This window comes from Artemia franciscana, chromosome 14 (genome assembly GCF_032884065.1).
Source record: "Artemia franciscana chromosome 14, ASM3288406v1, whole genome shotgun sequence".
In the NCBI taxonomy this organism is placed as follows: domain Eukaryota; kingdom Metazoa; phylum Arthropoda; class Branchiopoda; order Anostraca; family Artemiidae; genus Artemia; species Artemia franciscana.
The window spans coordinates 31,593,975-31,722,301 of NC_088876.1; the positions used below are offsets into that span (position 1 = coordinate 31,593,975).

Consider the following 128,327-nt stretch of genomic DNA (forward strand, 5'->3'; position numbering starts at 1 on the left):
GTTCCTAGATGAGCTATAAACGTATCTAAATCGAAACTAAGAGGAACTACATTAACCGGGTTCACCCCTACGCTAAAACCTCCCTCACACTCTCTACTGTGGGGTTTGCTTCAATTCCATTAGTGATTCAGTGTCCTTAAAGAGGTTTTAGTCCCCCTGAGATGTTGTATGTGAACCTAAAGAAAATAATAAGAGCTTACTAGCCCATTGAATCACTTTTGATTTCATCCTGAGAAAGAATATATATATTTGGGTGAAAGAGGATACAATATTTGTCTGACATTTTTTTGAAAGGGCAGTGTGACCCTTCGGCTATGTTGGGAGCACACTAGCACCTAAAGGTGAAATTGCCAGAAATTATTCCATAGATGGATCCAAAGTGACCCCTCGGATATGTTAAAAAACAATACTACCTAAAGGTCTAATAAACAGAAAATATATCATATATGGACCCACAAAGTGACCCTTTACAGTCATAGACCCCTCAGTACGAGCTAAGAATATAATAGCTCCATATACGTTTATAGCTATATAAAAGCTAGAAATTACCATATAAATGTGAGTAAGCTGCAACCCTTTACGTTTCAGGCATTATAAGGTACTAAACAATCCTGATACAAACAGAGGAGGAAGTTGTGTCAATTGATCCTTCTTTTTTTACCGAGGAAATAAGTCATCAAATCATCCATCTGCGCAGGCATTTCTAGTTCAGCCTGAAAAAAGAACAAATATTGTTATTCCTTGAAGCATTTATGATTTTAAGCTGTAAAAAGAGTATGTTATTATGCTGAAAAGTAACATTATTCTAAAGGCTTGCATGTACAAAACTGTGTCCATTGGATTTCTTCTTCCACGTATAGGTAATTATCGTTAATAATAAGTGGTGGCAGCTTGTGAGGATTCATCTTGGCTTGCAAAGTCAGGATCTCATTTTCTACAATAAAACGCAACTTTCCTTTTATTATATCTCTTTATAAAGTCAATATTAGTTTTGTGATTCATATTATAAATTCACGTGTTTCAGTTTGCTTGTTTGAATCGGTGCCACGCACAAAGTTCTTATATTAAGAATAATTTTCTGTAACAGCCGAATAAAAACCAGCAGGTTCGATAGTAGCCAGTATCTTCACAGCGATATCGTAAAAACCAGACTTTCTTATTATTCCAGCAATTGAAGCGTACAACAGGTTATTCCTCCAGAAAAGATTTAAAACTATTATGACACCAATTTCTTAGAAATAAACTGAAATTACGTTTGGGTTTTTTGCAATCATACCAGGGTAAGTATTTTCCCATTGATCACGATCGTCATAGTGACAGTTCGAACATAGAAAACCTCTAGTTTTAGAGTCACAAATCTCTTCGAGAAAGGAATTACTGTCTTTAATTTGCACTGCGTATCCTCTACGCAATTTACATGGATTGCAGAATCACCAATTTTCATTATAATCATCAACAATAATACAATTCTCACAGGATGACCAGCTACGCAATGTATACAAACATAATGGACACGTGTAAAACATTTTTTCAATGTTGACTGTCTCACTGCTCAAAAGAAACTGACTCATGATCAATAAAAAGAACGTTCTTTACTATTACTAGTCGCTTATGCTGATCACTTATTGGATCACTAGAGAAATGGGAGGAATAACTGAAATTCTGGGTAATCTTCAACAGATTAGAGAAAATCAACCCCATGGAAAATTGACTTAGAAAATCCCTCTGGAAAAAAAAATTTTTGTGAAAAAATGCCCCAAGAAAATTTCCTCCCATGAAATTTCATCACCCCCGCATTAATGAGCAGCCACGTCGAAAACTTATTTATTTTTGTAGTTTTATTTTATTTTAGCTCTTTTTCATGTTTCTTGGGGTTGGGGTTGTCGTAGCAGGGTAAAATAAAGGTTAGTATTGTGCTGTAGGGTTGATATCAACGGCAAAAACAAACTTATTAGACATTTCAAAGTTCTTGAAAAGAACAATGTATCAAAACTTAGATTGAAGCCATATTTTCTTATTTTTCTACTGCATTGGGGTCCCCTTAGCCGAGTGTTTCATATAAGTTTAAGGTCAATCCTAAAAATTAAGCCCCTTTAGAGCCCTCTTTGCAGAGGAGGAGCCCGTTTCAAAGGCACCAATACTTTGGTTTCTACACCCCCCCCTCCACTTCCCTAAAACTCAGTCTATATCTATCTAAAGCCTAAATGAAAGTTAGGAATCTTGGCATTAAAATGCACTGTTTAAGGCATATACCCTCCTTCCTCCCTCTGACACGATGATCCACCGCCTATTCCTTATAATAGCTGATACGGGCTTAAAAATCATTGCCCATAATTTTATGAAGTATGAAACAAATTCGCTTACTTAATTTAAGCTTTAAAACGAATGTCAGAAACATTTTCCAGTAATGAAAGTGAGATATCATCTCGCAGTATCCATTTTCAGGCTTACTCTAATGAATGGAGATGAAAGGTTAATTCTTACACACACACACACCCCCACCCCCTCATACCCCGTTTCTTGTTTATCTAACGGCTTATGGAGATTTATACAACTTTTGTATTGAAATGCGCTCTTTTAGCCATAAGATATTCCCCCATTCAGTCAATAACCTAGTGTCCATCCTTAATAAAAGTCTTATTTTCCTTTTACTGTTCAGTCTTACGTTTGGAGATAATTTTCTGCGGGGGAATTTTCTGTGGGATATCTTTTTGTGGGGGGATACTTTGGACCCCCTAAATATTATTCCTTCAAAGATTTACTTCTTATTTTGGCGGTCAATACTACATCATACATGAAGAACGTGTGTGTTTTTTACATGGTTGTTGGTGTTCGCTCTCATTTCAGCTATATGTTTATGCAATGACGAGCATCAATGATTGACTAAGCTATTCCAGATTAAAACCAGACCAAACCAGACCAAAAATGAGGCTGCAAGGTGAACGACCACAAGGGTAAAGAGTTCTTCTATGTTAAATGAAGATTAATTAGACACAAACATCCTAAATTTAAGTTACGGAGTTAAGTTTCTTTTATATTTCCGCTGGAAGGAATTTTAATGGACATTTTCCCGTTTCTAAATTTAGATTTCCCTAACTGTTTTCTGAGGATGTGATTTTAGAAAAGATCTTTATGGTTGCACCCCCCCCCTAATTGTTAACCGAATATGCGAATAATTTGCGAATATGCTGTGGAAGTGGGGTTTAATGGATAAAAATTTATTTGTACATGCCCAGCTTTGTGTTTGCACCCCACCAGCATACTCCAAGGACTGTTTCAGTGAATAATATTTAAAAAAAAGAATGATCTAGTTTAGTCTATACCATGGGTGCCCGCAGAAAATTTATAGGTGGGCCAGACAACGGAATAGCAGTGTTGGAAGGGGACAAGGGAAAATATTTTAGGATATATTTCACTAGGGAAATGTTTTTTTTAATACATTTACAAAAAATTCAAACAAATAAATAGCTAGTTTATTAAAAAAAAGAAGTGAAACACGGTAAAAATTTAAACGGTGAGGATTCACTGAGAAGGGACTGATGGATTTAATGTTTTATATACTTAATTATTATGTCTTATCGTTTATTTATTATCGATTGTGTCCAAAACCTACGTAAAAGAGTAAAAGAAAATTAACTAAGCACAAAAGCCTTAGAATAGGTTACAGAAGGATTAGATATAGGAACTTAAAAACAAATTCCCAGGGTATATTTAAAGCACTGGTTTCATTCCCAGAAGTTTCAGTTGCCCGCCTTAGAATCAACAGTTTTACAAAATCTCAAAACCCCTAAAGTGGAGTTTCGCCAAGATCTTTACATTTTTAAGAGCCTGGAATCAAAAACCATTCTCCCTGCATAGATACCATGTTTTGTTTTTAAAACAACAGGCTAATCCCCCCTTGAAATGATTAATATATTCATTCTTCAGACAAAAAAATAAATAAATAAAAAATACAGGATAGCTAAAGAACAACTCAATTTAACTTTGCAATCCAGTGGTCAAATTAACCATCTTTCATTCAATGCTCAAATTCAATTAAACAAAATGAACAGGCTCAAATAAATGGTCAAAAAAATTTTATCCAACACTTCGCGGTAACAAACTGCTGATAAGGAGCGACTCGGGCCAACATTAACCAAATCTCTAAAAATTGAATTTTGATGAAAATTGACACGTCAAAAGAATTGAATTTTTGTGTTGATTCCAAATATATAAAATTTCATTTTGTTTATTGTTGCCCACAAAAAGCTATGAGCCTGTGAAAATTTGTCTGAAGTGGGAAAAAGGGGAAAGAGCAAGCGATCCTGATCAAAACCGTATTATTAGATTCGTCATATTATAGAACCCTACCGTAGAGGTTTTAAAATTTTATCAACAAAAATCTAGAATTTTGCTTTTTTTTGCTGCAAAAGAAAGGATGTGGATACATGTTTATGTTGTTTATTTTTTTTATTCCCCAGGGATGATCGTATTCAATTGAAGGTCCTAGAAGACTGTGAAAGAGCTCATTTGAATGTAGATTAAAATTTTAGGGTCATTTCAAAGTGACCTTACAAATTGTGCCAGGGAAAGAGCCTGTTTCTGCCATTTTTTGGCACCAAACTACGTTTTTACCCGAAAGAAGACCAAGTGGCTATCGATTGAAAATTGTGAGATTGCCAATTGATTTAGAAGCATTGAAACTAGGCCTAATATATTAATATATTAATAAATTAATAATAATAATTAATAATATTAATAATAATAATTAATAATAATATATTAATGATAATAAATTAATAATATTAATATATTAATAATGATAATATATTAATATATATATTTTATGCTTCCCCTTGCAGAGAAAGTAACGCCGCATGGTGGCGGTATTACTTTCATGAAAAGTTACATGGTGGATATAAGAGAGATTACTAATTCAATTTAATTTATTTATAGCCTGTCTAAAAAGTTTACATATTATAAAGAATTAACTCAATTTATAACTTGTCAAGAAAGGGTGCAGATTCCCTTAATGACAAAGCACAAAAAAGAGCAGAATGAAGAGAGAAAACAAACAGGCACATACACAAAGAATTACACAATGGACACAAGATAAGTAATTTTTATAAAATAAGCAATTCACAGGGAAGACCAATCGTGATTAGATTTAGCGGCAGAAGATTTGAAATGTTCCAGTATTTTGTCAATAATTATAGCTGGAAGAATTGGTTTGAGTTTTTGCGACAAGAAAGAGTTACTGGTCCAAGACGGCGTATTCAGAAGGCATTTAGCGAACTTAGAACAATTTCGATGAACAAGTTTTTTTTAATGTTTATCTGAATGTTCGATTTAACCATTCATTATTCTTCATTAATTCAGACTAAACCTGAAAAATTATGCTGTGGCTGATATTTCGCTTCTTAATGCAGATTAAATAAAAAAAAAAGTTTTTTCAACTGCAAGTAAGGAGCGACATTAAAACTTAAAACAAACAGAAATTATTCCGTATATGAAGGGGGTTATCCCCGCCTTAACCCCTTACTCTTTGCGCTAAAGTTTTTTAATTGTTTTAAAAAGTAGAGTTGTGACAAAGAGTCAAACTTTAGCGTAAAGAGCGGGGCATTGAAGAAGGGACAACCCCTTTCATATACAAAATAACTTTTGTTCATTTTAAGTTTTAATGTCGCTCCTTACTTGCAGTTATAAAAACATTTTTTATTTAATTTCTGAACGTTTTTGAATTAATGCATGTTTTGGTCTTGGCTCACCACACATAAATAATTAAAACGAAATTTGCATATTATTGTTTTTTTGCTAAATGGCTTTCTCATAGTTTTGATCGGACGATTTTGATAAAAAAAAAAGGGTGGGAGAGGAGGCCTAGTTGCCCTCCAATTTTTGGTTACTTAAAAATACAACTAGATTTGTTTTATTTTTTTACGAACGTTTTTGTTAGTAATAAACATACGTACCTTACGAATTAACTTACATGACGAACTTCTATACTTGTGTATTTTTATTACGTATATAAGGGGGCTCACCCCCTCGTCAATACCTCGCTCTTTACAGCAAAGCTTGAATTTTATCCCAAATCTTTAAGAATTACCCCTGAATCACAAAGGCCGTAGAATAAATAGTTGAAATTACTAAAAATACTTTAGCGTAAAGAGCAAGGTATTGTGGAGGAGACGAATCCTCTTTTATACGTAATATTTTATGTTCGTTTTGACTTTTAATGTTTCTCATTGCTTAAAGTTACTTTAATAATGCTAGAAAATCCTGCACCCCCTTCACGGAAATTCTCTTTCCTCGTGATAAATTCCTCCATGGAAAGAACCTCCCACTTCGATACGGTCACCCCTCGAAAAAAAAAAACAACAAAAAAACGAACAAATAAACACGCATCCGTGATCTGTCTTCTGGCAAAAAATACAAATTTCCACATTTTGTTAGGTAGGAGCTTGAAACTTCTACAGTAGAGTTCTCTGATACGCTGAATTTGACTTTTAAGGGGCGTTTCTTCCTGTTTTCTAAAATAAGCCAATTTTTCTCAGGCTCGTGCTTTTGACGGGCAAGATTAAACTTAATGAAACTTAGATATTTAAAATCAGCATTAAAATTCGATTCTTTTGATGTAACTATTGGTATGAAAATTCGTTACCACGAACTGTTTGAAAAATGTCTGTCATTTGTTTTAAAGGTTTGTTTTAAGCAAACTAATTTCCTTTCCGTTAAAGGAAATATATATATATATATATATATATATATATATATATATATATATATATATATATATATATATATATATATATATATATATATATCTATATATAAATTACTTTTAAGACATGACGATTAAAGGAATTGCTGGGGAAATTACCATTCAGTTATGTAAATGGTAAGGCACTCTCAGTGGACTTTTTTTCTCCCTCTGCACTGACAAAGGTAGGCAGCTTGGGTGGTACTCGAACTTTCAGCTTTCGCCAATAAGACTTCACTGTGTTTGGGCCTTACTAATAGCATAACTGTTTCAGCTTTGTATTCGTGAACAATGAAGTCATGAATTCATAGTATTTTCTTCAATCTTTGCCCCTCCCCCGACTATTTTGCTCTATTTAAAAATTTCAACTTAATTTTGAGGAGCGTTGGATAAATTTGAGAAGTTAGAGAGGTTTTAAAAAAAAATAGAAAGGTAGGACGATTAATCCAAGGTAGATACGACGATTAATCAAATTATAATGGAATTACATCAGCCATAGGTACATGGTAAGTTTGTCTCAGATAAGTTAAAATAAATTATATCTATGACTCCGTGAAAGTGTCTGATAGCCCCTCCCATTTAGAAAAATAAAGTAAAATTCGAAAGCTGCCAAAAAGACATGCGAAAAATGAAATATAAATTACCATATTTTGGATTCATATTTTCCTATGTTTTTAACTTGTTTACATCAATCCACCGACTTGTTTGTATTTACGTACTTTTGTCACCTTAGTTTATTAAATTTTGAGCGACCACTCCCAAATACTTAATTACTTCCAAATTTTATCTATATATGTACTTTCGATGACAATATAATAATATAGTGTCAAAATTACCCCCTCTTGTATACTCCCCTTTGCATAAATAAGACAGCATAAGCGGGTGATTGGGTGCAACAAAAAGGATAAAACAAACATTATTATACAAAAATTTATTTACAACGCAGTGGTAAGGACATTTGCCTATAAACGCGGTAACTTTGATTCAAATCTTGGATAAGACAATATTTTTTAAGAAGACGAGCTGGCTGGAAAGATACCTTGCAACAAAGATGTAATAGAGAAAAGGGAGAGAGCGTGGAATTACCATCCTTAAGAAATTATCAGCGATTTTTTCGGTTTAGTTCTCTCTCATTTCAGGATTTATTTTACTTTATTCGTTTGTGTGCGTTTGCGTTTGTTTACATGTTTGTGTTTGTCTGTGTTGGACCTGTGTCCCACTTCCACACTGGTCAGACCTAGAATTGAAAATGGAATTTGAAATATAACTGGTTCCAATTGGAAACCGAGAAGGAATACTTGTTTTAATATGAACCGCATAAATTTTACATAAGAATAAACACAGTTTCCTGATAATGAAAATAAAAGACTAAAAAGTTGAACTTGATAGATATATAAAAAAGACTCGTTTCTAAACTGAACAAAATTTAAAAGAACATTTTTTTTCTCTCGAGAATCATTGAGTATACGCAGAAACGAGGGGGGGAGGAGCAGATTGGGCTTTAAATAACCTGCTTTTTTTAGTTCGCTTTTTTCGAATCACTGACTTTATAAATAAAAATATTTATAACTTACATCAATTTAATATACATGTTACATAAAGTTCTATCTATTTTAATGCAAAAAAAATGAAATCGGGTATCGACAAAAAAAATATATTCAAATAAAAAAAAACATAAAATATAATGAAATGTTTGGTCAGCGAGGCACAGGAAGAATGGTCAACGTGGGTACAGCCTTAGAACAAAAACAAGATTACTATATCTCCATCCTCAGGTTCCATCATCACAGGTCAAAAAACAATCTTTAATATTTTCTTCCCTAACTTCCACTGAGATTGTCGAGATAACTCAATTGGTTATTCTATCATTTAATTATTAGTAATTGGTATCAAAGTGAAAAACTAGACCTTCTAAAACTAAAAGAAGGAATGAGATAAGTTCTAGAACGCCTAAGATTCGAAGGAGGTTGCAATACCACCAAAGATTTTTTGTAACAATTACTACCAAAGATTGTACTTAAAATACTAAATCAAAATTTGAACTACTATTATATGTTTCAAATCTAACCGAGTCAAGAAAAAAAATGCTTTAGTTTCTGATGCATTTTCAATTTTTAGCAGGTCAATTCAATTTTTAGCAGGTCTTATTTTGAGTTACTGTGACGATTTTACGTGTATCCAAAAGGTATTGAGATAAATAATTGAACAATAATTCAAGTAAGAAGCAATTAAACCGTCCATTCACTAATTTTATTGTAATTGACTACTACGATTTTTGGCATTTAATAGGTAATTGCAATTATTGTAGTGCGTTCAACAGCACTTATTGAAACCTTAATACCTAATTATTTCTCTATAGCAAAACAGAGATAAATAATCTGCAAATTCTTCTTTTCTAGATTCAAAAGTCTAGGTATAAGAATCTATCAGGATTAATTAACAATCTTCTCTGTTAAAGTCTTCCTAAAAAGATGCGATGGGACAGCAAGATTTTATTTCCAATAGTTTAGAAATCAAAAATAGATTTTATTCCAATAGTTCAACTATAGACTCATTTTTGGCAAATTAGTAACCCCATTGAGATATAGAGAGGGACAGATAGGACGCTAGATTTGGTTGTTTCTTCCAATTTCCAAAATAAAACAAATAAAAAAAAATGTATGCTGACGAATGGTCTGCGTCACGCAAATAGCGATCTCCTGATTCACTGCCTTTGGCCGGGTGTGTAATGCGTGTCCGACGCTGGTCGGGTATATCGCGTCGGACAATATCCCGTTGGTCGGGATATTGTCCGACGCTGCCCGAGTTTTTCCCGTAGATTTCTCCAGGCATCAAACAGTTCGTGGGAACGAACTGTAGGTAGGGAGCAAAGCCGCTCAATACTGACAGAAACTCTAAAAACCTGAATTTTGATAATGGATGTACGAAGAAAAATAAAGAAGAAAAAAGATAGAATAAATAAAATAAAAGACTAAAAAACAAGAGTTTCCTCAGCCAGTGGAATAATATGAATTGAAAATAAGCAAATATTTTTACAAGGGCCTCCGCCAAGTCGTTTTCAGTGCTCCGAAAAAAATAAAAAGAATAACAAATATAATCTTTTGAAGTACACTTCTCGAGAAGAGAAAAGATAAATGGACAACCCAATGGCTCCCAATTGCAAAGCAGCTGGCAGTAGACGGCACTACATGATCCAAACATGTCTCGAAGATCCTCGATGCCGGACAAGGTGGAAACGCCTGATTCCTGTCACAATTACAAGTAAGTAAGTGAATTTACCCTTTGTTTACGTGCAGTATTTATTATTGAGTACTCAAGAAATTGTCCTGGGGGATTGCCAGTGATGATAAAATTGGTCAGGAGGAATTTACCGGGGGAGGGGGGTACTTTACGTGGAATAGAATTTACTTTGAAGAATTTATGCGAAGGGAGAAAATTTTCCACGGAATGAAACTCGCCTTCTTGGCGTTGTTTGAAAAACAATTAGAAATTATATGTATATAAAAAAAAGTTTTTTCAAATGAAGGTAAGGAGCAATATTAAAATGAACAGAAATTTTTCCGTCTATGAGGGGTTTCGCCCTTTTATCAGATCTTCGCTCTTTACGCTAAAGTTTGTCTTTTCGTCCTAATTCCTTATGGAGTAAATCCTGAAACACAATAGCGGTTTAATTAGGATAAGAAGTTTTTCAAGCTATAAAACACTTTAGCATGAAAAGAGAGGTGTTGAGGAGGGAAACCCTACTTTTCTAAGCTTTAATTTTGTTTCTGACTTTATGTTGAAAAAATTTGTTTTGTTTCTTTTATTTAGAGCTCAATTGACTCTGACTGAGCTAACAGAGTCACACCATTGACCCCAGTCCCGAACAAATACTCAGCGAAACCAGGACTTGAAACCCTCTTCTCAAGATTTCAAGTCTAGAGCGCTTAACATTCAGCAATTCCCAAGTTAATAACATAAAATCAATTTTGCAGTGCAAGTGCCTTTCCATAGAACATAATAATTGTGCCTGTTGAATAATTAATTGCAATAAAATATATTATAATTAATTCTGTAATGGAATATATTAAATATTATATTATAATGGAATATATTAATAATTAATTACAATTAATTATAATAATTAATAAAATATAATTAATTATAATTATAATCTATTATAATTAATTTCAGTGGAATACAATAAGCTCAATTGGATGTGGGGAAGGAATGGTAAATTATTTTCAAAATTGAAAATAGAAAAATACTTTTCGAAAGATGAGTGGAGCCAGTATTCTATGAATTTCATCTATAGGTGATCAATATTGTTTCAAAATAACAAAAGAGAATAAATCCTTTAATTAAAAATTAAAAAATTAATTAAACATTTAATTTTAATTAAAGTTAAATTAGACATAATTAAATTAAAACTTAATCCTATGCTCACCTTTAATTGAAAATTAATCCTATGCTCACCATTTCGCGAATCTTGACAAGACAATTTCAAATCTTTTTTACATTTTAAACCCCAAAAAGACCATGGATTTAATTTTTTCTAAAAATTATACTAATTTATCCGACACAAACCAACGACTAACTAGAACTAACACTTCTCATCAAATTTTGAATCAATGCAGATAAATACCCTTTAATACATCTGCATCTGCATTATCTGCATTATGTGCAGAAAAAATTGCAAGACCATTATTCCTGCTAACGTCAATTATAGCAAGCTTTGTTCAAAGCGGTGAAAAAACAGCAAATTATTATAAAAATTTAAAATGAAAAATTTTCATATGATATATGGAGTCAATATTTTGTGAGTCTTATACTGAAGTGATTCATATGGTTTTGAAGTGATAAAAGGGGATTAAGAAAAACATCTAAATAACTATATTATTCGACTCTTGTAATTTTATGCTCAGCAACTTGCAGATCTTGACAAGAAAAAGCACAAAATCGCAAAGAAAAGAAGAACGAGGACAATAAACAGCCAGTGAAAAAATTGAAAATCATGCAAATATTTCTGTCAAGACCTCTGCTTGACCGTCTTCAATTCAAAATAAACTGATAAAAATGAAAGGTAAATATAATCTAATATACATTCTGTAATAATATATATCTATATATAATATAGAATATGATAAGAATAATATAATATACTAGCTGTTGGGGTGGCGCTTCGCGCCACCCCAACACCTAGTTGGTGGGGGCGCTTCGCGCCCCCCCCCAAGCCCCCCCGCGCGCGTAAGTCGTTACGCGCCATAATAGTTACGCGCCATTGTAGTTGTGTCCCTATGTCCCACCTGTGAATATAGATAGATATATATATATATATATATATATATATATATATATATATATATATATATATATATATATATATATATATATATATATATGGTTTATCTACGTAAAACTTGCGAATATACAACATTCTTTGCTGTCCCATTGTCTTTGCATTTAAATAGATTGTCAGGTTTACCGACTCTTGAACATGCAACATATAATGGTCCATGGGAAAACAATCTGTATTCAGATCTATACCTCATGATTCTAATGATTGCCCTTGAGCTTTGTTGATGGTGATTGCTAATCGACCATTCCCTGTCCCGGTGTCCCGGTCGTCATTTATATCCCCCTGTTTCCCCTGGTGTCCCCGTTGTAGTTGTGTCCCTGTGTCCCGGTCGTCATTTATATTCCCTGTGTCCCGGTCGTCATTTGTATCCCGGTGTCCCGGTCTGTATATACATTCGTTTTTTAGTTTTGTTTTTCTCCTTTATTTTTTTCCTTTTTTTTTCTTTTTTAGTTTATTTAGATTTTTAGATTTTTTAGTTTTTTTATTAGTTTTTAGTTTTTTTTCTTTTTAGTTTTTTTGTAGTTTTTACCTTCTTTTTAGTTTTGTTAGTTTTTTTTTTACTTATGTCCTGGTCGTCATTTATACTCCCTGTGTCCCGGTGCTTTGTTGATTGCTAATCGAACATTCCTTTTGTCCTGGTCGCTTTCTCTTTGAGTGTCGTCATTTATTTTTTTCTTTTTTAGTTCTTTTAGTTTTTACCTTTTTTAGTTTTTTTTAGTTTTTTAGATGAAATTTTTTTTTAGTTTTTTCCTTTTTTTCTTTTTAGTTTTTTATTGGTTTTTACCTTTATTTTAGCTTATTTTTCAGTTTTTTCCTTTTTTTTAGTTTTTTTTTTTTTTTTTTAGTTTTTTACCTTTTTTTAGTTTTTTTAGTTTTTTTTAGTTTTTTAGCTTTTTTACTTTTTTTTATTAGTTTTTAGTTTTTTTTGTAGTTTTTGCCTTTTTTTAGTTTTTTCAGTTTTTTTTTTAGTTTTTTATTGGTTTTTACCTTTATTTTCGCTTATTTTTCAGTTTTTTCCTTTTTTTATTTTTTTTTAGTTTTTAGTTTTTTTTACCTTTTTTTAGTTTTTTTAGTTTTTTAGTTTTTTTATTTTTTTTATTAGTTTTTAGTTTTTTTTGTAGTTTTTGCCTTTTTTTAGTTTTTTTAGTTTTTTAGCTTTTTTATTAGTTTTTAGTTTTTTTGTAGTTTTTGCCTTTTTTTAGTTTTTTTAGTTTTTTAGCTTTTTTATTTTTTTTTATTAGTTTTTAGTTTTTTTTGTAGTTTTTGCCTTTTTTTAGTTTTTTCAGTTTTGACGTCACCTGATCCAGTTTTTTCAGGTGACGTCACCTGATCCATCCACATATCCACACACAGACAACTTATTTTTATATATATAGATAATACGTATCTAAGTCACAAACTTTGTATTTACCAGAATGCCTCATTTCAAAGTATATTTTCAAATTTTTTATTAAATACAGTTGAAATAAATAATTAAATAAATAAATAAATATAACGGTTTTCTCCATGGGAGAAATATGAATTTGCTAAACTTTCTTTAATCTTAAGAAAATACTTCAACCCCGGCGTTTAGACTTCTTCTTATGAGTCTTGGGAGTCGTTGCCATTGTATCTTGTATCCACTTCCTGTACCTCGTTACTCGGGTATATGCACCGGGTTGGTTAGGAGCTGCACAATCAATTCCCCAAGATACAATTCCTATGAGGACACTTCGATCTCCTTCTTCTATAACCATTGGTCCTCCTGAATCACCCTAAAAAATTGAAATATTGGTTTATAAGCCAGAAAATGCTGTTTTTTTATGTAAAAAAAAACTACAGTTTTATCCAACCATTAAATAGCGCTTTTTTTCAAAAAATAGTGCATGTATAACAGCCTGCTACGGAAGAGATAAGTAGAATAAACCCATATATTGCCATGTTCTATTTTTAACCTTCTTTTAATTAGCAATTAATTAAAAAAAAATTATCTCCCCTTTTTATGTTATTGGATTATGACAATTGCCTTTTAACGTACAATTTCTATTATGTAAAACAAGAATGACTCTAATAGGCTGATGTATTTGATTTTGCACCATTTTTTCACAATATCCACCTCAGATTTATGAGGATCAAACTCAAAAAGCCGTGAAAGCCAATCTTTGCAGAAATCAAGCACATATGTGAAAATCAGTAAACATGCAGAGCATACAGAACTTCTTGAGAGAGAAGGAAAAAGTCACAATTCATATACCTGTAGCCAATGGTGTTAAATCTTTCAAATTTAACTTTTTCCCCATTTTGACGAAAGTGCTGAGCCATTTCACCGGCAATTAGGCTTTTGAAGGGAACAGGGGGAAAACTCCCCTGCTCCTGTAACCCTGATAAGATTTTAGTATGCATCTAAGTTTTTTAGAATGCAATCGCAAATGCATGTTCTGTCTTCTGCTTTTTTTGTATTAATCCTTGTCGTTAGGAAATATCCTACGGAAATATATAAACCCAAGTCAATCTACTATCTCATGACTAGTATCACTAGTGTCAGGCAAGTACTGCTCAAAAGAACCATCTTCCAGCCGGTTTCAACTGCAAATTTAACTCTTTTCTCCATTTTGAAAAAAGTGCTGAGTCATTTTACCAGTAATTTGACTAGCAATTTCACTTATATTGAAATTTCACTTATGTTGAAATTTCATTTATTATCGAATATTTACTGAACAATAAAAAATACATAATGAAAAACAGTGTATATCCCGAGCAAGGTTTACCAAAAAAAAAAAATCACTAATCAAGTTTCCAGGAAATAGCTAACAATTTCTTAGAATATATACATTTGTGACAATTGATTTAAGCTTGTTATTTCAAAAGAAATACTACTTTTTAACCCCTTAAACCCCTGATAATTTGAATTCATTTAAGAATAGAAAATTGACAGCTACATAAAACGTTTTAAACGACATTTGGCAATTTATAAATAATGAATAAATAATGAATAAATTTAATAACTAATGATGAATTTATCAACTTTGGTGTAAATCAAACACCATTCGTACAACAAATACTTAATATGCTGGGATTCCACACTTCTAGATTGTTACATTGATCTCAGAGTGCAGTCCACAAGCCCTTGATACCAATTTGAACAAAACGTTCACAAAATGAACAAAAAGAGTCAAAAGAGAAAGAGTCAAACTTTAGCGTAAAGAGCGAGGCGTTGAGGAGGGGACAACCCTTTTCATATACAGAATAATTTCTGTTCGTTTTAAGTTTTAATGTCGCTCATTACTTCCAGTTAAAAAAACTTATTTTTTTGCTAAGAATCGAACGCAAACTATGAAATACTTGATTTGCTTTGATTTAAGACAGTCTTAATACGCCAATGTTGATTTTAAAGCTTAATATTTGTTAATTTGGGGGTCATGTATTAAGCCCCCCTTGAATTCTGACGAGTTAGACGTGGTGCTGAGGTCTATATTTTCAATGTTATATCGGAGAGGGGTGGCTGGTTAAGCGGTACTTTTGTATGATTTTAGAGACAATTTTTTTGTATTTACATCCTTCGGAACACAAAACACGGAAATACCCGGTTAATATAATTTGATTACCTCTAAGAAACAGACCGATGGCAAACACCAGAAAGTGTTCATTTTTCATCAACCTCAAGACTTATTTTGGCAGGTGCTTTTCAAAAATTAGGCAAGTGTTTGAATTCAAGTTCAACTTTAATACAACATTTCGGGAGTGCCAATACACAAAAAATTAGGAGGGCAAGGTAGAAGAGTTGAACGGGGTGGGGGTATTTGCCTCGACCCCTTTTGAGTTTTTTGTCTCTGTCCACTAGATCTTGAAAACACCTTTTTGGGGTAAATTTCATTGAAAAGTACTCTTATGGGTATTTTCGTTGTAGAATTGAAAAATTTTAAAATTAACCCTCTACCCGACCCCTGTATTTTTAAAAATATATCCCCCTTCCTCTAAGAATTGACGTCACTTGGGCAAGGACGTTTTTCATTAAAAAAAATGGAAGATACAAAACAGAATTTTTTTTTTTAATTTAAGGGAGGGTTTTTTTGTTTTTTTTTTAAATGACAAAAGGTGTACTTTTAAAATCTAATAACGGGGAAGGGACATTTTTTTTTTCGGTTTTTCCAACTAAAATATTAAAAAGGGTAGTTTTTAAAACATTTGGAGAGGAGGGGTAACAAATATAGGAGGGAATTTACCCCCCCCCCCCTAATTGGAACCCTTTTGCACAAACAAACCTTTTGAGTAATACTTGAAATTCTTTGGAATACCTTCATAGATTCCAGCCTAGGCTAAAAACTTTTAAACGAGGACAGCTGCGCCCAATCAAATTTTAGCAAATTTTTTCAAAACAAAACGGGCTTTCAAAGTAAAGAAATATATTAAGCCGCGTTTAAGCATTTGAAATGAAACTGTAATATCAGATTTTTCCACAATTCAGCATTTCATTTTCGTCGAATCTCACTCTAAAATTGTTAAAATCTTTGTAAGAAACCCCTGAGTAAAAATTAATCAGTAAAAGATTCCTTAGCATAAATATAGTCTATAATGCGTCCGTATTGCTCAAATGCGCCAATACATCTGTACAGCTTTTTCTAATTTCCTTAAAAATATGTAAGATGGACAGCTTCATTTAAATTCAGTTACGAAATTTGTCCATAATGGATTAGCGAATCATGATTTGGAAATGATACAAAAAGTAAAAAATTGGAATAAATTTTAAGTTCGCATGGTACCGTAGCTGAATTCTTCAAACAGTAACTATATTGATTCCACGTTTTTTCAAATATGAGACACGTACCGTCATGTGACAAGAGTAAGCAGATCTAGATGGCGTTTAGCACCCGTATATTGAGCATAAGGGGAATACATAATGATATCACCAATCTAAGAATGAGAATATTATGTTGACTATATATTCAAATATATTTATTGAGTAAGGTAGAATCCCACCTTACCTTAGATTTTAGTTCTTCCAGTGCCTAAGAAGGGACACAGGATACACAGGGCGTGGGTGAGTAACCTCCAATCTTCCCTTATGTGAGCCGCTGCCTAAAGGCCTTCCCACTTCGGAATGAGGCTCTTCTGTCGCTTTCATACGTCCTACGTGGCGTGTTCTTTGGTCTTCCTTGGAGACGGGTGCCTTCCGATTGCCAGTGGAGGAGCATCTTTGGAAGTCTGTGATCTGGTATGCGGAGGGTGTGTCCAAGGTATCGCCATCTATGTTGTTGTATACCGATTGCGGTATCTAGTTGGCCAGTGTGGGTACGGATCTCGTTGTTGCTGACACGGTCGCTCCAACTGATTCTAATGACTCGGTGAAGACAGTTATTCTCGAAAGCGGTAAGGCGTTTCTCTTATTCCGCAGTTAGCTTAAGGCATTCCATAGCGTAACTCAGGACAGACAATACATTGCTCAGAAACAGCCTGAGTTTAAACTTCAGCGAGTATACAATGGATTTCCAGACTGGTAGAAGTCTCTGAAATGTTGCGTTGGCCTGGGCTATCCTGGTGCGCAATTCTTTTTCAGAGTTGCCACTTGAAGTGACTGTAATCCCTGAGTCTTTGAAGTCTGTCACCTGTTCAATGTCCTCTCCTCCTAGATTCCCATTGGTGAACATGGAATTCCACTGTCATCTAAATTATATTTATTCAATATACTACTTAAATTGCGTCCCCTTACACAGTATTCAAAATATATTCTCCTTTGAAATATCGCCCAAGGATCAAGCATAGTTAGTGCCTAAGTTTATACCAAATTACGAACAGCAAGAATATAGGTAGCACAAGTTTTAGATCAGCCTTCATAATCAATGCAAGGAATACTTAATATCTGTATCCCCTCTCCTCTTTTGATACCGTGGTACCGATATCCTTTGGTACCGTGGCTCAAGTTCCTTTTTAGTAAAATATATCCTTCCGCTGTAATTTTTTCTATATTTTTAACATATTGTAGGCTTAAACTCGTTTTCAGTTGTATAGCACATTCTAATTATCGCGTGTTCTGTTTAACGCGCTTTTTATTTACTCAAGGGACAAAAGTTAGCCCATCCCCCTTTTCGTCAGGAATGTATTTTATAGCGAGTATTTTTACAATATATTGCTACATAGAAGCGTATTCAACTTACCTCACAGGCATCAAGTTTTCCGTCTCGGAAGCCAGCACACATGAAGTTACTTTCAGGAATATCTTGGGGTGAGCCTGCTCTTTCATACATCTGCTCGCACTCTTTGTTGGATAAAATTGGTAAGTTAACTTTTTGGAGGATGTTTGGCAAGGGACCTAGAGAAAATATAACAGTAAAGCGTCTTATAATATATAACGATCGACCATGATAATTCAAAAGGTCTCAAGTTACAAATCAGAGTTTTACTGACTAGCAAGAAAAACGAAAATTAATTTATTTTAATTTTCAACGGCGTCTTGGGATCTTTGGAAATTGGGATCTTGGGATCTTTAGGACTGTGGATCTTTGGAAAGGCTTAGTTTCAGCCGTAAAACGACAGAAAAAAACGTTTTTGCAAGCGATGAGAAATTTTTGCAAAATTCTTGAGAAATTTTTGCAATCAATGAAGTAAGCCTTTGGAGAAAGCCAGTAGATTATCAACATCATGGGAGCCGAGTACAATGCTGGTCTTAACCTACGGTCTTAAGCTAGGTCGGAGTGAGTTTTAGTTTGAAAAAGCCTCATAACATCTTTAACTAATACGGCCTTTATTTGATTACAAAAAGACAAATTGTATCTAGCATAAATTAGGTACTTCAAAAAAAAAAATACAATGGAAAATATAACTTGTGGTCAAAAACTTTTTGATAAGAAAAACAACCCATAAACCAAAGATTAAAAATTATTTTATTGTGAAATTTTCCATCATTATTAAAAATTTTTAGTGGCTTTCTTTACTCGTTATTCTATTCCGCTGAGGAGGTTTAAGCTCATATTGAAAAATATTTGCTTGTTTTACACCGATCATTGTCCCCAAAAAGGCCCCCGTCCTACATAACTTCCCATATTAGGTCACATGCAAGCATTAAAAATCTATTCCATTCTAAATCACCTTCAGCTAGATGAAAAGGCAAATTTTTGGAAATCAGTCAAAGAACACTAAAAATCGTCCTTAATTGACTGACGACACAGTTCAAAATAAAGCCAAACGGCCTAAACTAAAGCCAAAGCACTCTAAAAAGAACTTTGACCGAAACCAGGCCAAAACGATTTAGCTAAAGCCAAATATTTGTGCCAATAGTGGTCAGCTTTTGTAGTGTGTCTGAAAGATTGACGCTTTGAACTCTGTAAATGTATTACGGCTCAATAGTAACCGAAACACTAAAAAATGCAATTTTGATACCAATAATTACATCGAAAGAATCGCATTTTAATGCTGATTTTAAATATATAAGTTTCATCAAGATCAGTTATACCCATCAAAAGTTACGAGCCTGAGAAAATGTGCTTCATTTTAGATTTAGGGGGAAACACACCCTAAAAGTCAAACAATCTTAACGAAAATCCCACATCAGATTCAGCGTATCAGAGAACCTTTTGTAGTGGCAATTTTTTTGGAAATTAGTTAAAAGAACATTAAAAATCTCCTTAATTGATGACACAGTTCAAAATAGAGCCAAACAAATAATGCCAAACGGCCTAAACTAAAGCCAAAACGCTCTAAGTAAAGAACGTTGACCGAAATCAGGCCAAAACGATTTGGCTAAAGTCAAATATTTGCGCCAATAGCGGTTAGATTTTGCAGTTTGTCTGAAAGATTGACGCTTTAAACTCTTTAATTGTCAGTAAAATATTCAAAATATCAATATATTCTATTCAATATCATCAATATCAATATCATCAATATCAATATCATATCATCAATATCAATATCATCAATATCAATATCATCAATATTCATCAATATCAATATTCAAAATAAAATGTCAGTAAAAGACTGGCAATTTAAAGGTGGTTTTTAAGGGGGTTTGACAGTGATTCAGTTAGTCTGTAGGCCTGATAAGGTTTAAACCAACCCTTTTGATCTCTTATTCATATTCACCCATTGACTGAGATTGAATTAAAAAGCGATTGTCAAACTTGGAAAGAATAAAAACTATATTGTTTGTAAGGGGGTTCACCCCTCCTCAAACCCTGATTCTTTACATAAAAATTTTATAGTGATTCAAAAATATTCCTTATTTTCATTCAACATTCCTTGTGTTTGAGTAGTCGCTCATGAGGAACTGAGACAAAACGTACAAATATAGCGTGAAGAGTGGAGGATCGAAGAGGGGAAGCCTCCCACACATGCACAGTTTTCGAGGCAAGTTCCTCAAGCAGAACTTTTGTATAGGGATGTTTCCCATGGACGCCAACAGGGAGCCGGAGAGGGGAGGGATGACCATGGGAAACGAGGAAACCTTGAACAATGTATATAAATAGGCACATAAAAATACTCCTATTTGAATCTTGGGTATAAAAAAATTTCTGGTGAGACATGCCTCTCCCCCTTAATTGGAAATTTAGTGAAGGCACCCAGGAATCCACGGGGTTTAGAGATTAATTTATAAGAAGTTAATTCTTTTTATGTATATTTTGTTATTAAACCTTTTTTTTTGAGTTTCAACTACTATTAGCAATAGTCTAATAGGAGGTGACTATAATAGTCACTCCATACTTACAGTCCGTTACTTTGAACAAATTTATTATCTTACGTTGATAAGCAGACACGTGAATAATGATTAAAAAGAATATAACTAATTTCAAGCGTAGACAATTATGTGTGTCAATATAGCTTTTACGAGCGTATCAGCTTACCTCCTTCAGAAAGCCTTCCCCAGCCGGTCACAACTCCAGATTTTCCAATATAGTTGTCATCAATTGTTGGCAGACAAATAGGAATTATATTCGGCTGATAAATCACTGGATGCTTGAGTCGTAGTAACGCTATATCATTTTCAAAAGTGGCCACTTTGAACTTGGGGTGAACAACAATTTCCGAGACCTGTCGATCTTCATGAGAAAATTCTTCAGTGTCAGATTCAAGGTCATATTCACCTAATCGCAAGAAAATGTCCTGCTTCCTTACTCTGAAAAGAAAGTAACTTCACATTAAAACATTTTAAAGAGGTTAAGCATCTGACTTATATTCTACTTAGGCTTCTTTGCGTAGTATAAAAAACTGAAAAGCTGTTTTTCCCGGGGGATATTTAATTTGACATTTGGGGCCGAATTTTTCTTTTCGTGACTGAGAATTGCAGAAAGAGAAGTTCAGAAGGGAATGAGATGAAGTATTTTGGAGGGGATAGGAGTATTTGATGGTAGAGTGACATTGACATCGGTTGGATTGCTAGTAATTGTGGGTGACGGACAGCAACGAGGATTAAAGGAGCAAGGCGTTTCTGACCAACATTTTAAATAACAGTAGTTTAAAGAATGGAGTTGTTACTGTGAATGTCCGATATTGATGAATGTCGACACTCACTGGTGGATAGTGGTATTTGACGGTAGAATAATATTGACATCGGTGAAATAGCTAGTAATTGGGGGTGACGGACTGCAACGAGGATTAAAGTGGACCTTGATACGAGTCGTTTCTAATTAACATTTTAAATAACAGTAGTTTAAAGAATGGAGTTGTTACTGTGAATGTCCGATATTGATGAATGTCGACATTCACGGATGGATGGTGATATTTGATGGTGGAATAATATCGACATCGGTCGGATTGTTAATAATTTGGTGGTGATGGACAGCAACGAGGATTAAAGGGAACCATGATGCGAAGCATTTCTAACCAATATTTTTAACAACAGAAGTCTAACGAATGGAGTTGTCACTGTGAATATCCGATATTGATGAATTTCGACATTCACCAGTGGATAGTGATGTTTGAGGGTAGAATAATATTGACTTCCGTCGGACTGCAAGTAATTGGGTGGTTATGGACAGCAACGAGGATTAAAGTGGACCATGATATGAGTCATTTCTAATCAACATTTTAAACAACAGTAGTTTATGGAGTTCTTACAGTGAATGTATGCTATTGATGATATTGATGTCGACATTCACCGGTGAATGTCCGAAATACCTTTTTTTTCTCCTTGGAATTAGTTAGCGTTGCCAGTCAACTTTTTCAGTTTTATGCCACGTTTGATTGTGACAGGCTAGGTTAGGTTGGGTTTGGTTAGGTAAGGTTTTTAACCCATTTCTGAGATTAATAACTTGACTTAACCTAGCTTTAACTTTTACCATCAAAGCTTGCATAGGATTGGAAAAGCTGATTCGGAAAGCTAATGAAATTCAAACAGAAAAAAAGAATTTCGGACATTCACCGGCGAATGTCGACATTAACCCCGATATCGGATATTCAAAGTAGCAGAGCCACAATGCCATGTTTTAATTAAAAATATGTGTAATACCAAAGTGAAAAAGAAGACACGTGGTACGATTCTTTAATTCTTAGTTTTTTCGTTTTTTGGGAGGGAATTCGCTTTTTTAGAGAATGGAACATGTTGATTATCCCACATACTAGATATCTATGATCTAGAGAAATGAAGCACTGAATTGTTAATTCATTTGGTATATTTTATAATATTTCCTTGAAGAATATACAGTTCAGTTTGCATTTGAAAAGGAATTTTTTTTTGCACTTGGATTAGAAAATTTTATTGTATTTTGATTGCGAAAAAAATTGCTTCAAGTCATACCAAACGTTGGAGTTTACAAAGAATACAGTGTAACTAAATTGGAGCAGTACCAAAAGCATTAAAGCCATTATAAAGATCCAAAAAGCCATTCTAAAGATCCCATTATAAAGATCCAAAGAGCCATTATAAAGATCTCGTTATAAAGATCCAAGGAGTCATAATAAAGATCGTTTAAACACTTTTTAATCGTCATAATACCACCTTTAGGCAGACTTCAATGGACTTGCAATGCATAAGGGCGTAAACATTATTTGCAAATCGCAATAAATAACTTCATGGGGTGATCCAGAGCTGCAACGACAAGGTAATCCTTGCTATTCATCACAACAAAAAAATTAGAAGTTACCTTTCTGTCTATTAATACAACATTTTTATTTGTTATATAAAGTGCTTATTGAGGCACAATCGTCCTGGAATCTCAATGGATAAAAAGTAACCAAAAGTCCCGAAAAGGCCTTATTAGTGGCCGGCCTATCCGAGTGGATTGGTGTGAGGGATTTAGGATCCTTCATCCAAGAGGGCGAAGGTTCGAAACCTAGTGTACCCAATTATTTGATTTGGGACGGGGTCAGCAGCGTGACTCTGTAAGCTCGGCCAGTGTTGACCCAGCTTTAAAAACGGGTATCTGGAGAAATCTGGGGAAGATAAACAGGGAGGGTGTGCTAAAGCACAGGAGGGTTGCCCCCCCATTGCACTTCCTGGCTGAAGGTCCAAGAAATGGAAATCAGCACCAGCGGTAGAGACTGTAATTTCCAACGCCGTATTCTTTCTTTTTATTAGTGGCATGGTCTTACTGCAATGTTTGACGCGTTCATAAGCTAAAAGCTGAGGGCAATGTAATGCCCTCAAAAAATAAGAGCAAATGCAAGTTTTATGCTGGATCACTTCAGTGTGAACCAGTATTAAGAAATATCAAATTATTTACCTTTCCAAACAGTGGGCGGCTGTGATAACCCAGCTATGATCGAGTAGGACAGCCCCACATTTCAGTTTGGGATCACCGCCGACCAAGGGCCTTCTTGCATAAACCTTTTGATAAAAGAAAAAAAGTTAGAAAGGCATAAAGTAACGCTAAAATATCAGCTCTGAGTATATATATACTATATGAAAAAGAAAGCTCTTATCATACTAAAACTTTTTTGGAAAATATTTTTGTAATCCACTAATAGTGGTACGCAATGTGTTCTGGAAATTTGGAACATAACGATATTCTAGCATGTTTCAAAATAATTTCTAAATGCAGCAATAAGATAATACGAGAATATTTTGAATTCCTCTTTCGTGGGGCGGTTTAGCTAAAGTTTAGCTAATAAAATAAAGTTTTTACTATAAAATAAAATAATAAAGTTTTTAGTATAAAATAAAATAATAAAGTTTTCAGTATAAAATGAAGCTTCAAAAGCTCATCTAAAAATCATAAAATAACACTTTCATAAACTTTAGAGTTAAATCTCAACGAAATTCGTTTTTGTTTTGGATGAAAAAATTCTGTAAAATAACATCTTACCTAATTTTTCCCTAGTTTTAAATTATGGAATCTAAGTTTTTCTTTTATCAAACTGTGAAAAAAATTTTTTTTCATTGAACATGTTCTTTATTTCTTTTATCTTCTTTTTATAGAAAGTCAATGCTTTAATGAAGTTTAAATTCAGGAAAAAGAGTACGAGTAACCGGGACTAGTAACTGGGAGTGAGAAATGGGACTAGTGTCGACAACAAAACTAGTAACGCTATCAAGTCTTTGACAGCACCTGACATTTTTCTTAGTTTAATAATAAAATCAATAAATTTAATCAGTTTAATTGGGGTTGTTATAAGTTTCTGATCTCAGTTCTGGGGAAAAAATTGTTACAGATCAGTTGATGTCCCCTAGTTAAAGCACTATTTTTAGCTTCAACCAAAAAGTAGCTTGACAGCTACTTTGGAAATCTTCCTAATGATGAACAGATGATCATTATCAGATTTTCAGGCTGATCATAAATCTGACCTCGAAATGTTTTCATTATTATAATTTTTTGCATAGAAACATTTTTTAGTGTCTACGAGGTTTGAGAGTTCTAAACTATAAATAATGGTCGATATTGTATATTAACAGTGATATTAACTCCCAAACATAATTCAATTGTTTGGGCAACCGTATTTATTACGCAAAATATTTCGAAGTTATCCTTGCCAAATAATCAAATAAGCTGAATGAACAAAGCTTATAAACCAAAAAATGCCAAAAATGTAGCTGCTAGAAATTCGGCTTTCAAATGTTTAGGCACCTGAATTAATTGAGTATCATGTTTCAAAATTATCCCCGGCAGATAATCTGGTGTTTTTGGCAAATAAAAGACTTTAATAACAAAAAATATTAAAACTGTAGGTACAACATGTGAAAACTGGCTTTAATTTTAGCTCTCTATAACAACAGGATAGGACTAAAGTTCTACATAACTTCTAAATCCTCCCCGGAATTATTTGGGAGGGGGTAAGTGAGCACTATCTTCGAGCTTCGATACGGGCCAAGCTATTGTTAGCCAAACGAGAAACGTTTTTTTTTATATATTTCTTGGAAAGTAATTCACTTTAAGAATCAAATCTTTATATTAAAGATTATGTAAATATTAATCGAATATTAAGTAAATATTAAGGGTGAAGCATTGGAAAATGCTTCGCAGAAATTCCATTTCATAGAAACGTATTTGACTTTTTTTATGGCTAATTGCGAGATGTAAGCTATTTAACAAATAACAAAGCTTATTTGTAAAATATAGTTTTCATTAAATATAGTTTAAATATAGTTATCAAATGTTGGTTTCAAAATATATTTTTCTTATTCATAATTTTTGTTGTGAAATCCAAATATTTTGTTTAAAACATGCATACTCAATGGAAAACATCCAAAACCTATCACAGACACGAGAAGAAAATTGTGTTTCTCGGGAGTACAATTTGTGGCAGTCCAAGTAACATAGGCATCACCAGATAACTTAAGTCTTGACGACAAAAAATGGATCGAATAGGACAATAAATATTACTAAATATTCAATAAAAAGTGTAAATTTCCATAATTGATTAATTAAAACTTGACCAAGGATAATGACTTACAGCTATCTGCCAAGGGAACTGACCAAATAGTGCTTTCTTTCCATTGACAATTCGAGCTTGAGTCATGGTTGGCCGGCCACAAACTGAAAAAAAAAACATGAAATTAGTGGTAACATTCACTTGCAATGTGTGTTTGGATCCTGTCGATTTTACATTCGTAATGCAAGAAAAGATAGACAAGGAAATAAAGTAACCAATCAATTTACTCTCTTTTCAATTCCTCTAGACTTAAGATATTTAAGAAATTCCTTTCCTCAAAAAATTCAATAGCGGCCCTTTTACCCTTAACGGGATTGTGTTGATCATTTGGCTTTCATATTAATTGATCAACGCTTTTACCTTTTTCAACTGGAAGAAAAATGGCCTAATAAACGTGGGATTATCTAAATTGGAATGTTTGCTAAGGTGTATGCATGATGGGTTCTATAACACTCCAACTTTCATTAAAACCATGACCATCATCTCTTAAAACTCCACTTATTGCGCCCTGCCCAGAAATACCACCCTCGTTCCTGGTCTTTGGATTGGCTAAAAGTTTTCTAGTTTCCATCAAAAATCTTATGAAATCATTAGGCTCATAATTTTCAATTTTGGAATCAAAATTTTGTGGGCGCTAATACCTTTACTTTCAGTCTCTCTCAAAATGAGAGAGTGATTTTTTGATTATATCCATAATTAGAAGGGTCAAGAATGTTCAAAATGTGTTTATGACTAGAAATTGGTACACCATTACGGTATATCTTCAAGGAATAATGATAATGAGAAAACAGACAGGATAACGAGGGAAGATTTTTATTGGCATATTTAAGTGAATAGATCTCTCTCCTCCCTCCCCCCATTGTCTAACAACTTCAAACCCAAATAAAATACTGTTTTTTTTTTTTTTTTATATCTGTTGGACGGGACTACAATTATCGTATTTTTGTTTAACTTTACTGAAAACTAACTAAAATCAACTTTCATCCTTCTTAAAATTACGTTTTGTACCATGATGTCTCTCAGTTTTGAGACAATTTAGACAATTGAGTGTAAACTTGTCTGCTACCACAATGAATTATGAAAAACTTCTACTTTTAATTACCTTTTCTCAAAATTAATTTTCTATTGGAATAAAATTTTCGTCTAAATGAAAGCATTGTGTTGCGAGAGCAACACTTTGGTTTTGTCGTGTTTTTTTTTTTTTTTTTTTTTTTGTTCCTAGCACCCCCGATTTCAGCTTATTCCTAAAAAGTGGTAAGGGTCAAACCTCTGCGGTTTTTACGGGAAGTGTGGACCTTAGGCCGGATTGATGAATATGACTTTACATTTTGGAAAGCTTCGTAGAACTCTTGCCTGGGGCCAAAAAGGATGGTTTTTGCTTGTCCTTGAGCCAGAGCCTATAGTGTGTGAAGTGAAGAGGAGTTGTATAGCCTATGTCAGAGAGGACTATCTGAAGTTATGCAGCCAAGCTTTCGTTGCATCAAACCATGTTTCTGCTTTCGATTGGAAAGCTCCGTTCTAGCAGGCAAGCAGGCAGGCAACAGTTTCAAATTGAAGATGGACTAAAATCTATAAGTGTTAAATATATGCGACAGTTACCCTGCCCCACAGCCAATATATCTTCTTTGAGTGATAAATAGAAAAATTTAGAGAAGCAAAAAAGCGGCATTTTCCCACGGGTCCGAAAGTGCTGCCATCTATTGTTTCTACCCATTTCTGTTCGTGATTTCAGCTGAGTTTATCATTCGGTTTTTCGCACTTGGGATTTCGGTAGGGAAATGGTATCAGATGAACCTCTTAAAATTTAAAAGTTCTCTCATTGCTAAAGAAATTAGAGTTTATCCTTTGCTCCTTTCTAAGTGATGACGTTAGAAAGTTGGCCTACGGCAAAAAAGTCAACTTTTGAACTAAGACAGATAGATTTTTTTTTTTCGACGGCAGTCGATAGCTTTTGATGAGCTGATCAAAGTATATGTCATCCATTTTTTTGTACAAAAATTTCTTCATGAGATATACCAGTTTGAAAGTTTGAAGGGGTTGACAACTTCAGTAGTAAGGTACACACTGAAACCAAAAATAGGCCGATACCAATTGTGAGACATATAGGGGAGTTGTAAGCAACTGTCGGCTGTTAGCTCATAATCATCCTCGGCAATGAGGGGTTCGCAACTCTTACTAGTTGGTGTACCTATTTTTTGTTTCTGTTGTATTTGATGGTAAGACCAATTTGGTTCCAGTGGTAAGACATGTAGGGGACTTGTAAGTAATAATCGGCTGTAAGGCTACAATCATCTTTAGCAATGAGGAGTTTGCAACTTTTGCGAGTTGGTGTACCTAGTACGTATTTTAGCATCCTTACAGATTAACAACTTCAGCGTTTAGTCGCAGTGAGGAAACAAAACCAAAGTGTTGCTCTCACAACACTTTACTCGGCGAAGCCGAGCAAAGGTTGCCGCAACACCTCACGTTGCCCATGCAACGTAGATCTAGTTTTCTTTCAAATTGTCTTTTTTCCTACTCTCTTTTTTCTATTCTCGTTTTTTATTGTTTTAAAAATATAGTTGCGAGAAAGAGTCAAACTTTAGCGTAAAGAGCGGGACATAGAGGAGGGGACAGCGCTTTTCATACACGGAATACTTTCTGTACGTTTTAAGTTTTAATGCCGCTCTTTACTTTCAGTTGAAAAAACTTTTTTTTGAAAAAACTTTTGTATTTTTTTTTTATTAATTTTCTGAATGTTTTTGAATTAATGCAGATTTCGATTTTGGCTCGCCGTACATGAATAATTAAACTTCACAATCTATACTATACCACTATACTTCACAATCCCCCTAGTGCTAAAAAGCATAGCCCCAATTTTATACTTACCCTGTATTGGAAGATTTTAGAAAAAAGTGGCAGGGAGGGGGCCTAGTTGCCCTCTATTTTTTTGGTTACTTAAAAAAGGCCACTAGAACTTTAATTTTATTTACGAACGTTTTTATTAATAATAGACATACGTAACTTACAAATTAACTTACGTAGCGAAATTCTATATTCGAATATTTCTATTACGTATATGAGGGGATTCGCCCCCTTGTCAATACCTCGCTCTTTACACTAAAATTCAAATTTTGTTCCAATTCTTGATTAATGACCTCTAAATCAGAAAGGCCCTTTAATTAGAATAAATAACTCTTTTGAAATTACTAAAAATACTTTACAGTAAAGGCAAGATATCGAGAGGGGATGAACCCCCTCATATAAGTAATAATTTCTGTTCGTTTTAAGTTTTAATGTTGCTCCCTACTTTCAGTTGAAAAAACTTGTTTTTTATTTAATTTCTCATTGTTTTTTCAAATAATACTGGAAAAGCCAGTGCCCCCTTCATGGAAATTCTCTTCCCCCGTGATAAATTTCTCCATGTAAAGATTTTCTCACGCGACCACCTCAATCCCCCACCACCACAAGAAAAAAAATCCCCCATGAAAACGTCAGAATGCTTCCCAATAACCAATACAATATGTAAACAATGGGCAGAGTTTATAACTTGTAGCCCTTCTCCCGGGGAGTGTGGGGGATTAAGGCATCCTCAAAGATATAGTTATTAGATTTTTTGACTATGCTGTACAAAATGGCTATCTCAAAATTTTCATCCAGTGACTTTGGGGAAAATACGAGCGTGGTAGGGGGCTAAGTTGCCCTCCAGTTTTTTGGTCACTTAAAAAGGGTATTAGAACTTTTAATTTCCGTTAGAATGTGCCTTCTCGCGACATTCTAGGACTACTGGGTCGATACGATCACCTCTAGAAAAAAAAAATGAATAAACACGCATCCGTGATCTTTCTTCTGGCAAACTTTCCACATTTTTGCGGATAGGAGCTTGAAACCTCTGGAGTAGGGTTCTCTGATACGCTGAATCTGATCGGGTTATTTTCATTAATATTTTATTACTTTTTGGGGGTGTTCCTTCCTTTTTCGAAAATAAGACAAGTTATCTCAAGCTCGTAACTTTTGATGGTTAAGACTAAACTTGATGAAACTTACATATATAATATCAGCATAAAAATCCGATTCTTTTGATGTATGCACTGGTATCAAAATTCCTTCTTTTAGAGTTTCGGTTACTACTGAGCCGGGTCGCTCCTTACTACAGTTCGTTGCCACGAAGTGTATGAAAGAAAAATATAAAAAAAACTACTGTATTCTCTTTTTTTCATGTTCATCGTGATGATTGCTCTTTGATCATCGTTTTTCCACAAAAAAACTTACCGTCTTCTCTTTTCTTCATGTTCAGCATAAGGATTACTCTTTGATCATCTTTGGAAAGAATGGGCTTTTCCTTTGGCTTTTCAGTTGATAGCTTCAGAGTGGGTATAGGGTAAGTGGAACGCGTCACTTCAGGTTGGTAGGTGACTTCTTCAGAATCAAGAAAATCAATTGTCCCATTACTTGAGGTCTCTGTAATTTTAAATAAATCAGACCAAATTAGAGAAGCAACAATTACTGACAACTAATAAAAATATAATACGAACAAGCAGCACCATTGAAATCAAGAGGTCATTTTACGTTGACAATAAGCAAAAAACATGAAAACATCATCCGACCGAACGAAACATAACAACCTTCCAAAAGTAACTTTTCTTATTCTATTTTTTATTTTATTATTTGTATTAACATTAAGATCTACTTCTTCAAACAACTATTAAAATAAAATATTTGAAATAGATTAATTTGCTCATTGATGCCATCTATCAAGATAGGCATCTTTCTTTTGCGTCATTTTTTGGTCATGTATTTATTCTATGGTAGGGAAGATTCAATATCCGAAGAAGTTTGTTACCCTGCTTGAGAAAAATAATATTTTAAGTAGCGTCAAGTGATGACATTGAAGAAAAAATAAAGTAAAATTTTTCGGTAAAAAGTAAAAAATACAAAAAAAAATATTTCAATATTGAAATTCCATACTTTTTAACAAACTATTAATAGTTCGTATTATAGGGAAGTACTTCTAGCATACATTACACAGGATTGCCACCCGGTGAAAATCACTGGACTTTAGTGATTTGTTGGTTGATTCGGTGATTTTCTTCAATAATCGAGTGATCTATGTCTGATTTATTGATTTGTTTTTTTTAGGCTATATAAAGATTACTATAAATAGTGATAAATCACTACGGATGGCAACCCTGACGTTACATCTAAAACCTCTTAGCATACGTTAGTGGATGTCAGAGCCATTATTACGCATGCCTTGAATTGGATATCAAAACAAGACCAGATTCAATTTTCTTTATTAATAAAAATAGAAATATATAAATTATAGTTCTCTTTGCAAGTATAGTTCTCTTTCAACATCTAATAAATTACCCCCTTTCAACTCCGAAAGCACAACCATTTTAACCTTACAAAATAAAAATGATAACAGCAGAGATAATAATGAAAATAAACAAATATTACTTATTAATCAACTATATATATGGAAATTCAATCGGATACAAGTAGGGAAGCAGGTAGATTGTCCAGTTCTCTTTTTTCAGGAGATGCTCTGATACCCTGAAACCCATTTCTGACTTTGCAAGAGGAGCCATACAACCCCTCTAGTATCTGTTACTCGTCAATATTAGTTGTATATTTTGGATTCTTTTATTTGATCCAGGTTTTAAATTTTTCTCTTATTTGATGGCTGTCTTGTCACATTTTAATTGTGAAGTTTTCTCAAAATTATAGGTGTGCAAATTCGATTCAAATGAATACTGTATTTAGGTTAGCAAATACTTTAAGAATATATTATAAAAAAAGGAAATTTTCATGGTTTAAGAGCTTCCTAAACGGGCTTGGATAGCCTTTCAATGAACGCAAAAAAAACAAGATTTGCGAACACGCAAACATTCGTTATACACTTATTTTTAAAATTTAAATATTTCTAAATATAGGGATATTCTGTCAACTTCTTAAAATATCCACCATCTAATGCGGTGGGTTATTTTGTTTCTTAAAAAGGAATAAAAATATGAATGTCCAGTTTCGTCTAGGAATTAAAATGGCTAACTTCAACAAGCTTTGGGCATTTGCTGAATACCCAATGCGGAAAATCCTCTTGAAAAGTAAAATAGAAAACCCCAAGGAAGTACAGAATGACATGACAAAGCACTTTATATCCATCTCTTCTTTTTAATGGTCATAAAAATTATCTTTAATGCCATGTATTCCCGCAAATTGGACAATACTGCGAACTTGTAGCATGCTTAACTGACCAAATATTCACAATGTTGATAGTTGAAACTTATCTTCTCTCATAGTTTTTGTGGTTTTAGTCAAAGATATGGCTAACTTGCAAGATTGGGAACTGGTGCTAGTGTCGCCAAAACCATCAACGTCATCTAGTGTTTGGCGACGCTTTGCATTTTTTTCAGAATAATAATAAAAATACCTAATCTAAATTATGTAGTTAGTAAAATTAGTGTGGTAATAAGTGTTTGATTTCAGTAATGACAATAAAACGATTTCAAATCTTAAAAAAATGTCAAGTGTCATCAAACACAAGATAGTGGTGATGTTTTTCTTCCGAAACTAGTGCCAGTTTCCGCTGTTAAAGCTGCCCATATTCTTTTGCTTTAGTGTTGTAGGTTATCTTCTAAGGTTTTTTTATCTCATTTTCAGAGCTTATTTAACAGGCGAAAAAGAAAGGATTTTACAGTGGGTTTTTCTGATGATGAAGTTAAGAGTAGCAGTTAAGAAAGACAGTGATGCTACGATTAGTGTTCAGTTCGTCAGAGGCCTAAAAAGTTCTGGGTTATCTTCAGATATAAACTGATATATATTGGCTAGCCATGGTAACGCAACAATAAAGAGGTTTTAGAGATGTAACGTATGTTTGAAGTAGACGCTAATATGTGAACTTAAGATAGTGTGATTTTTTGTGAGGTGCAAGGCCGATCATCTTAGGTGCAATGCCGTAACCAGGGGGAGGGTAGGATTCATCCCCCAGATTTCTGCATTTCCGAATCCCAGGACTTTCCGGTGTCCTCATTTCTTTTTTTTTCTGTTTTTCACTTTTTTTTAATGAATTTGACAATTTGGTTAATAACTATTAATCAACTTATTGGCACCTAATATTTTGTATATATTGTTATAATAAAAGAACCTTGAACCTTGAACCAGTCACCTTAGTTGTGAACCTCGCTTATCATATGCACAAGCAACGCCTATTGTACGCCAAAATATTTGCTTGTTCAGTTGCAATACATCTATTCTATAATTCAATATAAATTTTTTTTTTCTCTTGAAAGACTTATTTGACCTTTGTAGAACTGCACCGCCTGTTGGGAGTTAAACTCCCTCCCATCAAACCGGTGTAAATTTCAAAGCTCCAAAACTATACTTCTGAAGCACGAATAATTTATAATTAATAATTTTCTATAATCTATAAGTTAAATTTCAAATTATGATAGTAAATTATGCAATCGTAAATTTAAATTAATTCTTTTCCTTATGTGCAGCTTATAGGCTTGAACGCAAGACTCTCAATCGTGACACATCCTTCCCTTGGTTGTTTTAAGATCTCTTCCCCATTTTTATCTCATTTTATTCGCTAATATACGGTGACAACAATTACCAGCTAAAACCGTATCATCGCTCCCATTAATCTATCACAAATTTATTTTTCTCTTAAGGGTCTATTCTTACAAAATCCCTCCCATTATACGAAAAAAAAATATATCACACAGGTAATTGGGCTGACAGATGACTCTGGTGAATAGGTATACCCACTGACACACTTTCTGAGCCTGCTGCATACCTTATACCCCATAATGGTTAAAATCAAGCAGGTTTAACCATGTATGGTCTACAATTCTTAATGATATCATTGGAATGGAGAAAACCCAAAGAAAATATTTTCGCAAGGCAAATAAAAACCTGATCTACAAACAGGATTTAAGGTAGTATAGAACATTTTCGTAAGAAGATTACGAGATAATTAATGATTTCGAAAAACATGAAAAAAAGATTCCAGCATGTGGAAACAATAATAAAACCAGCTTTTTAGTGTTGTGAAAAAATCGATAGGACTGCAAAATAAAATAAACAAATGGGAAATGGAAATGTTAGAGATACACTTATAGCACATTCGGAAGACGGCAAAAACTCGATGCCTGTAAATTATTCTGATCATCCCTGATCACCCCTTTTTGTGTCAAGTGAAAGTGCTTACATCTATCATGCAATAAAAGGAAGTCAAATAATTTTTTCTAACAATTTCTGAGATGTTCGTAGAAAATGAAAACAAAACAGAGAATTTACTATCGTTTTAGGCTATTTGATTTTTGAAATTATTAACAAAGGGCTCTATGCATGGCTGTATCCAGTGGGAGGGAGTTTATAGAGTTCGATCGAACAAACCCCCTATCAACCCCCAAAAAGTTTATCCGTCGCGTAAAAAGTGACAAAAATATATAAATGATATTTTGCTGCGTTTTACAAGGTTTTTTGCGACCCACCCCAGATAAAAACTACCCCCCCCCCCCGAAAAAGCAAACCCCAAATAAAAACCCTGGATACACCCTTGGCTGTATACTAAAAATATGCTGTTCCACTGAATCACATCTTTGTAAATTTTTCGGGATTAAAATACCCTGAAGTAAAATTCTTGGGTAAAAAATGTCATATTTGCCGAAGAAAAATAAATATGGTTATTTAGGCCTTTCTCGTTGGCGTAAATTCGTAGCCGTGGAATTTAATATTCATTTAAACAGAAACATTGCAGTTGTGGCAATTCAATATATTTTCTAAAAAGATACTAAGCTCACGATCGTTTAAATATACTAGAAGATAGTTTAACAGAGGTTTCACTCCAATCAATGAATGAAACAGTAATTCTAGAGTTGACCTAGTAAAATTTTTATGGTAAATAAGAAAAATCCAAGATTGAAAATAGTTTCAAATGGGATAATGTTAATAATAGTAAAAGAGAATTGTATCGAGGTAACGAATAGGGAAAAACTTGTAGCAATAATATTTTCCTGAAGAAAAGTTAAGGTAAAAAACAGCAAACTAAAAAACTAATACTAAATACGAAAAAAAAGAAACAAAAGCTAAGACAAAATACATAAAAAAAAACCTTTACTAATCAATTTTTAATAATTATTTAATTAATTTCTATTAATTAATTAACTAATTAATTTGTTGGGGATTGAGGCTAGATTAACGCTCCAGTCAATCAATGCTGGATTGAGGCTCCAATCCGCTCCAATCAATGAATGAAACAGTAATTCTAGAGTTTACCTAGTAAAACTTTTATGGCTAATAAGAAAAATCCAAGATTCAAAATATTTTCAAATGGGATAATGTCTATAATAGAGGTCCTGTGGTGGCGCAGTGGATTTGACCTTAGCTTAGTAATACGGGACTCAGAGATCGAATCACGCTGCAGGAATGCACTGCAGGGCCGACGCAGGGACCTTAGTAGTCAAGAAGCGTCGTTAATTCTTAAATAATAAAAAAGTCTATAATAGTAAAAGAGAATTATACCGAGGTAAATAATAGGGAAAAATTCGTAGAAACAATATTTTCCTGAAGAGAAATTCAGGTAAAAATCCCAGCAAACTAAAAAACTAACACTAAATACGAAAAAAAAAAGAGACAAAAGCTAAGATGAATACATGAATAAACCTTTACTAGTCAGTTTGTATTAATTAGTTTCTATTAATCAATTTGACGGAGTGAACCCAACTGGATCGAGGCTAAGGCCTTTAAGGTACACTGCCTCCACGCCCCAGATGGCTAAGCTTGCAGAGTCACGCCACTAACCCCTACATCAAGCCAAGACTGGGAAATCTTTAGCAGCATCAGGATTTGAACCTGCATTCCGAGGAACATAGTGTCGTGTGCCATCCACACGGCACAGGGTGGTTCACTTTTATTATTAAGGCCTTTTAATAATGAGTATCCACATTATTCAAGGGAAACAGGAAGAAATTCGATCCAATCAATCAAAATCATTAAAGATTACAATGCCGTGTTTAAATTATAAGGACATCAGCCTCTCTAATTAATCTAATCATATTTATTGTGTTTTCTGTCGTTTTCTTCTTTTTCCTATGTGTTTTTGGCACTGAGGGCACATTGTCAACTTCGGGTCGATTTATCTATTTTTTTTTTACCATCATTGGCCTAATCCAACTTTTTGTGATTAAAATAATAAAAAAAAATTAAGTTCCTTATGATTAACCAGTTCAGCCTTAAACTTTTTCTTCGCTTATACATCTTAGCTGTTTAAATATATAACACTTGGGAAAAAACAGACCCTGGATTTTGACAGCATGAATCTATACAGGAAAAAAGAGTTTCTAACTCAGATAAGTAGAAAAAATAATACTTACTGTTTAACAACGCTTGCTCCCAAATACACACTGGATCCTTGTCACAGTCGAATGGTTTACTTGAAGCAGAGACAACAGGTTTCAAGGTCAGGAGTACGTCGGGAGTTTCCACCAAGCCCGGCACATCACCAACACTTAACGTGCCAATTTCCGATATGCCTACATAAGTGTTTGACTCAGTATGACTTTCAGTGTTATTGGATTGATCATGATTTTCAGCTCCCTGGTCGTTATATAATTTAGCTGGATCATGGGGTATAATAGTGGTACTGTCAAGCATTTCATCTGTAGATAGGTTTGCTTCATCAGAGAAGGGTGCAAAATCCTTACTGATTGCTATTTCAGCATTGTCCAAAATAGAGATTTCATCACTTAGCAGGGAATCATCAATGAAATTCTGAATTTTTTCCGGAATTGCTGCAACATTTTCAAGCGCTGGGAAGAAACTGCTGGTGCCATCAGACCTTTTTTCTTCAATTAAAATAGTAGGCAAATTTTCCTTAGAAACCGTGATATGCTCTTCTGTACTAAAAACTGTTGTGGCTTCCATATTAATTGTGGTTTCTGATTCTATTAAATTAGTGCCATCATTTTCCACCAAAGAGTCACTCTCAATCTCATCTAAGTCTTCTTGAATGTCGTTCAGAGTCGAACCATTAGTATTATTGTCATTCGATTTTAAATCTTCAAAAGAAGAAACCATACCTTGTTTTGGCACTCCTTCAAAATCTGAGTCTATTACCGTAATTATTCCATTATTAATGCCTTGTTGTAAATTACTACTTTTAGTTTTGTCGTTAGCTGGAATCGAGGATGTTGTTTCTAGCTTAGCCACAGGAATATTTTCAATATCTACAAGTGATCCGTCAACATAATTAATCTGGGTATTTTCTTTTACTTCTGAATCAGACTCTGTTGGTTCAAAAGTGTTCTCTTCCTTGTTAACTAGAGTCGAGGATTCTACATTAACAGTAGTTTTGAAGTCTAGTGTATCAAGGTCATTATTTGTTACAAAGAGCTCATCGACAGAATCACTCAAGATATCTTCATTTCCATCCTCATTGGAGCCAACTGGTGAAATAATCTCAGTATCACTGCCTGCTTTTAAATCGTTACTCTCAACTTTGTCGTTAGCTAGAGTTGTTGACTCTATATTTATGGTAGTTTCTAAACCAAATACATCAAAGTTTTTATTAGGTATGAGTAACTCATCAATCGAATTGCTCAGTGATTCTTCATTTGTTCCTTTATCAGTATCTACTGCTGAATCAATCGCAGTATCACTGCCTTCCATTTCATCGGTGCTCTTAACTATGCTGTTAGCTAGAGATGTGGACTCTATACTGATAGTAGTTTCTAAGCCAAATGGATTTGTGTCTTTATTAATTACAAGAAAATCATCATTAGAATCACTCTGGATAACTTTATTAGTTCCCTCGTCAGAAATTATGGCAGAAATAATGGCAGAATTACTACCATCCAATAAATCACTGATCTTAGCTTCGTCATTAGCTAGAGATACAGATTCCACATTGACAGTAGTTTCTGAACCAAGTCCATCAATATAGTTATCACTTACAAGAAGATCATTAGAAGAATCACTCTGGACATCTTCATTAGTTTCTTCACCAGAGTCTAAAGCTGTAATGTTCGTAGCATCACTACCTTCCTTTAAATCACTACTCTTAACTTCGTCATTAGCAATTGTTGTCGATTCGACATCAGCGGTAATTACTGAATCAAGTGCAAAAATGGGTTTATTAATTACAAAGAACTCATTAGCAGAATCACTCTGGGTATCTTCATTAGTTTCATCACCAGAAACTATTGCTGAAATATTCGTTGCATCACTGCCTTCCTTTAAATCGCTGCTCTTGATTTTGTCATTAGCCATAGTTGCTGAATCTATATTAGTGATAGCTTCTGAATCCAATGCATAAATGTGTGTATTACTTACAAGGAACTCATCAGCAGAATCACTCTGGATATCTTCATTAGTTTCCTTGCCGAAGTTTACTGCTGAAACCATCATTGTATCACTTCCTTCTTTTAATTCTCCACTCTTTACTTTGTCATCAGCAAGAGTTGTGGACTCAAAATTGTTGGTAGTGTCAAAACTAAATACACCAATATTATTATTAGTCAAAAGCAAATTATCAACAAAATTACTCTGGATATCTTCATTTCTTTCAACAACAAAGCCTGCTGTTGTAATAATTGTGTTAACACCGTCTTCCTGTAGATCGCTGCTGTTATTTTTCTCATTAGCCAGAGTTGTGGAATCCATATTGATTAAATTAAGCGCAGTAGGGCTACCATGTGTGGTAGATAACTCCTCAGTGAAATCAATCATATCCTTCTGAGTATTTTCATAAGTTTCTGTAGCTTTATTTAAAGTAAAATCATCTTCAATCACAGCTTCTGGTATTGTCTCGATATTTGGCGGTGAAATAATAATACTAGTTTTGTCGTTTTTGGTAATTGCTTGTATACCTAGATTCTCTGCAGCAAGAGTCACATCATTTGTACCTTTATGTAAAATGCTTGTGGAGGTATCACTGTTGCCAATGGTTGATGAGTCTATTGTCACGGTTTCTAACACAGTTGCACCATGATTGTCATCATTCGCGAAAAAATTATCGGTTGAGATGTTTTGAGCGTCATCAGATATTCCTTGGATATCATACACTGTCGAAATTATCTGACTCACATCTTGTGACATTTGGTGTTTCCCTGAAAGAGCAGCATTAGCCATTTCATCCTCAAAACTTGTATTATGAATTGGCATTATATGCATAACAGAATCCATCGGTTTAAACGGCATGACAAGCGAAATTTTTTGCGAGTTATCCAGTGAACTATTAGCAAGGGTTAGAGAGTCCAAACCAATTATAGCATCTATATTGTCCGTCACGATTTTCTCATTACTCAAGCTAGACTGATGGATAGTGTTATTCGCCGTATTACCTGGCATTTGTATACTATCATTTAAAGTAGACGTTGTGTCACTTTCTGTGCCAGGCGTCAATTGTACATTTAATGGGGAAACATCTGTGATTTGTTCGTCAGTATCTATGATTGAGGTCTCAATAGCAGGATTTATTACATCACTAAATGCACTACTAGAGACTATCGAATCTGCGCTACTTATTTCATTCAAATTAAGATCACCATGAGTCTCAATGATTTTAACAATATTTTGTTCAGTAGTGACAGAAATAGAGCTGGTGGTAGGATTGATCGTAGTGCTAGCTGCAGTTATCACTTCCTTGGAAACTTCTGTTGCAGCTGCTGGTGTTTCACTGTTTGCACTATCAGAAGATATGGGATTTATGCTACTATATTTACCATTGTTCTTAATGAAAGTAATCACACTTGGCTCTGTCGTCGTAGCAGAAGTACCGGTGACGGTACTATCAGGAGTTGTAACAACAGCTAAAATCGTCGTTTCCTGAGAAAGTTCTGTTGCAGCTGCTGGTATTTCATTATATGCGCTATTAGAAGATATAGGATCTGCATTGTTATCTTCGTTTAAAACGAGGCTGCCACTGTTTTTAATTAAGCTATTCACGGAAGGTTCTGTAGCAATAGCAGTAGTGGTAGTAGTTTCTCTAGTGGTGCTACTAATAGTATTCGTCGTGGCTAGAGTAGTTGTTTCTTCACTAGCATCTGTTAAGCTGGTTGATGTTTCTGTGACTTCATAATTTTTCTGACGACAGCAAGAGCCAATCAGGAATCTATCTCGACAAAGACCTAGATGAGTGCCTCCCGAGCGCCAACAACTCCAAACATATACACATTCTCCAACGCCACCTCTCGCAGTACATGAATTGCCACGTAGTTGAGGTCTTAGCACTAAAAGAGAACTTCAGTTGTAAATATGTTACTGTGAATGTTTGAAATTAGGTTAATGTCGACATTCACCGGTGAATACCCAAAATTCCTTTTTCTCTGCTTGGATTCAATTGACTTCGTGAATCAGCTTTTTCAATCTTATGCAAGTTATGATGGTAAAAGCTAAAGTTAGGTTAGGTTATTTATGTTTATCAGGATTACAAGTCTCAGAAATGGGTTAGAAACCTAATCTAACCCAACCTAACCTTTCACCATCAAAACTTGCATAAAGTTAAAAAAGTTGACTTGCAACGCTGACAAAATCCAATGAGAAAAACATGTATTCCAGATATTTACCGGTGAATGCACTAAAAGAGAACTTCAGTTTTAAATATGTTACTGTGAATGTTTGAAATTAGGTTAATGCCGACATTCACCGGTGAATACCCAAAATCCCCTTTTCTCTGGTTGGATTCAATTAACTTCGCGAATCAGCTTTTTCCATCTTATGCAAGATAAGATGGTACAAGCTAAAGTTAGGTTAGGTTAATTATGTTTAGCAGGGTTACAAGTCTCAGAAATGGGTTAGAAACCTAAACTAAACCAAGCTAATCTTTCAACATCAAAACTTGCATAAAGTTAAAAAAGTTGACTGGCAACGCTGACAAAATCCAATGAAAAAAAAATGTATTCCAGACATTCACCGATGAATGTCGACATTCACCGATTTTGGACATTCACGGTAACATATATTTTAAAATTCGACAAGTAAGCCTAATGACTGTGACAAAGCTTGGGGTACTACCAGCACAAAGTTTGCAAGTTCGTTTTTTGGGATGAAAAACAACCCAATTGATGGTGAACAGGGGACAAACTATTAGGTGATCTATATGTAGCAACAACATAATGAAACAACGTTTTAACATAAATTTTAGTCTTCTGGTAGGGACCTGGAGCCCCCTCTCCTTCCACTACCCTAACTTATGCTACAATGTAGATCCTTTTACATTAAAAAAAAAAAAATCAATTTTATTTATGCTAGTGTGGTTATGTAGGAGCATTCATATGTGCGTGATAGAAAACCGGGCCTTTTCAAATAAATTGTCACGAATACTGGTGAATCTAAAGATATATTTACTTCTATGTTTTCAACGCTGTTGTGAATTTGAAAATGCTCTAGTTTCATTATTAATTGAGTACATGTGAAATTGTTTATCAAAGAGTGGAATGACATCTTTAATTTGGAAAGGTGCGACCCAAACTTTACAAATCCAAAACAGAAGTGACATAATCAAAACTAGAATCTAGAAACGTTTATTCTAGAAACGATTATTCCTAGAAAGCTAGAAACGTTTATTCCAGAAACTAGGGCGGAATACAAAATTTACAGAAACTCGATCCTGGTCTGTTAGAAAGTGAGTAAAAATGACAGTCGATAAAAAAAACAGTCAGTACATTCCAGGGCCCCTCCCCCAAGACATTTCGGACAGTGCCACATCGGAACAGACAGGCCTCTTTTGGTAAATATCAAGACCGTCATCATTTCTCATTTTTAGCAACTGTTTTTCGAGAACATAGGAAGTAATTTTACGAAAAAGGCTTAAATTTCTTGAGAGACAACATATATAGTTTCTTATTTAAGAATTTTATTTGCAATGAGTCAGATTGCAAATAAAAGAGTAAAAAAAAGCAAATAAAAATAACGAGTATTATAGTTCAAACCCTAAAACTCCTCCGCTTCCATCCATTCTTGCCTGATACTTAATTCACTGATATAATTGTGTTGCTTTTTCTGCTAACACTATTTTTTTGTTTTTTTTTTGTCTTTTTTGTTTTTTTAATCGTGATCAGTTGTCTGTAGGTCAATAACAGTACCAGAAAGCTTTATTTCTCTATCATTGGTACCCTGATACAGAAAATACGAGTTGGGTAATTAAATTACCCCCACCCTCACCCCAAGGCCACCATAAGAAAACAGGAAAACCGCTTATTTTTCATTTCGAATAGTATATTGATAGGAAGTTTATCAATTATATTTTGTCCCTGTGATAGTAGCAAGTCTATTTTGCCCCTTGGCCCAACATGAGGGTGGTGAATGTGGTCCACCCGTCTCGCGGTCATTTCAAAAAAGTAATCACCAAACTTCGCCATTTTTGACCATATAGCCAAGATTTTAAAAACTTTATCAAACGTCCTAACATTCGAACCAACTGTTCCATGAAGTTTTATTTTTTTGGGTGTATAAACATACTTTTTTTTGCTTTAAGCTCTTCAGTTTTAAATAAACCTCAGGACTTGGATAGAATGAAAGCTTGGCTTTTCATAGAAATACTAATTTTGACTAGAATTTTAAAAAATACCAGAAACCAGGGCGAATGAAATTGCTCCCACAACAAACACATCCATAAAAACATTTTACGTTTAACCGTCGCTGGTCGTGTGGTAAAATGCTCGTCTGCCATGCAGGCGGCTGGTGTTTGATCTCCACTCGGTACATTTAATAGTATACTAACACATACCGTACCGGTACAAAACCCATACCATATTTTCTTCTAACATTAATAGTATACTAGTATGCAGTCCGAGCGAACAGGTATCCCATAATTCCGAGCGCACATATATCCCAATGTGCTATTGGAATTGCTAGTCTCTCCTATAGGTCAATTGGATACAACAAATGCCCTATCTCAATCTGCTATTGGAGACATTTGGTCTATCGAGCATCTGGTATTACGTAATCATTTTCGGTTGATAAGGAAATTTCTGGAAAAATTATTATCTGAGTTTCATTTTCCAAGCATGTTATTAAATAATTGGAGTGAGTTTGAAGTGGCATGACGTCTAAATAAACGAAGTTCTGATGTGAATTCTGATATATAATTGGCGGAGAACATAGTACATAATTGGCGGAGAACAAAGCAAGTACTGATGTTAAGAATACAATTCTTACTTCATAATATTCAGAATCATCATAGTTAATACATTTTTCAAGCAGCCTCGCTATAGCTTACCCCCCTCCTAATGTGCAAATATATAGTCCAAATTATATATTTTTAATGCATTGTAGCTTGTTTTTATAGTTTCTGCTGCCCCACAGTTGATTCAATTTACAGGTACACAGGTTGAACTTGAAACAACTGAGATGCATTAGATGAAAATGTGTGTAATTACGGTTATAAAACCGAATGACACATTCTATGTGACAAGCTTAAATAGTTCGAAAAGGGATTTTTATATATTAATCAATATCCCCCTACCTTAAAGGGACCCATGCCCATGATATTGCTCTGTGTACATCCCAGTTAGGACAGAGTAATGGATATTAATTGTCTGCTGAATGGGAAGCGTATAGTCCACCACAGCCCCGTACATCTCTTCAAGACATATCTTAGTTTAGAAGAAATTGTTTCAATCGAAACGAATCTAGTTTGAGAAGTCTAAGAGCAAAGAGACAAGTTAACGCTTTTTATGCTTAGGAATGAGCAAATATTTAAACTTGAACTTAATTGAAAAAGGAATTTTCATAATCTAAAAAGAATTTTTAATTTAAATAACTTTTTATTAAAGAGCTACTTCACCAAATATAGTTATGTTTGTGTTTGTTGATTGTAATCTCTCTTATCGTTAATTGTTTATTTTCTCTTTTTATTATTTTTTTTTGTCTTACTCTGTCACTAGGGCTACAAACCCTTTTTGTTTTGTTGACGGGTCAGAAATAAATTGAATTGATATTGCTATGTGTACACCCCAGGTAGAACAGAGTAGCGGATATTAATTGTCTGCTGAACAGGGAGCGTATAGTCACGTCCACCAGCATCATATAGTGTATAGCCCTTTGATTTCTTTTTTATTTAAGAGCTACTTCACCAAATGTAGTTATGTTTGTTTGTTGATTGTAATCTATCTTTTCGTTGATTGTTTATTTTCTCTTTTTATTATTTTTTTGTCTTATTGTGTCACTAGGGCTACAAACCTTTTTTTGTTTTGTTGACAGGTCAGAAATGAATGGAACTGAATTGATATGGCTCTGTGTACACCCCAGGTAGGACAGAGTAACGGGTAGGTCCACCAGCATCATATAGTGTACAGCCCTTTGATTTCTTTTTTTATTAAAGAGCTACTTCACCAAATGTAGTTATGTTTGTTTGTTGATTGTAATCTATCTTTTCGTTGATTGTTTATTTCTCTTTTTATTATTTTTTTTTGTCTTATCTTACTCTGTCACTAGGGCTACAAACCCTTTTTGTTTTGTTGACGGGTCAGAAATAAATTGAATTGATATTGCTATGTGTACACCCCAGGTAGAACAGAGTAACGGATATTAATTGTCTGCTGAATAGGGAGCGTATAGTCACGTCCACCAGCATCATATAGTGTATAGCCCTTTGATTTCTTTTTTATTAAAGAGCTACTTCACCAAATGTAGTAATGTTTGTGTTTGTTGATTGTAATCTATCTTTTCGTTGATTGTTTATTTTCTCTTTTTATTATTTTTTTGTCTTATTGTGTCACTAGGGCTACAAACCTTTTTTTGTTTTGTTGACGGGTCAGAAATGAATTGAACTGAATTGATATGGCTCTGTGTACACCCCAGGTAGGACAGAGTAACGGATAGGTCCACCAGCATCATATAGTGTACAGCCCTTTGATTTCTTTTTTTATTAAAGAGCTACTTCACCAAATGTAGTTATGTTTGTTTGTTGATTGTAATCTATCTTTTCGTTGATTGTTTATTTTCTCTTTTTATTATTTTTTTGTCTTATTGTGTCACTAGGGCTACAAACCTTTTTTTGTTTTGTTGACGGGTCAGAAATGAATTGAACTGAATTGATATGGCTCTGTGTACACCCCAGGTAGGACAGAGTAACGGATAGGTCCACCAGCATCATATAGTGTACAGCCCTTTGATTTCTTTTTTTATTAAAGAGCTACTTCACCAAATGTAGTTATGTTTGTTTGTTGATTGTAATCTATCTTTTCGTTGATTGTTTATTTTCTCTTTTTATTAATTTTTTGTTTTATTGTGTCACTAAGGCTACAAACCCTCTTCTGTTTTGTTGACGGGTCAGAAATGAATTGAATTGATATTGCTCTGTGTAAACCCCAGGTAGAACAGAGTAACGGATATTAATTGTCTGCTGAATAGGGAGCGTATAGTCAGGTCCACCAGCATCATATAGTGTACAACCCTTTGATTTCTTTTTTATTAAAGAGCTACTTTGCTAACCTATTAAACTGAAGAAGCCCCATTTATGGATCTTCTCGATCTCACAAAAGAGTAATGATATCGTAAAATGTCAAGCCATACAATATATCATCAATCTCAGATCATCTGCTCCAAATCACATTTAATAATGCTCTTTTCACTGGCAGACTTTTAAATCACAATATTTTCGGGATTGCATTAGTGGTGAATGAAACAGCGAATTCCTTCAGGTCAAAGTTAATTAGCTTCAGAAGATATGATTAGTAGGTATTCAAAGATTTTAGGTCAGTAATGTTTAGGAAATGAAAGTATGTTTTCTCTATTCTTAATGGCTTATGAAATTTGATTAGTGCTTTTTATGTGAAATAGTTTACCATCTTAAAACATAAGTGAAAGCATATCCTCCTGTAACTTGCCTTAAGTTAAATTAGAAAAAAAAGGTTTCTAAATTGGTATTTTGGTATATGGAAGAATAGATAAGAGTCAGAATAACAGATACTCAAGTAAAACAGACAATTAAATGAAAGTAGTTAAAAAACGGTACATGTCAATTTTACAGAAAACACCCAAGAAGTGAAGTTAGGTTAATCCTAATGAAATATACCGAAATAGGATGAAAATACAATGCTTTAGTAACAAAATTATCGGAACTACAGAGAAAATTATGGAAAGCAGGACGACCAGACCGGATTATATTAAATATCTAACCTAACCAAAATACCAATTCTATATATTAAATACTTAATCAAATATACCTACAACGTAGTTTTTCTACTGAGCCTAATCTATTTGTCTCTGAATACAGACAGCTAAACCAGTTTTTGTCAGATCTTTCAGACAAAATTCTTGAGTGTGTTCCATATAATTAACAAGGTAAAAAAAAAAGTCAAGATAGTTTTTTTGTTAGCGAATAAATCAAAGTAAAGAACAGCACATATTAAAGAAAAACAGGTAACAGTACTGTATGAATTTGAATATGTGTTGTGTGAATAAAAAGTTCTGCAAATTGACCTCCTGTCAAGATTACGGCCCCTCACACTACAAAATATTTTGTTCGCATTGACATGAAAAAACCAATTTGAAAAACTTCCCATGCTCGTATCTTCACACTTTCACTACTTCAAAGGCTTGAAAGCCCTGATTAAAAAAATAACAAAAAATAGGCCTAACTTGAGTCAAGGCCGTATACATAGTGGTGGAGAGTGTGTCAAGGGGTTTGACTTCCCCCCAAGAAAAAAATGTCTGTCCGACTCGTAAAAACACAACAAAAATGCATATAAACAGACTTTTAAAGGTTTTTTTTCAGAAGCTCCCCCCCCCCAGAACAAAATCATGGATATGGCCCTGACTTGAGATCAATGCAAGGAAACTACATCGCCGAGGCATACAATCAAAGAGAAGCTCTAAGTCAAGATAGAAAAAAAGGAAGTTAAAATTGCGGCTCCTTCATCCTTCAAGGAACCTTGCGATTTTTGCAAGTAAGGATGAGACAGAGGTAGAAGCTCCAAAGCAAATTTATTGGGCTGTAGATTAATTTCAGTACTGGGCTAAGGCATTGGGCTGTACACCAATTTCAGAAGACTTTTTTCATCTAGCACAGCAATTTATCGAGTTAATGCTGCTTTACTAGTCTTGTAATAAAGAAATAGAACGAACATAGTAAATACTAATGTTGGGGGGGGGGCTCTAAACTCCACCTCCCTGCGAAAGTGTCTAATAAAAGTTTAGCGAAAAAAACCAAAATGCTTAAAACTGGCCAACTAGTTCTTTGATTATTAGCATCATCAAATACGATTTTTGAGTGGAGACAATCCTTACCCCCTGACCTTGCGTACAGATCTCTCAATTTTGTAGGCCATAAGAAAATAATAATAAAACAGTAGCCTACTATTAGCCTAGACAAAAGGGAACAAATATTCACAAAACTCACATGATTTTATTCGCATTTTCGGCATTCCCTCAGCAGAGTCTGTAAAAGTACTTACACCGAAGAGACATAGAAAAATAGAGAAATGGACCATTTCTTCCGACCTAAAAAAAGAATAATTACAATTACAAAAATAAGCCAGGACAGAATGTCTCAGACCAATAACAAATATTCAGTATAATCAAACTGTTCAATGTAATTAAGGGTAAGTAAAAAAACTCTTGTCAATAACCGAACCTATAAAAGCTGGAATTTCAAAACAACATATTTACATCAAAAGTTCTTTTTTTGCTGATTCTTTGTATTAAGTAATGAACAAACTTTCAAGCTTAAAATTACTCATTAAAACTCATTTGCATAATACTACTATTACCACTACTAACTACAGCACCGAGGCACATGAGGCCAACACAGCTGCGCCGGCTGATCTTCCACCTAATGCCATATCTAGGGGCTAGGGGGTTCGTACCCCTCCTGATATGTTCGTCCAACTAGTAAAAGCATAACTATAATGATATAAACACATTTTTGATGTGTTTTTTAATGTTAATTTTTGTAACCCCTACGAAAACAAAATCGTTTTGTACCCTCCCAACGAAAAAAAAACAATTTTTAGCCCCGCCCCCTATCCCAAAAAATCCAAGATACGGCCCTGCTTTCACCCACTATATTCAAAATTCCGCATATTAACCAGAGGTTGTTTAAGGGGGGAGGGTACTTGCCCTGGGCTCAAAAATTTTAGGGGCTCAAAATTTCAAATTAATAATTTACAGTTTTAATCGTTTTGCAAATTAATTTGTGTTAAAATAAAGTAGAGGACGCAGTTAATAAAAGAAAATAACTCATACAATAAACTAAAAAATAACTAAATTATAACAATTGAATAATGAAATAGCTAAACTGAAATAATAATAATAATAACTGAATAATTTAAATAATAAATTCAAAAATTATTGGTGATAAATCATCAATGAATTATTTAATTGAAAATAATTTTGTTAATAAATGACAATTTTATTATATTTTAGCCTGAAAGTTTGTGGGAGACAGGGCAAGAGAGTCCAGAACCGCCAATTCTGTTAATCTCTTCCATATAGCTCAAATGGCCTTAAGATTTGTCTGATTTTAGTGAAGGAAAAAAATCACCCCCTAAAAAGTGGTGCTATTAAGCGAATTTGAAGATAAGTGACTTTTCTGCAACAGGGCCAATCGCGACGGCCCAGATACTTGCAAGGTCCTAGAGAGAAGAGCAGAATGGGAGATCAAAAAACATTGCGTGACCACTAGCCCAATAGATTCGAATTTAAATTACGACAGAAAACTCAGCATGTTCAAGAACCCTAGAAAGAATGTTTCAGCCCTTTATCTGAAAAATAGACTATTAACATAAGTATTTTTATTTGTTTCTTTGTCAGCTTTGTCCGTTACTAAATAAAAAAAAGTTTTTTCAACTGAAAGTAAGGAGCAACATTAAAACTTAAAACGAACTGAAATTGTTGCGTATATGAGGGAGTTCACCCCCTCGTCAATACCTCCCTCTTTATGTTAAAGCTTGAATTTTGTTCCAATTCTTTAAGAATGACCCCTGAATCACAAAAGGTTTAATTAGAATAAATAACACTTTTGAAAGTACTAAAAAAGCTTTAGCGTAAAAAGTGAAGTATTGACGAGGGGGTGAGCCCCCTAATATACGCAATAATTTCTCTCCGCTTTTAGTTTTAATGTGGTTCCTTACTTTCAGTTGAAAAAATCTTCCTTTTTTATTTAATTTCAGATCGTTTTCTTAAATAGAGCTGGGAAATCCGGCGCACCCTTCATGGAAAATTCCCTTCCCACATGAAAAATTCCTCCATGAAAAGACCCTACCACGTAACCTTCTCTCCCTGACCCTCCTACCAGACAATCCCCTGAAAACGCATGTATGCTTCCCAAAAACTAATGCTATGTGTAAACAATGGGCAAAGTTCACAACTTTCAGCCCTCCCCCCGGGGACTGTGGGGGATTAAGGCATCCTTAAAGACATAGTTTTTACATTCTTGGACTATGCTGAACAAAATGGCTATCTAAAAAATTTTGTCTAGTCACTTTGGGAAAAAATGAGCGTTGGAGGGTGCCTGGCTGCCCTCCAATTTTTTAGTCACTCAAAAAGGGCACTAGAATTTTTAATCTCCGTTAAAATGAGCCGTCGTGGGATATTCTAGGACCACTGGGTCGATATGATCACCCCAGAGAAGAAAAAAAAACAATAAACAAACAAACAAATAACACGCATCCGTGATGTTTCTTCTGACAAAAAATACAAAATTCCACGTTTTTGAGGATAGGAGCTCAAAACCTCTACAGTAGGGTTCTCTAATACGCTGAATCTGATGGAGTGATTTGCTTAAGATTCTATTAAGACTTTTAGGAGACGTTCCCCCCTTTTCCGAAAATAAGGCAAATAATATCAGACTTGTAACTTTTGATGAGCAAGACTAAACTTGATAAACATTACATTTGAAATCAGCATAAAAATCCGAGTATTTTCATGTATCTATGGGTATCAAATTCCGTTTTTTATTGTTTCGGTTACTAATGATATTGAGCCGGGTCGTTCCCTACTTACAGTTCGTTACCACGAACTGTTCGACTTTATCCAAAAGGTGACCGTATTTTAGTGTTTATCGTAAAATTTTGCGATGAGCTCGTTCAAAAGAAAATCCGGAGTTTTAGGAAATTTCTTTTTAAGTAAGAAAAGAGAGAGCAATAGCAAAGTGAAATTTTCTATCTCAAAACACCATCTTATTCCTAACAGTGAGAAAGAACCAAAATGCTATTGTACGAAAGTTTTGAGACAACCAGTCAGTTTAAAACTTTCGAAAATTTAAAAAATGAAACCTCCGAATCTGTAGGGATATACAGTGAAGGAGTGGCAGATTCCATGTCTAAACATAAATAATACTAATGTGGAACAAGGAATTCATGCCAACGATTAGTATTATCTAATTATTAATTTTTTTTGTCAGTGTCCTTTTAAATTAATCAACAAATGCCCAAGCTGTTTAAGCGACCTTGTCTTTAAGCTGTGTAGCCTAAAGTTGTGTGTTTCTCAGTTCTTCGCAACTTCACGCTCAGATTAAAACCACCCAAGAACTGCTGCTTATGCCAAATTGGTAAACTTTAATCTGAGCACTCCATTTTTCGTCGTTTTACAACTCTCTCTTTACAGTCCACGAATTTGTTTTCAAATTGCCGCTTTCCAGTAGCAAAACTATATTGTGCCTCAATGAAATAGTATTTTTTGCTACTTCGTGGAATAGAACTACAATCATAGTCCAGTTTGGGCAAACATTTTACCAATCCAAAATCATAGAATAAAAATTTGTCGTTCAATCTCACAGATTGGAAATACTTAAAGACGCCGGTTCAGACAATGTACAACAAACGTATTCTTTTTCTTAACGTGTCGGCTGTAAGAGGGACAGGAGTGTATTCTTGAGGGGTCTATTACTCACTTTGGTGCTTCAAGCATACATATTCATGTCCACGGACCCACCCCCTGCCTCCGTTAGATAGGTTGAAAATGATTGCGTGATTATAGTGTGCGTTTAACCCATTCCCCTTTTAATTGAAACCTTTTAACTCTACTCCTATAACTCAGCCCTCGTTCAACTCAATCTCCTATAACTCAAATTCCGTGAAACTGAACCTCCATTCAACTCAACCTCATGCAATTCAAAGCCCATTCTATTCAACCTCGAGCAACTTAACCACTAACTTCCGTTTCTGCGTGTAAATAGTCACTTGTTAGTTCCAATCTTTTTGTTCACTCAAAAAGGACACTAGAACTCTTAATTTCCGTTTGAATGAGTCCTCTCAAGGTTTTATAGGAGAATGTTTCGATACGATCACCCCTGGGGAAAAAACCTGCTTCCGTGACCTATCTTCTGGAAAAACAAACACAATTCCACACCTCTACAGCAGAGTTTTCTACTGTGATGAATCTGATGGTGTGATTTCCATTAGGATCCTTTGACTTTTCCGGGATGTTCCCCCCTTTTTGAATACCATGCAATTTTTTTTCTACCTCGTAGCTTTTGATGGGTAATATTAAACTTAATGAATTTTATATATTTAAAATCAGCTAAAAATGTATTAACTGTTATCTAAAATTCCTTTCTACAAATTTGTTTGTTGCCACGGATTCTTTAATAAAAATTGCACGCCTTTCCAAAATGACACAACTTGCAAAGGCAACACTTTCAAGAAGATGAAAAAGTTTTGTTGGGTGTTCTAATGTTGGCCTAAACATGGGCATTGCTTGGATTAAGTTAGAAATCATAGTACGTTACTACGACTTAGTTTTAAAAACTAAATTGGCTAAAGTAAAAGCAAAATCAGACAACACACAGATAAAATAGGTCTATAGAGTATATTCTTATAAAAAGCATATAATGGACAATGACCATACTTGATATTTACATAGAATCAATGCCCTAAAATAGTTGAAACTTTGTCCGTTTTCCAATTCTTTCTTCACATATTCCAAAACAGTTAATTTATATAGGGAACACGGGATTTTGTTTAGAAAAGGATATGGGGGTATAAGTTTAAAAAAAAGGTAGGGAATGAAAAACATAAGAAATTGCACTAAATGGTGATACTCTGGCGATACATTCAGCGGGCCAAGGCTTAGTACCCCCCCCCCTATGCAAGTGCAAGTCTCGACAAAGTTTACAGGGCTTGATCGACTTCAATGCTGAACTCTTTAGATGTGTACACCCATGAAACTAAAATTGAACATCTATATTCATTCTATGGACAATGCTCAACTCAAAAGTTTAACAAATAACAAAGTTAAAAGTATGCCTTCTTTAGGCAAAATTTCAGAAAACCTTAGGTGGAACCTGTTCCAAGTGTGGCGACAAATTACACAAAGCTTTGTGGAAACTCTGCCAAGCGTGGTGGGGCTCTGTTGCAAACATGGTGGCCGCTGCAAGAAGTGCATCAGGTGGCGGAAAGTGGGCACCTCTTTGCCTCCTGCACCTCAGGCACGTTTAAAAAACTTCAGCAATATACGTATGAAGGAGCCTAGACATTAGCTGCGCAAGTGCGCATTGCCCTAATTATGTGAGAGATCTTCATAAAAAGACATGTCATATTTTCTTCCTATTTACCGAGCGCTTTAGTCATCATTTAAACAATCGGACAAAGTAATGTTTAAACAGTCGGTGTTGCATGAATATATTGAATAGTTTTATTACTTTCACCAGGCAGATCAACTGTTGCGTAAAATCATGGCAATTTTACACTAATTTATCTAATTGTGCACTTTACTCTACAGTTAGATAATGGTATCATTTAAGCCAGGCTGGCAGCTTTATTCTGGTCAAAAGAGCTTAATCAATAGATTTACAGAATTGTACGTGTAGTAAAGATCTGGCATTTTATAAACAAAAGAGGTTTTAGAGTTTTGAAATAATCTGTATTCGTTCTTAGTGTTCTTCTTTCAGGAGAACAGAAACAGAAGCGTCAATTGGGAGAGGCCAGGAGAGGCTTGCGTTTGTATACTTTTGTACCCCTAGATCTTGGAAAACGTCTTTAGGAGTTTTTTAATTAAAAAGTGCATTTTTGGTGCAAATTTGAAAAAATATACAAATTTGCCCTCCCCTAGATTTTAAAAGATACATTGTGTCCTTCCCCCTTGATTTCTATGAATTAACGCCACTGAACGGAAGTTAAGCAAACAGCGTAATCCAGTCGAACATCTTCTACCTTCGAATCCTCTATATTCGAACTATCCGATATGGTATTCGTGTTCCAAAGCAAGATATCGGAATCAAAGTGCTAATGGAAAATAGCAAGACCAGTCTTTACGTGATAAACGGTATCCTGGTATATATATAAATATATATATATATATATATATATATATATATATATATATATATATATATATATATATATATATATAAATATATATATATATATATATATATATATATATATATATATATATATATATATATATATATATATATATATATATAAAAATAAGTTGTCTGTGTGTGGATCTGTGGATCTGTGGATCAGGTGACGTCATGTTTGTCCGCATATGACGTCTGAATTATTTCACACTAATACAAAATAAGAAAAAAAACTAAAAAAGGTAAAAACTACAAAAAAAAACTAAAAAGAAAAAAAAACTAAAAAAGCTAAAAAACTAAAAAAAACTAAAAAAAGGTAAAAAACTAAAAACTAAAAAAAAACTGAAAAAACTAAAAAAAGGCAAAAACTACAAAAAAAACTAAAAACTAATAAAAAAACTAAAAAATCTAAAAAACTAAAAAAACTAAAAAAACTAAAAAAAGGTAAAAAACTAAAAAAAACTAAAAACTAAAAAAAGAAAAAAACTAAAAAAAGGAAAAGACTGAAAAATAAAAGAGAAAAAGAAAACTAAAAAAATATGAATAAAAATACAAAAAAATAAAAAAGATAAAAACTACAAAAAAACTAAAAAGAAAAAACGAAAAAAAACTAAAAAAGCTAAAAAAATAAAAGAAGCAAAAATCTAAAGAAGGTAAAAACTACAAAAAAAAAGAAAACAAAATAAAAAAATCTAAAAAAGCTTAAAAACTAAAAAAAAACTAAAAAAAGATAAAAAACTTAAAAAAAACTAAAAAAAGGAAAAAACCATAAAATAAACTAAAAACTAATAAAAAAAAAAATAAAAAAAGCTAAAAAACTAAAAAAACTAAAAAAAACTAAAAAAGGTAAAAACTAAAAGAACTAAAAAAGAAAAAAAAACTAAAAAAAGGAAAAAACTGAAAAATAAAGGAGAAAAAGAAAACTAAAAAAATATAAATAAAAATAAAAAAACTAAAAAGATAAAAACTTCAAAAAAAAACTAAAAAGAAAAAAGAAAAAAACTAAAAAACCTAAAAAAAGATAAAAACCAATAAAAAAAAACTAAAAACAAAAAAAGGGAAAAAATTAAAAATTTATTTCATCATAAGTTTTCAACTGACGAAATTACAGACCGGGACATCGGGACACAAATGACGACCGGGACACCGGCACATAGGGAATATGAATGACGACACTCAAAGAGAAAGCGACCGGGACAAAAGGAATGTTCGATTAGCAATCAACAAAGCACCGGGACACAAATGACGACCGGGACACAGGGAGTATAAATGACGACCAGGATATAAGTAAAAAAAACTAAAAAAACTAAAAAAAAAGGTAAAAACTACAAAAAAACTAAAAAGAAAAAAAAATAAAAACTAATAAAAAAACTAAAAAATCTAAAAATCTAAATAAACTAAAAAAGAAAAAAAATAAAAAAGGAAAAAAATAAAGGAGAAAAACAAAACTAAAAAACGAATGTATATACAGACCGGGACACCGGGATACAAATGACGACCGGGACACAGGGAATATAAATGACGACCGGGACACAGGGACACAACTACAACGGGGACGCCGGGGGGCACAGGGGGATATAAATGACGACCGAGACACCGGGACACATGGAATATAAATGACGCCCGGGACACTCAAAGAGAAATCACAGACTGGGACACCGGGACACAAATGACGACCGGGACACAGGGACAAAACTACAAAGAGGATGACGGGGGGCACAAGGGGATATATAAATGACGATGGCGACACAGGGAATGGTAGATTAGCAATCACCATCAACAAAGCTCAAGGGCAATCATTAGAATCATGAGGTATAGATCTGAATACGGATTGTTTTCCCATGGACCATTATATGTTGCATTTTCAAGAGTCGGTAAACAATCTATTTATATGCACAGACAATGGGACAGCAAAGAATGTTGTATATTCGCAAGTTTTACGTAGTTAAAAACATATATATATATATATATATATATATATATATATATATATCTATATTCACAGGTGGGACATAGGGACACAACTACAATGGCGCGTAACTAATATGGCACGTAACGACTTACGCGCGCGGGGGGGCTTGGGGGGGGGCGCGAAGCGCCCCCACCAACTAGGTGTTGGGGTGGCGCGAAGCCAATAAACATTCTTTCGTTTGGGTGCTATAAGATATGTCTATTTTTATGGCTGTATATTATATTCTTCCCTAAGATTATTATGAAAATCTTTTTGGGGAATTTCAAAATATAGTCAGAAACCCCTCAAAAATGAAGATGGTGTCATTGGAATTACAATGTCTGAAAGCTCCATAGAGGAAAGTTATATTTATCAACCTTGAACAACAAACCAAATTACTATTTTGCATGAGCAGGGCTGATATTTCTCTTTTTTTCCAGAGGTGATCTCATCAAAACACTGGTCGTAGAATGTCCGTAGAGGGCTTATTTGATTGACAATCACAATATCAACTGGCTTTGTAAGTGGTGTTTCTGCTATTTTGTGCCACTAAACATCAAGATAAAAATTTATGTTGACTTCTTCAGCTGTATCTCCTAGTTTTGACAAATCTCCTAGTCTCCTAGTCTTTATCTCTATCTCCTAGTCTTTTTGCGAGATTTATTGTAGGCTATATATCTAAAATACCTATAAGCAAATGAGCCTTAATTTTGAAAACAACGTTTTTCTGATGGAAGCAAAGAGAAAAGTTGAAATTAAAAAAAAAAGCAAAATTATTCCTTTGCAGTTTTCGCAACACATATTTGCAAAGCTAGGCTCACATGAACTAGCTCGCTATTTTTCCCTATATTAGTAGAACCCCAAAAGACTAGCGCTTCATCCTCCGTTAGGTTGATATACGTAAATACTGATATACTGATTATACTGATATACTGATACTAATATACTGACAATACTGATATATGGATATACTGAAATTTATTGACTTCATGGCTGGTGAAAAACTACTCAGATCCTTCTTCTGCTTCTAATCTTTTTTTTCGACAATTGTGTGTTTTCAGTAAAGCGCTAGTTCTTTTTAGAATTCAACGAATAAAGGAAAAATCACTAGTCAACTTATTTGAACCAGTTTTGATGTTATAGTCTGTATAAACTGCGACTAATTTTTTTTTTTTAATTTAATCGTTTTAAATTTTGACAAGGCTCTTTGCTTCTATCAGAAAAATCAATTGTTTTCAATTAATACCAAATTAATAAATTCTGTTTTGTCTCAAGCGAATATTCGATACGAGGACTATCACAAATTAGGTCTTAGTCTGATGAGGGCAATTGTGCGGCTAGTATCGCCTCCTTTTTTGAGGCAGTAATAGCGAACGTAAGATGTTATTTTGAAAGAAAATGTTGAAGGAGGGCCCAGATATGAAAAAGAAATGAGGAACTATATGAATAATACACAAAATTGTAGGAGCACCGTGTAGACTTGAAGGACTTGGCTCGCACCCTAAGCAGCCTCCTATATTCCTGTTTTGAAGTGAGACTTTACCATAGTTTATAAAATATACAAAATTATAACCTTATTTTACAATTAACAAGTCGTATAATAAGCATTTAGGCATTTCTTCAAGTTCTAAGGTGAATTGAAGATTAAAATCTAAAACGCTAAAATTTGTCAGTAAAATATTGAAATAGGTGTCTGTGACGACACTCCACGGTCCCAACAGAAATAACATCATCCACAAGCTAACCCCAAAAACGGTACTTCGAAGAAAAAGTGTTCAAACCAGAGGTTTCGATAAAATCCAAGTAAAAGTGCCAAAAAATGGCAAAGTGAAATTCTAGCACTCATTATAGGCCCAAAGAGTATGGGTAACTTATTAGAAAGGAAAATGGCATTAGTATCAATAAAAGAAGAAAAGAAAATCAACCCCGTCAATCGATTGGTAGCACTTGGCATTTTTTCGAGCTATTTTTTCGTTTTCTCTCCGGAATTTGGGTCAGAAACTTAGTACTGTCCTGGGTACTTACGTTTATACCGACCACACTCAAGAATTGAAGTTAGGTTAATCATAATGAAATATACCAAATCTGATGAAAATATATTACTTTAGAAACAAAATTATGGAAACTACACCGAAAATTATGGAAAGCAGGCCGCCCAGGGCGCACTATATTAAATACCTAATCCAACCAACTCTATATATATTAATTATTTATATTTCCAAGCGGACACAGAGACACCGATTTTAAACAGATCAAGAACAACAGTGTGGTCGGTATAACAACCCCTTCCCTTATTTTACCAATTACACTAATTAAATTTATTATTATTATTATTACACTGAAATATGACACTTGTAGCTAAACGCTAGATGGTGTTTATATTTTTTTTTGTCGACACTAGCGTCCATTCCCACCCTCATAAGTTACCTATAACTCTTTGGATAGACCCATAGTTTGAGTCTACCTTAAGGCCAATCATCTTTTTTGTTTCCGCTCAATTTTTGAAACAAATCCTAAGAATCTTAATAACGCCACTGCTAGTAATCTATTCGATAGAAAACCCGTTTATGAGACTGTTGACAAAATGCATGTTTCTGTTGCATGTTTTTACGTAAAGTTTAATCCAGTGGGAGAAAAAAAAGATGTTTATTTAGTAAAAGCACGTTAGATTCTACGAAGAACAGGTTATGCAAGAGAAATGTAAAAGAAAATATACCCACTGCTGAGCTAAAAATAGTGTTTTCTTTTGTACATCAAATTAAAGAGTAATCCTATATTTTTATAGGACAAATGTGTTTGGCTATTTTGGTTATTGGCTAAACCATTTGGCTATTTTGGCTCCTGTTTGGTTATTTTCGTCGCTCCTTCATGAATATTTTAAACTTGTGGTCAACTTGTCACTGTTGTATTTACTTTGCAGCACACATGGCAGTCAATAAAATATCTGAAGACAGTAAATTATCCATGAAACAGTCGTACGAACGGAAATGCAATAAAGTTTATCATGCGGAAAACAACTTACCAATCTTACACGCTATTTTAAAAATTGAGAATTAGTTTTCAGCGCATGAAAAGGAGTTTTGTAATTCAACTTTGTTCGCCAACATTTTAGCATAAGAAGGCGTATTTACTTTTTTATAAGGAAAGTGTAAATTTTGACACACATTTTGCAGAAGTATTACAAATTATGTCATCACTATGATTTTAGTTGGAGCCTGATCTACAATACTGGGCTTCTAAGCACAGGCGGATGAATCCAAGGGGATATAAGAAAGGATCTCTGGATTTCCGCATTTCTTAGTTAAAAGGCCGTATCCAGGTATTGGAGTTAGGGTTTAACCATCACCCCTGAGATTTTCGCCCGACTCGTAAAAATAAGAACATATAAGCAAATTTCTTACCTCCCCCCTGAAAAATCCTGGATACGGCCCTAAGTGTGACCTAATACCGTACTTATAATTGTGATCAAAACCAATAAAAAGAACATCTCCTGTTTTTTTTTCTTCGGGAAAATGATAAATATTCGCCCGGTGGGGATTTATCCATTGACCAGATTTGCAAGGGCTTAATACATTCAATAGGAAGCCAGTTGTAATTCAGGAAAAATGTTTCAGTCCCTCTAGCCCAGACACAGTCTAATTAGTTTTATGCCATAGAACCAAGATTCTTAACTACACGCGGTGACTACGTTTTCATCATACGAATAAAACACTGTTCCCTTGAATTGTCTTTCTTCATTCTCATAGCAAATTATGAAAGAGTGAGATTATAGCCACATATTTCGACGGGGGTACAACTACTGGGGTAGGGGTGGTGGTGATTATACTCCACACGAAAAGCTAGAAATGGCATCATAGTACACTAGGATTGGATTCACCTGAAATTTCTTGGCCCAGGCTCTCCAAAAGGTCTTGAGGCCTATTCTGATTCGAGGTAAGCGTAATACTATACGATCACAATTATTGGCTTAAATCAAATCATAAAGAAAATAGGTGAAAAATGTCTCAGATCGTTTCTGCAGCCATATAACCCCAGGTCACCACATCCTGAATTATTTAGGAGAGGTTCTGCGGATGAAGGACTACAGATTTCCAAAGATCGTCTTTTTAAGCCAACTCTCTTGGGCCAAAAAAAGCGCAGGTCATCCCTGAATGGGGTGAGAAATTTTACGGAAGGATTTAAGGGAAGTCACAACATCTTAGGAGGGTGTGAAGAGAGAGGCTTTGAGTTGATTGAGATGGAGGAGGAGCTTGCGTATTTGTGTTGGCTTCAGGTGGCTTGGTGCTAATATGCATTGTTAGAAGTAGTAGTAGTAACCACCTGTGTGGTCTTGCTGGAGTGATCCCAGATCAGCTACGCATAAAAGGATTTTTTTGTTAATTATCTTGCAATGTTGTCGCTGAAAAACTGTTGTCAATTGTATCCATGTGCTGTGGGAGGGATTGAAACCGGAGATGTCACTCTATCACATACTTGTATAAGACTTAACGCATTTTTTACGAATTTATTTAGGAAATTGTAGGCGTTTCTATTTGGTCAAAAACAAAGCCTACAGCCTGCAAAATGAAACAATTCTGTAGGGCCAAGGATTGCACTACATTTGAACTGAGTTATAAATTCAACTTGGTCTTTTATCCCCTTTGTTCCACTTTTCATTCCTATCTTCTTTTCGTTGTGTTGATTCAAACCGAGACTCAAACGTCGAAGAGGAAACAGTTGGATAACTTATACTGTCTTTTCCTAATTTGTTGCCTAACTGGACGATTTGAGGGATTAATTGTGACGATTAATCTGGACGATTTGAGGGATTAACCTGACCTTAGTATAGATAAAGCAACACGTGCTCCCCCTACCCCTCCTGCCAACCTGAACTAATGGAAGAAACTTGACTAACTACAAAAAGATTTATTTTTTCCCCTGTAATTTTTTCCAAGCTCGTACCCCCTGCCCTGACAGAAAAAAACTGGTAGCCTACAGGATCTCGTAGCGAAATATTATAGAACTCTCACATACATTTGTATTTTATAACTTGAATGCAAATGAAGCCTTGAAAAAGGATTAGAGTTACTTGGGTAATTTTCTCTATTCTAACGATATAAGTGATTATTGTCGCATATAACTTAGTTCTAAATAGAATCTATTCTAAACAGAATAGCTTATAAATAGAAGCTTCAGAGCTAATGGGAAAAGTATAAAATAATGAATGATAAAATAATAATGATAAATGATAAAATAATAAATATTTCTAAAGTATAAAATAAATAAATGAAAATAAGGAAATGACGGATAAAATCAGCGTTTTGCCTGTTATTTCAATATTTTGAAGACCAAGTGTCGAAGAAATTACTTGCCTATTGGATAAGGATGTTTACCTGTGGTTATGTTTAGCCTACTTATAATGCAGGTATACCATAGACGATAGGTAACCTGTCGGACTGTCAATTTGACTCGAAACAGTAATACTCCATATCACTTATATATGCTATTCAGAAAACCGCATTTACTATTGTTTCCACATTTCGGATGTTCATCATATAATTGGCCTGTTTTGTTACTCAGACATATTTGCCACCCTCATTCTCATCAAAAGAAATTTCTCACATACAGATGTCCGGTCTTGTCCATGAAACATGTAGTTATTTTAATTTTTAAATCCTTTATACCATCACGTCAACCGGTGTAAAACAGTATTCTTGATCTTGGAATTTCCACTTCTTGGAAAATATTTGTTAGGTAGATAAAACTCTCAGAAACACAAGTAGGGCCTAGACTATGCCCCGGGAAAGTTTTTCCAAGCACATAACCTTTGTGTTATTTTCAGGGTTTATAAGATTGCGTACAAGACATATTAATACCTATAAAACTTGAACATAAAAACTTTAATAAAATGAACTTTCACTACAGTTTTGGATTATTAGTCTTTCTTCTTTGGCTTTTGGTTTGAGAAACAATTATTTCGACCTAAGCCTTTTAAGCCATATCAGGTTTCGTTTTTCAAACTTAAGGAAAACTTCCATAAATAGTTAAAACCGAATAAATCAGGATTTAGTAAAGCGTTTAAATCTCGCAATGCTTTCCTTGTGCCTCATTTGAGCTGCAGATTTATAAACTATACTTAACTGCACAAATTTGGAAGGGTATTATGGCATAATCTTCAAATGACCCTTCCGATCAGGCACGTACGCAGGAATTTTTTCGGGGGGGGGGCAAAACCTTCGAAACGGCAGATATAAAGTAGCACTTTTTTATTTAGTAATTCAAAAAGCACGTATATCGGAAAATACAGATTAACTTTAATCTGTAGCATTGTAGCGGATGGGGGAAGAAGACTGAAGCCTCAAAAGTACGTTTTAGGCTCAGGTTATGTTCATAGCGACTTAGAACCAGTGATTAATCTATTATATCCCACTGAAAGGGAAATTTTAGGGTTAACAGTACAATATGGGTGCTGTGGGGGGGGGCGTAGTTCTTCAATGGCCAAAACGTAGATTTTAATGAAAAATGATAGTTTCCGCAATTTGATCCATTAAAAGCTGTACTTTATCCAGAAAAGGGGAGATAAACCTCTAATATCAAGGATAATTCTATTTTGCTGTGGAAAGCAAACTCTCTTTACAAAAAAAAAAAAATAATAGTACAATTGCTAATTACTTCAAAGAGGGTAAAAAGAGGGACAGAGAATGGGTTAGTAGCTGGGCAGTGACTAAATTGCATGTTGTAAAAAAAAAAAAAAAAAGGCTTCACACCTGTATCTAGATTGTTAATAAATGTCCTACTTTTGCCCGAAATCCCAAGAAACTATGGAGAAAATAAACATTTCACAAAATTTCGGGGGGAGGGCTGAAGCCTCCCCCCCCCTGCGTACGAGCCAGCTTACGAGCCGAGCCGCGTACCGAGCTGCGTACGAGCCGATATATAACTTAGATTCTGGATTCATTCCTGAGAATATCACCCACCTAAATTAACAACTTTCCAAGATAGCATAGGATCATGGAAGGTTAGAAAGCACCTCTAATTCAAAGACAAGCTTAAATAAATGTACACAGCACCCTGTATGACCCAATGGAGCTTAATATTAAGTTTACGTTCTGATAATAACAGATTTTCCGTATTCACTTTCACATTAACAGAAACTATTTCCGCAAAAACCTAATAAAACAAAATTTTCAATATCTAATTTAAAAACACGAGATTTTGAATTTAGGTCCGATCGCACACGACCCGCTCAAGTCTTAATGTAGGAAATTGAAGTATGTGACATACAAGAAATGACATAGCCTACTTACTGGAATTCGAGAAGAAGAACAGCAAACTGAACTGGCCTATGCAGTTTCCAGAATTACGGGGGGAGGGAATATTTAAAAAAAAACTTTTTTCTTGCATCATCATTAAATAAAAATCAGAAAAGCGCCCCTCTACATGTATAAAAAAACAAGACTATTCAGTGAAAGTAATTGAAAATCCAACAGCAGGCCTAGAAAATTGAACAACGATAGTAAGGATAATCCAATGAAAGAATTGAAAATATAACAAACAAGATGTAAATTCAATAAGGATCTTAAAACGCAACATGGCGTTTGTCAACAAATTGAAAATTCCATAGTATGTGAGAACATTCAACTACTTTATTATTCAACAAGTTGAAAATTCAATTCAGGTATGGGAATCCAACATTTTTGTTTCTCAACAAATTGGATATTCAATAATGATTATGGAGTTCCAAAATGGTCTCTAGTATTTAGTTTCAGCTGTTGGAATTCGAATTTTGTTGTTGATAAACATTAAAAACAATTTTTGTTGAATCTCAAGCTATTTTTTTTAACACAAACACTTAAACAAACGGAAAAACACAAGGGAAATTGGGGTATAATTTGGGGTATATATTTAAACAATTAGGATGGTTGGGGATAAAGTATACTGAAAACACCTTCAAAATATGTTCAATATTTCAATTTTTCTGAATATTCTGAAATAAGAATTATTTTCTAATATATTTCCTTCTCAATAGCCCTAGTTGTAGGCTAATTCTCATTTTCTTTAATTGGCGGCATTGGGCCTATAATTTTGATACCGAAGCCTCACCTTTTTTTTTCATTGTTTGACGCGCTTATTGTTTTGGAAACGGGAGGAACTGTCAACTGCAAGTATCCCCAGAAAAGACTTTTGGGCGCTTGGAAAAACAAACAGCTCTTCTTTTCAGATAAACTTGTTACTAAATTTCATATGTTGCTCATGTATGTGCACAGGGTTAGTTGCAAGATTCCTCCCAAGGTCCGGCAGAAACACTCTTCAATAAAAGATTTGAAATTCCTAAACTAAAGTTCCAGTGGTTGCCCTCCACAGAAAGAAACACTATAAAAGTCTGAAAACTACTTTAAAAATTCCAACTACTTACTTAAATTTTTCCTAAAAGCTTTTCACTTTGCTCTATGAAACCCCTCTCCCACCCCCTAATGGTCATTTACAGGCCTAGAGCCCAAATTAAATGCTCAATAAATTTTAGTAATGAAATAAATTAGATTAGAAATACGGTACTTGTGTATTATACGCCACTTAAGTGCTTCATTTATTTAAAACTGTTTCTTTGACGCCCAATCATAGGACATTATCACGAGATACGATGAAAATATAATAATTTAGAAACAAATTTGGGTATTATTTGCACATCAGGAAGAAAGGGGGTAAAGAATAGCGGGTATGCATACAAAATGTGTTAGGTATAATTATTCTTCATATTATAAAGTAAGAATTGTTTTCTAACTTCAAACCGTAAAGTACTCCCCCCCCCCTAATGTACAAATATATTGCCCAAATCATATATTTCCTACCTATTCTGTCACTTGTCTTTGTCTTGTCTCGCGCTAAGCTGAAAGAAAGAAACGAAGAGACTGGTTCTACATTGCATCAATGGATGAAGAAGTTAACATAGGTGCTATAACAGAACAGTACCAAGGGATCTTATGTAAACAACGTAAACAATGGGTAACTTGTATAACTTCGAGCAAATTTACAGTGAAAAAATTAAGGGAAATACCCAAAACTTAAAATAGCGTGACAAACCACTATTATTATTTTTTGCTTGTTTATATTTAGCAAGGACCCTTTTAAACAAAGAGCAAAATATTACTCTTTGAGATATTAATTATGATAATATAAGATAATCAAAATTAATACAAATTATGGAGTTGAAATTACTCATTATTTCAGTTCCCTGGCACTATGCGCAATTTAACCTCAGAACCACCTGTTGGCAGTAACGAGCACATCCACCATATTAGTATCAGAGTATCTAAATTTATTATTTTAAAAGGTTCTGTTGATTCAAAAAAGTTTAATTTGCTACTTAATAGCTTCACGTTGTCCTGTTGGTTCAATGCTTCACTTATGGGCTTGAACTTGATCTGAAAATCTCGTATTCGAAGTCACGTTTGCAAATCTGATGATCAAGCAGGTTTAATCATTGGTTTGGAATGCGTTTACGGATGCATTACGGATACAAGCTGAAAGAAAGTAGCGAAGAAACCGGTTTGTTCTCGAGTTTTACAGAGCGTAAACTTGAGTGGCGTATAATACACAAGATCCAGAAATAGATATATCTTAACAATCAGAATTTCATCCTGAATTAAAATATAACATTCATTCGCACCAATAATGTACTTTATTCCTCCCACCTCCCTACCCTAACGGTGAAATACATAGCCTGAATTTTATATAGGCTTACGCACAGAATTTCCAAACATACTTTCCATTCCATATGGAAATGAATTCCATATGAAACTCCATTAAATATGGAATGAATTCCATATGAGGAAATTCCATATTCCATATGAATTTCCATTCCATACGTCATTCTTTTCTTCAAATGGATTTAACTGTTTATCAAAACATGGGAAAATTTAGCGCATACCCTATATACAATAAATTCAAGCTATTTCAATTCAGATAATTAAGTTCTTTTCAGTGAAAATGAATTTTATATTTGGATTCAGGATGAAATTCTGATTCAAAAGGAATGTCTATTTCTTAGCTATCACTCAAAACACTTAAGAATTTTGATCTATAAAAACCGGTTTCATTGCCACAAAGACATTCAACAGAGTGCATTGGATTTGCATAATTTGGGCTATATGTTTGCACACTAGGGGGAAGGGGTAAAGTAATTGGACAGCATGAAGTTAGAAAACATGTTTTACTTCATAATATGCAGAATAATTGTAGCTAACACATTTTGCATGCAAGCATTTTACAGCAGTCGTAGGATGAAATTCTGATTCTAAAGGAATGTCTATTTCTTAGCTATCTCGATGTCAAGTTAACCGGAAAATTTACCGAATATACAATGTGGCCTGTCGTTTTTACCATTAGCAGGAGATGGGAAAGCAAAGTGAGAAGCTTTTAGGAATGATCAAAGTAAGTATTTTATAGTGTCTTAAAAGTGGTTTTTGGTATTTACTCCTGCTGGGGCCAATCCCTAAACTAGTACGATTTCAATTTCTAGCCTACTTTTCGAGCCCCCTCCCTCTCGGAAAAAAATCCTCCGGGTTATGAGCCCTTCCTGCTACGCACAGTCTGATTAGAAAATATCCACTTACTCAAAGAAAATATTTTCTGATATTTTTTTACTCCTCTTCAAGTCATAGATGAAGAAACTGACTTAACACACAAAACCGAACTGATTATTCTATAACGATGTAGAGAGTAAAAGTACCAAGATTCTGACGAAGACAGGTTTTCAGCATTCAAAAAGACGACAAGTGAAAATTAAATCTACCCGATAACTAGGCCAATGTTAAAGGTTGACCCATTACGCTAGGGTTATTGACGGGAACTGTATTGGAGCTGGGATGATATATAAAGATAGTTATTACACTGACAAAGGATGCTAATATGATTTAATGTTCCCGCTGTGAAATCTTATTGTGGGAAAAAGACATGAACCAATTTTAGCGGGTGTTTTCCAGGAAGACCTTCTTTAGAGAAACATGATTTTTTATTCTTTAATAAAAAGAAAACATCATGAGTAACACCTATTAATGCGTCACTTGATGCCCTGAATTGGCAACGTGGTGTTTGACATAGCTGCCGAAAATTAGATTCTCCTCCCATCTAAGTTCTGTTCTAGCGACTAGTATTACATTTAAATGACTGATATGAACTGCGATCCATTTAAGTCGTGGTACAATTTACCTTTCTCAAAAAGGTACCATCTTACTTAGAAGTCGGACATCCTTGAAAGGTGTCCAAATTGTGTCAATTGAGTCTGATAATGCGTTTCGTTGAAGGTATCCTGTATTTCACCAGTAGGGTAGGGAGGTAGGGGGGAGGGGGAACAGACACACATTCCATAAAATCAAACAGATCCCTATCAGGATGGTTTTCAGCCTGTGGAAGACCAAAAATTCAATTGTATCAGACAAATGAATCTATGTATGATATTGAATAAAAAAAAACACTTTTTTTTCAACTGAAAGTAAGGAGCGACATTAAAACTTAAAAGGAACATAAATTATTCCGTATTTGAAAGGGGTTGTCCCCTCCTCAACGTCCCGCTCTTTACACTAAATTTTTTTATTATTTTAAAAAGTAGAGTTGTGAGAAAGAGTCAAACTTTAGCGTGAAAAGCGGGGCGTTGAGGAGGGGACGGCCCCTTTCGTATGTGGAATAATTTCTGTTCGTCTTAAGTTTTGATATCGCTCCTTACTTTCAGTTGAAAAAAACTTGTTTTTTTTATTTAATTTCTGAACGTTTTTGAATTAATGCAGGTTTTTATTTTGGCTCACCGTACATGACCGGTGAGTGTATATATACTGGTCATATATACCGGTCACCGTATATTAGTTGTACTTTTTTTGCTATATGGCTTTCTAAAAATTTTGATCGGAAGAAATGAGAAAAACGGAGGAGGGGCCATGTTGCCCTCCAATTGTTAGGTTACTTAAAAAGCCCACTAGAAATTTTAATTTTATTTCTGAACGTTTTTATTAGTAATAAATATGTGTATCTTACGAATTAACTTACGTCACGAACTTCTATGTTCGTATATTTTTATTAAGTATATGAGGGAGCTCGCCCCCTCATCAATACCTCGCTCTTTACGCTAAATTTGGATTTTGTTCCAATTCTTTGTATGAATGATCCCTGAATAACAAAGGCCGTTTAATTAGAATAAATCGCTCGTTTGAAATTAGTAAGATGCTTTAGCGCAAAGAATGAGGTATTGAAGAGGGGACGAACTCCCTCATATACTTAATCATTTCTGTTCGTTTTAAGTTTTAATGTTCCTCCTCACTGTCAGTTAAAACAAAACTTGTTTTTTTTAATAATGCTGGAAAATCCAGCGTCCCCTTCATGTAAATTCTCTTCCCCTATGATAAATTCCTCTATTGAAAGATCTTCCATATAGCCCCCTCGCCCACAAGAAAAATCTCCCCTGAAACCGTCTGTATACTTCCCAATAACCAATACTATATCTAAACAATGGGAAAAGTTCATAACTTGCGGCCCTCCCCCGGAGACTGTACGGGATTAAGTCATCCTCAAAGACATAGTTATTTGATTTTTTCGACTACGCTGAACAAATTATTATCTGCAAAATTTTGATCCGGTGACTTTGGGAAAAATTAGCGTAGGAGGGAGATAGTTGCCCATCAATTTTTCGGTTACATAAAAGGGCACTAGAACTCTTTACTTCGATTAGAATGAGCCCTCTTGCAGCATTCTTGGACCACTGGGTGGAAACGATCATCCCTAGAAAAAACAACAACAAATAATCACGCATCCGTGACCTTTCTTCTGTCAAATAATACAAAATTCCTTGCAGATAAAGGGTAGGATAAAAGGATAAAGATCCTCCAGAGCCATTGCTGGCGCATAGGGCGTCGAATCGACGTTTCAGTTGCTGGGTGTTTTTACAGGAACAAATAAGAGCAATAAACTATATGTAATTAGTTTATTAGGTATAAATTCTGTTTATTTTTATTCATGTCTTTTAGTTTTACTGCTGATGATGAACACTGTATATGTGTTCGAAATATCCAGTTAAATAATTTTATATTTCACTGTCAATAAAAAGGTATCATCCCTATTTTGAACTGTTTTACTTTCGCCCAACCTTGCTGCGGCGGGGATCGAACCCTGAGCCCCGTATTGCCAAGCAGAGCACCAATCCACTGTGCTACAACAGGTTATTTTTTGTAGATAGGAGCTTGAAACATCTACAGAAGGGTTCTCTGATACGGTGAATCTGATGGTGTGATTTTTATTAGGATTCTACGACTGTTAGGGGGCATTTCCTCCTTTTTGAAAATAAGGAAAATTTTCTCAGGCTCGTAACTTTTGATGAGTAAAGCAAATTTGATGAAACTTATATATTTAATATCACCATAAAAATTCGCATTTATTCAATTTTGACAACCTGGATATCCCTAATTTCTTTTGATTTAGTACAATAGTAGTATTAGTAGTAGTAGTAGTAGTAGTAGTAGTAGTAGTAGTAGTATTAGTAGTAGTAGTAGTAGTAGTAGTAGTAGTAGTAGTAGTAATAGTAGTAGTAGCAGTAGTAGTAGTAGTAGTAGTAGTAGTAGTAGTAGTAGTAGTAGTAGTAGTATTAGTAGTAGTAGTAGAAGTAGTAGTAGTAGTAATAGTAGTAGTGGTAGTAGTAGTAGTAGTAGTAGTAGTAGTAGTAGTAGTAGTAGTAGTAGTAGTAGTAGTAGTAGTAGTAGTAGTAGTAGTAGTAGTAGAGTAGTAGTAGTAGTAGTAGTAGTAGTAGTAGTAGTAGTAGTAGTAGTAGTAGTAGTGGTAGTAGTAGTAGTAGTAGTAGTAGTAGTAGTAGTAGTAGTAGTAGTAGTAGTAGTAGCAGTAGTAGTAGTAGTAGTAGTAGTAGTAGTAGTAGTAGTAGTAGTAGTAGTAGTAGTAGTAGTAGTAGTAGTAGTAGTAGTTGTAGTAGTAGTAGTGGTAGTAGTAGTAGTAGTAGTAGTAGTAGTAGTAGTAGTAGTAGTAGTAGTAGTAGTAGTAGTAGTAGTAGTAGTAGTAGTAGTAGTAGTAGTAGTAGTAGTAGTAGTAGTAGTAGTAGTAGCAGTAGTAGCAGTAGTAGTAGTAGTAGTAGTAGTAGTAGTAGTAGTAGTAGTAGTAGTAGTAGTAGTAGTAGTAGCAGCAGTCATGGCATCACCAGTAATTTGCCGGGAGGGAGAGGGTTAGGCAAACTCTCTAAGGAAATAATATATATATACAACATGGGCACCTGCAGGGGGGGCAGAGGGCCGTGACCCCCTTGGCAATCGGGGACTTTAAATATTAGTATTGAGGAAGCCAAAGGAAAAAGAGCAGAGAGGGAAAAACCCTTAAAAAACTGGGTGTTGGCCCATGGTTGGCTCCCAGCCAGCACGTTTCGGCCCCTAATATGGGCTATATGCGTTCTAATTTGTTTTGAAATGATCACTGTCCAGTTTTCCACAAATTTTTTCTATATGACTTGGTTGGAGTAAAAAATCGAATTCTTCGTAGCAATGAATGTTAAGACAACAAGAGAAGAACAGCAAACAAAAATGTTATGAGGGCTAAATGTTTGTTCATTGGGGGGAGGGGCTACGTTGTCAGGCTTACAGCTACTATTTTGATAAGGTTTAAAAGGATGAATCAAAAATTGATGTTTTATTTTATGTTCTATATAGCTGAAAGCTCTACAGAAGGGGGGGAAGGGTTTACGAATTATCTAAAGTGCGAAAGATGACCCTATAAGAATGAACTTAATATTAGCAATCTAAAAATGTTTTATTTTTTTTAGTATATCTGTTTCTTGGAAGCCGCTATTCTTAACATTTGCTCTTAATAGTCCTACTAAATAGGCCTTATAGATCTTAATAGATCACTTAAAAGGCCTACTTATAGGTCTGTTTTTCGCTTTTGTGCCCGATTCCAAAATTTTAGTGCATTCCACACCGGCTGTGGGGACCATTTTATCCCTAGAAACATCGCTATTAGACCTTTCAAGGGTCTTGAACCAAATGGGTTTATAAAAAGTTTGATTGGATTTATTTACGAGAACTTCAATTTTCTCCCGAATGAGACTTCTTCTTTATCAGTTCTCCTTATTATTAGTTCAAATCAATCCTACTTAGGGAAAGCATAAATAAACACGTATGAGTGATCATAGATTTGCGAGGGGGGAATTTCTTCGAGAAGGATTTTCCTTTGGGCAAGTTTTGCAGAAAATCTCCCGTGAACTGCTTTCCAAAGGAGCAGAATACAAAGTTTAAGCGAATAAAAAAAATTCTGTTCGGTTTGAAGTTTTAATGTTGCTTTATTATTTTCAGTTGAAATGATACCATGATACATATGATACATACCATATGATATATATGATGCATATACATACACCCAATATTTCCCCAAGCTCACCCAATAAAAATTTCGAGATGGTTATTTTGTTGAGCGTAGTTGGAAAATCCAGTAATTGTGTTTTTGGGGATGTCAACCTCCCCATAGGCCTCGGGTTAAGGGTTGCAAGGTAGGCAATTCGTTCATAAAATATTAAGCAATGTTATTGAGAAAGGTATGCATGCTTAAAATTTATTAGTTTACACAAAACAATATTTTTCCGAGGGAAGTAAAGAGCCAAGTTGAAACTTGAAACGAACAAAATTATTAGTTTACAACCGATCTAACATATGTCGATAAAACTAGTGGTAATAAACCAACTCATGATATTTCCCAATGTTTGTTGGATAACAAAAAACTAGTGCTTGACTGAAAGCACAAAATAATATAAAAGTTTTGGTACAATAAAAGTAAACCTTTTAAGGACACTTAACAGGGTAAAAATAAAGCATTTTTGGATTATTGCTTTTTTACGTTTAATTTGGCGTCACTTCTGCACAGTGAGCTCAGTCCTATGATTGAATGTCGTTTTGGATCTGAAAAGGACCCTTTTCGTGCACAAGTTCGAATTGAACCAATCTTGATAGTATTAGGACTACAGACTCGCTTTATAATTTGTACCATAGCTTAAACTTCTCCATTGCGTAGAGAGGAATAACCGGATTTCCAGAGTTCATATTATGGTGTATTCGTTCTTCATTTCGAGTAATACTAGGTGAGACCAAAATGTTACCTGATAACCCCATCTATTATTTTTCATGATGTTTAATGACTTTGCACTTATTAAGATAATATTTATTTGTATACCGAAGTTGGTAAGATAATTTTATTTGTATACTGAAAGTTACAGATATGACAGCTTGTGTAAGACTATGACAAGCGTTATATATTAGTTTGTTGTTGTGAGGCTGAGCTATAACTTTTGACTCGGAAATCAATAATCTTGTTTTTTATACTTTGCTTTTGTGTTTTCAGTAAACGCTTGTTTTCCGTTATCCCACAAACATAGGGTATTATCGCAAGTTGGTTTGTTTGCGCTAGTTTTACCGATATATGTTAGATAGAATGGGAAGTAATAATTTTAAATATAATTTTAATCATATCCTCGCATCTAATAATCTAATTTGATATATTGGTGCTTGTAGGACCTCAATTGCATAGCTTATCAAGGGTTCCTGGAAGAGGAACATATGGAGGCGTTTTTGCAAACCTCCAGTTAAGAGTTTTCGACCATAATCATTGCAATGATACCGTTTTATATTTCCAAGCATTTTTTTAAAAAGTGACACCATTAAACATCAATCTAAAAAGTTCAGGCAGCCCACTAGGCCCAGCTACTCCGCTTGAGACACGGCACCAAAAGTGGCGATTTTAGTGCCATTCGGAGCTTGCTGATGGTGGAACTTATAGGAACAACGTAATTATGAGCAATATCTTTTATATGAGCTATTAAAAATCTGTCTACAATGTTTTGGCAGCATACTCGCCCCGATTCTTAACAAATGACACAAAAACTGCCATTTTTAGTGTCATATGGCACTTGCAGATGGAGGGATTCATAAAAAGTACGTAGACGGGAGATTTAGCTTTTGAATGAACCATTAAGCATATCTCTATAATGTTCTGGTAAAGTCCTAGAAAAAAACAAAAACAGAAAGAAAAACAAAAAAACGTGATACAGATCAGTGTTACCCATGCAGAAAAAGTGATTTTATGTTGTTCGAGGTGGGGGACTGTAATTCCCCTGTATAAGGTTTTCGACTATGCTGATTCCTATGGTACACTTTTCATTTTGATCTGACTACATTTTCGAGAGGTTTCAGACTTTTTTTTTCGAAATCACCACAAATTTCTTTTCACATTTACGTGTACTTTTAAAATGAACCGAAATAATAGTTTTCATTCCTGAATCAAGGTCAGATGGTAATTTTGTTCAATTGGCAGTTTTTTTCTAAATGTCTTTTTTAACTTTTGGTTACTATGGGCTGTGGTTCACTCTTTACTAGGTTACAGCTGCCGCTGCAACCATGATTTTCCGAAAAGACGGAGGAAATTCAGCCGAGCCTTTCAGAGAATGTTGAGGGGAGTGTTGAACTAAATCAAAACACGTTATGTGTATACGGATTGTCAAAAGGGCGTAACTCGTGAATGACTGGGTATATTAATTTGAAACTTTCAGGAAATGATAAGGGAGGGGATCAAACAGGGAATATTTGCATGTTACCGCTACTGCTACAACTACCACTACTGCTACTACTACCAGACTACTACTTTTATAATTTTGAGGGGAAATTTGAACTAAATCAAAAATTTTATGTGCATACACATTGTCAAAAGCGCGTATCTCAAGAACTGATTCGGTTAGTAAGTAGGAACTTTCAGAGAATGCTAAAAGGGGAAAATCATCTAACAAAAATGCAATACATGCACGCTACCTCTAATACTTCTGTCACTGCTAAATTTACTACTGCTAATACAATTACTACTTCTATTGTAACTACTTCTAAAAGTAATGCGTTACTACTACTGATGCTACTTGTACTACCGCTGTTACTATCAATACTACCGCTTGTAATATAAATACTACTACTATGACAACTATTATAACTATGCCTAAGGGTATGATGGTGGAATTTTCAAGAATTTTGTATGGGGGGAAAGAGACTTAATCACAACACACCATCTGTCTGCAGGTTGTCAAAAAGGCGTAACTTCAATATCTTTGAAAACGTTTAGTATGTGAAGTTTAAACTAATAGTGCTTGTTGTGGGGGATCTAACCAAAAGAAGATATTTACATCCTCATGCTGCTGCTTCTACTCATACTACTACTGCTTCTGCTATTGCTACTGCTACTACTACTGCCGCTAAAGCTAAGGCTACTACCATTAATTTTACTGCTATTACTACAGCTGCTACTAAAATTAAGGGTAATAAGAAGAAAGATTTGGAAAATATTGAAACCATATGGAACTAAATCGAAACATACGATGCCCACACAGGTTGTTAAGAGGCCGTATCATATTTAGGTGGATGTTGAAATAAATCAAAAAGTTCTAGTGCCATTTGTAAGAGTCCAAAGAGATTGGAGGGAAAACAGCCATAAGCCCATTTATTTTGCAAACACACCCAGACAAAAATTTTTAGACAGTCATTTCGTTCAACATAGTGGAACAGTACAGGAACTATTGATATATAATGATATTAATTGCTGAAAAATCCTCACTTCTTATGTTCAATGTTGTTAAAAGAACAAAAGAAATTTTTTAATGCAATTCACTCTCAGTAAAGCGCCAACGACACAGTAGGTTTTAGGCTTTTACAGTTAGAGAAGGGGGCAGTATCAAAACTCATGTTTGTAATAATTTTTGTCTGTTTTAAGCTTGATTTGCATGTTCAATTTAAATTTTACTCGTTTTATAATTTATTTATTCATTTATATTAGTACTTTTTGTATGTTAATTTGCTATGATTGTTTATTTAATTTGTGTTCGTTTCTGGTTTTATTTATGTTTTAATAACAAAATTGTATGTTTTTGCTAAAATTGTTTATTTAATTTCTTTTGTTGTGGGTTTTATCTATTCTTTAATAGTAATTTCTGGTTGTTTTGAGTTTGAGTTATAATAGGTTTTTTATTTCTTCTGATCTTAAAATTGACTAATTTAAGAAAATTTTTCCACAAAACAATTTTTTCAAAGAAATTAAAGAGCTCCATCAAGCCAAGAATGAGCAAAACTAAAGTCAAATAATCTTCCAAGCGTAAAACTACCACAAATCGCTAGCAACAAATCGATACCAATAGCTACATCAAAAGAATCACATTTTAATGCGGATTTCAAATATATAAGTTTCATCAGGTTTAGTCTTGCCCATCAAAAGTTACGAGCCTGAGAAAATTTGCCTTATTTTAGAGAATAGGGAGAAGCAACCCCTAAAAGTCATAAATTCTTAGCGAAAACCACACCATCAGATTCAGTGTATCAGAGAACCTTACTGTAGAAGTTTCAAGCTCCTATCTACAAAAATGTGGAATTTTGTATTTTTTGCCAGAAGGCAGATCACGGATGCGTGTTTATTTGTTTCTTTTTTTTGTTTTGTTCTTTTTCCCCAGGGGTGATCGTATCGACCCAGTGGTCCCAGAATGTTGCGAGAGGGCTCATTCTAACGGAAATGAAAATTTCTAGTGCCCTTTTTAAGTCACCAAAAAAATTGTAGGGCACCTAGGCCCCCTCCCACGCTAATTATTTTCCAAAAGTCAACGGATCAAAATTCTGAGACAGCCATTTTATTCAGCGTAGTCGAAAGACCTTGTAACTATGTCTTTGGGGACGATTTAATCCCCCACAGTCCCCGTGGGAGGGGCTAAAAGTTACAAACTTTGACCGGTGTACAGACGTTTTCAGGGGGATTTTTTGGATGGGGGAGGGGCTGAGAAGAGGGGAATATTCTGGGGGAACTTTCCATCGAGGATTTTGTCATGGGGGAAGAAAATTTCCATGAAGGGAGAGGAGGATTTTCTAGAATTACTAAAAAAAAAGCAAAAAAAAATAAATATGAAAAAGTTTTTTCAACTGGAAGTCAGGAGCTTCATTAAAACTTAAAGCGAACATAAATTATTGCGCCTATGCGGGGCTCACCTCCTCCTAATACCTCGCTCTTTACGCTAAAGTATTTTTAGTAATTCTAACTATTTATTCTACGGCTTTTGTGATTCAGGGGTCATTCTTAATGAATTGGGACAAAATTTAAGCTTTAGTGTAAAGAGCGAGTTACTGACAAGGGGGTGAGCCCCCTCATATATGTAATAAAAACATGAGAATACAAAAGTTCGTTACGTAAGCTAATTTATAAGTCACGTTTATTTTTTACTAATAAAAACATTCGTAAAAAATGTAAGTTCTAATTGCCTTTTTAAGTAACCGAAAAATCGGAAGGCAACTAGGCTTTTTCCCCCGGTCTTTTTTTTTCTCAAAATCATTCGATCAAAACTATGAGAAAGCCATTTAGCCAAAAAAAAATATATACAAATTTTGTTTTAATTATTCATCTGCGGAGAGCCAAAATCAAAACATGCATTGATTCAAAAACGTTCAGAAATTAAATAAAAAAGAAAACAAAGTTTTTTTAACTGAAAGTAGGGAGCGACATTAAAACTTAAAACGAACAGAAATTACTTCGTATATGAAAGGGGCTGCTCCCTCATCAACGCCCCCTCTTTACACTAAAGTTTTTTACTGTTTTAAAAAGAAGAGTTGAGATAAAGAGTCAAACTTTGACGTAAAGAGCGTGGCGTTGATGAGGATGCAGCCCCTTTCATATACGAAGTAATTTCTGTTCGTTTTAAGTTTTAATGTCGCTCCTTACTTTCAGTTAAAAAAATTTGTTTTTTTTATTTAATTACAATAAATAGCCAGTCAAACTCACAACGAGCGAAAATTAACATGAGTAGGGTTGATAACCCCCATGCCTTCTCAAGAACAGAACACAATTTGCGCTTTATTAAAAAAAAAAAAAAAAAAAAAAAAAAAAAAAAAAAAAAATAACATCAAATCCCCCCAATGACACAGGATCCGGTCGGGATTTAAAATAAGAGGCCTGAGTTACGAGATCCTTCAAAATATAAAATTTCATTAAGATCTGATCCCTCGTTCGTAAGTTAAAAATATCTAATTTTTCTAATTCTTCCAAATTACCCCCCCCCCCCAACTTCCCCAAAGAGAATAAATCCGTTCCAGTTGTGTTATTCACGTAGCTAGGACTTGGGCTTATTTTTCCCACCAAGTTTCATCCCGATTTCTCCAATCTAAGCGTTTTCCAAGATTTTAGGTTTCCTCCTCAAACTCCCCCAATGTCACCGGATCCTGTCGGGATTTCAAATAAGAGCTCTGAGACACGATATCCTTCTAGATATCAATTTCCATGAATATCAGATCACCCAATCGCAAGTTAAAAAATACCTCATTTTTTCTAGTTTTTCCGAATTAACCGTCCCCTCTCCCCCCCCCCCAGGGAAAGTATGTATACATGAAGGGAAGGGGTAGTTGCCCTTTAGTCACTTTTGACTGTTAAAAGGGGGACTAGTCCCTTCAATTTCCAATCAAATGAACCTTTTCAGTATTTTGTACGATAACCATCGGCCGTCTCAAAATTTCTATCAGATACATTTCGGAAAATAATAAGTGTTGGGGGGAGGGTATCAGCCCTCTGATCACTCTGAATCCTAGAGAGGTCACTAGAACTCCTGATTATCAATCCAATGAGGCCCCTCTGAAGTTTATACGATCACCTTTTCTATATAAACCTCAAATGTCCCCAGGGCCTAACTTACAACCCTTGAACTATGGGCTTGGGGGGGGCTTTCATCCTTAAAGACATTATTTCTGGACATTTAAACTACGTTGAACAAAATGGTTAACTTAAAAATTTTGCTTCGATGTGTTTGAAGAAATTTACTTTCGATTATTTTCGATTTACTTTCGATTACTTTCGTGGGAGGGGGGTTGGTTTCCCTACAATTACTTTCAATTATTAAAAATAGCACTAGCCCTTTGTAATAATTCCACACTGTTTATCTTGGGCAGTCTTATATCCCCTTGGGTAGTGTGGTTGACAGCTGAGCGGTGAAGCATGTTTGGAGACTATGGGTTCGCGTCTGTGGTTCGCTTCTTGTGTAAATCCTGGGGCTGAATATTAGATAACAAAAGAATTAAGTATCTCTCTATAGGTACTTGTTCTACTTACACCTTCAATATAGCACTCCAGCAGGTAAGTTTTCTATCCAAGGACAGTACAATTAAAACAGTCAATGCGATAGCCTCCAAACTAAGCGAAGCTCTGACTTGCATGTCAAGAAATTTTACGTGTTTTTTTCTAAGACTGGTGTGCCCGTCTCAAGCTTTGTTCGTTGGGAGTCCGAAAGTAGCTGGTTGTCAGGTTGGCTTAGTTTAGTTCCTCAGAAGAAAAACACTTGCTACCTATTCTCTAAGACTTGATAAGGAGACAAAAGAACGATTTGAAACCTAGCGTTATCAGTTCAATACTAATAATAATGCATTTGTATCGACTTAGATCATTAGAATGTTATAATTTCTTTGGACCTATCTGTGAATGGTTTTATTTTCTGTGGAAGCGGTTCAGAAGTTGCAGATTACCGTATCTTAGAGTTAAAAAAAAACTTGATTGCCCCCTACCTGTCCATGCTTCTAGAATTATTTCCCAAAATTTAGGACTAATGGCCCAAACAGTTTAAGTAATGAGTCACAAATGAAGTAACGAGTAGTAGCTGAAGTAGTGAGTCAAAACTTCAATGAAAAACCACTCCAGAAACAATATTTAGGGGAGAGCCAGTGGTGGTTCTAGGCCTGGGCTAGAGACGGAAGCTGCCCTCCCCCATACATTTTTTGTGACATTAGGTTCTGTTGATTTTATATTTTTACAGGTGTAACTCCCTCCCCCAGATTATGAGGCCTAAAACTGTTACTGGGATGTGCCTAGGGGAACGCCATCTTTGATATTGAAGAGTCATGAAAATATCTAGAAAATGGAAGTACACTTAAGATTTAACAATAAATTCACTTTTAATCTTCCTTTCTCGAAATATTGATAAATTGTGGTTTTTTTTAAGAATTTCTTGTATATGTTAAGCTGTGTTTCTATACTTAATTAAATAATTAGAACCCAAGACAACTTTTCTGAGAAATGTTTATTTAGGCATATGCTTAGATCAATAATTCAAGTTCGTAATAAATCTTCTTTGCCCTTTTTATTTATTTATTGTTTTGTTTTTTATTTACGTTTTTATTACTTTTGAAACTCAAATTATGTGTGTTGACAAGTTCCATCAATCATTACCCCCCTCCTTCTACTGCCCAAAAATCATGCCTTAAGTATTCAAACCTCTTCCTCCTCCAAAACTAGATTTTTGACGATATGCAAGGGCCTCAAAAGTGATTCAGGCATCACACCTTTCTCAAGTTCTGAATGGCAGTGGGGCAATAGAGATCATGCCGCATTAGAGTGGTAGCGTATGTTATCTATGATGCTTTTAATTTCTCAACTGTGTGGCAATGGATGTCTAATTTAAGGGGCGTACCTAATGTTTGGATATTATGACAATAATTTCCCACAGCCAGGTATGTGCGAGCAGTATATTGGTAAATATTTAGATTTCAGAGAGACCGCTCTCATCCTATTAAGATTTCTAATAACAGCAATAAAAGGTTGGTGCCGTTTTATTTTGTTTCATACTTTTCTTACCTTTTCTTTATTTACGATTTTTTCTCTTTCATTTCCTTTTTTGTATTATCTTGTTTTCCTTTTATTTTTATTACAAAGTGAAAGGCTTTGGCTGAGACAGATTGAAAACTCTGTAAGTAAACTTTCGCAATTTTTGGCAGAAGCGGGCACCAACTTAAAAAAGGAAGAAAAAAATGTATGAGAGGAATCGCCAAAATCCAGCTAAAAACGCATGGCACCAGAAAGTATAAGATGGTTTAGCTTTCCTTTGAAAAGAAAGTCGGCTTTAGGAACCAACACATTTTTATTTTTTAAGTTTTTACAGATGAAAGCGTTGTCAAATTCTTTGAGTTTGCTTTTCTGATTTTCCAAGTGTAAAACTACCTTTAATCCCGAGTAATAAATAAATGAAACCCGAAACGAACAGAAATTACAATAGATAGCCGAGTGAAACCCAAAACGATTCAAAATTAAAGGAGTAGGGCTGACATCCACCATGTCTTCTCAAAACCAGAATTTAATTTGCGCTTTACTAAAAATAAAACAAAGAACAAAGAACCGTGTATTGTCATTTGATATTCATATTCTGATATTTATTCCTTATAGACCTAAGACTTCTCCATTAATTAAGGTGAAAAGGTTTAAAATCTATTTTGTTTTAAGTAAAGGGTCAATTAAGTTCTGTTCTTGAGAAGAAGTGAGGGGTGTCAGCCCTACTCATGTTCATTTTTAGTTTAAGTTAATATTGCTATTTTCAGTTAATTTTTTTAAGCTTATTTCTGATCGTTCTTAATCAGTAGTAGGAAATCCAGCTCTCTCTCCATGAAACATTTCTATACTTGTAAATTATACGACATTCACTCACATTTAAGCTGTGTAAAACTCGAGAACAAATTGATTTCTTCGTTACTTAAAAAAAAACCTATATATAGCAGGAGATGGGGGGGGGCTAAATCTTTCCCCCTTAATTGCAAATGTAAACTTATGTGTTCATAATTTTATTATTATAATTTATCATTTTATTTAATAAAAAAATATTTAAAATTATATAATCCTAATTATATATTTTCCATTTATTCTGTCACTTGTCTTTGTCTTTTCATACGCTATGCTGAAAGAAACTAATGAAGAATTCGGTTTGTTCTCGTGTTTTACAAAGCGTAAACTTGATTGAGTGACGGATAGTTCACAAATAACAAAATCTTTTCCTCGTAAGAAAAAAAACTAAACTGAAATAAAATTCTCAAATTTGGAAAACTGTTTTCCATGGGGGGGTGTATTTTCTGAGGGGAGGTATTATTTTACTTGGATATACTTTCATTGGGCGTATTTCCCAGGGGGGGAAGTAAATCCCAGCCGCCAGGGAATAGGCAACTCTTGCTTATAATACCTCATGTTTTCCGTATAATTTTTAAGTTCTTAAAATTCCCCCCTTTCAAATATTTGCCAACTCTTTGACAGAGCTCAGCGTGTGCGCTTTGTCATAGCTATGAAGTTGTTTATGCACGTAAAAGTAATTCTAAAGTATGATTAAGAACCACGTGAAAAATTAAATCGGCATAAAAGACCGAACCAAGACTCGCAAATAAAATGTCGGACTGACGATCTTAGTTAACTTGAAAAGTGAAACAAACGCGGCTTTGGTGCACTGTTACAATTTAATCACTCAGCAGCAATTAATTTTGAAGAAAAAATGGCGGGGTGGGGGCAGAAATTATCTCTTTAAATCACAAATAGTAAGTTGAATGTTTGTACTCTCTTGTATTTTAGAGTCTAGTATTTCTTGCCAGAGAGATGTGTTCAAGTTCATTTTTATAATATAATAAGTTACAAAATGTCCAGAGCCCACGCTCTTTAGAAATTGAACTTAGTTCTCCTGCTTGAAATGAAGGTAAAATTCTAGTTTATTGACTTTAGGTTATCTTGGAAATCGGTTAGGTTAGGGAAATGAAACTTTCAGGAATGGGTCTAAAGTATGTGTTCCTGACCTTTAAAAATATGTGTGTCATAAAGTGAAATCTTGTAAAATAGATCTTCCTCTTGAATGAAGGGTAACTTTATAGCAAACAGTATAACTGGCTTTCATATAAAGTGAATATACCACCTGATGTCTTTTATATGCTCTTTATGAATATTATAATAGCTTCTATTGGAAATCCAGATTTAAGCACAGTTTAACCTAAATTAACCTTGTTATAAAGAATTTTAGCACAAAAAATGTAGCATTATTTTTTTTATGGAAAAGATGGTGCTGAGAACAAGTAGTAGGCTAATATTCTTCAAAAAATGAGCAATAAGTCATACTCTCATTGAAAATTTGTCATTTTCAAGAGCTCAAAAAGTGCTTAAACCTTAATTTCTGGTAGAAGCCATTATTACTTTTTAAAGAGCATAAAAAAAGGCATTGAGTGGTATATTCACTTTATATGAAAGCCAGATATAGCCTACTGTTTGCTATAAATTTACTGAATGAAGTAGGCTACAACAAAATTGTTTTCAGCCTCATGACTTTGCTCAATCCCAATTTATAAGGTTTTAAAGACGCGGAAATATATTTCCCTAATTTTGAAGAAGGAAAAAACATTGATTTGACTCAGAATTCTACTCAAATAACAGGAATTGCATTTTGCATTTTGAGAACTACTGGCAGAGAAAAACCTACTGGTAATTGAAAATTAAGATAAAATGTTGTTTTGTCAAAATTTCAATTGGTAAAGAATATGAAGAAGGAGTAGAGATGGGTACTTCAAAATACCTTCCTGGGATATACTTAAGACTGTAGACCCATCCCTGAAAGTTTCATTTTCCTAACCAAACCCCATTCCAAGCTAGCCAAATTTCAATAAGTTAGAATTTAACCAAAATGAACATTACACTATATTGAAAACACCTTTGGTAAAATTCTAGTTTAGTGACTTCTTGCTATCTTGGAAAGGGGTTAGGTTAGGAAAATTCAAGGGAACTTTCAGAGATGAGTCTACAGGCTAAAGTATGTCCTGGGACAGTATTTAGAAGTATCTACCTACATTCCTTCTCCCTATATAGGGCCCTGGAAGTTACCCACATGACAGGTCTATCTTGGAAAGGGGTTAGGTTAGGAAAATTAAAGGGAACTTTCAGCAATGGGTCTACAGGCTAAAGTATGTCCTGCAGCAGTATTTAGAAGTATCTACCTCCACTCCTTCTCCCTCTATAGAGCCCTGGAAGGCACCCTACATGACAGGTTTATACCTATTGAAATTTTGACAGAACAACATTTTACCTAAATTTTCAGTTACCAGTTGCTTTAATCTCTGCCTTTAGCTCTCAAAATGCAATTCCTGTTATTTGAGCAGACTTCTGAGCCATATCAGTGTTTTTTCGTAAAATTCTAGTTTAGCTGCTTTTTGTCATCCTGGAAAGGGTTTGGGCTAGGAGAACAAAAATTTCAGTTATCAATCCAGGGCCAAGAACATACTCCGGGAAGGTATTGTTATGCTTTCATGTTAATATTCCTCTTTCTTATAAGTCTTACAAATTTGCTTACTTGACTGATCTTGAGCAAAATATTTTCATAGTCTTCTCTGTTTGTTCTTTTTTTTAACTGCCTGTTATTGTCCTCATTTCTTTCTTCTCAACAATTATTTTCTTTTTTATTGTGATTAGCCAGAATAAGGAAGTTCTCCCAAGTTTTCAGATGCAAGATGGTCTTACATCTGCTTATATAGAACCAATGAGACCTTATGGAGTCCACCTACTTCAAGAGCGAGGTAATTCTCAATCCAATATTCAGCAATCAACAATTTTTATTCCAGGGTGATACAGTGGATTTACATCCTGAGCTGTTTTTGCGAGGTTGGCGACGCGTTTGGTCAGCCAGAGAAAATCAACATTATTTTTCACAACCAATGTGATGTCATGGGAAATACCCACAATAGAAGTAAGTCAATTTTTCTCTGTTTACTTACTTAAGAGAGTACTAGATTTTTTCTGAATTAAAATTTCCTCCCCTTGAGTATCTGCCCATATACATTACAGGTTTACACTTATGAATATACAAGTTTTATTTGCTGCTTGATGCGCTCCAGCAGCTATTTCTGTTTAACAGAGAAAGCTTGACAGAGATAGAAGCTCCTTTTTTGTATAGATTTTCAATTGAATTATAAATTTAGTTAAAAAGTTATCTGTACTTTATAACTAAGTATGTACTATTACTATTTGTACTATTACTTATTTGTGATAAGTATAAGTTGTTTGAACAAAATCATGTGTACTTGCTTGACCAATTTTTTGTTGTTGCATAATATCAATTGCTGAAGAAAATCTGCTTCTATATGCTCTTATTCCTAGAGGGTTAAAAGAGCAACTAAACTTATAAGTCATTAAAAATATTTTTTTTTTTTAATTTTGACTTAAAAATTTTAAGTCATTAAGTCAATTAAAAAAATGAAGTTAAGGAAACTGAAATTGTAGTGCACAATTTCAGAAGTAACAATACTTCGGTTTCATTAATTTCTTATTATTTATTATTAATTTATTATTAGATATTTTATTAATTAATAACATATCATTATTCATTAATTTATTTAATTAATTAAGAATTTGAATTAATATTATTATATTTTCTTTACAATAATATAACAGTATAATAATATTATAACATATATAATAATAGGATTATTTATTGTAATATTTTTAATCAATAGATTATTATTATATTATTATAATTTATTATTATTATATATTATTATAAGCTTTCATTAATTTATTAATTATTGTGTCACTTCTCTTTTTTGTAAAGTTTAGTAAATGGTTAGCTGTCTTTAGTTTTTGAAAGTTGAATCAATTTTACTGGATTTTGATCAGTTTATTTGCTTTTTATGGCACTTGGTATTAACCAAGTGACATATAGCAATCGCAAATTCTGTCGGTCTGTCTGTCGGTCCCGGTTTTGCTACTTTAGGCACTTCCAGGTAAGCTAGGACGATGAAATTTCGCAAGCGTATCAGGGACCGGACCAGATTAAATTAGAAATAGTCGTTTTCCCGATTTGACCATCTGGGGGGGGAGTGGGGGCCCGGTTAATTAGCAAAAAATAGAAAAAATGAAGTATTTTTAACTTATCAGCGGGTGATTGGATCTTAATGAAATTTGATGTTTGGAATGATATTGTGTCTCACAGCTCTTATTTTAAATCCCGACCTGATCTGACGACATTGGGGGGAGTTGGAGGGGGAAAACCTAAAGTCCCGGTTTTGCTACTTTAGGCACTTCCAGGTAAGCTAGGACGATGAAATTTGGCAAGCGTATCAGGGACCGGACCAGATTAAATTAGAAATAGTCGTTTTCCCGATTTGACCATCTGGGGGGGGGGAGTAGGGACCGGTTAATTCGGAAAAAATAGAAAAAATGAAGTATTTTTAACTTATGAGCGGGTGATTGGGTCTTAATGAAATTTGATGTTTGGAATGATATTGTGTCTCAGAGCTCTTATTTTAAATCCCGAATGGGTCTGATGACATTGGTGGGAGTTGGAGGGGGGAAAACTAAAATCTTGGAAAACACTTAGAGTAGAGGGATCGGGATGAAACTTGATGGGAAAAATAAGCGCAAGTCCCAGATACATGATTGACATAATCGGAACTGATTTGCTCTCTTTGGGGTAGTTGGGGGGGGGAGTAATTCTTAAAAATTAGAAAAATGAGGTATTTTCAACTTACGAACGGGTGATCGGATCTCAATGAAATTTGATGTTTAGAAGGATATCGTGTCTTAGAGCTCTTATTTTAAATCCCGACCGGATCTGGTGATGGGGACGGGGAGTTGGGAGGGGGAAACCTAAAACTTGGAAAACACTTAGAGTGGAGGGATCGGGATGAAACATGGTGGGAAAAATAAACACAAGTCCTAGATAGATGATTGACATAAACGGAACGGATCTGCTCTCTTTTGGGTAGTTGGGGGGGGGGGTATTTCTGAAAAAAAATGAGGTATTTTTAACTTACAAACGGGTGATCAGATCTCAATGAAATTTGATATTTAGAAGGATATCGTGGCTCAGAGTTCTTATTTTAAACCCGACCGGATCTGGTGACATTGGGGGGGGGGAGTTGGGAGGGAGAAACCTAAAAATTGGAAAACACTTAGAGTGGAGGGATCGGGATGAAACTTGGTGGGGAAAAAAACACGAGTCCTAGATACAAGATTGACATAACCAGAACGGATCCGCTCTCTTTGGGGTAGTTGGGGGGGGGGGGTTAATTCTGAAAAATTAGAAAAATGAGGTATTTTTAACTTACGAACGGGTGATTGGATCTCCATGAAACTTGATTTTTAGAAGGATATCGTGTCTCAAAAGCTCTTATTTTAAATCCTGACCGGATCTGGTGACATTGGGGGAAGTTTGGGGTGGGGAGACCTAAAATGATGGGAAACGCTTAGATTGGAGGGATTGGGATGAAACTTGGTTGGAAAAATAAGCAGAAGTCTTGCATACGTGATTTACATAATTGGAACGGATCCGCTCAATTGCGGGGGGGGGGGGAATTCTCAAAAATAAGAAAAATGACGTATTTTTAACTTACGAAGGAGTGATCGGATCTTCATGAAACTTCATATTTAGAAGGACCTCGTAATTCCGATATCTTATTTTAAATCTCAACCGGATTAAGCGTAATTGGGGGGGGGGGTAGTTGGGGGACCGGAAATCTTAGAAAATACTTAAAGCGGTGAGATCAGGATGAAACTGGATGGGAAGAATTGAAACCTATCTAAGATACGTGACTGACATAACTGGACCGGATCTGCTCTCTTTTGTGGAATTGGGGGGGGGGGGGTAATTTTGAAAATTGAGGTATTTGTAACTTACGAAAGGGTGACCAGATCTTAATGAAATTTGATATTTAGAAGGATCTTGTGCTTTAAAGTTCTAATTTCAAATTCCGACCAGATCCTGTGACATTCGGGGGAGTTGGAGGGGGGAACCGGAATTCTTGGAAAACATGAAAATTGGAGTATTTATATCTTACGAATAGATGATCGGATCGTAATGAAATTTGATTTTAGAAGGAATTCATGTCTCAGAGCTCTTATTTCAAATCCCGACCAGATCTTTTGACATTGTGGGGATTTGGAGGGGGAAATCTTGGAAAAACACTTGGAGTGTAGGAATCGGGATGAAGCTTGGTGGATAGAATAAACAAATGTCCTTGATACGTGATTGACAGAATCGTATTGGATTCATTCTCTTTGGGGGAGTTGGGGGGAGGGGTTCAGTGATTTGGCGAGTTCGGTGCTTCTGGACGTTCTAGGGCGATGAAAATTGGTAGGCGTGTCAGGGAGCTGCACAATTTGACTTGATAAAGTCGTTTTCCCAGATTCGACCATCTGGGGGGCAAAAGGGAGAGGAAAAATTAGAAAAAATTAGGTATTTATAACTTACGAGTGGGTGATCGGATCTTAATGAATTTTGATATTTAGAAGGACTTTGTGACTCAGAGCTCTTATTTTAAATCTTGACCGGCATTAAGCCTCTTATTTTCCTTTTTAAATCAATCTATTGATTCATAGAATTTTGTTAGAGCTCATACCATATGATCTCTTGGCTCTTAGCTCTTCTCGTTATAATCGAAATTTAATATGAATTTTGTCAATATTAGTGTCATCAGTATAAGGGTCCTGCTAAAGCCTAATAATTGTTATTGTCTTTACCTTTTGGTGCTTCGGATTCGTAGGAGGCGCCAGATTCTTACCTGGGGTAGTTTTGTCAATCAAGACCCCACCCGTCACTGCAAAAAAGGTGTAAATATCCCAAGTAAAATTTTTAGTTTTTTCTTCCTTTTTATGGCACTTGGTATTAACCAAGTGACATATAGCAGTCGCCAATTCTGTTGGTCTGTCTGTCGGTCCCGGTTTTGCTACTTTAGGACCTTCCAGGTAAGCTAGGACGATGAAATTTGGCAAGCGTATCAGGGACCGGACCAGATTAAATTAGAAATAGTCGTTTTCCCGATTTGACCATCTGGGGGGAGTGGGGGCCCGGTCAATTTGAAAAAAATAGAAAAAATGAAGTATTTTCAACTTATCAGTGGGTGACTGGATCTTAATGAAATTTGATGTTTGGAATGATATTGTGTCTCAGAGCTCTTATTTTAAATCCCGACCGGATCTGATGACATTGAGGGGAGTTGGAGGGGGAAAACCTAAAGGCCCGGTTTTTCTACTTTAGGCACTTCCAGGTAAGCTAGGACGATGAAATTTGGCAAGCGTATCAGGGACCGGACCAGATTAAATTAGAAATAGCCGTTTTCCCGATTTGACCATCTGGGGGGGGGGAGTGGGGGTCGGTTAATTCGGAAAAACAGAAAAAATGAAGTATTTTTAACTTATGAGCGGGTGATTGGATCTTAATGAAATTTGATGTTTGGAATGATATTGTGTCTTTTGTATTGTAACTTTTGATGACAAAGACTAAATTTGATGAAACTTATATATTTAAAATCAGCATAAAAATCTGATTCTTTTGATATATCTTTTGGCATCAAAATGCCGATTTTTTGACTTTCGTTTACTATTGAGCCGGGTCGCTCCTTAGTACAGTTCGTTATCACGAACTGTTTGATTGTAAATTAAATTCATTTTTATTTAGAATTGATAAAAGAAATTGTTCAGTTTGTGAATTTAGTGATGGAGAGACTTGGTATCATTTTTGGGGTGGTTCAAGACTTATGAAACTGACAACATTGAAATGCAAGTCAAATCACAAAAGTTTTTGCTTCTCCTTTGGTTCTCATATTAAAGTTCTCTAATATATTAAAAAAAATAATTTGTTTTAACATAAATCATTTTTTTTTACATACCAATAGCGGCAGAGTGAAATATTGGTTCTCATCTGTTACGCATCGAATTTGGAGGACAATAAACAGCCTTTTTCTTTGTGAGAAAGTTTGATTCCCATTTTGCATTTCGTATCAAATTTAGTAGAAAACTGAAAATTTTTAATTCTGTAGGATCGGAAAAAAAATTCTAGTTCATGAATGAACTAGTGAAAAAAGAAAAGGTTTTTCGCTGGTTCTGGAAATACCGGTTTTAATAAGTTCTAAGTTATAATAAGAACTGAACACAAATAGGGAAGAATAATAAAGGCATGTACAAACCATTAGCTGATTTTTACATGTTCAACAACTTCCACAGAATTTGCTCTAATTGTTGGGTCTCATTTATCATCTGTGGTAAATTATTCAAATGAGGAGAGAGAAACAGAAGAAAGGAAGAACACCAGTGCCACTGCAGACCTAGAAAAGTTTCAGTGCGTTTCGAGGATTATTTAGCTGCCTGAAACTTCAAAAGTGAAGAAAAATCATCTTGTTGTTTGTCGTAAAATAAGAATCACTAAATTTTTTTAGGGGTTTGAGGTGATAATGGGAAACTTGCAAAAATAAGTTTTTGCAAGTTTTATCTCGCAATAGTAAAATTTTTCGCAAAATTTTACTTTGCAATAAAAAATTTATTTATCTGGCATATTTTCAACTTATTTTTCAATCTTCAAAAAACCTACAAATGTAGATAATTTTGTTACTTTGTTATACTTTATAATAAAAATTGTTTTAGTAATAGCATCGACTTTTCTGATTCCCTGCTTTCTTTAGTTTGATTTACGGAAAAAGTAAGATGTATTATGTTTTTACTGTTTTCTGTTTATTTGGATTTGAAATTTGAAAGTAAATAATCCGCAGGGGGTCTGAGGTACATTTTTTCATGAAAAGGGGCGGTTGAAGAAGTAAGTTTGGGAAGGAACAACGCGACTTTTTAGTTAAAGAACAAACGCGACACAGATGGGCCTATTTTTGGGGAGAAATACCTCAATCATCTCCGATCAAGGTTAAGGCAAAAGGAAAAGACAACATTTAAAAAATAAGTATTTTGATGAAACTTGTATGATGTTGATTTTTTTTAGCTAGATGGCGTTGGTTATTGTTCTCATTTTCTCTTATCATTTCCTCTTTTGGTCACAGAGAGACGTCTGAACTATTTAGACCCTGAAAGGTCTAACTTAATAATTTGAGCCGTTTTTTAGATATTAATTTGTCACCCTTTTGACAATATTCATGATAAATGTTCGTTTTGATTTAGTTCAACGTCCGTCTAAATGTTCCTTGAAATCTTCAGCGTAATGCCCTCTGTTTATTATGTAGCAACAGTTGTAGTATGAGTAGTAAACATTTTTAAAATGAAATAATAAATATCCTTCTGTGATCTTTCTTTCGGGAAAAAATCACATTTTTGTTTATAAGAGTTTGAAACCTTTACAAGAGGGTTCTCTGATACCCTGGGTCTGATGGTGAGATTTTTATAAGGATCACTTGATGCTTTAGGGTTATTTCCCACCTTTTTCAAAATCAGGCAAATTTTTTGAGGTTCCAAGTAGGCATCCTTTCCATTTTTGTTGTGGTTGAAATTCTATGTGGTTGATTGAAATTGTATCTGTAGTTGCTAATCTATCTGGCTAAGGCTTGTAAGGCGTTTTTTTTTTCAGTTAAAACTACATTTTTAGTACAACAAAATAACACATTATAAGCATAAAAGCGAGGACATCTTTGAAGAACTAAAAACGAAGGATGGTCAAAACGAGCTTTTTTTAGGTTGAATTTTAGAACTGAGAAGTAATTCCTAACGAACTCTGTGGAATCGAGATAATTATTGACCCTGCTTTGCTAAAATTATTTTCTATTCTTTCACCGTCCAAACGCATGACTAACGACATTATTTTTTTTGCAGATCAAATGAACTCATGCTTTTACTTAATGGTTGTTTTTTGTTCTATTTTGAAAATGTGCTAATTAATATTTAGTGTCTCATAGATTAAGTTTTGTTCGTGTTAAATGTCTTGACGACGCAAAATTTTATTTTGCAATAAAAAATTTATTTATCTGGCATATTTTCAACTTATTTTTCAATCTTCAAAAAACCAATTCTTTAAGGAAATTTGGTGGATAGGTAGAGCTGAAGCTTAGATGTGTAAGGATAATGGAAATGTCGAATTACGTTGAAGGGTTAAAACCACAGGACTTCAGAAAAATAGCATGCCAAAAACTTGCATAGGAAAAAAATTGATTCCTTCGTTTGACAACACTCCAAATTCTGTCAAGGAAAAACAACGAATACAATAGGGTTTGAATCTTGATACTTGATACAATGACAGTTTTTTGAGCATAATAATAGGTTAATGAAAAAAATGCCTAAAAATCACTAGTGGCGGTTGTAGTCTTCCTTGCACCCGGGTCAGAATTATGATCTTAACCCCTTTATATTGCTCCTTTAAAGTAATGATCTGTTCTTTGTTTATTTATTCATTTTATCACTTCTTTACATGTCTTTTATCTCTAATCGATTAGCGTCCTTTTTCTTTTCTAGGCTAAGCAGTAACTGAGCAGTAAATTTCGCAGTAAAACTAACTGTATAAGCCTGTACACTGTTGCCGTCTTTTTGTGTGATAGCCTTAATTTTCACAGAGAAAGGCGTTGCAACAGACCAGGCTTCTTGTAATGTTAAAGTTAAAATAAAATCAAGGGCTTTCAACCTTAAATTCGTTTCATTCTCTGTAAAATTCTTGTTTGTGCCTTTTTTCTTCTTCTTTTTCACATTTTAAAAGAAATAAAGCCCTTAACATTTTTGAACTACTAATTTTATTTTTTGCTCATCCTTTGTTAAACGAATTTACTGCTCATCCCAGCTCTTCTGCTCTTCCTGAAGTCTACTCAACCAAGAAATTGCATCCTGAGTCAAGAAAATAAATTGAAAAATTTAAAATATACTGATTTTGCTGATTTAAAATATATAAGTTTCATCTTTTATGTATTTATTACTGTTTTAAAAAGTAGAGTTGTAACAAAGAGTCAAACTTTAGGGTAAAGAGCGGGGTGCTGAGGAGGGAACCACCCTTTTAATATACGGAATAATTTCTGTTCATTTTAAGTTTTAATGTCGCTCCTTACTTGCTGCTAAAAAAAACTTGTTTTTTTTTTTATTTGTAATTATTTATGGGACCCTGATTAAAAGGTTGATTCAGCAAAGGTTGAAGCTCATGTAGTAATCAACGTGTATATGCCTACAAATTATAACAAGAACAATCTGATTCACGATTTGCGTCTGTCTGCAAGCTTTTAGTCAGGTTTCTTAAAAAGTGGCCTAAGAAGGATAACTTCATATACTGAGCTAATTTCCTCAATTTTAACTTAAATTATATTGTTGCTTCGTTTGTCAGTCACAAGATAAGAGTTTTTAAAGAATGATTCTACTTGGACCTCCTTCCTATCTCTACTTTCTTTTACTCATTTTCACCTATTACTCAAAATGTAGAATCGAGTTGGTTTTCCTACCGAAGTTTTTAATTTGAAGACTGTTCTTAATTACTACAGCTCCAGCAAGCAGTACAGGAAAATCAGTCCTCTTAAGATTTGTATAGCTATCTATAGAATCTATTGCACTGTCCATGATTTGGCACTTTTTGAGTATCAGGTGGTGTTGTTGAGGTAACAGATATTTTAAATAATTCTCCATGACTATGAAAAAGAACCCAGCATCAGAAACTACCCCAATCAACGCTTGAAATCAATTGTGTAAGATTGTTATCGCAACTACTACAATTGGTCACGACTTTCAAATCAGACAGACAGCTGAACATAATACGGGGTAATAAGATGGCCACCGCAAATGTATGACAAGAAAATCTTTTTCAAGAAAATCGAAAAGTTTTACTACCCTTTTTCATTGACCAATAAAATTGGAGGGCAACTAGGCAACCTCCCTGCCAAATTTTGTTTTCTTAAATGCTGCGATAAATTTTTTGAGATAGCCATTTTCTTCGTCCTAGTTGAAAGGCCCAAAAACTATGCCCTTGAGTATAACATGACCCGCCCCCTCCACAGCCCCTGGGTACAGGTGTTTAAGTTATAAACTGTATATATTGTTTACCAATAGTAGTTGCTATTAAGATGCATGTATAAATTTGTAGGGGGGAGGGGGAATTTTCTGTTTGGGGTTGAAGTATCCAGGGAGTGAACTTGTCAGGGGAAATTATAGACTGTGGAAATTTGCCAGAATTCTCATACAAAAATCTTTTTATATGTATTGCTTTCTTTTTCCCGTCTCAATCCTAAGCGTGGAGTGGTTAAAAGTAATTGTTTGGGGTATTAAAAGTAATTGTCCGGGGTATTGAATTATCTAGAGGATACTTTCATAGTAAGTGGGCTCCTCCGTGGAGATGGGGTCATATTTTCTTAAATTATTCAAAAATATAGTAAAAAGACAAGTTTTTTTTCAACTGAAAGTAAGAAGTGACATTAAAAATTTAAACGAACCAAAATTATTCTGTCTGTGAATGGGGTTGCCACTTCAAAACCTCTCTTTACTCTTAAGTTTGAATTGTGTTGCAATTTTTTAAGAATGACTCCTGAAACACTAGGGTCGTTTAATTAGAACAGCAACACGCTCTTTCCAAGAACTAAAAAACTTTAGCGTATAGAGCGAGGCGTTGAGGGGGGGACAATCCCCTTTCTATTTTGAAAATGTGCTAATTAATATTTAGTGTCTAATAGATTAAGTTTTGTTCGTGTTAAATGTCTTGACAATGCAAAATTCTTACCCACTTTTTAACTATGCGGTTCCCGTTCCCTATATGATGAGTTCTTCTAGCTATTTGCTTGTTCTATAGCTCTCTTTTTGATATTTGTATCTTTTCTAAACTTTTTAACCTGACCGGAATTCCTTAGCCTTTCCCTGTCTTAAATACAGATTATACTGTACTTTTCTAGGGCTTCTCGGTTTCATCTACCAGTTACTTAACTCAGTAAAGTTCTGTTTGCTGCCCAATGCTTTGTTCTTGCCTAGCAAAAGACAATAAGATCTTTTTGATGATTTTATTGTCCTCCATTCTTGTTTAGTATCAACCAATGATCCTCTAGTGAGGACATCTTAGTAGAACTAAAAACGAAGGATGGCTAAAACAAACGCAGATTTTAATTTTGTCCTCTATATATAGGGTCGGTTTTAAGTTTTAGAGCTGCTCTTTTTTTCTTTTTATCACTTCTTTCCTTGTCTTGTATCTCCAATCGATTGACGTCCTTTTCCTTTTCTATGTTGAATTTTAGAGCCGAGCAGTAATTCATAACGAACTCTGTGGAAGACTGTTTGCTGTTGCCGTCTTTTTGTGTAATGGCGTTTATTTTTACATAAAAAGTCGTTGCAACATAACAGGCATCAAGTAATTGTAAAATTCAAATAAAAATCAAGGGTTTTCAATCTTAAATTCATTAAATTATCCGTGAAATTCTTGCTTTTGCTCCTTTCTCTCCCCTTCTCAAATTTTAAAAGAAACAGAACTCTTTACATTTTTGGAATAAATTATCTTTTTTGCTCTTCCCTCACTAAAAGAATTTACTGCTCATCCAAGCTCTTTTACTCCTTTATGACCTGTATGCTCCTTTTGATCCTTATGTGGCCTGTATATTCCTTTTGCTCCTTGTATGGCCTGTATGCTCCTTTTGTTCATTGTATGGCCTTCCTAAGCTAAGAAACCGCTTTTGGATTCTAAAAAAAGTAAAAATAAAGAATCCAGGACATTTTATTTTTCCTTTATTTTACTAATAATTGAAAAACTTGTTTAAGTAGAACTTTATTATATCGTTTTCTTATAGCTTATCATATACTTACTACTTCATATTCTTAGAGTTAGGTTTTATAGAAGAGACCCAGATAAAAAGATTGAATAAATTGGAAAGACAATCTTGCTCATAATCCTAATCCTAGAATTCATCATTGTTTTTTATCTTAGAAAAAGAAGTGCAGTATCTTTGCGCTCTTTAATCTATACTGCTAAATTAATAGATTAACTAATTATAAAATAAATAAAATAGTCTAATACTTCAAATATAATTATAGTGCAGTTAATTGGAAAAGCGATTCTTTCAGTTTGATTACTTACAGGAGTGCATTTATGCTCGTAGTTTTTAAAATTGTCTTCTTTATGCTGAAAAGAAAGCATAATTTTAATTTGATTGATTTTTTCTTTTGAAATAGCATCGTATTTGTGTAAACAGTGCTTTTATGTTGGTGATAGAATCGGGTAGACGGAGAAGTGTTCAAAGCTGGAATACCTGTTGTTTTTTGATGGGTATCTCAAAGTTCTGTTTTGAAGGCCAGAGCAAATTTCCAAGATAGAAACGCTAATGAAAATACTATAGAAGAATCTCAACTATGCTACAAAAGAACTCTACAGAATTTTAACGAAAAACTAGGAGTGTCCTGCAAACCACTCTTAAATATTGCCGAAAATGATCGTTGAAAGAGGGTTTTTTTTATAGATAGGTATATTATTCAAAAAGAAATTTACTCTACTTCTTGTCCAATTCTTTTTTTCTTTTATCCTGTGATGATTGTTCTATTCTGAGATAATCTAAATGTAAATCCCTTCCATGTTTCCTCTTTCTTTTCTTTTATGGAAAATACATTTGCTGCCATCATATATTTCTTACAGTTATCCTACATTTTTTTCACTATTATGACTTTTCTAACCTATATATACTCAAAAAATTTCAATAAATAAAATCAGATGTGGCAACAATAAATCCATTGCTATGATATTTTAGATTGTAATTTCAATGATTTTTTTCAATTTATTTATGCTACCCATAATTGTAATGATTGTCACTTGCAGACAAAAATTTTTTGACTTTCACACCATCTCTTAGTAACAGCTCCAGCGATTGAGCATTAGCAAAACTTTGTTTTACAGCACAAAAGCTCCTGAACCTCACAGTCTCTTCGACTCCTGGGCGCTCTTTAAAAAGCAAAACATCAAAGTAAGCGTCGAAATAGACAGCAAGCTAAGGTAATTACAAGCGATGACTTTTGCAGTAGCATTTTCCAATATGTTTGGTATGGCATTACAGAAATCTTTGGAGATGGTTTTATCCAGCTTAATCACTAATTTTTCCCGATTTGCCTAGACACTAGTCATTGAATCATGACCAGAAAGGCTATCAAGTAACTTCTTACACCTTGCTGGATTTTTCACTTCAGCAGGTAACTTGTTTATTGCAACAGTAACGTCATCAGAGATTATAGAATTCACCATCGTAGCTGATGAAAGCTTAGGAAAGTATTCAATGTAACCAGCCAACTGAGTCGAAACGACATAAAGAAGTTGCTTACACGTATTACCTTTAGATGAGGGGTGAGAGTAAGTCATTTCTGGAATATAGGGTACATCGGCTGGGTGGTAAACTATGAAATTGGGGACATATGTAGTATTAGCATGACATTTGCTGAAAGGGTCAAAAAATTTTTCAGATTATTCAGTTTTGCATTAGTTCCAAACCACTTAAAGACCCAGTCATTTGCTAAAATCTTATTTCGAAGATTATGCTTCACTTCGAAATTTTCAGTGCTATCAAAAGAGGCCAAACCATAACGGATAATGTCATTTTTATTAATTCCCGTGTTAAAACTCCTTTGAACAAAATTCAGCATCGGGGAAATTATCAGTTTATCTTGATTGTCCGTTTCTCGCATAGCTGAGCTCATAGGTTATTATTGGCTGCATGGAATCATATATAATTCTTCTTTATAAAATTGTCTGGAGAGCTAGGTTAGCTAGTCTTCAAGGGTAGAAAAGCTTCTACCTCCTGGATATAAGTTTGGTGGCACGTCTTTCAAAACAGTTGTATGCTTTTTTTAATATAGGGAGGATATAGAAATTATAGTTTCGAGCTTAAAACCAACAAGCCCATCACACGGAAGGCTTATGGCTTTAGGAGACGAATTGGAAAGGTTATACTTAACTAGCCACATATTTCTTAGCATGGGTGGTGAAATTTAGTTCACCGTAAATAAAAAATCTCACTCGTTATTTACAAAGAGGATTGGATGGCTTCAAAGAAAATAGAATTGACAAGGATTCATTTTGCTGATATGAATGAATTGACAATTCTTTATATTTAAGTCAAAAAGCCATGGTTTATTTAATCTACCAATTAAAGGCAAGCCGACACATCAATTAAGTCAGGGCTTAAGTGTGACATTTACGATACTCAGGGAACATATTCATAGACAGTAAAACGTTGCAACTCTGGTCGGATATTTCCTCCATCACCATCATCAAGTTTTCCGACATTTTGTGCTAGCACTTGCCCTGCTGTTTCAGCCAGCCTTTTGGCTGGCTGAGACTAGTAAAATAGATAAAATTGGTAAGTATAAAGCTCTTTGTACCTTGTATAGATGTATAGTCGACTTTTTTTAATTGAATACTAGGCTGACAAAAACTGCAGACCTTTGGTGTGTATGATTAGCCTATATTAGCAGGGGTCAGGCTCCACCCCATTAATGTGCAAATATATACCCTGCATTGCGTACTGAGTCCAAATTCATTGTTCTCGATCAAGTAAAACAGAAGGCTTATTGGTAAATATGGGAAAGTCTATATGTCTTACTTTAACATAAAGATTATAGGATACCACTTCATGCTTTTTTTTTGTTATTTGCAAATTTGGCTGTTTAGTTTACATTTTGTTTTAAGCACTTTATATAATCTTGAAATTAATAAATTTCTCTTCAGTTTTTTGGTCCCTAGATGGGTTAAATCATTGGCATCAAACTTTCAAACTTATTGTTTTATTATAGATTCATTTTTAAGGTGTAATAAGCAATAAGGTAAAATTCTAGTTTAGTGACTTCTTGCTATCTTAGAAAGGGGTTAGGTTGGGAAGGTAAAATTGTATTTAATTGACTTCTTGCTATCTCAGAAAGGGTTTAGGTTAAGAAAATGAAACTTTCAGGGATGAATCTACAGATTAAAGTTTATACTGGGAAGCTATTTTGAAGCAACTACCTCCACTCCTCCCTCTAGAGGGTCCTGACCTTTGTAAATATGTGTGTTATAAAATTAAAACCCTGCAAAATATATCTTCTGCTTATTTGAAGTACAACAAAATTATTTCAGGTTCATGACTTTGCTCAATTCCTTTTTATATAAGGTTTGAAAGATATGCAAATAAATTTCCTAAATTTTGAAAAATAAACATTGATATGGCTCCAAATTCTACTCAAATAACAGGAATTGCATTTTCATAACTAAAGGCAGAGAAAAAGCGACTAGTAACTGAAAATTAAGGTAAAATGGTGTTTTGTCAAAATTTCAATTGGTATAGACCTGTCATGTAGGCAAATTTCAGGGCCCTCTAGTGGGAGAAGGAGTGGAGGTGGGTACCTTAAAACACCTTCCCAGGACATAATTTAGATTGTAGACCTATCCATGAAAGTTTCATTTTCCTAACCTAAACTCTTTCCAAGATAGCAAGAAGTCAATTAACTAGAGTCTTGCCAAATGAAACTTTCAGGGATGGGTTTAAAGGCCATATTATGTCCCAGGAAAGTATTCTGAACTACCTAACTCCACTCTTTTTCCCTCTAGAGGGTCCTAATCTTTGATGACCTTTAAAAATATATGTGTTATAAAAGTGAAACCTTGCAAAATAGATCTTCTGCTTGAATGAAGTACAACAAAATTGTTTTCAGCTTCACATTGCTCAATCCCATTTATAAGGTTTTAAAGAAATGCTAATACATTTCCTAATACACCAGCTCCAACTCAATAGAAATGTTAGAACAGATCTTACAATCCCCTTCTTATAGATGCTCTGATAACAAGCATGTAGGAAGCATATCCCTCTCTCAAAGTTCGTTTTTGGGACCTTTTAGACTTATGACTTTGGTGCCACCTATCTCGGTCAACATGATATAGATTAATCCTGCTTGCTCTTCTATTAGACGTCCTAATAGCACAAATCTAAGGGCCTCCTTTCCTTGCAGAGGGCAAATTGTGCCCTCTGAGATTGGACAATCTCTTCTTGTAAATGCACTGATGGCAAGATCTAAATCCAGATCCTGTCATTGTCAACCCATGATTCACATTGAAAATTGTAAAAGTTAATGAAATCAAAAATATGAACAATCCCCCAAAATTAGGATGCCAGGATTTCGTCATCAACTCTCACGGAATTATTTTATGAAGACTAGAAGAGGTGGATATTATCTATCTTAAGCCACCGGGGGGATAATCCTCTATTCATTGCAACCCCAACACAATCCCTAAGGTGTTGAACTCAAAAACTAGGACAGTTGCACCTAGTTTTAGTTTTTGCTTCATAGTGAGGAAATCTGTTTTTGTTCTTAGGGTCTACTAGGAACCAGAAGCTGTTCTTGAGGAGGGGCAAAAGGGGCACTAATCTTCGTGTTATAAATGTTAAGTTTGTTAAAATTTTGTATTTTTTTAGGAGGAATACAAATTTTGTATTTTGAGAAGGAATTTTTCTGTTTCGTTTCAAGATATCCAAATTGAAAAAAAAAAGATTTAATCTCTATCTCTTACCATTTTAAGCTATACTAATTTCCAATAAGGGAAGGATCATTCACCCTGATTTCGAGATGCTTCTTCAAACTCGTCAGTGTTATTTTTTGAACGTTATGTTTTAAATTATATGTTTTCTGGGAAGTAAATTTATCCAGAAGAGGTATTGGAAATCTCCTTTTCAAAAGTTACGATTCTTTAAACTTAGAAAATTAACTTAGAAACCATTTAAAACTGTTAAAAAGGCTCAGTATTACTACAATTTTCAAATATTTAGAACTTTCTGTTGGAGTATTTTTCTATTGAAAACTAAGTTTCGTGTTTCATGCAGAACTAACATTTTATGGGGTTTAACCGTTTGAAATATTTAAATTTGCAGATAGAGCTCGTGGTAAGAGCAGGTGCTTTCCTTCTTACCCGAAAAAACAATAATAAAAAAAAAAATGATTAAGAAACTACCAATAACTGTTCCTGTCAATCACAAAAATCTGAAAAGCAAAACATTTGATCATTTTTCTTTCTATTTGGTCTCATGCTATATTTTTTTATTGCTGGTATTTGTAATTTCTCGGCATGTGACATCAGCTCTTCTATCCTTGTAAAATAAGAGCCATGAGCATCAATTTTCCTTTCTTTAAAATAAGTCTCGTCCTCTCATCTCCCTCCCTGAAATATTTGAAATAGGGATGTTTGATACCCCCTAATCTGCCTTGCCGCGTCTTCCATATGCCAGTGAATATTTTTCTTTTAGAAACAACTGCTTCGTAATTAAAGTATAAAACCCGATAAAAATTTCAGTTCTCATATCTTTTGTAAAACATACCACTCTTTTCAGCCATCGGAGCTGATTTGTCTTTTGTATTTGGATGCTACATAAGTTAGCTTCAGATTGGTTTTAAAGTGGATTTTTAAAGCTTTATTTGAAGATCACAACTAGTTTTGAAAGCTATTAGCAAAGTCCACATTTATAAATCACATAATTGATTAAACTAACAAAAGAAATAATTAAATAGTAATATTAAAACTTAAAATGAACAGAAAGTATTCCGGAAACGAAAGGGATCTTCATTTGGACAGGTCAAAAACAGAAAAAAAAAGTTTTCGTTTTTAATTTTCTCAACAATTCCTTTTCCCTTAGCAAGAATTCGATTGTAGGTTTGTTTTCTGTTTTATCTGACGGGTATTTGTAAGTTAAGTTTAACCTGACCTATGAATAAGACTTGAAATATGAATTCAGGCATGATCATTTAGTGAAGATTTGTATTCCGTCTTCACCAGAGATGGATTCAAGATCTCGTAGGGAGGGGAAATTTGGATGAACTTTTTTTCTTTATTTTTCTCGAGAGATCAGTTAAATTGAATTTTGAAAGGGATTTTAGGAATATATTCAAGTAGAAGTGTTATTATTTTAAATTTGATTTCTATTAAATTATGTTTGTTTTTTCTTTGAATTGCTTGGAACCAAGTCACGAACGGACAAGAACGGTAGTTAGGGCATGCTGGACACTGCCTTTTTGTGAAGTTTTTACCCAGCAAAGCTTGGTCCCCTGATATTAAAACGTAAGACGAGGAGAAATAATTTCCTATAATGATTAGAACTTAAAACGTTTCCTGAATAACGAATAGCTAGTCAACCTTCGTTTTTTGTTGTTTCTTTTTACTGAAAAACCAGGCAAAGAAGAGAGTGAGTGTTTATTGCTAAAATTATTATTTTTGTACACAAAATGAGCTATGTCATAATATACCCTGGGACTGTTTATTCTTATATAAGTTTTTTTTATCATTATTATTATTATTTTGCGCTACCTTCGGTTTTATCGTTTATGGAATCCCAAGTCATTTAATATATGGAGCCCAGAATTATGATACTGTTTATCAGCTTATGCACTTATTGGGGATGCCAATTGGAGGAGAAATTTCATCCCTAGTGTTTGAAAAATACTTTTCTTTATTTATCTTCAGAAAAAACGCTAAATCAAGAAAAATAAGAGGACATTTTTTTTCTTGTTTGAATGTGGTTATGGGGGATACACATTTCCAAAACAGGGGGGGGGGATTTGCTGTTCACCATTGAGTTGTCTAAAATTCACTTCATCAAGAGAAGCTTGTTCCCTGGTATTGTAACGAGGTGTAAATGAGAGTGAAATCTGTACCCAAGCCAATGAGAGGTTCAATTTACCGCTTGAAACCACCATTTCTTTTGGTTAAAGTTACGCTTATATAGTTGAGTACGCTGTAACCAAGTGTATTTCAATGCTCAAAATAGATACGCCTGAACTGGATAAGAAATATAGAACCTTTTTTTGCTTTTTAGATCGGACTATAATTGCCCGTATTGAAGAGATAATTGAAAAACTGGTGAAAATACCCGAGGTTCTAGCTAATATACAGACAATCCTGTTTCCTGCCTTAGTTCAACTACTTCAAGTTCAATCAAGTACAAATGGAAATTTAAAAGGTACGTGAATTGCTTTTTTCTTTCTCTTTCTCTCTTTCTTCCTCTTTTTTTTTAATATATTAAAAAGGCTTGTTATAATATCATTCGCTGATAAATTCAGCTATGGTTTTTTCTCCTCTTTTTCTAAAAATGAATTAATGGTGCATTCTATCGTACATATTTTTTTTAAATTAACTCTTTTGTTAACATCGTCATAAAAAGATTTTTCAATTCATTTTATTCTGAAAATCAAAGAAAAACATTTGTGGATCTAAATGTATGATACTATTGTAGAGAAGCTTAACTAAAGATTTATATTCTTTAAATTCTTTCAAATATGGTAGTGAATATGGTGATATACCATAGTGAAATATGGTATGAAAGTATTTATAGGGGAGTCAAGGGGCTTGGACTCCCAAAATTCCCAAATAAACTTTTTTTAAGAGTTTAATGTCTTGTTCTCAGCAGTCCCCTTGATTTTTTGTTTGATAGTTCGATAATATTTTGGAAGTAATGCACTCCAATAAAATTTCTCTTTTTATAGATCTTTTATATCTGTCTAGGTCTAGATTCTTCACTTTTAAGATATTTCTCACTATCTTAGCCAAGAATTGTCATTCTTTCGGTAACTCCGTCCCTTTGCTCGAGTCTCTGACAAGTCTTATTTCATATTTATGGTGATTACATTTGATCAGGTTGCAAGCTGCGTAAGCTTCGTTGCTTGTATTTGACTTGACAAGAATCAATGTTATTATTAAAAAAAAAAAACGTGCAATATATATTGTAAGGTATTTTAATGGTGAAACAAAACTGTCAACAATCTCTTTGTTATTTTTTTAAGCATTGCGTGCAGTTGGTGAAGATGGTGCTTTTACTCCTACCGTTCCAGTTGTTAAGTCAAGGGTAGTACTTATTTGGCTAATCTCGTTCCTTGCAAAATTAATCCAATCAAGGGGATCATTGATGAATGGCCATTATTATCGCAACTTTATGTATCATTTTCCTTTTTTCACGTTTTTAAACACCCGGTAAAGATTGAACATTAAGGATGAAACAGATTAGCCCTATTGCATTAACGCTCGTTGCGATCAGTTTTCTATAGGGTGTAGGTTTATAAACATTGTCAACTACGTTAGCCAACATGAAGAGAGAGAGAGAGAGAGAGAGAGAGAGAGAGAGAGAGAGAGAGAGAGAGAGAGAGAGAGAGAGAGAGGGGGGGGGGAGAGGGAGAGAGAGAAAGAGATAAAGAAAGAGATAAAGATTATTTCCTTTGTAGCTTTATGAAATGAATCTACTGATTTTCCAACTGGTCTGTTTTCCTCAAATTCTAAACTCAGAGTTTTTTTTTATTCGTCTGTTTTTATGACGATCATCGAATAGAAGAGAGTTTTTTACGTTTTGACAGTACAAATGACTTGACTGGCCTAGATCTTGCAAAGTGGATTATTAAACTCTGCTTAGAGGTTGGATTAGACACGAACAAGCTGGTTGGAATTAGCTTTAATGAAGGTAGTAGCATGTCTGGTTTAAACAATAGCATTGCAGACAGTTGAATGTGTTGGGACAGCTGCCTTACTACCAAGACGCCAACGTTGGTGATTCTCCTCTTCAGACACTTCTCTTTTTACAAAGACTTTGTCTCTTCGACATATCTAGGGCAGCTATGTAAAGAACTGGATATGAAATTTCTTAACTACTAAGGTACAGCATTTCAAATCCAATTTCTGTTCCCTCGTTTTATTGTTGATGTTGTATTAGCTGAGCTTGTGACAGAGCTAATAAATATGAGCAGTTCTGTTCCTTCTAGACTAGCCTCCTTGCGGAGCTAACTGTCTAGCAAGACAAATAGAGATCTTTAGGCGAATCTCATCATCCCAATAAAGCTTCTGAAACTCTTGGTGCTCGCAACTACAACTTTTTTCTAACTGTATATTCACTCTTGATTTACAACAGACTGTAACTAAGGAGCAACTTGGCTCAATAGTAGTGGCGGATCCAAGTGAGGGGGAGCGGGGCGCGCGCACCCCTCAAGAGGCTGTGGATTTGTGGTTGGGAACGTTTGTTCTGGTTTGGGTTGGGACGAAAGTTATTTTCTTGTAATTGGTTTTAATAAGTTTTTAATTATGAAGATTGCTTCTTTTTGCAAACAAATTTGAAACAAGGTTTTATTCACTTTGTGCGGGCTTTGTTAGATTTTACTAATATTGCATACCGCCAAAAAGTATTTAATTAAATTTAGGTTTATCAAGGGAATCCGTGCGTATCAAACAGTTCGTGGTAACGAACTGTAGGAAGGAGCGACCCGGCTCAATAGTAACAGAAACTCTAAAAAATGGAATTATGAAGATTGCTTCTTTTTGAAAACAAGTTTGAAACAAGGTTTTAGTCACTTTGTTCGGGCTTTGTTAGATTTTACTAATATTGCATACCGCCAAAAAGTATTTAATTAAATTTAGGTTTATCAAGGAAACCCGTGCGTATCAAACAGTTCGTGGTAACAAACTGTAGTAAGGAGCGACCCGGCTCAATAGTAAAAGAAACTAAAAAATGGAATTTTGATACCAATAGTTACATCAGAAGAATCGCATTTTAATGCTGATTTTAAATATACAAGTTTCATCAAAGAAGTTTCATCAAGATCAGTTATACCCATCAAAAGTTACGAGCCTGAGAAAATTTGCCTCAGTTTAGAAAATAGGGGGAAACATCCCCTAAAAGTCATACAATCTTAACGAAAATCACACCATCAGATTCAGCGTATCAGAGAACCTTGTTGTAGAAGTTCCAAGCTCCTATCTACAAAAATGTGGAATTTCGCATTTTTTGCCAGAAGACAGATCACGGATGCGTGTTTATTTGTTTTCTTGTTTTTTTGTTTGTTTTTTTCCCAGGGGTGATCGTATCGACTGAGTGGTCCTAGAATCTTGCGAGAGGGCTCATTCTAACGGAAATTAAAAGTTCTAGTGTTCTTTTTAAGTGGCCAAAAAAATTCGGGGGCACCTAGGCCCCCTCCCACGCTCATATTTTCCCCAAAGTCACCAGATCAAACTTCTGAGATAGCCATTTTATTCACCATAGTCGGAAAATCTAATAACTATGTCTTTAGGGACGACTTACTCCACCGCAGTCCCCGTGGGAGGGGCTGCAAGCTGAAAACTTTGACCTGTGTTTACATATAGTAATGGTTACTGGGAAGTGTACAGACGTTTTCAGGGGGATTTTTTTGGTTTAGGGGGGAGAGTTGAGGGGGTGGGGTTACGTGGGAGGATATTTCCATGGAGAGACTTCTCATGGTAAAAGAGAATTTCAATGAAGGGGGCGCAGGATTTTCTAGCTTTATTTGAAAAAACAATGAAAAATAAATATGATAAGTTTTTTCTACTGAAAGTAAGGAGCAGCATTAAAACTTTAAACGAACAAAAATTATTACGCATATGAGGGGTTTACCTCCTCGTTATACCTCACTCTTTCCGCTAAAGTATTTTTAGTAATTTCAACTATTTATTCAATTCATTCAAATAAAAAAAAAAAAAAATATAACACCAATAATAATAAAGATCCTGGAAGCGAGCTTGTTGAGGACCATAACCACAAAAACTTGAAAATGAAGAAAAGAGAAAAAATAAAGCAAAAAAAACATGGGTAATTAAAGGAAATTGAATAAGAATTTAGAGAGTTATAATATCAAAATTTTAGTACATTGTTATACAGCGTGCGAAAACTTGTGGATAGCTCGACACTGGAGGGTATTATATTCCATTGAAGTATAGATTTATAAATGGGGGATCGCTGGGCGGAACTAGAGACACACTTGGGGACAATGAAGGAACGGTTGGATGAACGGAGACAGAGGCCTTCAGAATTATTAATATTAAAATAAGATAATAATTGAGGAGGAAGATTTTTATGGTGAGCGGAGTATGCAAGGTATAGATTTAATTTTTGATGATTTGTTCAAAAGGTATAATACCAAAATCGGAGTACAAGTCCTGGGTGGGATATAGTCGGGGCAGCCGAAAAACTGCTTTGATGGCACGGTTTTCGGCAGATTTTAATTTATTGGTAACTGAAGGAAAAGTGTTGCCCCAAACAGATCCACAGTATGAGATATATGGGTAAATAAAAGAGTAATAAATGGTGATAAGGATACAGAAGAAAATAATTCGCACGATTAATCATACTTACCTGTCGCAAAATTATGGCTATGATGTAGGACACATTTGTTGCAAATGATAGGGAGGAGTCTATGTGGACACCAAGAAACTTAGCAACTTCGACCTGCGGGAGGAGATTGGTAGAATATTTTAGGCCAAGTGCTTGCTGAGCTTCATTTTTTTTTTGTAAGGGGTTCGAAATAATACAACCTGACTTTTCTTGATGTTAATGGTCATGCAGTTAACTAGACACCACTCCTGTATTCTATTCAGAAGGGTTTGAGTAGAGGCGACGACGGATGGTAAATTAGGACCGGTGATGAAAAAGTTGCTATCGTCAGCAAAAAGTACTGGGTGCACTGATGGACTCAGGTCCGTAACCAAATCATTAATATAAAGGAGAAAAAGTATTGGACCAAGAACAGAGCCCTGTGGGACGCCCCTCCGGACAGGTAGAGGATGTGAAGTCACCCCGCCCAGACTCACACTCTGAAATCTACCAGAGAGATAAGAGCCAAACCATGAGAAAGGAACTCCACTAATCCCTAAGTTGTTAAGTTTACTTAATAAAACACTGTTATCAACCATATCAAAGGCCTTAGAAAAATTCAGAAATAAGCCCAATACAGTATTTTTAAGGTCAAGTTGGGAACGTATAAACTTTGTGGCATCGATTAGTGCATGAGCAGTTGAAAATTTGGAACGGAAACTATATTGATGAGGAGAAATCAACGAATCTGAAGAATGAATCCCAAATAAAAAGGGAGAAAGACGTCGGAATTTAATTCTCTCGAGCACTTTAGATATAACTGGGAGAAGTGAGATTGGACGATAATTACTTATCTCAGACGGATCGCCTTTTTTATGAATCGGGATAACAATTGCTGATTTAAATATTTCTGGGAAGACTCCATTGATCATAAGACAGGTTTGCTATGTGCACAATGGGTTCACAAACATAGGAAGATACTTTCCTAAGAAGCTTATTACTTATGCAAAAGAAGTCAGGTGTACTACTATTAGAGAGACATTTGATAACTTGAAGCACCTCTTTACGATCAGTTGGAGAGAAAACATGGATCCAGGATTCTTGCTAGGTTGTACTGACTGGGAGAAGGAACAGGAGTTAGCATTTGGAATATTAGTGAAATAATTATTAAAAGCATCCGGTACTGAACTTGGGTCAATTAATCTGCCACTGATGTCCTTAAGATTAAGAGTTACAGATCTTGAATTCCTTTTTTTGAAAGAATTTCATTTATCGTGGACCAAATTTTTTGAAGTTCCCTTTGTAATGAGAGATTTTTGATTAATAATAATTTTTTTTTGCTTCCCGGACAAGTTTGGTATATAAGTTTTAGCATTTTTTATAATTAGTCAGGTCAGTAACGTTACTGGTTTTGCAAGCTAACTTATATAGGTCATTATTTCGGTATGAAGAGATTATCAGGCTATTAGACATCCAGGGTTGTATATGGGTAGTTTTTCGGTTTGATTTACGAACTGGAAAGGTTGAACTGATAAGCTCACTCAGTCCCTGTGTAAAACCATTTGTGGCTGAGCCTTGGACCAGTCGAAGGATTTCAAACGATCTGTTCCAGACACTTGTATAGGCTATAAAAAAAATAAAAGAAAAAGGCTGGTAATATTAGTCTTAAGTTTTCCCTGTTGGAAAATACAACAGCAACTTGTTTCAAGAAACAATTAACCTACCATTGTTTTTAATTTATCAAATTGCTTTTAAGGGAAGAAGCCCATGTTGCCTAGACCCTATTTGTTTTTTAAGACATGGGGCTGTCATAATATTCTGGTGGGGGGGGAATTTAAGACCCATATTAGCAGCTCATTGTTTTATTTCAGCTTTATTTAGCCTATGCTGCTAATATTGGTTGCAAGTGCTCCAAACAAAATTAGACAATAACATCCACTAGTCTCATGAAACCAAGTGTCTTTAAAAACTTTCAAAATACCATCAGTGCATGGCAATGGCTTGGAACTTTTTTTGACCCCTTATCTCTTAGTAGTACCCCTATTCTTACATCTTTTTCACAACTCATTTGGGGACAGTCTACTTGTCAGCTGAGTGTTTGGCATATAATACACATTGTACATACCATTTTAAGGATTTTTAATAGCCTAGTTGCTTTTGTAATTTTATAGATTTATCTTCTAAGTAGTTCTAACTGTAAACTAGTACCCAAATCTCTAATTGAAAAATCACCCTTGGGGAATTCTGACTGCTTGTCATAATTTTCAGTTCTGGTCATGGTCCTCATTTTTAATGCTCTTCAGCAGTTTTAAATGGTATAGCTAAAGGCACCATTCATAGACTAACTGCCATCAATTTCTTTAGAAATGATGTGCCATTTCTTATATTAAATCTTGTCACGCTTTATGTTAGCAATTGTAAATTATTAATTAAAGCTGCTCCAGCTTCTGATCCGTGATCTGTCCATATTGACCATGACATTCTTGGAAATTTGGCTGCTACATAGCTCCTTGCCTGCAATATTAGGGAATAGTATGTGCTTGATTTTGGCAAACATAATCAACACTGGCAGCCTTTAAGGTGATCTTCTTTTTGCAGTATCTGAAGAAAAAGCTCTCAGACTAAATATTAGGAACAGATTGAATTTCAGCATCCATGCCAAAACTATGTTGCCATCTTCTCATGAAACTGTAAAATGTATTGGTCTGATTGCAACAATATTGGCCTACGAAAGTCTGTCTTTCTGCAAACATATCAAATATCTTTAAATATCAAATATCAAATTCTTTCTCGTTCACGCCATTTTTTCACAAAATTTTGTTAATCCCAAATCAAAAAACTCACAAGTACAAAAATTTCTTCCTCCCTAAGGAAAATAATAAAATCTGCTCTTAAAATCTACTCTTAACAAAAAATGGCATTTTTCACTAAGAGTAAATTTTCTCTTATATCAACAACAAATCCAATGGCAAAATAAGATTTTCCCTATACTTTCTGAGATACGACCTTGTCTCAACAGAAAAAAAAAAGATTTCATGGAATTACTGTTACTAAAACCTTGAATAGATATGTTAAAATTGCAAAGAGTGGAAACTGGCCCTATTGTTGACAGAAAAACGCCAATGCCGTCTAGTTTTTAGCAATACTTGTCATTTTTAAAGGCATAGGGGGGGGGGGGGCCGAGTTGCCATCCAATCTTTTTGGTTACTCAAGAAGGGCACTAGAACGTTTAATTTCCTTTTGAATGAGCTCTCCTCTGATGTTCTATGACCAATGGGTCAATACAATAAAAAAACAAAACAAAAAAAAACACACTCATCTGTGATCTTTCTTCAGGCAAAAAACAAAAATTCTACGTTTTTGCTGATACGAGCTTGAAACCTCTGCAGTATAATTCTCTGATATGCTGAATCTGGTGTCATTTTCATTAAGATTCTATGATTTTTAGGGTGTATTTTCCCTTTTTCGAAAATTGGACAAATTTTCTCTTGTTCGTAACCTTTGATGGATAGGTCTAAACTTAATGAAACTTATAAATATATTTAACTTATCAGAGACTTATATTTGAAATCAGATTAGTCAATTCTTTGAATATATCTATTGATGTCAAAATTCTGTTATTTAGAGTTTCGGTTACTATTGAACCGGGTTGCTCCTTACTTACAATGTTTGTTACCATGAACTGTTTGATAATAAAATAACAAGGTGCTTTTAAACATTTTATCTTCCTACAAACTTTTTAGATATTGTATATAAATTTTGCTAATGTTTTACTTCCCCCTTCTGTTGTTAAAGAACCTTGAGATGAGTTGCATCAGTTTTTTTTAGCCTTCTGTTATTTATTCAAGACTTCTAATATCAAGTTGTGCTTCACAACATTTGTCTTCTGTTCCATTTTCCTTTGAACTGATGTTACCTATTTTTTCTCTTTCAATACAAATTGTTACAATGAGTCAAATATTTTAACTGTAATTTTATCAAATTTTCATTCCTTTTATGTTGCTTTTTTAATCGATTAGCCAGTATTTAATAATGACATTTTTGGGTCTACTTTGTCTATATTTTTAGAAGTGTCCTGCCAGGCTGACCATTTGCTTTTTATGGCATTTGGTATAAACCAAGTGACATATAGCAATCACAAATTCTGTCAGTCCCGGTTTTGCTACTTTAGGCACTTCCAGGTAAGCTAGGACGATGAAATTTGGTAGGCTTATCAGGGACCAGACCAGATTAAATTAGGAATAGTCGTTTTCCCGATTTGACCATCTGGGGGAAAAATAGAAAAATTGAAGCATTTTTAACTTATGAATGGTTGATTAGATCTTAATGAAATTTGATTCACCCTTCTTTTTTTTAGAGAAGAAGCAATACAGAAATCAGGACAACCGACAACATCGACATATGCCATCGACAAAGAAAACAGCATTTATGAAAAAGCAGAGACAAAAGAAGACTATCTTAGATTTTTAGCTAGACTACCTCTGCATATTGATATAAGTAAGTCCTTTAATGAGTTATCGATTTAAGTAAAACCAAGTTCATAAAGTAATTCATGCACCGAAAATAATACTAGTAATTTTTTCAAGTTTTTAAGTGAATTCTTCAAGTGAATTAAGTAAATAATGGCTCCTAAATGACAAAGGCCGTAGAATAAATAGTTGAAATTACTAAAAATACTTTAGCGTAAAGAGTGAGGTATTGTGGAGGAGACAAGCCCCTTATATATGTGATAATTTCTGTTCATTTAAAGTTCTAATGCTGCTCCTTACTTCCAGCTGAAATTCCTCCTTGGAAAAAGCCTCCCTTTGTAACCCCCTTCCCTCGCCCCCCCCCCTCCTTGACGCAAAAAAGTCCCCCTAATAACGTCTGTGCAATTCCCAATAACCATTACTATTTGTAAGCAATGGTCAAAGTTTGTAACTTACAGCGCTTTCTGCCGGGGACTGCAGGGGATTAAGTCATCCTGAAAGACTTAATTATTAGGTTTTTTGACTATTCTGAACAAAATGGCTATCTCAAAATTTTGATCCGGTGACTTTGGGAAAAATGAGCTTGGAAGTCGGCCTAGGTTCCTCCAATTTTTTGGTCACTTAAAAAGGGCACTATAACTTACAATTTCCTTCAGAATAAGCCTCATCACGACATTCTAGGACCAATGGGTGGATCCGATCACCCCTGGGAAGAAAAAACAACAAAACACAAATAAACACGCATCTGTGATCTGTCTTCTGGCAAAAAAATACAAAATTCCACATTTTTATAGATAGAAGATTGAAAAATCTACAGTAGGGTTTTCTGATGGTGTGATTTTCATTAATATTCTATGACTTTTAGGGGGCGTTTCCCCCTATTTTCTAGAATGAGCCAAATTTTCTAAGGCTCATAACTTTTGATGGGTAAGACTAAAATTAATGAAATTTATATAATTAAAATAGAGTCTCGGTTTGAGCCGGGTGGCTCCTTACTACAGTTCCTTACCACGAACCGTTTGAAATGCATACGAGTTATCTGAGACATTTTGATAATAAAATTAAATGTCGTTACCAATCCCTGCAGTCAGCTCAAAATCATTAGTGCTCAAGCAAAGCCCATAGATGCTTTAGAAGAGGACATCCCCCCTCCCCCCAGACCATCCTTTGCCCCTTCCACCATTCTGATGTTCAGAAGTCACATTAGAATAAGTATGAAAGAAAAAATGCTTGGAAAAGTTCCACTGGCACTTCTCACCCTTATTACTAATTTGTTATGGCCTCGTGGCTTGAGACAGCCTTTTAACATTAATTATTTCTTAGCAAATGTATGTGTGAGACAAATCAAAAGAACAAAAGGGCATTGGGATCAATTTATTTAATCAATAATACATTTAATTATTATGCATTTCATCTTAAAAGAAAATCAGACTCAAACCAAATTACAGAAAGATTTATTACTTTCCAAGATTATAACAAATGCAGACTTGTCTTTATACAATTTCCTACGCCTTAAAATATGTTTAGAGAAGGAGTAGAGATAATCAAAAATCATCCTGCCTACATGAATTACACGTTTTGATTTTATACCAGCCAGGTAAAATGTATTTTTTTCTTAAAAGGACAATTCTTACCCTGAAACTTAAATCCCTTATATATTCAGACATTAAAAAAAAAAAATTAACTATCAAGTTGTTAAATTGACCCTCTTTCTTTTTATTGTCCTATTCAATTCAATAAAATGAAAAGGTTAAAAAAAATTTCGTCGCCAGATAATTTAATCCAACAGTGTGAAAAAAAAAAACTGAAAGCAAAAAGTGACTTGGGCCACTATTCACAACAAGCTAAAATGGAATTCCCATGATAATTACTACACCGACAGTATTGGCTTCTTATGCTGATTATAAATATATATAATTCTTTCGGTTTATCGTTACCCACCCAAAACCAAAAATCTGAGAAAATTTACCTGATTTTTGAAAGAGGGAAATACCTCAAAACAAGCAAGTGATTTTATTTTGAAATTTCGCTTTTTTCCAGAAAAAATATCGTCGACACATGTTTATTTGTTTTCTATTTTTCATGGGGTGATTGTATCAAACCGAAGGTCCAAGATAAATGGGAGGGAACTCACTCAAAACATAGATTTAAAGGTCTTTTTTAAGTGACCATACAGATTGAGCCAAAGAAAAGTCTTTTTTTTTGCCATTTTATCCAAACTAAGATTTAACCTCAAAGAGGACAAATTTGCAATCCATTTGAAATTCTGGGAAGTTATTTGATTTAACAGTATCAGAAACTATATTTTAGGCTTCCCAGTTGCAAAAGAAGTAATGCCACGCGGTGGCAGTACTAGATCCAACCAAGTTGATTCACGCTACGTTTGGTTATTTGTAATTACGTATCAACTATAATAAAGGGGGGGGGGGTTGAGTCATGGTTTTAGTGGGGATAGGATAGATTCAAACTGCTTACTCTTCATGAGGCTTCAAACAATTCTTGAAAGAGGTGGGGGAGAGAAAGAATCAATTAAAATGTTTCTTTATATAGCTAAATTTTAATACAAAATTATTTAATATCATAATTAAATACAAAATTATTTAAAATCAGCATCAAAATGCAATTCTTTTGATGTAGCTATTGGTATGAAAATTCCAGTTTTTAAAGCTTTGGTTAATATTGAGTTGGGTCGCTCTTTACTGCAGTTTGTTACCACGAACTGTTTGATGAACATGGGCGTGTAAAAGGACTCTATCGTTAGTATATGTTTAGAGATTGATTAACCCCAGAGATATAGTCGAAACATTGAACGGCTTTAAGCATCCATACTTTAAGCGATGGGCATAGGCTAAAAATTCTCAGAAATTCAGACAGAAATTCTCAGTATTTCGTTCAGGGGAAATATTTCTGATTACAGTGGCTTCATACCTGAGATTACATAAAAAAACTAGTTTTTTTAACTGAAAGTAAGGAGCGACATTAAAACTTAAAACGAACAGAAATTACTCCGTATATGAAATGGATTGTCCCCTCCGCAATCCCTCGCTCTTTACGCTAAAGCTTTTAATTGTTTTAAAAAGCAGAATTGTGGCAAAGAGTCAAACTTTAGCGTAAAGAGCGAGGGATTGCGGAGGGGACAATCCATTTCATATACGGAGTAATTTCTGTTCGTTTTAAGTCAGATCTTAATGAAATTTGATGTTTGGAAGGATATCGTGTCTCAGAGCTGTTATTTTAAATCCCGACCGGATCTGGTGACATTGGGGGGAGTTGGGAGGGGGAAACCTAAAATCTTGGAAAACACTTAGAGTGGAGGGATCGGGATGAAACCTGGTGGAAAAAATAAGCACAAGTCCTAGATACATGATTGACATAACCGGAACGGATCCGCTCTCTTTGGGGTAGTTGGGGGGGGGGGGGGGGGTAATTCTGAAAAATTAGAAAAAATGAGGTATTTTTAACTTACGAACGGGTGATCGGATCTCAATGAAATTTGATATTTAGAAGGATATCGTGTCTCAAAGCTCTTATTTTAAATCCCGACCGGATCTGGTGACATTGGGGGAGTTTGGGGTGGGGGAACCTAAAATCATGGAAAACGCTTAGATTGGAGGGATCGGGATGAAACTTGGTGGGAAAAATAAGCAGAAGTCTTAGATACGCAATTTACATAATTGGAACGGATCCGCTCTATCGGGGGGGGGGGTTAATTCTAAAAATTAGAAAAATGATGTATTTTTAACTTACGAAGGAGTGATCGGATCTTCATGAAACTTCATATTTAGAAGGACCTCGTAACTCAGATCTCTTATTTTAAATCTCAACCTGATCCAACGTCATGGGGGGGTAGTTGGGGGGGGGGCGGAAATCTTAGGAAATACTTAAAGCGGAGAGATTAGGATGAAACTAGATGGGAAGAATAAAAAGCTGTCTAAGATACGTGACTGACATAACCAGACCGGATCTGCTCTCTTTGGTGGAGTTGGGGGGGGGGGTAATTTGGAAAAATGAGGTATTTGTAACTTACGAAAGGGTGACCAGATCCTAATGAAATTTGATATTTAGAAGGATCTTGTGATATTATATATATATATATATATTTATTGTATAATATATTAGTTCTTCATCACTTTTCGATGGTTTTATCTCCGTGGGGCTCTTAGAAAATGTAAATTTTTTAAATCACACCTTATCTACCCATGAAAGTTTTTGCCCAGAAAATTTCTTTTCCGCCAAAAACTAATCCATGCTACCCCGCCCCTCCTTGGGTAGTGATCATTTTCACATTTAGCATTTATCTTGTATTGACTAATTCAGTTTTAAGGAACACATTTGTATCTGTGCTTTTCCTATATCACTAAATGTTCCAGGAAAGTCTAAAAGGATTTGTTAATAGTAAGCATAATTACATGTGAAGAAAAAAGGTTTTCTTCATATGGTCTTGAGGTTTTCGCTCTTGTAATGTATTTAGCCAGTATTCAAAATTTATCCTTTTATGAATTTTTTAGTTCGGAAATATTTATTGTCTATTGTCTGCAAATGATTGACTTTTCTTTTCTTTTCTAGATAATGAAGTAGCTGGACAGTAAATTTCGGACAGTAAATTTCTCTGTATAAGCCTGTTCTCTGTTGCATTCGTCTTTTTGTGTATAGACGCTTATATTTACATAAAAAGACAGTGCAGCAGAACTGGTTTCTTATAATTTTAAAGTTTAAATAAAAAAAAAACAAGGGTTCTAAACCTCAAGTAAATAAAATCTCAGTAAAATTCACGTATATTTTTTTTGCTCCCCTTTTTATATTTTACTAAAAAAATAGAACCCTCAAAAAATTTTTAATCAATTTTGCTTCAATTTTTTGCTTATCCTTCACCTAACGAATTTACTGCTCATTGAAGCTGTGCAATTATGTGGCCTCTGCTCCTGCCAAAGAACCTCTTCCTCACTCAACATACAACAATATTTTTTCATTTTATTTTTTAATATAAATTTAATCAATAAAATATTGTTTCTTTGTATTTTTGCAAACTGCTTGTTGTTCTTAGAGCTAGGGATAGTTCACAAGGACGGAGTACAAGATAGAGAAAATTAAAATAAATACATAACTATGTTTATCAAAACAATTTATGAAGAGCACTTACTATACACGAACAACTATTGTATACTTTCAACTTTAAGCATCCCCTTTTAAGAAGGGGATGCCATGAAGGAAAAGTGATATTGTGGTTATGTTTCAAAAACAGTTTCGAGAGACCTATTTTGGGCCCGCCATTTTATATTTGCGGATTAATGCTAAACTTCAAAAATGTAGCTAGGACTTTTTTATATATAGAGTGAACCTGATAAAAGTAGGAAAGGGGATCTTGCTTGTCCAAAAACCCCAATGCCAGGGTTTACTGTATCTATATGCTTACTAATGGCGAAGTAATAATAATCATAAAATGACTAAAATAATTCATTCTTTCAAATATATTGACCATCGGGTAAAGAGTAATTTCAATTGAAAATATAGTGCGTATTCATTGAAGAGCCAAATTGTTTTGGGGGTTAAATGAGGGCTGCGCAACTCATATTAATGGCCTTTTCCGTTTCTTTTTGTGCTGGATTTCTTCATTCAATTTAGTCTGTTCGGTTTAAGATTGTTAACTTAGAGGATTCGACTTATGCCCGCTCTGATCTCTAAAATTGTGTCTTATCTTTCGCAAAAATGCATCGTTTTCATGCATTGAATTTTTAAATCAAATAACAGTGTATACAGTACTTATGCGTTGACCATAGCTTCTGGTGTATGGATGAGCATCCTAACCCCAAAAAACCTTTGGGCGTTTTCATGAGTATCTAGGCTTGTATGAGAAGCCTAGAGGAAACTTTTAAGAACCTAATAAAATTATTGAAGAAGAATTTTTATCGTCTTTCAAAAGAACTATGCAGTAAGGTCGTGGAAATATGGCATATATTTTATGACATTTTACAAAATGTTGAAGATTAGCAAAAAAATATATAAAACGCCTTTTAAACCGTCGATTGTTGAAAAGACGTTATACTTTTGACTGTGGGGGAGACCTGTACTTAACGCTTTCGGTCTCTAAAACTCATAAAAATTTGGTTATAATAGATTTTGAGTTGATTGTAAATCGAAAGTAACTCTAGAACAAAAGAGTTTATAGCATAAGTGCAACAGCATTTTTCATAAGCTTGCTCTTTGGGAAACAAGTTCTTTCTGCTGTTGTGATTGAAAATACCCTTTATAACAATTTTTTTTGCCGATTCGAGATATAAGGCTCAACCTCTTTTTATAGATTGTTGGCAAAAGTAGTATTTTTTAGTAATGACTTTAGTGCAATCAGGCTGTCTAAACATAGGAATTGATTATCCCTTTTGAGGTGTTTCTTTACCTACCGTAACGGTGATACTAGTATATAGCTAGTAAGAATGGTGGGTACTCAGAAGAATATCCATTGACACCCTGTTATATCTCTAGAACCCGTATTATTAATCTTTTGGAGGAGTATAAACAGCTTTCTATGAGCTCTGCAGAACACGGGCATTCATTTTTGGGAACAAGTTTTTTGTAAAATTTGCAGAGAAGTATAATTGAGATGGATGGCATTGTGTCCATAGAAGGTATAATGTCACCATGCTTTCTTGCCCAGAAGGAACAAACCCATTCGAGAATATCTATCGCATGAATGGATGGTGAAAATATATTTTTGAGGAGATGGGATTAATCAATATTCTTTATAGCTTTACCTCCAAAGATGAAACCAGGGTAATGCACGATCTTTGACTGACTAACTGATTTTTTTTGTGTGTTGGTCTCTGTCTTTGATTTTTGGAAACTGACCCTCTTGGCAATAGATAACTTTTCTGTCTCCACAAGATATACCTGTGGGTACCGGGAAACCTAGGTTGTGTCTCCATTTCTAAGGACATTTGTCAGTATCAGTAAAAAAGTATAGAGAATTGTTTACCTCAGAACAGCGTCGATCTGAAAACACTGTCAATTAGTCCAATCTGTTTTAATGTATTGCACCTTGCATACGGTAAAGCCCTGCTTGTCCATAAATGTGGTCATGATAAAAGTTGAAAAAATCAAAGAGAAAGTGTTCTCCACTAATATTTAATATTCGCACCATAATGCATTTTAAATTACATAAGCCGATTTTTTTTTCTGTTGACAAGATTATTACCCGCCCTTTAAATAAAAATGGTTAATGGCCTCTTTTGAATTATATTATTGAAAACAGGAAGTTTTGTATAAAAAGCAAAAAGTTCAAACCAAACGAGAACCAAAAAGTAAAATCCAAAAGATTTTGCATAAACTCTTAGTTTGAGCAAAATAATTTTGATAAATCAAGCAGAAATCCATAAGAGAAGGAAACTTAAAATGAAGAAAAATGAAAAGAGTGAATGAAAGCAAGCTTAGAATGAACGTAATTTGCCGTAAGTAAGGGTGGTGATGTCTAGTGCGGGCTAATCAACAAAAAGCTTCAAAAATCTTCAGAAAAACTGGTAATTTAAGGCATTACTAAAAGTTTATTTTAGCTCTTTGGATGCAAGTTTCGAGTAGGGACTATAAGAATGATTGATAAAACCCAGCAGATTAAATACGATTTTACGTTTTATTCTGACACAATCTTCCTATATTAGCTGTCTTACAAAAAAAAAATTGAGTCTTCGTCAGTATGGATATATACACTGTCTGTGTCAACTAGAATTTCCCTGTGGACATTGAGATTGGCAAAACCATTTAGCCTACTTTCAGACGTCACGTTTCTTAGGTATGTCTTGATTCTCCGAAGTGTAAAATGGATGTTCGGAGAGATTGCTTTGCCACAAATATTTAGAAAATCAGTTACATTGACATGGTGTGCCTTGTTCCGTTAGAGAAATTTTTGCCAAATTTTTTTTTCCGCCATCAAACGTTTAAGGTGTTGTTTTCCAAATCTTCTTCATAAATTTCGATCAACTTCAAAAATGGCTCTTTCAGCTCTTTACTTTCTTCACTATTCTGTGGATAAGTGTGAAGCAAACAGTGAAACCCTTTTAAAATATTCTTGTGCTTTAAGAGACGTTCTTCTATAAAGTTTTATACTTTCAATCCAGAAGATGAATAAGTTAATTCTTTAAAATTGTTCTGTGCTTTCGGCTGAGACATTTCTTCTGTGTATCTGCCTGTCTACAATCCTTGTAACACTAATTGTAGTTTCATTCCATTTGTCAATTTTTGGCCAAATTTCCATTCCATTTGGCCATTTTTGGCCAAATTTCCATTCAATTTGGCCAAAGAAAATTAACCCTTTCAGTCACGAATTATTTTCCTTCGATGGAAAATTCTAAAAACCAGACTGCATGACACCTTGGGGTACCTAATCATCGTCAATTTTTTTTAGATTTTTTGGAGGAACCTTTCTATGTTTTCTAGCGTGTACTCAGTTGAGGACAGTGTGATCAACTTTGTAGTTTTTCATCAGATATAGTGAGTTTATTGAGAAGTTATAAAAAAATACTAAGCACAGACAAATTTCACTTTTTAATGTGGAACTCTTTGAAGCAGTTCCTGTCCTCTTCTAGACACAATGGAACGATGCATTTCAAACACATAGTGCGAGTTTTCAACACGCATGGCGAGTTTTTACACCTACTCTGGCCCTTTACTTTTTGAGGCCAATGAGAGAATGCATCATTTTTCACTGCTGAGCACGGACGCTGAAACTTCATCTTTCTTTTGCGAGATGCTGATTCGTCTACATTTTCATGTTCGTCCTCCTCACTAGAGGTGAGAGACCTTGGGCGACCCCTTCTTCTGGGGGTCATGCCTTCAGCAGACGTAAGCGCCTCTGCTATTTCCATGTGGAAGGAGAGCAAGTCCATCGAGCGTTCTGCTTTGGCCTTCCGATCAGCTATATATTCTAGCCATGAATTGCAGATGGATAGGTTGACCATGTGGAAGATCAGTCTCATGGTCCATTTCTTAGATCTAATGAATGTTCGGTAATATGATAGCATTTGATCCATCTTGTCCACTCCACCCATATACTGGTTATACAGGGATACAACTTGGGGCTGGTCAACCTGCAAGTAGGCTTTTGTTTGTTTACACCATCTGCGTACCTTGTTCATTGCTCCACTTCCAATCATATTCGATGCAAGGATAACTGATCTGTTGTCCATCCATTTCACCAAGCAGGTATCTCCACTACTAGCCACTACTTCACAGAATGATCCCCTTCCTCTCTTTTTCATGTCAGAATCAGTTTCCAGCCTAGCTCCCTGAAGCCTGTTGCTTCGTATAGTGCCTGTTCTGTAGAGGCCCATCTCACTTAGTCTTTCCAGCAAAGCCAAAGACGTAAAGAAATTGTCGAAATAAAGTTTAGTAAATTCCACAAGCTGAAGTCGTCCAGCAAGATTCAAAACCATACCTGCTCCGAGGCCAAAGCTTTTGTACTCTTCAGCCATGTTCGTCTTTTTGCCCTGATAAATTTCAAAAGAGAGTACTCTTCCATCCGCATTACACAGCACCAAGATTTTGATGCCCCATGGGCAAGGTTTTCCCCGAATATACTGTTTGATATCAAGGTTTCCAATAAAAGGGACCATCTGCTCGTCACAGAAGAGGTGCTCAGACGGAGAAATAGTCTGCGTTTTCTTCTGCACAATATCAATAATAGGTCGCACTTTCCAAAGACGATCCAAGTTATCAGGGTCTTTGGAAGTATTATCAACCAAGTGAATGAAGGACCAAAGGCGGGAAAATCTGTTGAAGTTCATCGTATCAGCGATGAGTGGGATGCGCGTTCGTGTACTTCAGTACATCCGGTATCGTGGGAGATGGAAAACCCCCATGGCAACGTGAATCCCAAAAAACTTCTTCATTTCGACTGCGTTAGTATCAATGGATTTTCCAGTCTTCTGGACGGAGTACAGGTTGGTTTGGTTCACAGTGATTTCAGAAAAATCTTCTGTTAGATATTCCGCAAAATAGTTTATAGGCTCATCATGACCTGGTACAGGTAGACTTGGGGCTGTGCTTTTATAAGCTTTATCAAATTTTTTCTTCTTCCAAACCTTGGTTCTGCCCTTCCTCGGTGGAGGCCTTACATCAACTTCCTCGCCTTCAGTTGATGCACTTTCACTGAAACTCACTGCTGCCGTTCCTGCATTGGGTCGAGGGTCGTAATCGTCCTGCTCCTCGTCGCTATCCAGAAGGTCTGTATTGGAGATGTCACTGTCAATTTGATCAAAAATGTTCAAAATTTGCTGCTGGTTGACGCGCAAACGCCTTGGACGCTGCGAAGGACCTGAAAAAAATAGTTGTAAAACTGCACTCATTGCCCTGTTCGTCATTATTAGGATAAAGAAAACGGCGTAGAAGTGATAATAAAACATTTCTAGATACGACTTTCTTTAGCTGTTTATTTTATCTTTATTATCTTTAGCTGTTTCTTACACTATACAGATGCATCCTTTTGACCATATAGATGCACATCGTGACTTTTTATTTAATTAATTTATTTTTAACCCATATCGTTTACAAAAATGAGACTTCGAAAGCTTCGATAATACACTTAGTAGTTCCTAAGATATACAGTAAGTTCCTAAGTGTATTTCGGAAAACATAGATGTAAATAGTGTATTTTGATCTAGTTTAACATACTGCTGAACATTCCTTGGAAATTTCAAACTAACAACCCACCCTTAGCCATTCCTGGGATATTGCAGATGCACCTTTTGGTAAAGCTGGATGAATATCTAAATTAACCTCATCCATAGCATGCCCTAAAAGTTTTACCTTAATGCTCTCAGCCTTTTCATACTTTCAGGTTCAAACAGGCCCTTTGTCCCACTAATGACACCTATAATGTAAACAACGGTCGACTTGCACAATTAATATCCCTTGTCAGAGGGGCATGACACCCCTAGGTCCATAGTTACTGGGCTTTTCAACTATGCTAAGAAAAAATGGCTTGGGAGTGGCTGGTTGTCCTCTAATAACTCTCAATTCCTAATCAGGATACTTGAAATTCCAATCAAATGGGTCCCCTCTTAAGTTTTTAAGACCACTCGTACCATTCGAATTGGTCCGGGGAAAACAAAAAAGAAGCAAATGCGCTGCCTATGAATTATATTTTTCATATTTTGAAGAATATATTTCAAATTGTGTTTGTTTAACAACCAAAATTAAAAATTTTTTTCATCAGCCTGGTGAAAGTTTAAAAAGAATTTTAACAGAAAAATAACTGAATCTCAAGACCAAATGAGTCTTATAGTTCTATGAACAACAATCAAAGTTCTTCTTAAGGAAACAACCTAGGAAAATCATCTAGAACCTAACTTCAAATTTACAAATTTACAACCCAACTTAGCATTTACAACCCCAACAAATTACAACCCTTATTTACAACCCAACTTAGTCAAAGAAATGTACAAATTACAGCTTTTACGTTTTCCCTCTCCTTCCAAGAATTTTTCAAAATAGATTTACCACGTGTAAATTCACCGTACATAGAATATTATATTTGAAAGAAACAACAAAAAAAGCAATGTAAAAATTACACGCCGCTTGCTCAGTTTGCTATGCGTTGATCACACTGTACTCGGTTGAGGACACGTAGTTGGAGAAAAATCGCCTGCCCTCCAGTGTTCACGCAGTTAGTCTATTTTTGGCCACTAGATGTCTTTACTTATCTTGTCTAAGTATTAGTTGTTAGATATGGCCTTAGATTCATCCATATTCTTACACATAGACTGGAGTCTTACCTGGTTCTGCACTATTTTGAGATCCATCCATTCCTCAACTTCAAACTTTTGTATAAAATGGAGTTTTGAAGTTAGAACTTTCAAACTTTTTTCAGATTATTTCTTGATGAATGAAGCTTATGGCGCGCTAATTTGAATGCATATTTACCTGTAACATAAGACACTAGGTGGCAGATAATGGTATGTTCTCAACTGAGAACAAAATGACTGAAAGGGTTAAAATCAGTGAAAAATAGAATGTTAAACTTTATTTTGCCGTGGGGGGAGGAAAGGTGTCAGCACGCCATAAGTTGAACACCATACGAATCGTGCATGTTGTTTCAATATCTCTGGCGGGGTGTCCATATTGCTGATGGACAGGTTCTCTTTAGTAACACGTAGTGAGAGCCAATTCAAGTTTTGTTCCACTTTCTTTTTGTAGCTCTTTAATGTTAACAATGCTTGATATAGCAACAGGGCCCTTGACTGATACCTAGTGCTTTGCTCAATCTTTGACAAATTTTTTAAGGCCTACTACCGCTCTATTTTAATAGGTCCATAGAACTTGCTTGCTTTTTTTTTTTTTTTTTTTTTACAACTAAGTATTTACACATTACAATATAATACTCTTCTGATCTTGTCAAGTGCCTGACAAAAGGCTCTTTAGAAGGGCAGTCCAGTAGACGTGAAACAAATATACCCTCATCCAAAATTTGATTCAATCCAAATTTCAATTTTCAACCCATCAACTAACAGTGGTCCCCCAATTACCTAAAAAAATTCACATAATACCAATCTATTAGCTTTATACAAGTTCATAATTTTTCCTTTTTCCATTTAAAACACCATAATTAGTTAAGGCCTTTTCATTGTAGTTGCCCTGAAAAATTAAAAAAGTACACCAGCTTTGCCTGAAAAACTTTATTAAAGACACGCTGAATGTGAAAATTGCCTTTGCTTTTGAAATTTATTCTGCTTTTCAACTGGCTGCAAACTACCACGTTTTCTTATATTTTCTCATGCTGTCGATAAATGAGTTTCTTAAATTGAAATTGCTGGAACTCAAATAAGGAGAAATAATATGTAAAAATATCGTACAGATATGTAAGTTTCTGAATCGTCTCTATTTGACAGTACGGGAGAATAAGGACACGAAAAAAAAAACGAAGCTATCCACAGCAAAAAAGAAAATCATAATTTTGCAAAAAAAAAATCTTATTTGAGCCGTGATTTCACTGAGGCTTTTTCGGAAAAAGACTTCACGCTTCTGATTTTTTTTTTTTTTCTTATTTTTCTTAGCAACTAAGTGGATTTGAAAATTGTTTCCACTCAACCAATTTTGCCTAAGAAAGCTATAATAAAGAAAGGTTAGTACTTGGAATTCTAATTTGTTTTCTTTTGTGGTCCTGTTGCCTTGCATTGTCTTGCTTTGTCTCCGAACTTATTTAAGAAAACGCTCTAGTATATTACTTTAAAAATTTAACCTTATTTAACCTTATTAGATAAATAAAAAAAACTAGTTTTTGAAACTGAAAGTAAGGAGCGATATTAAAACTTAAAACGGACAGAAATTAATTCGTATATGAAATGGGTTGGCCCCTCCGCAATCCCTTGCTCTTTACGCTAAAGTTTTTAATTGTTTAAAAAAGTAGAATTGTGGCAAAGAATCAAATTTAGTGTAAAGAGCAAGGGATTGCGGAGGGGACCATCCATTTCATATACGGAGTAATTTCTGTCCGTTTTAAGTTTTAATATCGCTCCTTACTTTCAGTTTAAACAACTACTTTTTTTATTTAATTTCTGAACGTTTTTGAATTAATGCATTTTTGATTTTGGCTCTCCGCACATTAATTAGTAAAATGAAATTTGCATATTAATTTTTTTTTGGCTAAACGCATTTCTCTTAGTTTTGATCAGACGATTTTGAGAAATAAGGGGTGGGGAAGGAGGCCTAGTTGCCCTCCAATTTTTCGGTTACTTAAAAAGGCAACTAGAACTTTTAATTTTTAACGAAAGTTTTTATTAGTAAAAAATTTAAGTAACTTAAGAATTAACTTACGTAACAAACTTTTATGCTCTTATATTTTTTATTATGTATATGAGGGGGTTTGTCCCCTCGTTAATACCTCGCCTTTTACACTAAATCTTAAGTTTTGTCCCAATTCTTTAAAAATGACCCCTGAATCAGAAAGGCCGTGGAATAAATAGTTGAAATTACTAAAAACACTTAGCATAAAGAGCAAGGTATCTATCTCCTCCTAAATATGTCGCTCTTTATGCTAAAGAATTTTTAGAACCCCTCAAATGCGTAATAATCTCTGTTAGTTTTAAGTTTTAATGCTACTCTTTACTTTCAGTTGAAAAACATTTTCGTCTTTATATTTTCATTGTTTTTTTTTATAGTAATGCTAGAAAATCCTGCGCCCTTTTCATTGAATTTCTCTTCAACCATGACATGTTCCTCCAAGAGAAGATCCTCCCACATAGCCTCCTCCGCTCAACCCCACCCCAAACCAAAAAAAAAATCCCCCTGAAAACGTCTGTACACTTCCCAATAACCATTACTGTATGTAAACACTGGACAAAGTATGTAACTTGCAGCCCCTCCCCCAGGGACTGTGGGGGAGTGAGTCATTCCACAGACATAGTTAACATGGTTTTCGACTATGCGGAACAAAATGGCTATCTCAAAATTTGGATCCGTTGACGTTGGGAAAAAATGAGCGTGGGAGGGGGCCTAGGTGCCCTCCAATTTTTTTTGGTCACTTAAAAAGGGCACTAGAACTATTCATTTCCATTAGAATGAGCCCTCTTGCGAGATTCTAGGACCACTTGGTCGATACGATGACCCCTGGAAAAAAAAACAAACTAACAAACACGCACCCGTGATCTGTCTTCTGGCAAAAAATACGAAATTCCACATTTTTGTAGATTTTTGCTATAGGTAGATTTTTCAAGGAGCTTGAAATTTTTGCTACAGGGTTCTCTTATACGCTGAACACGATGGTGTGATCAGCGTATTCGTTAAGATTCCATGACTTTTAGGGGGTGTTTCCCCCTATTTTCCAAAATAAGGCAAATTTTCTCAGGCTCGTAACTTTTGATGACAAAGATTAAATTTGATGAAACTTATATATCTAGAATCAGCATGAAAATTCGATTCTTTTGATGTATATTTTAGCATCAAAATTCCGTCTTTTAGAGTTTTGTTTACTATTGAGCCGGGTTGCTCCTTTCTATAATTTCGTTACCACGAACTGTTTGACTATATAGGATTAATCAAAATATAGCTCATGCTTTGTATAGAAAATATTTTGTTGCTAAACTCCAATTCAGCTCAGGTTCGTTTTGATGGAAATTGGCATTAGGGCATTGTCAATAGTCCTTATCGAATTTACTTGTTATGGCACTTGGTATTAACCAAGTGACATATAGCAATCGCCAATTCTGTCGGTCTGTCTGTCTGTCGGTCTGTCTGTGGGTCCCGGTTTTACTACTTTAGGCACTTCCAGGTAAGCTAGGACGATGAAATTTGGCAAGCGTATCAGGGACCGGACCAGATTAAATTAGAAATAGTCGTTTTCCTGATTTGACCATCTGGGGGGGGGGGGTGGAGGCCTGGTTAATTCGCAAAAAATAGAAAAAATGAAGTATTTTTAACTTATGAACGGGTGATTGGATCTTAATGAAAGTTGATGTTTGGAATGATATTGTGTCTCAGAGTTCTTGTTTTAAATCCCAACCGGGTCTGATAATATTGGGGGGAGTTGGAGGGGGGAAACCTAAATTCCCGGATTTGCTACTTTAGGCACTTCCAGGTAAGCTAGGACGATGAAATTTGGCATGCGTATCAGGGACCGGACTAGATTAAATTGGAAATAGTTGTTTTCCCGATTTGACCATCTGGGGGGGAGTGGGGGGCCGGTTAATTCGGAAAAAATTAAGTATTTTTAACTTATGAGCGGGTGATTGGATCCTAATGAAATTTGATGTTTGGAATGATATTTTGTCTCAGAGCTCTTATTTTAAATCCCGACTGGATCTGATGACATTGGGGGGAGTTGGAGGGGGGAAACCTAAAATGTTGGAAAACACTTAGAGTGGAGGGATCGGGATGAAACTTGATGGGAAAAATAAGTGCAAGTCCCAGATACATGATTGACAAAATCGGAACTGATTCGCTCTCTTTGGGGTAGTTGGGGGGGGGGGGGGGTAATTCTTAAAAATTAGAAAAAATGAGGTATTTGAACTTACGAACGGGTGATCGGATCTCAATGAAATTTGATGTTTAGAAGGATATCGTGTCTTAGAGCTCTTATTTTAAATCCCGACCGGATCTGGTGACGGGGTCGGGGAGTTGGGAGGGGGAAACCTAAAACTTGGAAAACACTTAGAGTGGAGGGATCGGGATGAACACGGTGGGAAAAATAAACACAAGTCCTAGATAAATGATTGACATAAACGGAACGGATCCGCTCTCTTTGGGGTAGTTGGGGGGGGGGTTCCGAAAAATTAAAAACATGAGGTATTTTTAACTTACGAACGGGTGATCGGATCTCAATGAAATTTGATATTTAAAACGATATCGTGGCTCAGAGCTCTTATTTTAAACCCAACCGGATCTGGTGACATTGGGGGGGGGAGTTGTGAGGGGGAAACCTAAAACTTGGAAAACACTTACAGTGGAGGGATCGGGATGAAACTTGGTGGGGAAAAAAACACGAGTCCTAGATACATGATTGACATAACCAGAACGGATCCGCTCTCTTTGGGGTAGTTGGGGGGGGGGGGGGGGTTAATTCTGAAAAATTAGAAAAAATTAGGTATTTTTAATTTACGAACGGGTGATTGGATCTCCATGAAATTTGATATTTAGAAGGATATCGTGTCTCAAAGTTCTTATTTTAAATCCTGACCGGATCTGGTGACATTGGGGGAAGTTTGGGGTGGGGGAAACCTAAAATGATGGAAAACGCTTAGATTGGAGGGATTGGGATGAAACTTGGTTGAAAAATAAGCAGAAGTCTCGCATACGTGATTTACATAATTGGAACAGATACGCTCAATTGGGGGGGGGGGGTTAATTCTAAAAAATAAGAAAAAATGACCTATTTTTAACTTACGAAGGAGTGATCGGATCTTCATGAAACTTCATATTTAGAAGGACCTCGTAACTCAGATATCTTATTTTAAATCGCAACCGGATCAAGCGTAATTGGGGGGGGGGGCAGTTGGGGGACCGGAAATCTTAGAAAATACTTAAAGCGGTGAGATCAGGATGAAACTGGATGGGAAGAATAAAAACCTGTCTAAGATACGTGACTGACATAACTGGACTGGATCTGCTCTCTTTGGTGGAATTTGGGGGGGGGGGGTAAATTTGAAAATTGAGGTATTTGTAACTTACGAAAGGGTGACCAGATCTTAATGAAATTTGGTATTTAGAAGGATCTTGTGCTTTAAAGTTCTAATTTCAAATTCCGACCAGATCTTGTGACATTCGGGGGAGTTGGAGGGGGAAACCGGAATTCTTGGAAAACATGAAAAATGGGGTATTTTTATCTTACGAATAGATGATCGGATCGTAATGAAGTTTGAATTTTAGAAGGAATTCGTGTCTCAGAGCTCTTATTTCAAATCCTGACCAGATCATTTGACATTGGGGGGAGTTGGAGGGGGAAATCTTGGAAAAACACTTGGAGTGTAGGAATCGAGGTGAAGCTTGGTGGGTAGAATAAACAAATGTCCTTGATACGTGATTGACAGAATCGTACTGGATTTGCTTTCTTTGGGGGAGTTGGGGGGAGGGGTTCAGTGATTTGGCGAGTTCGGTGCTTCTGGACGTGCTAGGGCGATGAAAATTGGTAGGCGTTTCAGGGAGCTGCACAATTTGACTTGATAAAGCATTTTCCCAGATTCGACCATCTGCGGGGCTAAAGGGAGAGGAAAAATTAGGAAAAGTTAGGTATTTATAACTTACGAGTGGGTGATCGGATCTTAAGGAATTTTGATATTTAGAAGGACTTTGTGACTCAGAGCTCTTATTTTAAATCTTGACCGGCATTAAGCCTCTTATTTTCCTTTTTAAATCAATCTATTGATTCATACAATTTTGTTAGAGCTCATACCATATGATCTTTTGGCTCTTAGCTCTTCTCGCCTCGTCACAAGTGCCATGTGAGCTCTTAGCTCTTGTTTAAGTAACTTGATGTTTACTCGATTTTAATTGCTTGTTTTTCATTATTGCTGTTTTTGATATTCCCTTATTATGGTATTTTTATGGGGGATTAGCTTGACAAGCTACATTTTAACTCTTGCCCTCAGGGCAAGTAACTAATTTGCAATATTACATACTAACTTGATTGCCTTAAATCACTCTTGCAAGCAAAAAGGATGAATCCTGTAAGATACTGGATATTAATGATGAGGGCTCAGCTTATTGGGCCAACACGTAGTTGGAGAAAAAAATAGTTCTTTACCCAGCTATTAAAAGGTTTCTGGTAGAGCTTCAGGGAGGTGCTATTACGTTCTCTTGAAACATCAAAGCCAGCTGGATAATTTACAGAACTAATTAGTAGTGTCACAGGATCAGAGCTTAATTTTCTCTGGGAAGTAATATTACTTGGCATTGTTTTTGTCTGGGGGATTTTCCAGTGCTTTGGTGAGTTCGGTACTTCTGGACGTGCTAGGACAATGAAAATTGGTAGGCGTGTCAGGGACCTATACAAATTGACTTGATAACAGTCGTTGCCCCGGTTCGACTATCTGGGGGGGGGGGCTGGAGGGAGAAGAAAAATTGAAAGAAATGAGGTATTTTTAACTTATGAAGGGTGATCAGGAAATCATAAGTTTTAGTCAGAGACTGAAGCTTTTAGTTTCTAAAGATTACAATGCAGTCATTTAATTTAGCTTACCTGCTCACAGGAGAGTAAGGTAAGACGCACTAGACCGAGACAAAGGTCCAAACCGGCGGTGCTGATTGGCCCTTTCTCTCCGCTCACAGGAGAGGGAGAGAATCAGTTCAAGGTAGAATTCAATGAAACCTGTACATAAAATTTAACCTACAAAATGGACAATACAGAGTGATTTAAGCTACATATTAACATATGCAGCGATCATCAGTAGGTTTTTTTCTATTGAAAATCGATTACTGACTCATCAGTAGTGATTCTACTGATAATGATTGCTGTATATATGATAGAAATATCTGGACTTTTGTACCTGTTTTTTTTTTCACTTTCTAAATAAAAAACTGTCTAAATATTAAGTTTAGTTGTACTTGAATAAAGACTAGATCCTGAGAAAATTTGCCAGAATTTTCAAAAAGAGGGAAAACCCCCTAGAAAGTCATAAAATCTTAATGAAAATCATATCATCAGATCCAGCGTATTAGAGAATCCTGCTGTAAAGGTTTTTATGCTTCTATCTACAAAAATTGGGAATTCTGTTTTTTGTTTTTTTTGAAGAAAGATCACAGATGTGTGTTTGTTTATTTCTCTCCCAAGGGGTGATT

General features: G+C 34.7%; 2 protein-coding genes and 2 long non-coding RNA genes across 4 annotated transcripts; 2 read left to right on the forward strand and 2 right to left on the reverse strand.

Moving 5' to 3' along the window:
* Positions 1-13,496: 13,496 nt before the first annotated feature.
* On the reverse strand, positions 13,497-65,755 carry LOC136035579 (uncharacterized). Its single transcript, XM_065717453.1, has 9 exons — positions 65,629-65,755; positions 47,182-47,282; positions 36,212-40,066; positions 30,102-30,290; positions 25,872-25,954; positions 23,705-23,808; positions 20,888-21,159; positions 18,209-18,363; positions 13,497-13,831 (listed from the first exon to the last, which is right to left on the reverse strand). Exons 2-9 carry the CDS (start codon positions 47,270-47,272, stop codon positions 13,634-13,636), a joined length of 4,947 nt encoding a protein of 1,648 aa, XP_065573525.1. The 5' UTR covers positions 47,273-47,282; positions 65,629-65,755; the 3' UTR covers positions 13,497-13,633.
* Positions 65,756-80,281: 14,526 nt separating this feature from the next.
* On the forward strand, positions 80,282-90,477 carry LOC136035580 (uncharacterized). The gene is made up of 3 exons (XR_010619471.1): positions 80,282-80,382; positions 82,441-82,565; positions 90,038-90,477. It is a non-coding gene; the product is annotated as an uncharacterized LOC136035580 (long non-coding RNA).
* A 5,271-nt stretch (positions 90,478-95,748) lies between these two features.
* On the forward strand, positions 95,749-113,663 carry LOC136035582 (uncharacterized). The gene is made up of 3 exons (XR_010619472.1): positions 95,749-95,868; positions 108,965-109,104; positions 113,643-113,663. It is a non-coding gene; the product is annotated as an uncharacterized LOC136035582 (long non-coding RNA).
* A 3,938-nt stretch (positions 113,664-117,601) lies between these two features.
* Positions 117,602-118,846, reverse strand: LOC136035776 (piggyBac transposable element-derived protein 3-like). Its single transcript, XM_065717748.1, has one exon. It carries the CDS (start codon positions 118,844-118,846, stop codon positions 117,602-117,604), a length of 1,245 nt encoding a protein of 414 aa, XP_065573820.1.
* Between the last annotated feature and the right edge of the window lie 9,481 nt (positions 118,847-128,327).

Excerpts from the sequence above, each read along its gene's own strand:
- LOC136035579 (XM_065717453.1), bottom strand. The coding sequence starts at position 47,272 with ATGGTCCATTTCTCTATTTTTCTATGTCTCTTCGGTGTAAGTACTTTT. Across the intron at positions 25,955-30,101 it reads CATGAAGAAAAGAGAAGACG|TTTGTGGCCGGCCAACCATG; the intron begins GTAAGTTTTTTT and ends TTTTTTTTTCAG. Across the intron at positions 18,364-20,887 it reads GGGAAGGCTTTCTGAAGGAG|GTCCCTTGCCAAACATCCTC; the intron begins GTAAGCTGATAC and ends TATTTTCTCTAG.
- LOC136035776 (XM_065717748.1), bottom strand. The coding sequence starts at position 118,846 with ATGAACTTCAACAGATTTTCCCGCCTTTGGTCCTTCATTCACTTGGTT.